The 144,179-nt window shown below is 48.2% G+C and overlaps 1 protein-coding gene and 3 long non-coding RNA genes across 10 annotated transcripts; 1 reads left to right on the forward strand and 3 right to left on the reverse strand.

Annotated features, from left to right (window-relative positions):
• Window positions 1–33,900: 33,900 nt before the first annotated feature.
• On the reverse strand, window positions 33,901–102,409 carry LOC117083379. 5 transcript variants are annotated; one of them, XM_033210975.1, is made up of 6 exons: window positions 62,758–62,762; window positions 48,008–48,012; window positions 44,907–45,315; window positions 44,554–44,679; window positions 40,542–40,669; window positions 39,706–40,015 (listed from the first exon to the last, which is right to left on the reverse strand). In XM_033210975.1, the coding sequence occupies exons 2-6, from the start codon at window positions 48,010–48,012 to the stop codon at window positions 40,006–40,008; spliced, it is 678 nt and encodes a 225-aa protein (XP_033066866.1). In that variant the 5' UTR covers window positions 62,758–62,762; the 3' UTR covers window positions 39,706–40,005. The 5 variants fall into 5 exon arrangements, with proteins under 5 accessions (XP_033066859.1, XP_033066866.1, XP_033066884.1 ...); XM_033210993.1 differs by lacking the exons at window positions 48,008–48,012; window positions 62,758–62,762 and adding an exon at window positions 102,318–102,409 and having other exon boundaries at window positions 44,907–45,085; XM_033210968.1 differs by lacking the exons at window positions 39,706–40,015; window positions 48,008–48,012; window positions 62,758–62,762 and adding an exon at window positions 33,901–35,644 and having other exon boundaries at window positions 44,907–47,604.
• On the forward strand, window positions 35,080–38,360 carry LOC117083398. 2 transcript variants are annotated; one of them, XR_004437068.1, is made up of 5 exons: window positions 35,080–35,220; window positions 35,316–35,929; window positions 36,345–36,394; window positions 36,882–37,704; window positions 37,983–38,359. It is a non-coding gene; the product is annotated as an uncharacterized LOC117083398 (long non-coding RNA). The 2 variants fall into 2 exon arrangements; XR_004437071.1 differs by lacking the exon at window positions 35,080–35,220 and having other exon boundaries at window positions 35,342–35,479; window positions 35,601–35,929; window positions 37,983–38,360.
• LOC117083412 lies at window positions 70,494–91,883 on the reverse strand. The gene is made up of 3 exons (XR_004437075.1): window positions 91,750–91,883; window positions 83,984–83,988; window positions 70,494–70,504 (listed from the first exon to the last, which is right to left on the reverse strand). It is a non-coding gene; the product is annotated as an uncharacterized LOC117083412 (long non-coding RNA).
• LOC117083406 lies at window positions 102,405–105,520 on the reverse strand. 2 transcript variants are annotated; one of them, XR_004437073.1, is made up of 3 exons: window positions 104,726–105,519; window positions 103,814–104,170; window positions 102,405–102,436 (listed from the first exon to the last, which is right to left on the reverse strand). It is a non-coding gene; the product is annotated as an uncharacterized LOC117083406 (long non-coding RNA). The 2 variants fall into 2 exon arrangements; XR_004437074.1 differs by lacking the exon at window positions 102,405–102,436 and adding an exon at window positions 103,259–103,304 and having other exon boundaries at window positions 104,726–105,520.
• Window positions 105,521–144,179: the final 38,659 nt, after the last annotated feature.

The raw sequence follows: 144,179 nt of genomic DNA on the forward strand, positions 1-144,179 counted from the left end.
AAATTCTGCGATTATAGGCATGTATGTGTTCATCCTTTTAAATATCTGTGGGTAGCACTTAACTTTAAATGGGTACTAATTAAACTATTGAATGACTTTAGTATGGATTGAATGACTTTGCTCGGGCCTCGTTTTTAATTTCCTTCATTAGAGGGGGAAAAAAAATGCAGGCTGACTATCCCTCATCCAAACTGCTTGGAACCAGAAGTGTCTCAGATTTTTAAAAATATTTTTGGATTTTTGAATATTTGTATTATACTTGCTGGTTGAGCATCCTGAATTCAAAAATCCGGAATCTGAGGTGCTCCAATGAACATTTCATTGAGCGTCACGTCAGCACTCAAAAAGTTGTGGAATTTGGAGTTTCTGGTTAGGGAGACTCATCCTATATAGGTGCTGGATTGTTGCAGGAGTTCTGGACCAGAGGTTAGGTGACTAGGCTTTGGTTTTCGCTTTGTTACTAAACAGGCTGTTTTCTTCCATAAGCTCAGCTTTAGATCCCCCGGTTGTGAAAGAAGGGGATGGACCATCTGATGTTAGTTCTGACTTGGAGATACCTGGCTTCAGTTCATCTTCCTTAGGAGTGAATAAAGAATATGGGAATTTTGAAATTGTTAGTCAACAGTTACAGGGTTGTTGCAGCCTGGTTTTGGGTAAAGGTCATCTTTAGTGAGCCCGGGGAGAAGCACTGGTTTAGCTGTCAGCTGAGTGGGGTAAGCGGTCCTCTTAATTTTCCTCTCTTTTTGTGAAAGCATTGTTAAGGGTCACAGCGTTAGCGGAGCTGGCTGGAAAGAGGAGGGGAACTCACTGTTACAGGTTATATTGAATGTCTTTTCAGTCACTAAATGCTTTTTATGATATGTTTTTCAGGATTTCAGTGTTGTATGATTTCTCTGTGTTAAGCACAGGAAATTTAACATCAACAAAAAAGAATGCTCTTTCTTTTTTTTTTCTTTGAGGTGGAGTTTCGCTTTTGTTGCCCAGGCTGGAGTGCAGTGCCATGATCTCAGCTCACTGCAACCTCGGCCTCCTGAGTTCAAGTGATTTTCCTGCCTCAGCCTCCTGAGTAGCTGGGATTACAGGTGCCCGCCAGCATGCCCGGCTAATTTTTGTATTTTTAGTACAGACGGGGCTTCGCCATATTGGCCAGGTTGTTCTTGAACTTCTGACCTCAGGTGATCCACCTGCCTCGGCGTCCCAAAGTGCTGGGATTACAGGCGTGAGCCGCCACGCCCGGCCTTGAATGTTCTTTCTATGGGAATCTACAAAAGCCAGCTTTGGAGTCTAGTGGCAGAAAACCTCTTCTTCATTGTTTAGCTATGCTGTGAGCTTGGAGGGCTTCAAGCCCAGCTGAAAAAGCTGTAGTATTTTCTGTCAGTTGGCTGTCTTGGAGAACTTAATGAGCACTGGGCTGGAGTGATACTGTCAGAGTTCACGAGCTGTTTGAGGCTCTCGAAGCCTAGATACTGGGGTTGCCCAAATACATCTGCTGGACTCACTATTTCTCTCGGGAGTAAGGGTGTGCAAAATGCTGTGGTCTTAACTCTGCTCTTAATTTTACAGTGCTGTTATTAATGGTAAGAATGATTTCATACGTTTGTATTTTGCTTCGTAATTCACAGAGAATTTTAAAATCCATTATCTGATTTTATTCCCTCAGCAGTTCTGTGAAAAAGGCAGAGCAGTTTTCCTATCTTCTGTTTTCCCGTGATTCTCTTGTGGCTCACAGAAGCTAAGAGCCTTCACCAAGGTCATAGGGTGAATGAGTCGCAGAGCTGGGAGTAGAGGCTCAGGCTTCTAGGGACCCTGTTTCTTCCTGGAATAGCTCGCTCTGGTGGCGCTATGCTCAGGTAACTGCGCATTCTCGGTTTGGTCTTTTGTAAATCCCTGCCCCATTTTGGGGGAGGTTCTTGGGAGGCTTCTATTCATTTTGGAGCATTTAAGTATCTTGTCCTCTCTCCCTCCTCCCAGATGCATGGGCATTTCTGCAGGCCCCCAGGCTGGCCCTTGTGCGTGGGGGCGTCTCCTGCCTCCACGTTGTTTGCATGCCCCTTCTGAAGGTGCTCTTCCCCACATGGAGCCCCCTCGTGCCTGCCTCCACACTGCAGGCTGTTCCATAAATGTTACTGACTCAGCATCGTTGTTTTCTAGAAGTGGGATGGGCTATGGATGCCAAGTTCTTCTCTGTGTGAAGGCTGCGATTGTATCATCTCGCCTTCCCCGTGTGTGCTCCTTGAGGGTGTTGCTGTGCTGTGGTCATCTGTGTTCCCTAGGGTGCCTCCCTTGGAGTCCCGGCCGTAGCAGACGTGCAGTCAGTGCTCATGGCCTAAATGAGAGGAAGGCCAGCAGATCCATTAAATCTGGAAAATGACAAGTGAGGGAAAGGAATTTTTATTTAAGGCATGTGAAAAAGAAATCTTTTTAGAAAAGTTGACCTGTTTCTCAACTGGAGTTGAATTTCAGCTCAGAAAAGCAGCTGTGTGCCCAGAGGGCTTTGGGATTTCAGTTTGTGACAGATGAATTGAATTTGTTATTGTATGAATGTATTATCCTTTTGTGGTTTTATTAGGCCTTTCTCCCAAATGGAATCGATGTTTCTATAAAAGTCACACTTCCTTTTTGAGAAGTGTAACACTAATTTATGGGATGGTCTCCCAAAAGATTACCCGCCAGGAACCAAACACACTGCCTCAGACTCACGGCCCCTGGTTTCTGCCTGTGCAGCTGCAGGGCAGAGAGGCACGCTCGAGCTGAAATCAATACGCATGTCTGCATCTTCTCTTTCTTGATTGCTGTTCTGTCTCTGAGCCGGCCTGCCTTCAACGTCTAGGAGCTTGGTGTGTGTAGATACATTATGGTATGGAGGAGGGATATGGTGTTGCAACAGCCAGGAGACTCGCTGAAGTCTTTGTTCTCTTTCTGCTCACTGCTCTGACTTTGTATAAGTCACATTTGTAGGGCTGTGCACAGTGGCTTACACCTGTAATCCCAGGACTTTGAGAGGCTGACCTGGGAGGATCTCTTGAGCCCAGAGTTTGGAACCAGTCTGGGCAACATGGTGAAACCCCATCCCTAGAAAAAATAAAAATTAAAAAATTAGCCAGGTGTGGTGGTTCACGCCTGTAATCCCAGCTACTGGAGAGGCTGAGGTGCGAGAATCACTTGAGCCCAGGAAGTCGAGGCTGCAGTGAACCATCATCACACCACTGCACTCCAGCCTGGTCAGAGCAAGACCTTGTTCAAAAAACACAAAACCAAACAAACAAAAACCCATTTGTAATAGTGGCAGTAGTTAACTTTTGAAAGTTTGGAGAAAAGTTCCTAAATAACCTGTGACCATGGACAACTTACTTAGCCTTTCTCTGCCTTAGTTTCCTCATCTATGAAAAATGAGAGAATATGGTACTGCTCTTACAGGATTTCAATGAGAACCAAACGAGATCAAACTCAGAGCCTGGCATATCGTGAGTGCTCACTCAATGTTATTATTTCAACATTTTAGAGGAAAAAGAATGCTAATGGGTCATTATGGCTAAACATAGTCTATCACTGGCGTTACTCATGGTATTGGGAGGAACTTGAATTCCATATAGATAGTGTGATGGAGAAAGTATTTTGGACATTGACAGTATTTATTCAAAGAACAAAGGACGTGTCTGTCCCGTGTGGAGAGCCGTTTCTGCTTGTTTCTTTAAATGCTATGGGAAAAGCAGTCGACCCTGTGCTCTCTGCCGGACAGCTTCAGTCTCCGTGTGTTGATTTGGCCAATTGTCGCTCACTGTCATCATGGCAGCAGCAATTGAAGGGACAGCTTGTCTTGATTTGCATTTTCGGGTGTTTGTGCTCTTTATAGACAATTAAGACATGGAAGCCTGTTTATGGCAAGCTGGCAAATTCAGCAAAACATGGAAAAACCTGTTAGCACAGTTTGCACGTGTGCGGGCACAGAGCAGCCAAATGAATACACACATTTTCATATATTTGAAAAACTGTCGGCCGGGCACGGTGGCTCAAGCCTGTAATCCCAGCACTTTGGGAGGCCGAGACGGGCGGATCACGAGGTCAGGAGATCGAGACCATCCTGGCTAACAGGGTGAAACCCCGTCTCTACTAAAAAATACAAAAAACTAGCCGGGCGAGGTGGCGGGCGCCTGTAGTCCCAGCTACTCCAGAGGCTGAGGCAGGAGAATGGCGAAACCCGGGAGGCGGAGCTTGCAGTGAGCTGAGATCCGGCCACTGCACACCAGCCCGGGCTAGAGCGAGACTCCGTCTCAAAAAAAAAAAAAAAAAAGACATTAAACCATTGCCCAGATGGCTTGTAGAGCTAGAGCTTTTTCCTTGAAGTACATGAGTATGGCTGTCAGACATCTGAAACCCTAAGCCATCTTAAAACATCATTTTGATGCTACCCCCTACCCGCCCTTTTTTTCCATTTGTAAGGGACAAGGATCCAGGAAGGAAAGTATCAGCTTACAAAGGCTTTTGTTACAATTGTTCATGTTCTTTCTTTTGGTATCTTATTCTCTGTTTACATTTTATTTTTATTTTTTATTTTTTGGAGACAGAGTCTTGCTCTGTCACCCAGGCTGGAGTGTAATGGTGTGATCCCGGCTCACTCCAACCTCTGCCTCCCAGGTTCAAGGGATTCTTGTGCCTCAACTTCCTGAGTAACTGGGATTACAGGCGTGTGCCACCACGTCCAGCTAATTTTTATGTTTTTAATAGAGACAGGGTTTCACCGTGTTGGTCAGGGTGATCTTGAACTCCTGAACTCAGGTGATCTGCCTGCCTCAGTCTCCCAAAGAGCTGAGATTACAGGTGTGAGCCACAGCACCCGGCCGCTGTTTCCATTTTGTAACGCTAGCGTCACCCCAGTGTAGGGTGGCTAGGGGTATTCGTCTTTCCTGTTTCCTGGTGTATTTTCCTCTACAGCATTGATCACTCTTTAACATACTTTTTGGTTGTCTGTCTCTACCTACAAAAATATATGTTCCCTGTTACATCACCGGTGCCTGGCACGCAGATAGTCAACATTTGTTGAATGAATGAATGAATGAATGGGCTGAAAGAACCTTATTCTTCTTTCTTCTGTCACTTCACACCAAATGCTTTTGGAAAATGCTATGTGAACAGGGATCGTAAGCAGGAGAGGTTACACACATTGCTGTGGGATAGCCCATCATCCTCAGATACTTGTCTGGAAGGAGGTGGAGTACTTGAGTAGAAATGATACAAGATAACTTCTTCAGGAAATCAGCCAAGAGTCACCGCTTTTCACATAGGCGTGTGATGTTTGCGTATGTGTGTATGAAGAGCTGTCGTGGCCTAGAATCACGGGCCTTTAGATCCCTTGTACAGATAGAAAAGTAAAGGCCGAGGCCCAGGAGTGCTCTAGGCCACCAAGGGAGAGTTCCTGTCTGCCCTTCTCAGTGTCCGGTCACTTCTCACTGCACTCCCCTCTTTACTGCTAAAGCCACCTTACCTGACTCTGAATGTGTAACCACGAGGGAGAAAATGTACTCCAGGCTCACAGTTTGTGGAGAAAAAACCCAGCAGCTGAAAATAATGTTCACAAAGTTTGTACCTAGAAAAACTGACCATTTCTATCATGTCTTTAAATGTCCCCGTTTCTCATACATTTTATAAACAAGACAGTAGGAGATTCAGGAACAGCAACGTTAGAACAAGGGGGAAAAAAATCAAACCTAGAGCACTCCAGTTTCTGTTTTCTTCTCAGTTTAGGGCTGAGGCACTTCAGCTTCCTGTCTAAGGGACCACTCAAATCTGATTAGAAGCCATTGTGGGCTGGTAATTATCCATAATTTTAGGAAGACAGATGCTGCACCAACTCTGTTCTCTAAAAGCAGGTTTATTAATTTTAAATTTGCATGGGAGGAGAAGCAGATGGCGAGGTGGGATAAGCGTTCAGATGCTTGGTCATTGATAGCTTTTTACTTCCACTTATCACATGGGGATTTGGGACCCGGGAAGCCTGCTGAGAACTGATAATTATCTGTCCCCTAAACAGCTGGGATCTTTTTCATCCTGAGCTCAGAAAGATTGCTCCTACTGCAGCCAGGGAAGACAGGTTGTTGGCTGGTTAGAAATCATGGTAGGTTATTTTCTCCACCCGCAGTTCGCAGTTGGAAAGCAGAGCTATGAAAAAGTTGTCTTCTCTATTGTATTTCAAATCTGGGTGTTTAAAAAATTATGAGAGCAAATTAGGCATTTCTTTAATGGTAGTTGTGTGTGTTCTTGATGCGAATGAGAGGTGCATTCCCTTGTAAAATCCCTGGGACTTTATAGGAAGGATGTGAGCCTTAGAACTGAAGTTGGTTTTCTAGATGATCATGTAGACATGATGCTGAGCACTAGACAAAGACGTTGATTGAAACTATTTAAAAAAATGTTGTCTGAGTTCAGATTTTACACCAATATTTAGAAAATTTCAGCAAAAGAACTTGGAGGAATGCAGTTCAGCCCCCTGCCCACATTGTCATAAAATCCGAGTGTGAGTACAGGGAGGTGCATTCCTTTCTGTTCTCATCACAGGTCCTTTCCTGGCTCTGCACCTGCCTGTCATGCACGTCCCTGTGAAGAGACCACCAAACAGACTTTGTGTGAGCAATAAAGCTTTTTAATCACCTGGGTGCAGGTGGGCTGAGTCTGAAAAGAGAGTCAGCAAAGGGAGATAAGGGTGGGGCCATTTTATAGGATTTGGGTAGGTAAAGGAAAATTACAGTCAAAGGGGGTTTGTTCTCTGGTGGGCAGGAGTGGGGGGTCAGAAGAAGCTCAGTGGGGGAGCTTTTTGAGCCAGGATGAGCCAGGAAAAGGAATTTCACAAGATAATATAATTGCTTAAGGCAAGGACTGGCCATTTTCACTTCTTTTGTGGTAGAATGTCATCAGTTAAGGTGGGACAGCACATTTGCACTTCTTTTGTGATTCTTCAGCTACTTCTGGCCGTCTGGGCATATACGTGCAAGTGACAGGGGATGGGATGGCTTGGATTGGGCTCAGAGGCCTGACATTGCCCTCTTCCCTACCTTCCCTACCTTTTCCCTCCTGTGCGGCTCTCTCACAAAGTGAATGGCCTCAGCCACAGCTTCTCTGCAGCTGCATCAGACTGTGGCGACAGGAGTGGTGGCTGCTGCAGGGCGTGCTGTCCCCACGGAGCCCAGTCTTGCTTGACGCTGCAGCCTGGTGATCATTTTGCATGAAAAGTATGTAATTCTACAGAATGAGAGCCAACATGCTGGGGATGGGGCATCTTTATCATGGTGCTCTGCATATTTTAATCTTGGGTAGAAAGTATGGAAAAGTATGTGATACCTGTGCTTTGATGTCAGAAGGACGTTGTGAACTTGATGTGGACTGAGGATGTTAAGGTGCAACAGGCACCCCGGCTTCATTAAATGAGACTTCCCCATCTCCCTGCCAGGCACACACAGGTGTATGGCCACATTTTATGTGTTATCCTTATCTAGAGTGCACCTTGTTGTCATGCTTAAAGCTACATGATGATATTCTGCCTCATAGAGTAGGTCCCAAACCGCATTCAACACAGAAATGTACTCTTGCTATTATACATAGAAAGTGCTTTCATATACCAAGTGGGAGAGCAGTCCTAAAATCTGGGCTGGAATCACAGAAGGAAGGCATTGGAAAGCAACAGATTCCCTAGTCCCAAGCTGGTTTTTGATGAACCTAGAAACAGGACCAAGAGAAGTGAATTTGCCTAAGGCCCTGACAGTATCTCACGGTAGCATTTGAACCTAACAGTTTCTTGACCTATTTCTTTAAATGATTAGTCATGCTTCCTCTGATTCCTGTATAAACATATTCCTCATTCATTCTTTTGTTTCCATGAATTATTGCGGTGCTACCATGTAACAGTATTTGAGTCAAAATGTGGCAGTGTTTATCCCTTTCCAAGGTTTTCAGTTGCACAGTTTGTCAAAGTTGTGCTAACAGTTTCTTGTTGGTTGCAAGGTGTCCTTTCAGAAGCCAATTGTGTGGTGTATTTATGTTGATTGTTGGAGGTAGTTTGGTTAGAACCTACTTCGAGTGGCTGGTGTGGGCCTGGGGGACAGTGACAGCTGCGTGCTTCATGGGCAGAGATGAAGTAATTGCTTCCTGGGAAGTACCATCCTCCTGGCCACACTCTCCAGCCCATTTCGTTTGTGTTGGTTTCCTTGGCATCTGCACATTTCTGGCTTCATGTGAGTCCCATTTATTTGAGCATATGACTTCAGGCTGTGGGGAAGAATGGCCATTTTAGCACAGAGATGCACACAAAGGAACAACTGGCTAAATGTGAGTGAAGACATTTTTAGGGGAGTTTCATTTCTTTTATTCTGTAACAGGCAGTCTGGGAAGCATTCTGGACACGTGGCCTGCGCTGTCACAGTTCCTCCTTGCAGGATCGCAGATGTTTGGAGATTGTAGTGATAACCGTTATCATTGAGAATGTCATTCTCGCAGGCTCTAATAAGTCAGGATTTAGTCAGTGTTAATTTGTTAAAGACAACTGTATTTCTAGCCGAATCCATGTTAGACGTTTCTCCTGGCAGTGTTGCTGGGGCTATTCCCGTGGCTTAGTCTTAGGGAAGCACACGCCTTTGAATACTGCTGAAGCTGTGACTACCCAAAGCGCACCGGAGTACTTTTGCCATATGGGGTGTTAGTCACTGATACACGTCTCAGTCAGACCTGATGGATTCTTGACCCCTTCCCTTTTTAATTTTTTAATTTTAATTTTAATTTTTGTTTTTGAAGAGCACAACCCCTCAGGTGGCCACCATGAATCTCTGGTGTTTTCAGTTGGCTGCAGCCTATTTGCCATCTCTGGTTCAAACATATTGGAAGGCTGATGATGCTTCCCTCGGTTGTTCTTCTGCTGTGTGACCTCCGCGCCCGCAGGGTTCAAGACTGTCAGAGCTGGGAGCCACCTTCACAACTACCAGGGTTTCCGGAACTTCCTTTTTCTAGCCCTGGGGATGGAAGAGATGTCATCAGAGGTGAAGGCTTATTAGGTTTACATGCCATTGATAATGAATGAGGAGGTTTTATTATATAAGGGGAGCTTCTTATAATGTGCTTTAGTAGGTAAAGAAGCTTTTGAGGTTTGCTTTCTCTGGAAGGATAATTCACAAATTATCCTGCCCTTGTTTTCAACAAAAACATAATTTGCATACCAGTGCATGTTGTGTTACTGAGCACTGGCTGACAGATGGTTCTTAACTCGTCATTCACTCAGTCACACTTTCTTGAATGGCATATGTGTGCCAGCTGTAGTAGGAACTTGCTAGGCTCTAGGACTAACCCTTATGAAACGGGGGTCCTGGGGGAAGAAAATGCATATAACTATAAACGTTTGAGGGGATATCAGAGGGGGTGACTATAGGTGCAAAACTTCATTCATTCATTGCCCCATCTAGGAGGCTTTGTGTCTTAGCAGCGTGTTCCATAGCAACACATCCCTCTATCAAAATATTCATAATATTATTTTGAAATTCTCTGCTTAGGTATGTGTTTTTCCGACTAAGTTTAGAAATGGTTAAGGACAGGCTATGGGGTATGTATTATATATATCTACACACACACATATTTATATATATATACATTACCATTGTAAATATACAATATATATTTATATATATACACACATATGTATGAAATACACACACACACACACACTTCTACTACCAAGCACAGAAAGTCAAAACTAGGCAAGAGTTCTTTTAGTGTTTATGAAAAAATAGATGTTCTTAGTTGAGAGTGTCCTTAAGTTGCCAGGGGAAAGTCAGGATGGATTCACAAAGGAAGATAGTGTTTTGTTTTTTCCTTTGTTTAACTCTTGAATTTGAAATAATCCAGACTTATTGAAAAGTTGCAAAAATAGTACAGAGAATTCCCGTATGGTCTTCCCTCAGGTTCCCCAAACATTTCACCCCATTTGTACTTTCTCTTTCTCTCTCTGTGGATATTTATTTTTTTTCTGAAATGTTTGAGAGTGGAAGGTAGAATGCAGGGCAGGGTGAAAGGCAGGAGAGAGGTGGTTTGGGAGGCTTTTTTTTTTTTTTTTTAACCTTCTGAGATGGAGTTTCCCTCTTGTCACCCAGGCTGGAGTGCAATGGTACAATCTCGGCTCACTGTAACCTCTGCCTTCTGAGTTCAAGTGATTCTCCTGCTTCAGCCTCCCGAATAGCTGGGATTACAGGTGCCCACCACCATGCTGGGCTAATTTTTTATATTTTTAGTAGAGGAGTTTCACCATGTTGGCCAGGCTGGCCTTGAACTCCTGACCTCTGATGATCCACCTGCCTTGGCCTACCAAAGTGCTGGGATTACAGGCGTGAGCCACTGTGCTTGGCGATTGGGAGGCTTTTGCAGTAACCCAGAGCGCTATGATGAGGGCTGGACCTGGTTGGAAATGATGAGGAAGGTGAGAAGTGGTTAGGTCTGGCATATATTTTGAAAGGAGAGTTTAAATGGGTTGGATGACAAGAGAGAGAAAAAGAAGTTTTAAGGATGATGTCAAGGATTTTGGCCTGAGTAACTGGAAGATGAGAGATGCTGTTATTGGGATCGGGAAGACTATGGGAGGAGTGGGTTATAGCAGGGATTATCAAAAGTGTGTTTTGGTCATGCTAAATTTGAGGTCTAAAAAGAGATGTCAAGAAGTGTTGGCTGGGCGTGGTGGCTCACGCCTGTAATTCCAGCACTTTGGGAGGCTGAGGCGGGCAGATCACCTGAGGTCAAGAGTTCGAGACCAGCCTGATAATTAAAATCGATCATTGATGTTTACTAATTAATCATATTATTACTCCTAATACCACAGAGGGTGTACACCTACCTGTGATGTCGTTCCTAATATCCAGGGACAGAGAGCATGATTTTAGTTTTAATATTGCAGTAGGTGTACACTCACCCTGTGACACTGATCCTAATATCCAGGGGGGTAGAGGATGACATGACTCCCAACATAGCAATGAACGGACAGCCACCCGGTGATATTGCTCCTAATATTCACAGAAGAAGCCTATGCTATTACTCCCAATATTGCAGGGTGGATACAGCTCTTCTGTGATGTGGTTCCTAGTATCCGGAGGGGGAGAGGATGGTAATAATTCCAGTATCGCAGGCTGTGTTCCCCTGCCCTGTGATATTGTTATTAATATCCTGGAAGGGAGAGGATGATATATATGACTCCCCGTAGAGCAGGAGGCGTACACCTAGCCTGGGATATTGTTCCTAATATCCATGGAGAGGAGAGGCTGATATTACTCCCAATATGGCAGGGGGTGAACATCCACCCTGCGATATTCTTCTTAATATCTCAAGGCCGAGAAGTTGATATTACTCCCAGTATCGCAGACACTGTACACCCCCGTGTGATACTCTTCCTGATATCCGGAAGGGGAGAAGATGGTATTCCCGTATCACAGGAGGTGAACACCCACTCTGTGATATCTTTCCTAGTATGCAGGGGGAGAGGGGATATTATTATTCCAATATTGCAGAAGATGTACACGCTCCCCTCGTGATATTGTCCTTAATATTCCAAGGCACAGAAGACGATGTTACTCCCAATATCGCAGAAAGTGTACACCCCCCAGTGATGTTGTTCCCATGATCCAGGAGGGAAGAGGACGATATTACTTTCAACCCCTGCACCCTGCAATGCTCTCACCCTGCAACACCGACACCCAGCTCAACCTGACATAGGACCAGAGGTGCTGGCTGGGGGTGTTCATTGCTTCTCTTTTCTCTCTTGCCAGACTCAGAGGAAGCTGAGACCGCTTCTGGCTTTGGGAGAGGCCAGTGAGCCTGTGGGTTTGGAGCCTGGTTGCATGAGAGAAGCATGTGTGGGAACGCCAGGGCCTGGCTTTGAACCCCATTCCCCCAACATGATGCCATGTGTGGCAGACATGACACTTGGCTTTGCTCTCTCAGGGTTCCATCTGCGACAGGGGCTACTTGTGCCCCTGGCCTCATCAACTCAGGCTGAAGGTGGCCCTGGTCCTGGGCAGAGGGGCTTTGTGAAGCAGAAATAGATGGCCTGGTACAGGGGCCGAGCCTGGCTAGGACCTTGGCCCTGGGAGTTGTAAAGAAGGCCGGCCTCTACTATGAGCATCTGCACCAAGCTGTGCCCATGTCACGGTGTGCTCGGTGTCTGCCCTGGCACAGGTGCATGGCCTGTCTGCGCTCAGGCTCCCCGCCTATTGGGCCCAATAGGCGTGAAAGAGACAAGCACAGAGCAGGGGCCTCCGAGCCCAGCCAGCCTCGCTTCGATGCTGGGAGGCTGACATCTTCCATTTTGTCTTCTGCCCAGGCCAGCTGCGGGCCGTCCAGCAGCTGTGCTACTTCTACAGCGTTGTCATGCCCAGCGAGGCCCAGTGTGTCCTCTACCACGAGCTCCAGCTCTCCCTGGCCCACAAGGTGACCGACAAAGTGCTGGGGGCGGGGGGCAGTTCCTGGAGACCATCAGTCAGCTCTACCTGTCCCTGGGCACCGAGCAGTGAGGGCTGGCTTTGCAGTGGTGGGAGTGGGGAGTGGGGAAAGGGGGCTGGGGGGTGCAGGGCAGGGAGGAGGACACAGGGAAGCTGGCCCAGGGCCCCATCAGTCCCTTCCCTTTTGATCATTTGGTTCCTTGGCATTAGATGCTTTGAGCTGGTGGGCCTGGGGTCGTCCCAGGGCTGCTGCTGGCTCATGAGTCCCAGCTTGAGCCTCCCTTGTTGAGTCAAAGGTCATCTCAACCCCAGCAGAGGTAGTATGTGCACTCTGGGCTGTTCTTCCTACTATGGTGGCTTTTGTCATCTGACCTCTGCCTGCCCCGAGTCTTCACTCCTGGCCTTCATCTGTCCCCTTAAATGTGACCACAGCAGCCACCTGTGGCTTCTCTCCCACAGAAGACAGAGCCAGCTGTGTCATCTGCTTCCCTGGGGCACAGGGTTTCAAGGTCTTACGTCCCATAGGTGGCCCACTCGGCTTCCCCCGAGCATTCTGACCTGGTGGGGTAACCATGGCCCTGGCCACCCCACGCACAGCTCCCGGTGACATTGCTGCAGTCATACCCCCTCGAGTGTCAGACTTACCAAGAGAGTAGGGAAGGAGCCAGATTCCATGGGGACCCGGGAGACTGGCCTCAGTCTTGGCCTCAGGTTCACAGAAGGAAAATGGGCCAGTGTGCTAGAGCCATGTTTCTCCAAGTGTAGTCCCTGGACCAGCAGAGCCACATCTATATCACCTAGGAGCTTGTGGCAAGTGGGAGTTCTGGGTCCTGCCCCAGGTCTGTGGAGCCGGAAGCTCTGACGTCAGGGCCAGCAAGCTATACAGACAGGCCTCCGAGTGACTGTGATGCCTGCACACCTTGAGAACCATCGAGCTAGATAGCCTCTGAACACTAACGGCTCCTGGTGCGTCTGGAGAAGACACAGGCCATGTCTGGGAGGCAGGGGAGATGGACTAGCACACTCCTCCTGCCACAGGGCAGCATGATATTCGATTCCCTCAGAAGGACGTCCTTCATCTTTTCCATGCCGTGTGTGTTCACCCTGGCCCTCCCAGCAGCCTGGGAAGGGCACACTGCACACACAAGAGGGCTGTTCCCAGTCCCCACATTCCAGATTCATCTGTCACCAGACCCACGGGAGGAGGCAGACTGGTTCCAGGAGGATGAGAGCCCTTGTTCTGACACCTGTGTCTGATTCCAGGACCTACAGATCCACTCTGGACTACACCAAACAAAGTCTGGGGATTCTCATTCACCTCCAGAAGAAAGAGGAGGCGCATGCCTGGCTGCAAGCAGGGAAGATCTACTACATTCTGCGGCAGAGCAAGCTGGTGGACCTGTACATCCAGGTGAGTGGCAAGGGACGCAGGAGGGGCTCTGTGCTGTTCACTCTCTGTGCATCCATCCATCCACTCATCCTTCCAACATCTATTTACCTGTTCATCCATCCATCATCCATTCATCCATCCATTCTTTTATCCATCTATTCACCCGTCCATCCACCCATCCATTCATCCTTCCATCATCTGTTTACCTGTTCATCCTTCCATCCATCCATTATCCATCCATCCATCCATCCATTCTTCCATCATCTTCCCATACACCTGTGGGTCCTTCCATCCATCCATCATCATCCATCCATTCACCTGTTCATCCATCCATTCACCAGTTCGTCCATCCATCCATCCTTCCATCTATCTTTCCATCATCTATCCAACTGTTTATCCTTCTATCCATCCATCTCCATCCATCCTTCATCTGTTCATCTCTTCATCCATCCATTCACCTGTTTGTCCATCCATCCATCCTTCCATCTTTCCATTATCCATCCATTCAGCTGTTCATCCTTCTATCCATGCAACCATCTTCCATCCATCCATGATCCATCCATTCACCTGCCCATCCATCCATTCATCATCCATCCATTCACCTGTCCATCTGTTCACCTGTTCATCCATCCTTCCATCCTCCATCCGTTCAACTGTTCATTCTTCCATCCATCCATCCTTCTATCATCCATCCATTCACCTGTTCATCCTTCCATCCATCATCCATCTACCCATCTATTCATCCAACATCCATCCATCCTTCCATCATCCATCCTTTCACCCATCCATCCACTCACCTATTTGTCCATCCATGCATCATTCATCCATCCACCCACCAATCTATTAATCCATCCCTCCATTCATCTGTCTGTCCATTTGTTTATCCACACACTCATCTATCCACCATCTATCCATCCATATGTACATACATCATCTACCCTCCACCCATCCATACATTATCTACTCCCCATACATACATACAGACATACACACATCATTCCAACCACCCACCCACCCATCCATCTGTCCATCCATCCATGTGCTCATCCATTCATCCATCCATCTACTCATTCCTAAGCCACTGCTGAGCACCTGTTGTGTGCCTTTTCCCTCCCTCCAACTGGTTCCCTCACATCCTCCCCCAGTGGCCAGCATCTTCTCCCTGAGGGCAGAGGTGTGGCCCCTCACAGTGCCTAGCACCTGCTGGTATACAGCTCATGCTCAAAGAATGAGACTACTCAGTTAACACACAGAAGAACGTGCTCCAAGCGACACGTGGCACATCTCCTTACAAAATGAATCTATCATAGCGGCTGTTTTCAGAGGCTTTCCCAAACACAGTGTGATCTGGAACAAAGTGTGAAGCCCACGACCCTGGTGAAGCTTTCATTATTGAGCACCTGCTGTATACCTCCTTGAGCTGAGGAGAAGGATCAAGAGCTCATGGCCAAGAGGGGACCAGGCCCACCCACAAACACTGTTGATGTGCGGCCCTGAGCTGCGGCAGGGATGTGGCAACGCAGAAAGGAACCAGGTGATGGGCTCCCAGCAATCTGGGGGCCACGGAGACTGTTTGAGTGTGGGGGGTGGGCAGGCTAGGGCTATCCCTGGTGGTAGGATTCACAGGTGTCGGGCTCCTGGGCCGCAGCTGCTCAGTCACCTCCTGGCACTCGGGTGCATCAGTTCATTGTCCTCATGCCAGTGGTGGGGCAGCCCTAATGCACAGGTCTGAAAAATGCTCAGGTGTACCCGCAGTGTGTGAGAGGAAGGAGGCTGGCGAAGGTGGGTGTGGCCACCTCGCCAGGTGTGGGTCTTGAGGGAACTTCTGCCTCCTTTCAGGTGGCACAGAATGTGGTCCTGTACACAGGCGACTCCAACCTGGGGTGGAGCTGTTTGAGACAGCTGGAGACATCTTTTTCAATGGGGCCTGGGAGCGGGAGTAGGCCGTGTCCTTCTACCAGGTGAGCTGGCCTATGGGCTGAAGTATGTGGGCCTCAGGGGGGGCACCTGGAGGGCTGAGGCACAGGTGTGGCAGGGCAGAGGCCTCCCACCTGGAGGCAGGGCCACCCATGCACATGCTTAGTTTCCCAGTGGTCTTACTGGGAATGATATTGACAGTGCCCCTGCCCGGGACAAACGCTTGGGGCCTGGACATGACTATGGCCCTACCCTTGCCTAGTGATCTCACCGGGAATGATATTGACCGTGCCCCTGCCCGGGACAAACGCTCGGGTCTGGACATGACAGTGGCTCTACCCTTTGCACCTGATGATCTCAAGCAACCATGAGTGGGAAGTCCTGTCCTCATCTTCCAGATGAGGACACTGAGGCTCAGAGAGGCACAGGGACATGTCAGAGGACACACAGCATGTCAGTAGGAGGGCCAGGGCCCAGGTCTGCATGCACCCCAAAACGGGGACGGCTTCTCCCTTCCTCTGAGCTCACGGTGTGGCTCAGCTCTGGGCACAAATAAATGTGTTTTTAGAGCAGAGAGGAGTGCTGGCTCCCCTGAGTCAGACCCCCAGTGCCCTGGTGGGAGAGGCTGGTCTGAGGCTGCAAGGTGTAGCTGGATGGGCCTCAGATGACTCTTCAGCCCCCAAGTTGGGTGTCTGAACCGTGCGTTATGGAGGTGCACGGGTAACTGGGGCGTGGGAAGCTCCAAGCACATGTTTGAGCTCTGAGGACGGCGCTGGGCAAGGTGGGTGCTGCGGGAAGCCTGACCCCACCTGCCTGTGTGGTAGAATTGGGTCCTGCCCCTGGCAGTGACTACAGGCAACCGCAAGGTGAGCCGCAGCTGTGCAACAAGCCAGTGGCAATGCTGGCCATGCTGGAGGAGCCCCAGGAGGGCTTGGAATTTGCCCACATGGCCCTAGCTGTCAGCATCACTCTGGGTAAGTCCCCTGAGCGCCCACCCTGCCAGGACCCACACTTTGCCAGAGCCGAGCCTCCATGTCTGCAGGGCAGGAGCTGAAACAGCTGCTGGAATTTCCCGGTCTCCTCTCCAGGCAGGCAGATCTGCCCAGCTGGCTTCCCTGTCTGGCTGTGGGGCACAGCCCAAGGTCTCTCACATAGCGCAGAGCTCCCTGCCTGGCTGAGCTCTGCTTCCTCTGTCTCTTCCCGCTGCTGATCACAAGGGCGGCCCACTGTGCCCTCTGCCTTCCAGACATGCCAGGCATCTCGGTCCCTGCATGTGCCAGGCTGAGTGGCACATTCCCTTTGTCTTGTGCCCTTTCCACCCTCATCAACCACACAACTCTCTGGCTGATGAAATCCCAGTTCCCCTTCCAGCAGCCTGCCCCTTATGGCTGGGCATCCCCTGGTGCTGTGCCAGGTCGTCTGTCCTCCTCCAGAGACAGGGAACCCTGGGCAGGCCACATGCCCCAGTGCCTTGTGCCCTGGGGCCCAGTACAGAGTAGGTGTGCAGCTGTGTGGGAATGCATTGAATACAGGCTCCACGGCACTCGCCCTGCAAAGGGGGGGACGTCAGAGACAGCCTAGCTGGGTTTGCGCAACTGTGGGGGGACCTGGAGCTCAGGCACGCAGTGACTCCCCAAGGTAAGGGGCTCTGATCGTGACACACCCAAGAGGAGTCGGATGTCACGTCTGTGGGTTGCATAGAGCCGGGGTGCCCAGGAGCACCTGGACTGCATGGCTTTTGGGCTCCCCTGTTTAAAACCAGTGAGCAAAGGCAGCTGGCTATTTGTAGGCACAGAGCTGGGCCGTCCAAGCCCGACTTTGCCAAAGCCTCACATTAGACAGGGGCAGGCCTTATTAGTTCTGCTTTACGGATGGGAAAGTGAGTCTGGGAACCTGGAAGGGACTGGCCAGAGCTGCCCAGGTGACCGCAGGTGCCTGGAGGCAAGCCAGGTGCTGCCCGGGCTCTGCATACCTGCTCCTGAGGGGCCTGTGCCTGACTGCCCCAGGGAGCCACGTCCTCACACTTGCCCCTTTGGCCTCCACCCCAGGGGACCGGCTGAACGAACGCGTGGCCTACTACCGGCTGGCCGCCCTGCACCACCGGCTGGGCCATGGCAAGCTGGCAGAGCACTTCTACCTCAAGGCCCTGTAGCTCTGCAACTCGCTGCTGGAGTTCGACGAGGAGACCCTCTACTACGTGGAGGTGTACCTGGTGCTTGGTGACATCATCGTCTATGACCTGAAGGTTGGCTGAAGGTGGGTGGGGAGGGACAGGGCTGAAGGTGGGTGGGGAGGGGCAGGGCTCTGGGTGTTCCCGGCCCCCTTGGAGTGGGATCTCCACAGACCCCAGGGGTCTGGGTTCCAGCCTTCCTTAGGAATGGCCCAGTGGCTTCCCTGGAGCTCTGCACCAGCTAGAGGAGCCGGCAAGGTTGCAGATACAACCCAGCTCCAAGCTGGCCAGGCCCCACCCTCAAGAACTCAGTCTCAACCAGGGAGGCTGACATATGAGCGGGCAATGGTGGCTTCTGGGTAAAGAAGGGGGATTGTAGTCGGGGGACCCTCCTGGAGGAGGTGACACCAAACTGAGTCTTGACAGTCAAGTGTCAAGTTGCATTTAAGAAAGAAAACAGGGTCGGGAGGAGGACATTTTGGAGGACGGCATCATCCTCACATTGAATCCACATTGCAAGATCCAACCCAAATCCCAGTGCCTCCTCTAGGAAGCCTGCCCAGGGTGCCAGCCTGCACTGAGCAACTCCTTCCTGGAGTCCCAAGACACCTTGAATCTTCACATCACCCAGGAAGGGTGGGGTGGGACCGGTGTCTTACCATGGGGTTCACAAACAAGGGAACCCCAGCTCAGGGCAGGTGCAGTGGGGCGGGGCCCCAGCCAGCCAGGCTGAGACCTTGCTGGGTCAGGTCTGTCTCGAGGGGAGGTGCTGTGCTCCCTCTGCCCCCAGCTCTGTAGGGGTGGAGAGCTGGGACTAGCAGATTCAGACCTGGGGTGTCTCCACCCTCTGCCCAGCAGGCACCCGCTCCTCCTCCGCATCACACTGGCACCGTGTCAGTGCTCCTTATGGGCTGAGGAGCCAGGGCGCTCCAGTCCAGGGACCGAGATCTTGGGGGCCTTAGAACAACATGAGGAGCTGGGGCAGCCCTAAGACCCCGCCCCGTATCCCTCACCACAGGCCTGGGGCTGCCCGGGAGGCCCCCGCCCAGTGCTGGCGACACCTGGTGGTCAGAAGCGGTCCCTGTGGCCTCCCAAGTCCCAGCCAGACAGGGAGGTGCCAGGTGTCAGGCCCAGAGGGACGCTGCCCACCACTCGGGGGCTCGCCTAGGACCCAGGGAATGGGCCTCCCAGAAGTGGCCCTTTATCTCTCTTGGTCAAGCCTGCCGCCCACTCCGCCTGCCCAGGAGGAAGGAAAGGGCCAAATAGTACCTGAGAGGCCAAAGTCCATGGTTGGGGTCGAGGGGCAGAGGCCTCCTTCACCTCCTTCTTGTGCACAGCCCTCTGGGCCTCATCGTGACTGTGCTGTCAGCCCAGGCCAGCTTCCCACAGGGAGGCCCCCTCGGAATTCCCCAAGGGCGGCTGTCTTTCCAAGGCCACACCCTCATATTTGTATAGGAGGCTCTGGACCCGGGGCCCAGAAGAGTGGGAGAGAAAGCTGGGCTGGATGGGGCCTGGAAGGCTGGCGGAGAGGCAGGGGTAAATGGGCATCCTTGCCGATTGCCTCTAAAATGGGGTCCCCTTTAGTCTACACGTGAGAGTGAGCCCTGGAATAGGGTGGATTCGGTGTGTCCTGGCTCAGCCTGCCACTCACTAGCTGCTGCACACACTACAGGCACATGGAAATGCACACGCAAATGCACACAGACACGGGCATACGCACCTACAGACGCGCACACAAACACAGGCACACGCAGAGTCAGGCACGCAAACACAGGCGCGCACACGCACAGGCACACGCAGAGACATGCTTTGGCTGGCTCCTTCCTGTTTAGTTAGGATGCCCCCACCCCTTCAGGAAGCCCTTGCCTCCCACCCCCGGCTGAGTCAGGGGTCACCTGGGCCCCCCACAGGCTCCTGGGCTTCCCTCTGCCACACCCCGGGCCACCTTTGTGGTCAGTGTTCAGTCCCAGGTCCCTCAGACTAGGAGCAAGGATGTTAGGCTCAGCCATGCACCCAGCACAGAGTCTAGTGTTCGGCTGGGCCTGGGGGCATTGGATGTGCAGTGGCGGTGACTCGGGGCCTTCTAACGCCCCTGCTCCGTGTGTGGGGCGGGGCAGTGAGGGAATGGACTGCTGCATCTTGGACTTTGTCCTTGGCCCTGGGAGCCATCTTGAGACGGTAAAGAGGGACAGGCCAGGCCTGGGTCTTAGCGAGGTCCCTTGGGTGTCCCCCATGTGGAGGAGGCGCCTGGGGAGAAGCCGGCGGGGAGGAGGGAGGGTCAAGGTGGAGGTCTGGGAGGCAGGATCCCAACCAAGGGATGGTGAGTTTGAGCCAAAGATGCATTGAAAATGGGAGTGGATGTCTGGGGAGTCACTCTCCATCAGTATTTCAGGAAACATTGCCAGGGGGGACACCTGTGAGATGGTTTTGTACCTGGCCTGGCCCGTGGAGGGCCTGGAAATGGTCAGCATGGACAGGGGCCAGAGGAGAGCCTGGGTCACTCAGCGCTGTGCCCCTGCTGTGTCTTGGAGCCACGGGTCCTGCATGGAACTCTCAGAGCAGGCAGGATCTGCCCTGACCTTAGCCCATGGAGAAAGCAGCCACTGCCTGCTGAGAGGGTGGGACTGGGGCAAGAGGCTTGGGGTGAGTGGGGCGTAGGGACAGTCAGGAAGGCTTCCAGGGGTTTCAGGGTTGTCCCCACCTCCTGCAGCTGAGACCACAGCCTTGTCACAGGCTTCGGGGCTCATGGGGTGAGCCAGCATTGGCTGGACATGTGGAATGACCTGGAGATGGGAGCAGCCTCTGGGAAGACAGGCTCCGAGTCCCCCTTTTGCTGAGCATGGCCTGTCCCCTTCAGGAACGGTTTGATGCAGCCGGGTACTACCAGCTGGTACTGGCAGCCGCCGTGGACCTGGGCAACAAGAAGGGCACAGCTGAAGACCTACACGCGGCCGGCCACCATCACCCACAACTTCCTCCTGGACCACGAGAAGTCGCTCCTCTTCTACCAGAAGGCCAGGACCTTCGCCACAGAGCTCAATGTCTGCAGGGTCAACCTGCCTCCTCTGCCACTCTGCGGGTGGGCCCCCTGGTTGGCCACAGCCACCCTCGCTGAGGACAGCATCCGAGGGAGTGGGTTTTGTGCAAGGAGGATTGTCTCCTACCTCTCCTGGTGTCTCCCGTGGCTCATTTTCTGGGAAATGGAGGCATGAAAGCAGGGTTCAAATAGCAATAAATGTTTTTTTGCAATAACATACTGAAGTCCCCAGGGCATCCTTCCCTGTGTGCTTCCTGGGTGGTGTCTAGGGGCCAGCTCCTTCCCTGGTGGCAGCCCTCTGATCTTGGGAATGAGAAAGACCCTGAGTCCAACAGACCTGGGCCAGGTCACCATGAGCCTCGGTTTCCTTGGTGGCCAGAGGGGAGATGGTGGTAGAACTCCCTGGGCAGCTCCCTGCTCTCCCTGCTCAGAGCTTTTGCTGTAGGTCTCGTGCCACCCTTGCCTTTATCCTTCAGGCCACTGTGCCCGCATGTGGGGGCTGCTAGTGCCCCTGTTCACCATTGAAGAAACAGAGGCACAGAGAGGTTAGGTGTCTCGCCCACCGTCACACAGCAGGTAGGGGCGGAGACACAGAGCCCAGTACACTGACCACCACACCACCCTGCCAGCTTGCTGCCAGGAAGGTGTCCCCCATTAGGATCCAAGGTCAGCTCCTGGACCTCTCCTGTGGTGTCAGGAGAGCCACAGGCCAGTGAGGGTGACACCCGGGGATCCCTCACTCAGTGTCCTCTGCTCCCAGACTTGGCTGGGCCGAGCCTGGCCAGTCCCACCTCTGGCCAGCGGTCAGCCCTGAGGGAAGTGAGATGCAGGGATCTCCGCCTGTGTACACGCTGCTACCCAGTATTGAAAGCCTTATCTAGGCTGCCCCCTATGCCGTCCCCACAGGCGCCCTCCCCTTCCGGCCCCCGGCCCTCATCCCAGTCCCTGGAATCCCAGGTTTTCCTTCTTGGAATCTCTTGGCCCCAGGGAACACAGCTCACACGGTCTCTTTGCCAGTTTACGGCAAGGAAACTGAGGTTCAGAGACTGGGTGTCCCACGTGATTCTCACATACACTGCACTCTCCCAGGCCCCTCTTTTCAACGCTTTAAATGAGGTGACATTCACATCGCATGCAATTAACTATTTCAACGTGAATAATGTGGTGGCATTTGTGCATTCACAGTACTGTGCAACCACTCACGCCATGTAGTTTCAAAACGTGTTCATCTCCCCAGAAGAAACCTGCCATCCTCACTAAGCTGTTACCCCTCCTTGGTATCCCCCAAGCCCCTCATTTAATGGAAGGGGAAACTGAGACCCAGAGAGAGACTTGCCAGTGGGTGGAGCTCTGATAATAAGGAATCAGGCACCCATCTGCTGCTTCAGTCCTGGGTTGGTTTTCCACCCAGCAGAGGTGACAGAGCCAGGAGGTTCTGGGACCCCATGCTTGCAGCCAGAGCTCTGCCCCGACCTTCCCCACCAGGGGGCAGCAGAGAGCTTTCCAGAACCGGCCGCGGGGCTGGCGGGAAGCAGCGGGTCAGAGCTGCTGACAAACCTCACGTGGACCCCAGATCGCTGTCTCCGTGGGTTGGGCTTGGGAATTGGAGAGGAGGCCGTATGATTGGAAACGTGAAGACAGCACGGCCTGGCTGGAGGAGCGGGAAGCGCCGTCACGTTTACTGAGGACACAGATCTCCTGCCCGCTGGGCCGGGCATGCAGCCACTCTTCTCGGGGTGGGGTCTGCAGGTCCAGGTTGCTCTCGGCCCCCGACCTGCCTCAGAGTCCGGGGGGCTTTGGAACTGTGCCTCCCCATCTCCACCCACCCTGGCTGGTGCCACGAGGGGACTGGATCCTGGGATCCTGTTCCTCTTGGGCAGCAGAGACTGGGGGACCAGAGGAGATGATGGGTCTTCAAGCCCCACATTCAAACCCCAGCCCACCACTGACAGTCTGGGGGTTCGGGGTGAGGGAGTTGATGTCTCTGAGCCCCAGTTTTATCACCACTAAAATGAGGCCGACATACTGGGGCAGAGTGCCAGCCCCAGGGCTAACAGAGGCCTGTTTCCTACTGACAATACCTCTTACTCCTAGGAACAGCTCCAACAACCACACACTAGGGAACACTCAATCTAGGCCAACTTGTCAGAGGCACGTGAGCCAGAGTGACTCCATCTTGAATGGGGCCTGGTTGAAGGGAGGCTGAGACCTGCTGGGCCGCATTCCTAGGCGGCTAGGCATTCTTAGTCACAGGATGAGATAGGAGGTCGGCACAAGATACAGCTCATAAAGACCTTGCTGATAAAGCAGGTTGCAGTAAAGTCGGCCAAAGCCCACCAAACCCAAGATAGCCATGAGAGTGACCTGTGATTGTCTTCACGGCTCATTATGTGCTAATTATAATGCATTAGCTGCTACAAGACACTCCCACCAGCGCCACGACAGTTTACAGATACCATGGCAACATCTGGAGGTTGTGCTACATGGTCTCAGAAGGGAGGGCAGAAACTCAGTTTTGGGAATTGCCCACTCCTTTCCTGGAACACTCATGAATAGTCCAACCCTTGTTTAGCGTATGATCAAGAAATAACCACGAAAATGGGCAACCAGCAGCCTTTGGGGCCACTCTGCCTATGGAGCAGCCATTCTGTTTTTTTTTTTTTTTTTTTTTGAGATGGAGTCTCGCTCTGTTGGCCAAACTGGAATGCAGTGGCCTGATCTTGGCTCACTACAACCTCTGCCTCCTGGGTTCAAGCGATTCTCCTGCCTCAACCTTCCTAGTAGCTGGGATTACAGGCACGTGCCACCACTCCCAGTTAATTTTTTGTATTTCAGTGAAGACAGGGTTTTGCCATGTTGGACCAGGCTGGTCTCGAACTTCTCACCTCAGGTGATCCACCTGCCTCGGCATCCAAAAGTTATAGGATTACAGGACTGAGCCACTGAGCCCGGCCAGAGTAGCCATTCTTTTATTCCTTTTCTTTCCTAATAAAACGTTTTCAGTTTCTGGACTCGCCCGAATCTTTCTTCTGTGAGATCAAGAAACCTCTCTTGGGGTCTGGATCGGGACCCCTTTCCAGTAACAAACTTGCTTAACCTTTCAGACCCTTCGTCTTCATCTGTAACCAAAGACAAAGCCTCCCCTGAGATACCAAAAGTGAGGAGAGAACGCATGGGAAACGAGGTGCATAGAGTTGGTGTGCAGAACCAATATCACAGACTGGGTGTCAAGCCACTGTCATGTTGGAAGTAATATCATGCTCTCCCCCACAAGTTATGAGGAACAATATCACAGGGGGGTGTGTACTCTTTTTTTTTTTTTTTTTTTTTTTTCTTTTTTTCTTTTTTATTATACTTTAAGTCTAGGGTACATGTGCATAACGTTATATCATGTATAACTCCCCAATGCAATCCCTCCTCCTCCCCCCTCCCCATGATAGGCCCCAGTGTGTGATGTTCCCCTTCCCGAGTCCAAGTGATCTCATTGTTCAGTTCCCACCTATGAGTGAGAACATGCGGGTTTGGTTTTCTCTTCTTGTGATAGTTTGCTAAGAATGATGGTTTCCAGCTGCATCCATGTCCCTACAAAGGACGCAAACTCATCCTTTTGATGGCTGCATAGTATTCCATGGTGTATATGTGCCACATTTTCTTAATCCAGTCTGTCACAGATGGACATTTGGGTTGATTCCAAGTCTTTGCTATGTGAATAGTGCCGCAATAAACATACGTGTGCATGTGTCTTTGTAGTAGAGTAATTTATAATCCTTTGGGTATATACCCAGTAGTGGGATGGCTGGGTCATATGGTACATCTAGTTCTAGATCCTTGAGGAATCGCCATACTGTTTTCCATAATGGTTGAACTAGTTTACAATCCCACCAACAGTGTAAAAGTGTTCCTATTTCTCCACATCCTCTCCAACACTGTTGTTTCCTGACTTCTTAATGATTGCCATTCTAACTGGTGTGAGATGGTATCTCATTGTGGTTTTGATTTGCATTTCTCTGATGGCGAGTGATGATGAGCATTTTTTCATGTGTCTGTTGGCTGTATGGATGTCTTCTTTTGAGAAATGTCTGTTCATATCCTTTGCCCACTTTTTGATGGGGTTGTTTGTTTTTTTCTTGTATATTTGTTTGAGTTCTTTGTAGATTCTGGATATTAGCCCTTTGTCAGATGAGTAGGTTGCAAAAATTTTCTCCCATTCTGTAGGTTGCCTGTTCACTCTGATGGTAGTTTCTTTTGCTGTGCAAAAGCTCTTTAGTTTAATTAGATCCCATTTGTCAATTTGGCTTTTGCTGCCGTTGCTTTTGGTGTTTTAGACATGAAGTCCTTGCCCATGCCTATGTCTGAATGGTACTACCTAGATTCTTCTAGGGTTTTTATGGTATTAGGTCTAACATTTAAGTCTCTAATCCATCTTGAATTAATTTTCGTATAAGGGGTAAGGAAAGGATCCAGTTTCAGCTTTCTACTTATGGCTAGCCAATTTTCCCAGCACCATTTATTAAATAGGGAATCCTTTCCCCATTTCTTGTTTTTGTCAGGTTTGTCAAAGATCAGATGGCTGTAGATGTGTGGTATTATTTCTGAGGACTCTGTTCTGTTCCATTGGTCTATTCTCTGTTGTGGTACCAGTACCATGCTGTTTTGGTTACTGTAGCCTTGTAGTATAGTTTGAAGTCAGGTAGCGTGACGCCTCCAGCTTTGTCCTTTTGACTTAGGATTGTCTTGGCAATGCGGCTCTTTTTTGGTTCCATATGAACTTTAAAGCAGTTTTTTCCAATTCTGTGAAGAAAGTCATTGGTAGCTTGATGGGGATGGCATTGAATCTATAAATACCTTGGGCAGTATGGCCATTTTCACGATATTGATTCTTCCTATCCATGAGCATGGTATGTTCTTCCATTTGTTTGTGTCCTCTTTGATTTCACTGAGCAGTGGTTTGTAGTTCTCTTGAAGAGGTCCTTACATCCCTTGTAAGTGGATTCCTAGGTATTTTATTCTCTTTGAAGCAATTGTGAATGGAAGTTCATTCCTGATTTGGCTCTCTGCTTGTCTGTTACTGGTATAAGAATGCTTGTGATTTTTGCACATAATTTTGTATCCTGAGACTTTGCTGAAGTTGCTTATCAGCTTAAGGAGATTTTGGGCTGAGACGATGGGGTTTTCTAAATATACAATCATGTCATCTGCAAACAGGGACAATTTGACTTCTTCTTTTCCTAACTGGATACCCTTGATTTCTTTCTCTTGCCTGATTGCCCTAGCCAGAACTTCCAACACTATGTTGAATAGGAGTGGTGAGAGAGGGCATCCCTGTCTTGTGCCAGTTTTCAAAGGGAATTTTTCCAGTTTTTGCCCATTCAGTATGATATTAGCTGTGGGTTTGTCATAAATAGCTCTTATTATTTTGAGGTACGTTCCATCAATACCGAATTTATTGAGCGTTTTTAGCATAAAGGGCTGTTGAATTTTGTCAAAAGCCTTTTCTGCATCTATTGAGATAATCATGTGGTTCTTGTCTTTGGTTCTGTTTATATGCTGGATTACGTTTATTGATTTGCGAATGTTGAACCAGCCTTGCATCCCAGGGATGAAGCCCACTTGATCATGGTGGATAAGCTTTTTGATGTGCTGCTGAATCCGGTTTGCCAGTATTTTATTGAGGATTTTTGCATCGATGTTCATCAGGGATATTGGTCTAAAATTCTCTTTTTTTGTTGTGTCTCTGCCAGGCTTTGGTATCAGGATGATGTTGGCCTCATAAAATGAGTTAGGGAGGATTCCCTCTTTTTCTATTGATTGGAATAGTTTCAGAAGGAATGGTACCAGCTCCTCCTTGTACCTCTGGTAGAATTCAGCTGTGAATCCATCTGGTCCTGGACTTTTTTTGGGGGTAGGCTATTAATTGTTGCCTCAATTTCAGAGCCTGCTATTGGTCTATTCAGGGATTCAACTTCTTCCTGGTTTAGTCTTGGGAGAGTGTAAGTGTCCAGGAAATTATCCATTTCTTCTAGATTTTCTAGTTGATTTGCGTAGAGGCATTATAGTATTCTCTGATGGTTGTTTGTATTTCTGTGGGGTCGGTGGTGATATCCCCTTTATCATTTTTTATTGCGTCTATTTGATTCCTCTCTCTTTTCTTCTTTATTAGTCTTGCTAGCGGTCTGTCAATTTTGTTGATCTTTTCAAAAAACCAACTCCTGGATTCATTGATTTTTTGGAGGGTTTTTGTGTCTCTATCTCCTTCAGTTCTGCTCTGATCTTAGTTATTTCTTGCCTTCTGCTAGCTTTTGAATGTGTTTGCTCTTGCCTCTCTAGTTCTTTTAATTGTGATGTTAGAGTGTCAATTTTAGATCTTCCTGCTTTCTCTTGTGGGCATTTAGTGCTATAAATTTCCCTCTACACACTGCTTTAAATGTGTCCCAGAGATTCTGGTATGTTGTATCTTGTTCTCATTGGTTTCAAAGAACATCTTTATTTCTGCTTCATTTCGTTATGTACCCAGTAGTCATTCAGGAGCAGGTTGTTCAGTTTCCATGTAGTTGAGCGGTTTTGATTGAGTTTCTTAGTCCTGAGTTCTAGTTTGATTGCACTGTGGTCTGAGAGACAGTTTGTTATAATTTCTGTTCTTGTACATTTGCTGAGGAGTGCTTTACTTCCAATTATGTGGTCAATTTTGGAATAAGTGCGATGTGGTGCTGAGAAGAATGTATATTCTGTTGATTTGGGGTGGAGAGTTCTATAGATGTCTATTAGGTCCGCTTGGTGCAGAGATGAGTTCAATTCCTGGATATCCTTGTTAACTTTCTGTCTCGTTGATCTGTCTAATGTTGACAGTGGAGTGTTGAAATCTCCCATTATTATTGTATGGGAGTCTAAGTCTCTTTGTAGGTCTCTAAGGACTTGCTTTATGAATCTGGGTGCTCCTGTATTGGGTGCATATATATTTAGGAGAGTTAGCTCTTCCTGTTGAATTGATCCCTTTACCATTATGTAATGGCCTTCTTTGTCTCTTTTGATCTTTGATGGTTTAAAGTCTGTTTATCAGAGACTAGGATTGCAACCCCTGCTTTTTTTTGTTCTCCATTTGCTTGGTAGATCTTCCTCCATCCCTTTATTTTGAGCCTATGTATGTCTCTGCATGTGAGATGGGTCTCCTGAATACAGCAGACTGATGGGTCTTGACTCTTTATCCAGTTTGCCAGTCTGTGTCTTTTAATTGGAGCATTTAGTCCATTGACATTTAAGGTTAATATTGTTATGTGTGAACTTGATCCTGTCATTATGATATTAACTGGTTATTTTGCTCGTTAGTTGATGCAGTTTCTTCCTAGCCTCGATGGTCTTTACATTTTGGCATGTTTTTGCAATGGCTGGTACCGGTTGTTCCTTTCCATGTTTAGGGCTTCCTTCAGGGTCTCTTGTAAGGCAGGCCTGGTGGTGACAAAATCTCTAAGCATTTGCTTATCTGTAAAGGATTTTATTTCTCCTTCACTGATGAAGCTTAGTTTGGCTGGATATGAAATTCTGGGTTGAAAATTCTTTTCTTTAAGAACGTTGAATATTGGCCCCCACTCTCTTCTGGCTTGTAGAGTTTCTGCCGAGAGATCTGCTGTTAGTCTGATGGGCTTCCCTTTGTGGGTAACCGACCTTTCTCTCTGGCTGCCCTTAAGATTTTTTCCTTCATTTCAACTTTGGTGAATCTGGCAATTATGTGTCTTGGAGTTGCTCTTCTGGAGGAGTATCTTTGTGGCGTTCTCTGTATTTCCTGAATTTGAATGTTGGCCTGCCCTACTAGGTTGGGGAAGTTCTCCTGGATGATATCCTGAAGAGTGTTTTCAACTTGGTTCCATTTTCCCCCTCACTTTCAGGCACCCCAATCAGACGTAGATTTGGTCTTTTTACATAATCCCATACTTCTTGCAGGCTTTGTTCATTTCTTTTTCTTCTTTTTTCTTTTGTTTCTCTTCTCGCTTCATTTCATTCATTTGATCCTCAATCGCTGATACTCTTTCTTCCAGTTGATCGAGTCGGTTACTGAAGCTTGTGCATTTGTCACGTATTTCTCGTGTCATGGTTTTCATCTCTGTCATTTCGTTTATGATCTTCTCTGCATTAATTAGTCTAGCTGTCAATTCTTCCACTTTTTTTCAAGATTTTTAGTTTCTTTGCGCTGGGTACGTAATTCCTCCTTTAGCTCTGAGAAGTTTGATGGACTGAAGCCTTCTTCTCTCATCTCGTCAAAGTCATTCTCTGACCAGCTTTGATCCGTTGCTGGCGATGGGCTGCGCTCCTTTGCAGGGGGAGATGCGCTCTTATTTTTTGAATTTCCAGCTTTTCTGCCCTGCTTTTTCCCCATCTTTGTGGTTTTATCTGTCTCTGGTCTTTGATGATGGTGACGTACTGATGGGGTTTTGGTATAGGTGTCCTTCCTGTTTGATAGTTTTCCGTCTGACAGTCAGAAGGACTGTCTGTTGGTCTGTTGGAGATTGCTTGAGGTCCACTCCAGACCCTGTTTGCCTGGGTATCAGCAGCAGAGGTTGCCAAGATAGAATATTGCTGAACAGCGAGGTACTGTGATTCTTCCTTTGAAGTTTCCTCTCAGGGATGACTCCACCCTGTGAGGTGTGGGGTGTCAGACTGCCCCTAGTGGGGGATGTCTCCCAGCTAGGCTACTCAGGGGTCAGGGACCCACCTGAGCAGGCAGTCTGTCCGTTCTCGGATCTCAACCTCCGTGTTGGGAGATCCACGGCTCTCCCCAAAGCTGTCAGACAGAGTCGTTCGCTCTGCACCGCCCCCGCTGCTTTCCCTATTGGACTCAGCTGTGGGCTGTCCCCAGAGGTGGAGTCTACAGAGACAGGCAGGTTTCCTTGAGCTGCTGTGAGCTCCACCCAGTTCGAGCTTCCCAGCGGCTTTGTTTACCTACTTAAGCCTCAGCAATGGCGGGCGCCCCTCCCCCAGCCTCGCTGCTGCCTTGCGGATAGATCGCGCAGACGGCTGTGTTAGCAGTGAGGGAGGCTCCGTGGGCGTGGGACCCTCCGGCCAGGTGTGGGATATATTCTCCTGGTGTGCCTGTTTCCTTAAAGCGCAGTATTGGGGTGGGAGTTACGCGATTTTCCAGGTGTTGTGTGTCTCAGTTCCCCTGGCTAGGAAAACGGATTTCCTTCCCCCTTGCGCTTCCAGGTGAGGCGATGCCTCGCCTGCTTCAGCTCACGCTGGTCAGGCTGCAGCAGCTGACCAGCACCGATTGTCGGCACTCCCTAGAGAGATGACCCCAGTACCTCAGTTGAAAATGCAGAAATCACCGGTCTTCTGTGTACTCGCGCTGGGAGTTGGAGACTGGAGCTGTTCCTATTCGGCCATCTTGCTCCGCCCCCCCATTCTATCCTCTTCTATTTTTATGATTCATATCACAGGCGGGTGTACACCCCTTGTTATATTGGATGAATTCTTATCCTCTTTCAATGTGTCTTTAGAACAATATCCCAGGGGGGTCCATCCCTTCAATATTGGTACTAGACCATCTTTCCTTTCTGGATAAAAGGAAACAATATCACAGGAGGGGTGTACAACCCTTGCAATATTGGTAGTAATATATCCTCCATGTGGTCATTAGGACAAAAATCCCAGGGTGGCTGTACTGGAGTAATATCATCCATTCACCCTGGATAGAGGAAATATCACTGAAGAGGTGTTCCACCCCCTTCGATATTGTCAGCCATGTCATCTTCTTCCTTTCTGGATATTAGGAACGATACCCCGGGGTTCAGGGCGGTGTACACCCACTGCGATCTCGAAAGTAAAATCAGCCGCTTTCCCGCTGGATATCAGGAACTATATCACAGGTGTGTGTGCACCTTCTGGGATATTGGGAGTACTATCAGCCTCCACCCTGCTGCATATTAGGAACAATATAAAGGGGGCAGGGTGGTTACAACCCCTGCGATATTGAAAGCAATATTCTTCTCTTTCCCCTGTACATTAGGAACTATATCACAGGGGTCTGTACACCTTCAGCGATATTGGGATTCATGTTATCGTCTCCCCCACTGAATGTCAAAAACAATATCACAGAAGGGTGTACACCCCCTGTGATATGGCCAGTAATATCATTGTCTCTAACTTTGGATACTAGGAACAACTTCACAGAGGATGTGAACACTGCCCCGCAGTATTGGGCATAATGTTATCCTTTCTTCCCCTGGATATTAGGAGCGATATCCCTGGTGGTGCGAAGTGGAGTACATTAAGAACAATATCACTGGGTGGGTGTACATCCCCTGTGATATTGGGTGTAGTATCATCCTCTCTTTTCTAGGATATTAAGAATAGTATCACAGGAGGGGTGTACAGCCACAGTCACTGCATTATCGGGAGCAATAGCATCTTCTCCCCCTCTCAAGGAACAATATCCCAGTGTGTCTGTACATCCCCCACGATATTGGGCATAATATCGTCGTCTCCCAACGTGGATATTGGGCATAGAGTCACAGGGGGATGTATGCCTTCTTCCATATTGGGAGCAATATCATCCTCTCCAATCAGGATTGTAGGCAAAATATCGAAGGGGTTTTACAACTCGTGCGATATGGGCAGTAATATCATCCTCTCCCCACCTAGATGTTAGGAACTATATCACAGATGGCTGTACACTTCTTGCGATATTGGGAGTCATATCGTCTCCCATCGTGGATATTAAGAACAATATTACAAAGTAGGGGTACACCCCCTATGATATTGAGAGAAATATTATGCTCTCTCCTTCGGGATCATAGGAACAATATCGCAGGAGGTGTGTACAACCCGTGATATTGGGAGCCATATCATCCTTTCCCCGTGAATATAAGAAACAATATCACAGGAGGATGTACACCCCCTGTGATATTGGGAGTCATATCATTTTCTCTCCCTCTGGATATTCAAAACAATATCACAGTGGGTGTGTACACCCCCTGCGATATTCCCACTGGTATCATCGCCTCCCTCCCAGGACATAGGGAACAATATCACAAGGAGGTATACACCCCCTGCAATATGGGGAGTAATATCTTCCTCTCCCCCGCTGGCTATTAGGAACAATGGCACAGAAGGGGTGTACACCCCCTGCTCTATTGGGGGTGATATCCTCTCCGTTCCTGGATATTAGGAACAATATCACTAGGGAGTGTACACCTCCTGCAATATTGAGACTGATATCATCCTCTTACCCTCTGGATAGTAGCAATCATATCACAGAGGGGATGTACACCCACTGCGAAATCGGAAGAAATATCATCCACTCCACCTTTGGATGTTAGGGACAGTATCACGGGAGAAGTCTACACCCCCTGCGACATCGGGAGTCATATTATCCTCTCCCACCCAGGATATAAGAAACAAGACGACCGAGGGGATGTACACTCACTGCGACAGGTTCAATAATGTTATCCTCTACCCCCTGGCTATTAGGAATAACATCATTGAGGGGTGTACACTTTCTTCGATGTTGGGAGTAATATCATCCTCTCCCCGCCGGATATCAGGAACAAATCTATTATTAATATTAATAAATATAAAAACTAATAATCATCGATATTAATAATCACAATAAAGATAGTAAAAATACTGGTTAAAAATGTTAACGAATAGTATTAATAATAGTAAAATCCCTATTAATAAAATAATATCAGCAATTAATGTTGCTTAAATCAAAACTAAGAGATGTTGGTAATAAAATAATGATTAATATTAAGAACTGATAATATTGTTAAATGACATTAATATTAATAATGAATTTTAAGCGTGCAAAATCATATATGTAAAATAGTTATCCATAATTAATAATGATATCCTGTTAATAGTGTCATTGATAATTATTAAAATCGATCATTGATGTTTAATAATTAATCACATTATTACTCCTAATATCGCAGGGGGTATACACCTACCTGTGATGTCGTTCCTAATATCCAGTGACGGAGAGCATGATATTAGTTTTAAAATCGTAGTAGGTGTACACTCACGCTGTGACACTGACCCTAATATCTAGTGGGATGGAGTATGACATGACTCCCAACATAGCAAATAGTCTATAAACGTCAGTTATATACAGTTGACTGAGGATGCCGATTTCAATTGTGTCCTTACTGATTTTCTGGCTACAGAATTGGTCCATTTCTGATAAAGGGGTGTTAACGTCTCCAACTATACTAGTGGGTTAATTACTTCTCCTTGAAGTGTATCAGTTTTTCCTTTGGCATTCTGATGCTTTGTTAGCAAAAATATATTTCAGGATTGTTACATCTTCTTGGAGAATTGATCCCTTTATTATGTAATAATCATCTCTGGTAACTTTCTTTGATGTAAAGTCGACTCTGTCTGAAAGTAATATCACCACTTCCATTTTTCAAAATTAGTGTTGGCCGGGTACGGTGGCTCACGCCTGTAATCCCAGCACTTTAGGTGGCCAAGGCGGGATGATCACCTGAGGTCAGGAGTTCAAGATCGGCCTGGCCAACACGGTGAAATCCCATCTGTACAAGAATAGAAAAAAAAAAAATAAATTACCCGGGCACGACGACAAATGCCTGTAATCCCAGCTACTCGGGAGGCTGAGGGAGAATCACTTGAACCTGGGAAGCAGAGGTTGCAGTGAGATGAGATCAGGCCATTGCACACCAAAAAATTAGTGTTAACATTTATATCTTTTTCCATCCCTTTACTGTTGATCTATATGTATGTCTTTATGTCTAAAGTGGATTTCTTCTAGACAATACATAGTTCGGTGCATTTGGACTGACACTGAAAGTAATGATATACAGTTGAATTAACATCTACCATATTTGTTACTATTTTCTATTTGTTGCCCTTGTTCTTTGTTTTTGTCTTTCACTTTTTTTTCCTTGTGGTCTTAATTGAGCATTTTCTATGATTTATTTTCTTTCCTTTCTTAGCATGTCAGTTACTCTTTTTTTTTTTTTTTTTAAGTGTCTGCCTTGGAATTTGCAATATAAATTTACAAGTAACCCAAGTCCACTTTCAAACGACACTACACTGGTTTCTTGATAATGCAAGCACACTATAATAACAAAATAATCCTAATTCCTAATTGCTCCCTCCCATCCCTTGGGTATCACTGCTCTCATTCATTTCACTTATATTTAAGTGTGTGTGAATGACATATACATAAGCATATAATACAGTATATTTACTGTCGCTATTACGAATGAATTGTTTTATCTATTAAGAAAAATGAAAGATTTTCTTCTACCTTCACTATTTCTTCTTTAATGCTTTTTGTTTTTCTATTTATTTTTTTAAACAGACAAGGTCTTTCTCTGTTGCCCAGGCTGGAGTGGAGTAGCATCATTATAGCTCACCGCAGCCTTGAACGGGATCCTGGGCTCAAGAAGTGACCCGTCTCAGCCTCTCAAAGTAGCTGGCACTATAGGTGTCGGCCACCACGTTTGGCTTCTTTTTAATGAGACAGTCTCACTACGTTGCCCAGGCTGGTCTCAACTAAGCAGCTTCCAGCTGTTTTCCGATCTTTGCCTCCCAGAGTGTTAGGATGACAGGTGTGAGCCCTGTAAACAGACTGTGCTCTTCCTTTCTTTGAGCACAGCTGAGTTACTGACCTCTACTATTTTCTCTAAAGAACTTTGAACATTTTTTGCAAGGCAGGTCTACCGGCAACAAATTTTGCAATTTTTGTCAAAGAAGGTCTTTGCTTTTTCTTCACTTTTGAAAGATAATTTCACAGAGTATAGACTTCTAGGTTAATAGAATTTTTTTCCTCTCAATAGTTCAAATACTTCACTCCACTTCTTGCTTTCATGGTTTTTGAGGGGAAGTTGAATATAATTCTTATCTTTGATCCTCCATAGGGAAGGAGATTACTCTGGTTTCTTTGGTTTTTAATCTTTGATTCACCATAGTTTGAATATTTTATGCCCAAGTAGAGTTTATTTTTGTTTTGCTTTTGTCGGCGTCATTTTTACATTTATCCTTCTTGGTGTTTTTTGAGCTTCCTGAATCTATGGTTTGGTGTCTGGCTTTAATTTGAGGAAATTCAGCTATTACTGTTACAAATATTTCTTCTGTTCCTCTTTCTTCCCCCTTGCATTACCGTTATGCATATTTTATGCCTCTGTGGACGTCCCATAGTGCTTGGATACTCTGTTCTTTTTTGCTTTTCAGTTCTGGAGGTTGGAGTTGGGTATTTCCGTTTCCCCCGGGTCAGAAGGCTCTGATAAAATCCCACCAGGTTAGTCTCTATTTAGATAGCTTCTCTGGAAGGTAGACCTAGTGAAGAGTGCACCTACATATTGAAAAATGATTCCTATTCTCTTTCCCCTGTAGTAAATATGAGGGGATTTTTCTCTGATGTTTACTTCGAGAACCTGGTTGAGCTTCTGATGATACAACTCACAAAAGCATGAGACCCATATGCACAGGCCTCCTGGAGGTTTCAACTCTCAGACGTGGCCACACCTCACTGCAGCAATTTGTCAATTCCAGTTCAGGTATTCCAATCCCAGCGTGGGTTCCTTGGAGCATTGTGCTCCAGTGTACGGTGATTCTCCGCTTTACCTGTCCAGCCAATCTGGGGACAGTGGCTTGCCTGTGACCTCACGTCTCTTGCAGGTTTAAGAAGAACTGCTGATTTTTCAGTTTGCTCAGCTTTTTACCTGTGAGGAGGGACTGACAATTCTCAAGATTATCATGTACGGAACCTGAAATTCCCCAACTCCATTATAGTAAAAAGTGTCTTCCCTTCCTCTGGCTCAAGAATTAAAATATTTTCGTTCTTTGACACATTGTAATTTGATTCCCTAAATATTTATAATTGTAGATTTAAAAACTCGGTCTTCTGCTGTATCAGACATCTAGACGGGCATTTTCCAACAGGATTATGAGAGTCCTCTTATAGAACTTGAAACCTTCCTTGTAGCCTCATATAAATATATAAACAGGTACAATTCATTTTACTAGTATATTTTTAACTCAAAATGCTCATACTATACTTTCAATAAGAAATACAAATAGGCCGGGTGAGGTGGCTCACATCTGCAATCCCAGCACTTTGGGAGGCTGAGGCGGGTGGATCACGAGATCAGGAGATCGAGACCATCCTGGCTAACACGGCGAAACCCCCTCTCTCCTAAAAATACAAAAAATTAGCCAGGCGTGGCAGCGGACAGCTACTTGGAAGGCTGAGGCAGGAGAATGGCATGAACCCAGGAGGCGGAGATTGCAGTGAGCCCAGATCACACCACTGCACTCTAGCCTGGGCAACAGAGCAAGACTCCGTCTCAAAAAAATAAAATAAAATAAATACAAATACAGTATTTTCTATTTTTCATATTAACTGGCATGTCTTTCACGCAGCAAATCCAGTTCAGACCGGGCGCAATTCATGTGCTCAGCCGCCGCATGTGGTGAGTGACAGAGACCATCCTGCATGTGTGTGCACTTTTTACTGCCTTTTTTTTTTTTTTTTTGAGGCGGAGTCTCGCTCTGTCGCCCGGACTGGAGTACAGTGGCCAGATCTCAGCTCACTGCAAGCTCCACCTCCCGGGTTCCAGCCATTCTCCTGCCTCAGCCTCCCGAGCAGCTGGGACTACAGGCGCCCGCCACCTCACCCGGCTAGTTTTTGTATTTTTAGTAGAGACGGGGTTTCACCGTGTTAGCCAGGATGGTCTCGATCCCCTGACCTCGTGATCCACCCGTCTTGGCCTCCCAAAGTGCTGGGATTACAGGCTTGAGCCACCGCGCCCGGCCACTGCCTTTTTCTTGACCACAGATTCTACCTCCTGTTTCTGTGTGTGCAGTGGTTATTTGCTGAATATTACACATTGTAGGTAACATGTTGAGCACAGTCAGGATCCCTAACCTTCCTCTGAAGCTTTCCAGCTCTTGTTTTAGCACGTAGCACAGGCACTGCTGGGTCATCGTGACATGGGCAGGCTTGGATTGATTCGCTGCTGGTGTGGATCTGTGGAGAGCTCCCATCCTGCACCCACTCCGATCTCCCCCTCCTGGACGTGGTAGGATGGCCATGCTCCGCCCACACCTGAGGTCTCTCTGATCTCCCCCTCCCAGACGTGGTAGGGTGATATGCTCTGCCCACACATGAGCTCTCTGCAATCTCCGCCTCCTGGACGTGGTAGGGTGGCCATGCTCAGCTCACACCTGAGCTCTCTCCGAGCTCCGCCTTCTGGACTGGGTAGAGTGGCCATGCTCCACCCACACCTGCGCTGTCTCCGAGCTCCGCCTTCTAGACGTGGTAGGATGGCCATGCTCCGCCCACACCTGAGCTCTCGGTGCAATGATCTGCAGGTGTACTCCAGAGGACAAGTGTACTGTGGGTGCATCTCATTCATTCTCCTGGTCTTGCCCTCAGTTCTGGTTGGCACAGCTGTGGTCACAGACTAAAAACAGCCACCTCATTCGTTTTGTGCAGCTTTACAGTTGTTTACGGCAGATGTGTGATTTGGGTCCCTGTTCCCTCATCATGGCTAGAACAAGTTTTGGCAAATTATTCTTATATCTTTACATTTGAAAACTAAAGGAAAGTTTCACCCATTGAATATTAGTGTTGCCACAATCCTAATGAGTGTTTCTCCAGAAACTATGATCCAGGTCAGCAGCCAGTCATTTCATAGAAGATAAACTTCAAGAACATTGTCTGAAGGGCAGTGAAACTGAGTAAGATCTAACCACTGTTACCAGCAACCAAGAAAAATAGGTAAGAAAATGCAACTAAGATTTGGATCAAGTAACTGCGGTAATAAACATGCAAACTATCGCTAAGCACAAAATAGGCTGAGAGTAAAAACATAAACATAAAAAATATTTATGATATTGACATTTGTGATTTTACAAAACTGCCCCATGTGATATCAAGAGGACTCCTGATGAAAATTTACAAAGGATGTTTTATGGTTTATATAAAAATGTTAGTCAAATAAATCCAAATATTTCACAAAAATAACATTTCAAATAATATTCTTTTATATTTTGCAGACAATGAAGTTATTCATCATGCATGACCCAGTAACATTTCTCAGCGGTTGGATTCAATATGAGAAATAAGCAAATAATTGCACTGCTTCTTCCATTTCAAAGTCATGCCTCTTATAAAAAGTGGTCAAGAAAAATGCCTGTTGCCTTACATACTGGTTAGTGCCAAAAATTTGGTTTACAATATTTCAAGTGGGTTATCCTCTTACATCCATGTTGTTAGTTTCACAAAGAACACATACAAATGCAATTTTTTTTACCGTAAGTTTTTGCAAATTATAATCATAAACTAAAGAAATAGGATTAAGCGTATTATTTTTTGAGATAGGGTCTAGTTCTGTTACGCAGGCTGGAGTGCAGTGGCACGATCATGGCTCACTGCAGCCTCAACCTCCCCTGGCCCAGGTGATTCTCCCACCCCAGCCTCCTGAGCAGCTGGGACCACAGGCACACACCACCATGCCCAGCTGATTTCTGTATTTTTTGTAGGGATGGGCTTTGGAATGTTGCCCAGCCTAGTCTCAAATGCTGGGACTCAAGCAATCTGCCTGCCTTGGCTTCCCAAAGTGCGGAGGTTACAGGCATGAGCAACCACGCCTGGCCTAATCATTTTTAAAGAGTCTCTATGTATTATTGTTATTTTTTTCCTAATTGAGATGGGGGTCCTGCTCTGTTGCCCTGGCTGGAGTGCAGTGGGGCCATCTCAGCTGACAGCAACCTCTGCCTCCCGGGCTCAAGTGATTCTCCCACCCCAGCCTCCCAAGTAGCTGGGACTACAGGTGTACACCACCAGGCTCAGCTAATTTTTTGTACTTTTGGTGGAGACAAGATGTACAAAAGACATTTCTGTACATTTTGCCATGTTGTCCAGGCTGGCCTTGAACCCTTGGGCTCAAGCCATACACCTGCCCTGGACTCCCAAAGTGCTGGAGTTATAGGCATGAGCTACCGTGCCCAGCCCTTAATTATGTGCTGTGACTTAATATTAAAATAAAGAAAGGGAGGAGCCCAAGGGAGCACGTTGGCAGAAAGGGCTCCCTTGCCAACAACCTTGCTAGCACGGTATTCACTCCCTTGCCTGCTGGCACTGCATTCTTTAGAAGAACATGTTATGTGTCAATGAAAAAAAAGAACAACATAGGAACACCCTGTATCTACAAAAACTTAAAACTTAGCTGGGTGTGGTGGCAAGCACCTGTGCTCCCAGCTGCTTGAGGCTGAAGTGGGAGGACCGCTTGAGCCCAGGTGGTCACAACTGCAGTGAGCCAAGAGCTGCCAGCATGATGCTGAATTCCAACCTTGGTGACAGAACAAGACCTTGTCTCAAAACAAAAAGCAACGAAAACCCAAAATGATGCACTCTAAGTTCTGTCCTATAAATTCCACTACCTTCATTTGTAAAGGTACGTCAAGGTGAAACTCAGGAGCTGCTTGCAGTCATGTGGACATACGCTTGACCTCAGCTCTGATCTGAAGCACGTCCTTCTGTCTCACTGCTTGCCAAGACTAAGCTAAACTTCAGAAGTAAAAATACTCCCCAAAATGTTGTACATTTTCAACTATTCACATTGCACCTTAAGTTTCTCTTGTATTGGAGGAAAAACGCGGTGTCATTTAAAGTGATATGTATCTTCAACGTGGGATGTAAGGTGATTCAGGTCCTTTGAGAAGACAAGCTTGCAACAATGACATGAATAATGTTGGAATCAAAATCACAGAACCTAAACACCAAATAGCGTAGGTTCAATCCGTGTCTCTAACAAGTATCTGGATAACTCAACTTTCTGCTTTACTTGGGTGTGAAGATCATGAAATGTAGTTTATAATTATTTGGGCAGAGAAAATAGAGAATTGGGGTAGTTATGTAAAATTCAAGATTAAAGAAAAGCAGTAGTATATAGCAGAAATATAAATTGGCTATTACCTTCAGTCATTTAGATCAGGGGTTGGCAGGTCTGTGCACAAAATCTGGCCCGTTGTTCTTGTAAATCAAGTTTTCTGGGTCCACAGCCATATGCACTTGCTATCACCCATGGCTGAGGGCAGAGTGGAGTGGTTGTGAGAGACCTTATGGCCTGCAGGAACTAAAATACTAGCTGGCACCTTGCACGCAAAGTTGATGACCTGATTCGGGTAACTGCCTACACTGCCCAATTCGCTTGTTCTAAAACAATCCAACAATATGACACACTTGTCTGAAGGTTTGAGAACACGCATGCGCCAGCCTAATCAGAAGAAAAGTCCAATTCCACCCAGAGGGTTACAAGCTCCTCCCTTTTCCCTACAAAGAATTAAATGAATAAAGCTGTGTGAGACTTTACTGGGATGTATCATATGTATGAGTCTTGACGAAAAGTTAAAAATGTGTATTTATACAGATACATCATGTTACTTTCCCTTCCACGTTTAACTCATACACTCTTTTTGGACTTCTGGTTCACAAAATCTGCATTTCTGCACCATGATTTTGAAGGCAAAATCCCAGCTGCTGGGCTAGTTGTCAATTCTGAGGCGCCCAACATGTTCAGGAGGCAGTGTCAGGGAGCGTGTGCCTTGCCTTACCTGGAGGGGTGTAGGTGTCCATGGAGGTCTGCAGGTCCAGGGACCTGCGTTTGGAAGGCATAGGCACCGGCCATCTTATGCTCTTTTGGGTTTGGCCAGAGCCACCTGGACAGCTTCCGTGTGGACGTCTGAAACAGAGAGCTCAGTCACTCAGGGCTCAGCTGAGGTCCCAGAGGCCAAGCTGCACCCTCCTCTCTGTCCCTGCAACACGGTTCATCCACCTTCTGATGCTCACCAACAGATGGGTGGGTGAGAAAAGAAAATCAGTGTTTACAATTCCAGTGAAGACATTAAAATTTATTCACAGACTTTTAATTATTCATTTTATTACCGCAGAATCCATATCCACAAGAAAACACTGGCTGTAAACTGCACTGAGATTTTTCTTTCTAGGGTGAATGGACCTTGATCTTTGGAGATTCTTTGTAGGTCACACGTTTGAGCCTCCAAATCCTTTCACTGTACCGCTGAGAGGCGTGTGCACGCCTCGCACCCCAACTCACACAGCCATGGTCGCAGCTCAGCTCAACACCAGCCATGGGCCAGGACTGTGTTGGCTATGGATATGGTTTGGCTGTGTCCTCACCCAAGTCTCAACTGGAATTGTACGCCCAGAATTCCCATGTGTTGTGGGAGGGACCTAGGGAGAGGTCATTGAATCACAGGGCACATCTTTCCTGTGCTATTCTTGTGATAGTGAATAAGTCTCATGAGATCTGATGGTTTATCAGGGGTTTCCGCTTTTGCTTCTACCTCGTTTTCTCTTGCTGCTGACATGTAAGAAGTGCCTTTCGCCTCCCACCATGATTCTGAGGCCTCCCCAGCCATGCGGAACTGCAACGCCAACTAAATCTTTTTCTTCCCAGTTTCGGGTAAGTCTTTATCAGCAGCATGGAAATGGACTAAAACAACCATTAACACATTTTGTGCCTATTAACCCATGACATTAATTCCACACATTCACTGAATGCCTCCTCTGTAAGTCCCTATGGGCTGGGGATGCAGTGGTGATAAGGCAGACAGTCTCATGGCATCTCACGCAGGCCACTTCTTAAGGGATGAGACAGGTGATAGATGGGGTAGGGAATTAAAGCAGAGACAGATGCAGCAGGAACTTCAAACTGTGAAGCCAGGGAAGAACCCTCTTAACACAAAATCAGAACAACAGGAATGAACCATACTGGCTGTCAAGACGAGAATCTTCGAGACTCAGGCAAAAACCCGCTCAAAGGCCCTAAAATGTCAGTGAGAACGGTGTTAGCAGAATAAAACCACCACCACCACCACCACCAAAAATGGCCAGCGTAAGTGAAGACGGGTTGGAGCAGTTTTCTCTGAAGCTGCGAGAATGATCCCACTGAAAGGGAATCGGACATGGCTTTCCGGCTTAAACCCCCCACGATGCCACCTGAGACAGGACCCAGACCCGCAGCATCACACCCACAAGCAGCTCATCGCACTGCTTGGTCTTGGTCAGCCTTTGTGCACACTTCTCTCTCTACCTAGATAAAGAGCCTGGTCATCTGGCCACTATTTCTAATTCCCAGGTCAAAAACCACAATGTGACTGACTTGGCTCATGGCCGAAAACTGAAGGGATCAATGAGGTGACAGTCCACTCACTTCCACAAATCGCTTTTGTTTGCATATTCTCCGTTTTAAACTTTTTGATGTAATTTCAAATACACAGAAAATCTGCAAGACCAGCGTAGTGAATTCCCACATAACTTACCAGGCTCAACTTGGCCCAACTGCTCCTATCTTACATCACTGCTTTCCCCCCTTCCCCATGAATTTTCTAAGTCAAATGAAAATAAATTTCAGATACTATGTCCTTCCGTACCTAAATGTTTCCATGTATTTCCTAAACACAAGGATATGCTCTCACATTCATTTTCCTCAAGATCAGGAAATTAAACTGTCATATACAAAACTCACTTTTAAATGGTGTCAGCTGCCTCCATAATTTTCTTACGTTGTCTTCCTATTTGAAGATCCAATCCAGGATCATGAACTGATTTGTCATGTGATTTTTACCCGTCCAGAATCCAAGTTTCTCAGCTTTTGTGTTTCTTGAAATTGGAAATGTTAAAGAATACAGGTCAGTTATTTTACAGCTTGTCCTTTATTTTGGTATCTTCCAGACTAGACTCAAGAGTATGCATTTTAGCAGGGACACCACAGAAGTCTGTCCTGTGTGACAACGTTAACATCGGCAACACAGTGAAGGTGGTGCTTAAGTTCCTCCAAAGCAAAGACGCTACTTCTCGTGTTGAAATTAAGATTTGGGAGGAGACACCATGACACTATGTGCATATTCTGTTTTCCATGAATTCTTCACTACTAGTTTTAGCATCCACTGATTTCCTGTCATTCCTTCTAAATCATTAGATCTTCCATATTCGCTGAAAAATAATTATTTCATCTTTCAGCATTCATTTACATATGTTGATATGTACTCATGGAGTCTGGCTTGGTGGGTTATGATTCACAGTTACAGTGGTTTGTTGTGTTACTCAACTGGTTCCAGATCTGATACCTGATTCCCCAGCCCTTGGACCAAGGCTCCTTCTAGTGAAGAACGGTGTTTGGAAGCTAAGACTGGGCACCGGGTGCTGCTGGGCATTGCTGGCAAGCAGAACACACATGCTTGTACACACATGTATACTCACACCCATGCACAGGCACTTGTGTCCCTGTCTACATCCGTCAGGAGCCACCAGCTTATACTGGTACCTCCCGCTGCAACCAAATCCCACATGATCCATTCCAGGCTTTGGCCTTTTCTTATTTCTACCTCTCTTGCCAAGAAAGAAACCTGGCTCCTGTCACACTCAATATATTCACTAATTTATTAAGCGTATTTGCTTAAGCCTGGAGATACAGCAATGCTTTCAGAATTGCTATCTAATACCACTGTGAAAAATCTATCGAGTACAGTGTTCATTTGTAATTATTTTTTCATTGTTTTTTGGAAGGGAGGGAGCACAAAGTACACACAGTAAGATGTTCAGATCTTAAGTACACTTGGCGCGTTTTGATAAATGGAAATCTATTACCCTAATCAAATCTTTTGCCTCAAAGTTCCCACAAGTCCCCTCCCAGTCTGCACAGGCACCACGCGGCTCTGGTGCCCGTGCAGCCGGGGCCTGGGGGCGGATCCGCGGGCTCAGAGTGCCCAGTCCCTCAGGCCCTCTGTGTGTCCCCTTACTCCCTGCTCCCTGGCGTTAATGCCCTCCATCCTCGATTTCCTGATAGGCAAAAGGGGGTTAATTCTAAGAGTGCTAACCGAACTGGATCACTTAACACAGCCTCCGGCCCAGAATACCCCTTGATCAATGACAGGTATTGCTGCGCTGTTACCATTGCGTTGGGTCCAGGTTTCCTGTGAGCCCTTTAGGCTCTTTGCCGTAAAGACCACTCAATGGTCCGGTCCAGGCCTGTCTGTGGCAGACGGACAGGTGAGTGGCCAATGCACACGTGTGATGCTGAATGGGATCGTGCAAAGCTGGCCCTGCATATTTTGGTCAACGTAAGGAAAAAGCCGCCCATGCTTGCTTGCTGCCGCCCTGCGGTGTCCAGAAGGAGCCGCTTAAAGGCAAGTGCGCGGCACCTACCTTCTTGGAAGGAGACGGCAAGACCAGATTGGCTGGAGCTGGGAAGTTGTGCGCTACAGATCAGGGCTGTGTAACCCAGGGAAGGCATCACTCGAAACACATGCTGGAGGGCAGCTAATCCGACCTGACCGTCCACCTCCAGGGTCAGCCACCGGGTTCCTCTTGATGTGTCAGCCTGATCACCCCTCACAGAATAAATGAGCCTTTGACTTCAGCCTGTCCTAGGTACAACACCGACTCCCACCTCCCACGTCTTGAACCAGCCTGTTCCGGGGATTGCTGTGGAGGTAGAGGAGCAGGCCCAAGACATCTAGTGGCATTTCCTGGCAAGGACACTCACCATGCTTGACCATAAAACTAGGAGTCAATTGGTTTTTCGGAGGGACTGTAATTTACTTGTGGCACGCATGGATACTGATTGACCCAGGGAGGGGCACGGAGGAGGCTGAAGGAAAACCCATCGTGACTGCGCCAGGCATTCCCGCACACACCGACATCTTCAGACTCGGGCGGCGTCCTAGTCTTACAATCAAACGGAAGCCCAGAGAAACTAGGGAGCTTGTCCAAGACCAGCAACAAGTATGTGGGCAGCTGGCATTCAACTAAGTCCTTCCCTGGATCCATCCGCGCTTCTCCCCGCCCCCACTCCCACCAGCCCGCCATGGCCCCCGATAGACACAGCAGGTCTGAACATCTGGCACCCCAAAAGCAGAGTAGGGAGCAGAGCCGGCTTCCCCAGTGGAACTCACATGCAGCCCACTCCCCTTCTTGCCGAATGCCTTGGGACTCTGTGCGGTAAGGTCTGCAGATGTGGCCTCACTCTGCGCCAGGAGATCCGGGTGGCAGGCAGCGTTTTGGAGAGTGCTCCTCCAGACAGGAGACAGGCATCTGACAGGACTCGCCGGCTGATCCATGAGACACAGGACACCTGAGAGAAGGGCCGACAAACCCCACAAAGTCGCTCCTAGCCTGGAGGAGCTCCCTGGCGGGCTCCTCCCAGCCCACGCTTCCGACAAGTCTTGCTGCAGCCTGTGGCGCTCGTCAGGCGCGAGGAAGTTTCCCAGGGCAGGAGCTCTCGTTGCACAGCAAAAGCGGCACAGGCGATGCAGCAGGGCGTACTTCAGCCCAGGGCTCAGGAACCACGGGGTGCAGCGCGGCCTGCAGCAAACCAGACACATCAGAAGCCAAGCTCCCACCTTTTACATTCAGTGACATTAAACGGAGGGAGTTATCTGTAGCAATGGTCCTCCTGGGGGACCCGTACAGCACGCATGACCGACACTGACCACGAGTCCTTCCTAGGTCCTGGGGGCTACCCCACTTCACACGCACGGTTTCCTGCACAAATCTATGCGGGGCAGTTGTTAGCCCCAGCTTAGAGATGAGGAAAACGCTGCTGGAAAAGCTAAGTGAGAAAATCAGACTTCAGCACACCTACCGTCTCCAAGACCCCTACTACTCTATGTGCTAGGGTCTCAAGGGTTGGGTGTGTGGCATTTTAAGTGACTCATCATAGGCGGTTTTCTTCTCTCCTACACTTGTTTAGCCTGAAACGTGCACATACATGCTCTGCTGCAGGTGCACTGCCGTATGTGGACCAGCAACGCTCTTTCCTGCCTCGGGTTCTCGTCTCTACCTTCCGGAAAGCTCTCGCCTGCTTTACAGCCATGCCAGGTAGGCCTGCTCAGCCGGACAGTCAAATTCCTACAGTGTCAGAGCTAAGTGCTGGCTGAGACTTTAACAGCGAAGACAGCGGAGTAATGGGGATAAACTGAACAAAGCTGTATTGAACGCAGATGAAAGTCTAGAAGCAAAAGAAGCTGACACCCCTAAGAGAGCAGGCAATTGCCTCTCACTATGATGTTAATAGCAGCTTGCTGTTTCCAGTGCCTCCGTGTGCCAGGGTTTCCAGTCAGCGTTTGTGTTTATCTGCTCCTGGGCTACCTGATCAAAGCTCTGCAGAGATCAGGGATATCTAAACTGACCCAGTATCTGCAGGCTGGCTGCTCAGATGCCATGGTGTGGAACGGCCACGACATTGCTTAGTCATACGGGGCACAAGCACGTCACTTGCCACTCCTGTCTTTCTATTTCATCAAACCTTCTTTTCTCCTGTATATTGACCATAGCAAAGTCTTTAGCCTTCGAGATGCATTTGAAACACCAACTTGCTTTGTTCAAGAGGTTTAAGACACACTTACGTCTTTCTTGCCATGCTCAACACACTGGTGTTTCTGGAACAAAAGCCTTGGCCTGCCCCAGTGAACATTCACACTGAGCATACTGTCGCGAGGCTGCTTGGCCAGCCAGCAGGGGGCAGGAGAGAGCCGCAGGGGCCGCGTGGGGTCCCTGCAAACCCGCCTCACTCCCTCAATCAAGGGCGGTGCCTCCTGCCAATCCAGCGGCTTCCTCCAAGGGGAAGAGGCCTCTTCAGCTGTCACCGCACTGATTTCAGGCGGCTCAGCCAATAGGGCAACAGATTCAACAGAGTCCCATGTTGTTAAACGAAAACTTCTGTTACCAGGCAACCTTAAGGTCAGATTCAACGTAAAATAACCAACAACATTGTTTCCAAACCAACATGCTACTAGTGTCTTATCCTTCAATGCTGCTTAAACACGGAAAAGTATGAGGAAAAAAGAGCATGGCATTTACTTCTTAAAAAATAACCCCTCTTCCAGGTTCATTTTACCCATATCATGAAGACTTAGAACTGTAGACTCCCTACAGGAACGTGGAATGGGGGTGGATACCCACGCTGACCCAGCCTCCCCCCAGGTCAGTCACCCCCCCACCACGGGGTTTACACCTCTCCAAGCCCTGTCACCTCATTAAGGAAAGGTGGTGTCTCTGAGCTCTCTTCGCAGGAAGCACCCAAACGGGAGCTAGAGACACAGACACACCCACAACTGCTTTGAAATCCTGAATATATTTAAGGATTTCATTATTAGTTTTATAAAACGGTAAGAACAAAGTGAGCCTGGTTTTAACCTCTCTGCCACAATAACACCGTGTACATCTGTCTTTTACTGTTTGTTCCTTCTCCAGCAGCTGCTGCCTGGCTGGCTGACTGCAGAAGAGCCTCTGGTACTCCCGGGAGGCCCTCGGTAAAAGCGTGAACAGCACGATCACGTCTCAGGATGCGGCACATGTTAGGGTCGCCCACAGACCGCCATTCCCAATGCCTAGAAGGCACTGAACGGGCCTCATGCTCTTTGTAAATGTCAACCTTCCTAAGCTATGTTGTGTTGAAAATGTTTAACTGCAGTCCACACATACTTCTTTGTTTGTGTCTTGCTTTTATCCTAGACGAATATTTTTACGGAAAATTAAGCTTGCAAGGTTGAAGGATTTTCTGAAAGTCGACTCCTAATCCTGGAAGGGAAAAAAAATGGGCCAGATGTGGTGCTCATGCCTGTAATCCCAGCAGTTTAGGAGGTTGAGGCCAGCAGATTGCTTGAGCCCAGGAGCTTGAGACTAGCCTGGAAAACATGGCAAGACCCTGCCTCTACTAAAAATACCAAAAAAAAAAAAAAAAAAGAAAGAAAAGATGGACTTGGTGACATGTGTCTAGTCCCAGCTACTCAGAAGCTGAGGTGGGAGGATCACTAAGCCCAGGAGGTGAAGGCTGCAGTCAGCCAAGATTTGCATCACTGCACTGAAGCTTGGGCGACAGAGGTAAACACCGTCTCAAAAAAACTAAAAGTAAAAACAACTGTATAAATAATCATAGAAGGGAGCTGGTCGGGCGCGGTGGCTCACACCTGTAATCCCAGCACTTTGAGAGGTCGGGGTGGGCAGATCACCTGAGGTCAGGAGCTTGAGGCCAGCCTGGCCAATATGGCAAAACCTCATCTCTAATAAAAATACAAAAATTAGTGGGGCATGGTGGTGGGTGCTTGTAATCCCAGCTACTGGGGAGGCTGAGGCAGGAGAATCACTTCAACCCGGGAGGCGGAAGTTGCAGTGGGCTGAGATTGCACCAGTGCACTCCAGCCTGGGCAACAAGAGCGACAGTCCACTTCAAAAATAAAAATAGGCTGGGCGCGGTGGCTCAAGCCTGTAATCCCAGCACTTTGGGAGGCCGAGAAGGGCGGATCACGAGGTCAGGAGATCGAGACCATCCTGGCTAACACGGTGAAACCCCGTCTCTACCAAAAAATACAAAAAACTAGCTGGGCGATGTGGTGGGAGCCTCTAGTCCCAGCTACCGGTAGGTTGAGGCAGGAGAATGGCACAAACCCGGGAGGCGGAGCTTGCAGTAAGCTAAGATCCGGCCACTGCACTCCAGCCTGGGCAACAGAGCCAGACTCTGTCTCAAAAATAAATAAATAAATAAATAAATAAAAAATAAAAATAAAAATAAAAATGGAAGGAGCTAATGTTTTTCATTTATGGGAAGGGAGAAGAACATTCAGTATCTGTACCTCTCACGCACACATCTGCAGTGGTGCCCTAAAGTATTCAAGACACACGTTCCTACAAAGATAGCTCAAAACTGCTCACCAAGTTACATGCTAAAAGCACATGCATTGTAAGAATGCTACATGATGTTTTTTAAGCATCTGTATCCAATACTTTAGCATACTGGCAGTTTTCCCTTCAGGTGCTGTATGCCTAAATTATTACATGTTTAGTCATTCATTTTAGAATTTATGACTTGCTTTAGACAAAAAATATATTTAAACATAAGCTACTAAATTAATGACAGGGGAAAAGTTACTAAGTTAACTTGGAAGTTAAACTTTGCAAACTGAATTTGTTGGACCTCATGCAAGCTAGATGATCAGTTTTTTAAATTATTTGTTGTGTGTTTCCCTCGAGGATGGAAATCTCTTTACTCTCATCCACTGTATACACTGCAACCAGCGCCTCTCGTCCACCGCGCCACACTGCAGCCTGCAATTCACGCTGTACCACGCTTTCCACACCTTACCTGGAATTCTCTAAGTAAAACCAAGAAGGAAATGAAAAGCAGATAAATGACCTCCACCCCCACATCCAGCATGCAAATGTTAAACATTCATCATAGTAAAACCAAAAACCCATGTTAGCTCACGATTGTAACTGGTGGAGTTATGTGCATGGCAATTTTAAAAGTCTAGTTAAGTAAAAGCCTAATTGAGACTCTCAAGAAATACAAAGTTTATACAAAAAGACATCTGCGAACATCGACAGTGAGGAGAGGACTTCACTCTGCATCCAGCCTGTCCTGGAAGCCACGGCCAAATGCCAGGTTGTATGGATCCGAAAAGCCGGAAAAAACAAGTGTTGAAATGTGTACAGTCTCAACAGTGTACAAATTTGATGTAGGATGCTCAGAAACCTTCAATTTCCCATCAGAAAACAGCAACATGAGCAAGTTTCCCAGCAGTGTCCACTTTCTGCCTGCGGCACGTGTAACAAGAACGCTGGCCACCTCCGGGGGAACAGAGGCTTCCTGGTCACATCCGCTCTGGCAGCCGCACAGCTGGCCCCACCACAAACACCTGTCTAATACTGAGGAACCACTGCTCCCTGGGCTTTCCTCACTCTAGCCGGGAGAGCGTATTTACAGAGTACTTTATCGACTGAGTCCTCGTTCAATGCGTCAAGCTTGTTGAAGGCAGGGCAACCCCATTCCTGGCCCAATTAAGTGAACTGAGCAGAGCAAACGCCCCGACTTGGACGGCAATCAGTCACGACAGCAGTGGCCACTGTTCACAGGGCGCTGGCTTCGTGCCGGGAACAGTTCCAAGCATCTTCTCTCTGTCTGAGGAATGTGCACTGCAACCCTGTGGGGCTGTTTGCAGCGTCCACCAGAGTTCTGAGGCAGCCAAGTCCAGGCTGTCTGTAGGCCTCGCCACGTGGCCGTCCACGTCCCCTGTAGACCAGACCTCACTGCAGGGACCGGGGGTTCCAGGGTTGCCTTGAGGCACATGCTCCCTTCGCCACCTCCTTCTGGCCCCTGACATCAACGCTCACCACTGCTGCCAACACTTGATTTTCTCATGGCTCCTGAGGGGCCTGTTCTGCCCTTCCCTGCTCCCTGCGTCTGGCTTGGAGGGTGCCCACATAAACGCCAATGCTCACGTCATCACCAACCCTTCCACAGCGCTCGATGCCTAGGAGTCTCCATGGCAGAAAGTCAGATTCCTGTGCTTGTTGGAGCACAGCTAAGCAACTTTAGTAGTAGCACAAACCAAAGAAAAGCTTTTCTTTTTAACTTCTTTTATACAAGCTAAATACAACTGAATTTTTACATCGACGTTCTCATCAGCTCCCACCTGGTGAGCAGGCAAATAGTAATTTTCAAAGAAACAAATTGTTCCATAATTGTAACATTTAGCGTTATCACTATTAAGCAAGAATTATCCCAAAAATATACGATGATCTTGTTCTCACATTCAAAAATTGTCATAGAGTGAAATAGCACTTAATGCAAAGGAAAATTTCTTTTCAGGTTACTGTTCTGGGAAAAAAAAAGATTTCTGACAAAGAGATAAACATTTATTATGTAACAATCCAAAATGCCTCTGGGAAAAATAATGTCATGCAATTAGTTCATTAAAGTGTTACAACTGCAGCTGAGTTTTAATAGCAATTTGTCCATAATTATGAAAAGAATCTTTAAAAATCTTAATACTGAAAGAATAGCCATAAACGGATATAAAACGCAAAGCAGAAGAGTTAACATTTGCGGTAGATTTTGGCCCATATTTTTAACATATGTATAGTTATTTACCTAGCTGAAGCTTATCCCTCTCCTCCTAGGCTCTTCAAGACTGATTTTCAAACATAGACTGGCTTTTGGTACATGAAGGCAGCTTTAAAAGATGTCAGGATTGGGCCGAGAGCAGTGGCTCAAGCCTGTAATCCCAGCATTTTAGGAGGCCAAGGTGGGCCGATCACTTGAAGCAAGGAGTTCGAGACCAGCCTGGCCAATATGGCAAAGCCCAGCCTGTATTAAACATTTTTGTAATTAGCCAAGCGTGGGGGCTCACACCTATAATCCCAGCTACTTGGGAGGCTGAGACAGGGAGAACTGCTTGAACCCAGGAGGCGGAGGTTACAGTGAGCCAAGATCGCACCACAGCACTCCAGCTTGGGCAACAAAGTGAGACGGTCTCAAACAAGAACTTAACCCTCAGGAAAAGCGTTGAGCACCCCCCACCCGAACCAACCCAAGGAATCACATGGCAATGGTTATCATCTGATTTCGACACAATAAAGTTCTATTCTCCTCTCTAAACACAATGGTAAACACCTGCCATCATCCCACAGAAACTCCCAGGACCCAGTAATACCAGACTAGCAAGATCAATGGGCCACGTATGCAGGATTCAGCTGCAGGAAGTGATGGCACCAAGAATGGTGTGTGCTCAAACCCGATTCCTTGCTTTCGGGGTGGAGGGGCTTCCCGGTAAGATCTAGTCCAGTGGGATGGTTTCCACTTCCACCATGAGGAGGAAACGGGGGGTTTCCTGAGGGCACTGACAGGACTTGGGTCTCTTCCCTTTTGTCCTCTGTCCTGTTATGGGATGAGGGTGGGCTGAAGGCAGGTTTTCCCTACATCTTCCGGGCAGGAGAGATGGAGCTGACAAGTGGAAGACGGCTTTTCCAAAACATTCCCATGTTTATAACCTGTTATCAACCTGTTTTCCCTGGAGATCAGTGAGGCAGCATCATTGATTCTCTTCCATTACGGACAACCTGGTGTTACGGGAGACAGCATGCGAGCCGGGTCAGTCTCTGCGCGGGTCTGAGTCAGTCACTTGTGTCTGGTCCTCAGCGTGCTTGTCTATCCAATGGGCAGCCCCACAGACCAGTGACTTTCAACCAGAGTTCCACGGACGTTGCCCAAGGACAGGGAGGGGGAAGAAGAGGAAGGGGAGGAAGGAAGAAGAGGAAGGGGAGGAAGGAAGAAGGGAAGGGGAGGAAGGAAGAAGGAAGGGGAGGAAGGAAGAAGGGAAGGGGAGGAAGGAAGAAGGGAAGGGGAGGAAGGAAGAAGGGGAGGGGACGGAAGAGGAGTGTGGAGGGAGGAGTATGGAGGGAGGAATGCGGAGGGAGGAGTATGGAGGGAGGAGTGGGGAGGAGTGTGGAGGAAGCAGTGTGGAGGGAGAAGCAGAATGGGGGTTGTCTGAGGAGGAGGACCAAGTTTCTGAGGTGTCTTGGAGTCAGAGTTGGCAGTGGCTTGCGCTCTAGGCCCGCTGTTGCATAGTTTCAGGCTTTTATTTGTATTTGTGGACTCTTTAAAAGATTTAATTTGAAGAAAACCGGAGTTGGGGATACCTTGCTTCTAAAAACACAATTTCTCAAGCCTGAGACTAAGTACTAGGCATTGCTCATTCTGTTACCGTCATTTCCTCCTATTTAAAATCAGCCGCACACCCCCAATCTCCCTTCAGTGTAAACACCACCTTTTCCGAGGATCTCAAACAGCAGAGCGAGTGGCCCGTGACCCCGGCCGTGGGCACGAAGAATGAAGAGCAGACGTGCGATGAGGGCTGCAGACGACACGAGAAGCAGAGGCCCGGCACCTCCCTGCAGGGGCTGTGCTCCTCCAGGCCTAAAGGACATCCTCGCCTCTGGGGTGAACAAGCAGCACAAGCTATCAACACTTATTCCAAAAGAACAGGAAGAAAATTCAAACGAAGTTAACACAGTTATCCCAACACAACACTGCAGCAGCCCAGAAACAGGAGGGCCAGTGAGCCTGAGGCAGGCGGTTCCAATAGCTGGACAGCCATGCTGGCATTAGGGCTTTTTGGCAAAAAAAAGACACAAAAGGTAACGTGGGCCACCCATTATTTCCTGCCAGTGGAAAGACACCACAGGCCCCCACGTGAACGGCCCCCTGGAAACAAGCCCACGCAGCACCTCAGGTCTTTGCACGAGCAGGCACGTGGTGTCCTCAGCACCCCCGTCCATGACACACACACCACACTTGACTCCCACACCTGAGGATGGCGGGAAGTCCTCCGAGGACAGGGCATCCTGTGAGGGCGCTGCACGAATACGCACCTCAGAGGGGCCCCCGGGCCAGTGCTCTCTCCGCAAAGGATGAGCGGGGTCCTGACCACACCCAGATCGCGCTGGCCTCCAAGCCGAGTGCCAACATCTCACGTTCAAAGGGATCTGCAGGTGCCTGCTGTGCGTGGAACCCTATCCCCTCTCAGAGCTCAGGACGAACCCAGTGTCCCGGCTGGGGACCGTCACCAGCCAGGAGGGGATTCCGGGGCACTTCCCAGCGATGGCCATGGGAAGTAACAACTCAGGCCCATCAGGGGCTTCCTCATTATGCGGGTGTTAGAAGGAGAGACAGAGGTTCAGGTCTAGTGGCACAAACAGCGACGGACCCCATGGAAATGCGGACGCAGCCCCTCCATCCCAACAGCCTGCGTGGCTGCTCCATTCTGCTCCCATCACACACGTCCCCACCCAGCCAAGCTCCTTCTTTTCCCCACTGAATTCATCAAATCAAACCTCACTGTCCTTGACAAATGTACCATTAATTTACTTACTGCGCAGTAAAAAAGCACTCTTCCAGTTAACATGACACCCCCGCTACGATAGAACAACCTTAATTCAGACATGACACAGAGGAACAGAGCGAGGGGGGTCGAGGGCCGTCCTGGAATCAGCAGCTATTTTCTGGGGAAAGCCTCCATCCCACCCAAGCCCGACACTCGTGCCACACTGTCCCCATGGTGTCTGAAAACTCCATGAAGACAGGGTCACTCTGATCCCTTCACACTCACAACGCCAAAGAGGAGCAGGTGTTCAGGAAAAGTCTCCTGCTAGTGCTGAAGACAGGAATAATTCCTCGTGGTGCCCAGAACGTCAGGAGAAAACAAGGCACCATGTGGACACCTTCCAGGTGAATTCTGAAATGACTCTACCGAATGCCAGTCATCCTTTTTCAGAACAAAAGAAAATACCAGAAAACATTTGTCGCCAGCAGAGAGATCGTCCCTTTGATGGCTTACAAACACACCTACGTTACACTGAATTTGTGTCAAGCCACCCTCTCTGTGCTAATGTAAAAAGTTTCCTTTAGGCCGGACACGGTGGCTCAAGCCTGTAATCCTAGCACTTTGGGAGGCCGAGACGGGCGGATCACGAGGTCAGGAGATCGAGACCATCCTGGCTAACACGGTGAAACCCCGTCTCTACTAAAAAATACAAAAATCTAGCCGGGCGAGGTGGCGGGTGCCTGTAGTCCCAGCTACTCGGGAGGCTAAGGCAGGAGAATGGCATAAACCTGGGAGGCGGAGCTTGCAGTGAGCTGAGATCCGGCCACTGCACTCCAGCCTGGGCGACAGAGCAAGACTCTGTCTCAAAAAAAAAAAAAAAGTTTCCTTTAGTAACTGGTAGCCTTTTTCATCTGGTGCTTTTTAACAAGCACGACGGTCCTGTAACACTCAGGCATTGTTGAAAACGTCAAATGGAAGCCTAGAATCCTCTTCCGTGCAGCTTCACTGCAAAGTATTTTGACGTGAGCCAAATCGTGCTTTCTGCTAGGCACAGAAATTGGTGGTGGGGGGGCATGGGGTTGAGGGAACATTATATAGAAAGCACACCCCGATAATCACCTGCATGAGAGCCACACTGGCCGGCAAGCCCTGGTCGGTTCGGTCTCTGCACAATCACAGGTGTGAGGCCTGGAGGGCAGACACCTGGCACTGCTGACCACCCCAAGGTCGTGGCCTCTGCCCCTTCTCTGCTGCCCATCAGTTCCAAGTTTCTGGCAACACCGTCTGCTGCCCCCACTGCCTGATCGACTCTTCGTGAAAAGCAAATGTTGCCAGGACAGCTTAGGAGTACATTTGCCAGGAAAGCAGCTCCAATTGACGCTGAAACCCCGTTCTCACACCCCTGGCAGCTCCCTTGCCCCCGATGTGTACATGCTTGCAGCTCTGACCTTGCTCAGTGTCCACACAGGCTCTGTCTCCTGGAGAGCCGAATGCAGACTCAATGTTGAGTCAGAAATACACAAAGAGGGACGGTGACGAACTGCCTGCCCCCCAAACACAGGTTGAAATCCTCACCCTCCATGTGATGCTGTCAGGTGGTCTTTGGGAGGTGATGAGTTCCCGAGGCTGGAGACCCTTGAATGGGATTTGTGCCTCAGAAATGGGCCCAGCAAGTCCCTCACCCTCCCATTGTGTCAGGGCCAGAGAGAAGGTGTGTGCCAACCAGGAAGGAGCCCACACCAGAACCCACCCGTGCAGCACCCTGATGCTGCCTTCCAGCCTCTAGAACTGTGAGAAACACATTCCTGTTGTTCAGAAGCCACTCAGTCCATGGTGATTCGTTACCGCAGCCTGAGCTGCCTGAGAGGACGATGCTCACCGCCCTACAGAAACGGCTACTCCCCTCTCCCAGAAAGAGGGGTGTCATTAAAATCTCTGTCTCTCCTCGCGGCCACCACAGATCTCACTCCCCCACCCTGTAAGCCAGCAGTTGCTAGGATTAAAGGAAACGGAGGCTCATTTTAGACCAGCCCCTCCATGTCGGTCTGAAGCCTGTCACTTTGCCCACTTCCACGGTGGCCGCGTCACCGCATTGCCCATGTCAGCTCTGTGTCTGCACTGGGTCCCAGGCTCTGCACAGACTCCTCTAGCTGCCCATCCAGCACAGCCATTTCCCCTTCTGCTTTGCAGGTTGTCCTTCGATATCGAACCCCCACCCTTCTGCAACCCAAGGCCTTCCAATCCAGGCATTCGGGGTGAGCTCAGCCATGCACTGGAGTCCTTGAATCAGGTAACCCAGGCCCAAGGTGTTGGCACCAACGATCTACTGGCTGTGGGGTCTGCACAGCCACTAGCTGCCCCAGCCACACCAGGGCCCGGGAGGGGAGGCAGAAGAACCTGTGAAGCTGCTAACAGCCATACAGGGACAGGGGCCCCTGGGATGAGGAGGATGCCATGGCAGGAAATTCAGAGAAAGAAAGAGCCCAGGGCTGCACAGGTCATGCCCAAAGCCTACACTGCTGAATTTTCCAGGTTTCTGAACTCAATCACTGACCCACACAGCACGTGTTTCGTGAGTGCTGACCCCGTGTGGCATTGGATACGGCAATAAAGCAGGACCCCCACCTCCCCCTTCCTCGCCCCCTTCCCCAACACATACACAGGGCCTCCGTCCTGGCGGGAAATCAGGCCTGAGCGCCCAGCTCGCACCGCGAGCCTGGGAAGGGGGCCGTTTCAGACAGACAGTGGGTGCAGCCTTACCAAAGCCCAGCAGTCACCTGCACTGCCACAACCAGGCTGAGTCCGGATCAGCTGCACAGAAACCTGACCCTCTCAAGGGCACGCCTGAGCTCATTAGGGACAGACACCGTCTCCTGTTTATCTCGAAGACTTTCTCTGCATATCTAGTTACAAACGGACGACGCGGTCTCGGAAGCACAGCTGTGACTCTGGAGACAGATCCCAGGCCTCCCCCGGCTCCTCTCCGTGATGCCATTGATGGGGAGGGGCCGGTATGGCCGCGAGGCCGCACACCCACAGCCCCTCTGCCACGGAGAGGCGGGCCTTTGACGGTTACTTCTGCCAAAGAACCCTGCTGTGTCTTGGAGCACAACATAGTGGGCGGGAAGCTCCACCCGGAGCAACAGTGATGCTTCTCCCCAGAGTCAATGGAGGGCACCCCCCACCCTGCATTCAGCAGATGACTTACATTCTGGAGAACATCTGAATTAACGGGGAACAGTAAAATGAAAAGGTCACGCTAGAAAGGTTAGAATGTTGTGTGAAGTCTCAAGAGGTCCAAAGATTTCTGAACCAAGACTGCTGCGGTCAACGAGCTTACAGGGAAAGTTTCCACACGGGCCTTCCACAAGCAACGCTCAGCAGGGAGGAGCCACGTTCTGCGCAGAACCTCAGAACCAGAACATCGGACACCACAAAGTCACATCAGAGCCAACAGCAACTGAAATCCAGCGCTCTCCTAAGATGCGTGCGTTACCTGCAGAAAGTCACTACACATTAAGATGGGGGAAGAAAAGGATAAGGTTAGAAACAAATTTGAAGTAATTTCTGCACACAAAAAATTTCTGCATCCACTGGCTTTCTTTCTGGGAGTAACAACTTTTACATGAGATGCACATCCCAGTTGGAAGGAGTTTGGGTTTTCCATGGGCAGAGACAAGGGCTCTCCAAGAAAAGTGAACCTTTTCTCACTCACTGAGCCTTCACACTCTGCTCCGGCCTCCATCAGCTCCTTCCTACCTGCAAACTGCCTGCTCTGACGTTGCCATCATTGGAGATATGTTAGGGACTTAGTATGGGCTGATGCCCATAGGACCAGCAGATCGTGGAAAGGTGGGAACCAGGGCTGGGAGGGTGGTGACCACCGCCAAATTGAGAACCGTGGTGGGCTGGGAGGTCCATCTTCTGTCTAAAGTGTTTTTTAAAATAAAAAACATAGTGTCTCAGGAGCATGAGAGGGGAGGCCACAGATGGGAAGAACATCCCTCGGGGACCAGCAGGCCTCTCAGATGTCCCCCTGGGTCACCTCCCAAATGATGTATCTGCCTTCTCTGTGGGCAGGAAGCAGGACCTGGCCCAGATCTCAACATATTTGACCTGGCACGGCATTTACAGGTGAGCCTCATTAACCGGAAACTCTATTCTCTGGGGAGAATGCATTTTCATTATCAAGGCTTTTAGACTTTTAATTAAGTAACCAAAGAGCAGTGCCTGGAGTGAGGATGCAGGGACTCTGGGTGACCCACACGCTCGTTTCCACCTGCCGCAAAGGACCCTGGAATGAGGGTGCAGTGCCTGCTCTGAGTCACCAGCACACTCATCATTTCTACATAAAGAACCCTGTGAGTCTGTCCCAGGACTTTTTAGCCTAGACCTAAAAATTCGCAGCTCAGGAAACCCTAACCATTTTAGGAACCTGAGGGGTGGACAAGGGATCTCACAGAGTTTGGTGCTGGCTGTGGGGTCAGCAAAGGGCGGCTGGGGCTTCCCGCAAGCACTTCCAGGAGGCCGTGCACTGGCCCGAGGCTGGTTCTGCCTGCTATCCTCGGTTCTCGTGCCCAGCCGTGAGGGGAGCCCCTGCTTCAGGAGCAGTCCCTGGCTCCAGGCCCTAACGTCCATGTCCAGGCCCCTGGTAGGGCAGCTTCTACCCCGGGGAGGCTGGGACTGGAGACAGACTGCAGCTCTAGGCAATCCTGGCAACCACGTGCTTCCCAAAGTGGCTGCAGACAAACTCCTGCTTCCAAAACCTGGCACAGGCTGTCTGAGACCTGGAACGCGGGAGGCGCATTTCACAGGGTCCCTGCTCAGATGCAAAAGCAAGGCTAAGAGCAGGTACATTATTTAATTACCCTCTCATGGTTATCAAGTAAAGTCATAGTCCCTTAAACCTATGTGTGACTAGAAGTATACACATTATAGAAGTGCATATAAATGTGAATATAGATACGCTTATTTTCCTTTTATATACCTTACATATATGTGTATACGTGCATATGTATAAAACATGGATGAAAAAACTATAGTTAAGATTTCAAATCTCAGTCACAAAGATCTCAGAAGCAAATTATTATCCTTAAATTCTAAACAAAGACGTAACATTTTACATTCTTACAAACAAAACGTTTTCTATTAGCATTTTATTTTAAAAACTAAGAATGCATTGCACTCTCTCAATTTCCATTTTTAACTCAGCTCACAAAGGCCCCTGTACAAAGGCCTCCGTACTGGGGCATGGACGGCGGTGGTCACACCTGTGGCCATTTATCCTCTCTGCATCTAGCTTCTCGCACTGAGGCAACAGCACCTCTGAAGTCACAGTCTGGCCTCCCAACTCTCCCCTCTCCCAGGCTTCTTGGCATGTTGCTCTGCTGCACACACCTCAGCAAATACTGCTGATTAGCCAGAATCACCCAGAAATCTCTTAACCTTGATTCTGGCTGCCTTTGTAATTTGTAATATTTGTACTTCTGGTGTGATTTGAGGAACAACAAATTTTAAAATTAGAAAAGATGTGGTTTTTATTCTCTCCTTTCTACTTGCAATCTTGAGAATTCAAGTAGCAGCAAAGGTTTGTTGAAAGTAACTGCCACCAAATAGAACCTATTACAAATGGACTACAGAGTGTCAAATAACCACATAGATGTAAAATAGAGATGCAGACACAGATATAAAATCCAATGGTTAAACCAAATTGAGAAATGCTTGTCCGTTTAATAGGACTTCTAAAACTTGACATAAATGTTGGCTGAGGGATACAAGATGTTATGAGATGAGTGAGATGCTTGGCCTAGAACCGCAGGCTCTCTCCTCTTTACAGCAGAAAATCCATGAGGAAGTCAAATCTAAGAGGACCAGGTACCGTTGAACGGCATACTCAGCTCTGCTTCCCCATCCCTGGGCCAGCTGTGGTGACTGGTGGCCCAGTCATTCACCAACATCCATCATCCATCCTCCAGGCCATGGCTACACTTTACTCCCTGGCATTATGTAGATTAGGTCAATCATGGCCACTCTCCTTAAGCCTCCCCCCATCCTCAGCGTGGTAATCACCCAGTCCCAACCACAAGGACAGCCGTGTCCTTGGGAATACAGAACAGGGGCCTGGAAGGAACCTGGATCCCTGAATACCTCATGAAGTAGTCACCAGCCTGGAACATCCTCCCTGATGTGTTTGCAAGAGAGAAAACTTCCTTGATTTCTCAAGCTACAATACTGCAGAGTCTCTGTTCACAGCATCCTTACCTACCCTCATCAGGAGCTGTTCATGCTCACCAAGACATGAGAACAAAACTGCAGTGGCACAGTCACACACACCCAGAATTCAGACCACCTGCTGCTCACATTCATCGTATTAACACCAAAAATCCACCATGGTGGATATCCTGGATGTGGACACTCGGCGGCTTTTTGCTGGAGATGCGCTTTGTGCATTTATCGCATGACCATCTTGGCGTCAGGAGGGGCTGCGGAGTCTCACTCGCTGAACTCTCAGCCAGCACCCACCATCAGTGCCCGCAAGGTCCTTTCCTCTGGGAGCACATGCTTGGACGCCACAGTGACCTGTGGATCCACACAACAGCACTGTGTGCCCCAGGAGCCTAGAAAGTACCACTGCATCAATGCCTCCACAGGTGAGGCCGGGGGCAGAAGCCAACCTCAAGCAATTATGGTCCTCCGTGGGGCTGGCGTCCAGGCAGGAAGGTGGCTCAGCAGCTCTCCTCTCACTGTGGAACTTCCTAGGTCCCCACATGAACAGAACCTAAGTAACACGCAAGAAACAACAGAACGAGAACACGACCAGCAGCTTCTGAGATGAGCAAGCTGGGCTGATCATGAGACACCTGACGGGGATGGTGCCAGAGCCCCTCCCAGTGACCTGTGAGGACAGCGCTGCCAGCATCTCCCTAAAACCAGCCCAAGTCGAGTTAGACTCGAGGCTTCCCAGGAGTGGGCAGATCCATTCAATCACACAGTCTGAACCTTTTAGGCCATGTCTCATGACCCTCATCTCACAGATTGGAACCCGGACGCTGCTCCATAGACCCGGCCCCAAGCCCCCCTTCCTTGTTCTACACCACAAACCAGTACAGTGAGCACTTAGGGACTGCGCATTCACATAAAATACTGCTTAACTAAAATTTCTGATTTAGAGCGTGTTTAATTTCTACTCACAGAGCTCAAAGTGTTCTGTCCTAGCAGGCGGCAGCTGTAGCTAAGCATGAGAGAAGAAGGAGGGATCAGAGTGGCACCAAGTATTAAATATTCCTCTAAATCTATTCACCACGTCACCATGCTATTGTCACCTGCTTCATTTTCTGTCCTTAAAAGACATAATAGTTACTTTTCAAAATACACAACCTGTTTTACTGATGCTTAGCTATAAAGTAGCGAGCTACATATCCAAAAGGGAGATATGGGAAAACAGAAAATGTCCACAAGCGAACGGATGGGGACGGCAGCTGCAGCAGCACCTGGCTCTGTTGCATTGTGAGCCAGCCACGTGGGCTGGACAGCTCACTTAGCCACTGAAATTATATCATCTAAGATTTTGTTGCAGCTACTTTGATAAATTCTGCCCCCTGCTATGAGGAGTAAGGTTTTTTTCTTTTGTTTTTTGAGTCGGAATCTCGCTGTGTCACCCAGGCCAGAGTGCAGTATTACAATCATGGCTCATCGTGGCCTTGACCTTCTGGCTCAAGCAATCCTCCCGCCTCAGCCTTCCAAGCAGCTGGGACCCAAAGGCGAGTTTGATTTCTTTGCTAACGAATTCTTAATTCACCTCGCAGTGGGCCTGTCAAGGCCATATGCCCAGACGTCCGCCTTGCCGACCGTCTGTGTGGTCTCTAAGGTGGATGCATTCTGGCTGCCTGGGCTCTGCACACGATGCTGAGTCTCCAAGTCTGCCACTGTATAACGGACTGACGGCCCGGAGCGTCTCGACGTGCCACGTGAGCCGGGCTTTATTCCACAGGGCGACTCTGCTTCCCGTGACGAGATGCAGCACGTGAGCACAGATCAAAGGGTATCAGCAACTAACCCATTCCCCAGGTACTAAGCAAATAACCAGGAGTTTAGTTCCGTACTTATTTGCTACGGGCTTGATTCAAAACAGCTTTCTGGGATCTTGGGGAAAAACATCTCAAACTGGTGAAAATTCTGGCTTTAGTAACGGAAGAATCACCTAATGCCCATTTTGGAACTGCTGTTCTCATCAGAACTTGAGGCCAAAGGGAAAAATAAAAGCGGGAGCCAAGCTCGTTACACCCCAGTTTGCACAAAGCCAACCAGCCTGCTTGAGGGGGTGAAAGGAGTAGGATTTTTAAACTGCTGAGTTTTAAAAACATGGCTGCAGGCTGGGCGCACTGCCTCACGTCTATAAGCCCAGCATTTTGGGAGGCCAAGGTGGGAGGATTGCTTGAGGCCAGGAGTTCAAGACTAGCTTGAGTAACACAGCAATACCCTATCTCTTTAAAAAGAAAAAAAAGATTATTATAATAGTAATAAAAAGGTTAATACAATAAATTACTATGTCAACATGGCACCCCCCGCTGTCAGATGAGGTGCACTCTCTGTGGCTACTTTGAGGTTCGGAGAGAAATGTAATCGGTATCATAGGGAAGAAAGTCGACCCCAAAGCCCCACAGCACTACTCCTGTACAGTTTGTTAACCAGCATGAAGTCTCCTCCACAATCAGATGCCTGATTTAGAGGAACGCTGCCCACGGGACCTGGGTGGACTCCAGACGCCGGCCGACCAGACAGCCCCACCCTGGGACCCTGCCGGCAGCCCCGACTGGACAGAATGGCCTCGTGAGTGTCCTTTCCCGCCACAGGCTGCAGACCCAGAGCCAGTCCTGGCTGTGACTGAGGCTGCGCATAAACGTCTGCGCCCAACAGCTCACCTTTGTACATGACACGCCCAGTTCACCTCATTTCAAATGTTATGCTCGCCCCCAAGGCGAACATGGATGTTACAGGTTAACTCACTGCACGTGTGCTAGACTTTCCCTGTAAGTGTTCCGACATTGCACGAACCGGATGAACAAACCCCACTTTCCCTATAAACGTTCAGACATTCCATGAGCCCGATGAACACACACAGCCAACAAACCCCGGAACGTGTAACGCCGCAGCCTCCTCCCCTCCTGAGGGGCGCGTGCTTACAGCTCCCCCGAGACCACATTTTCCAAAGCACAGAGTGTTACTCTGAAAAGAAAACCTCCTTTTTCCTTCCTTTGTACATCTCGTGGTCATGTTAACAACTATTGCTACAAATGCAGAGAAACGGGGTATCATCCGTGCTGGTTACCGAATTCCTAGCACCAAAGCTTCAGGGCCCCCCAGTCTGAAGGAAGTTTCTATCGCCCTAAAGCCAACTCTGGAGATGAAGGCCGAGCTGGGAAAAGGCTGTGACACCCGCAAATCCACACCACGGGGCCCTCTGCAGTTGTGTGTAAGGACCTCTTGGCCTGTCCTGGGGTTTGGGGAAATCAGGATGCAAGCAGATACCGTACGCTCTGCCACGGGACCGTGAAGTCTGCGGAACCTCAGAGGAACACAGAGACAAACGGCTGCATGAGTCCCACAGGCCGAGTCTCAATGGGCGCCCGTGTCAAGAACACAGACACGCCGGGAGGGGCAGCCGATGCAGTCAACGCCTGCAACCCCAGCACGCAGCAGCGTCCGATTGTGGGGGTCTCTGGCCAGGCTCCACCACAACTGCCATATTCTGTGGCAAAATTTTTAAAATAGGCTTTAACTAGTTATAACTCTAACTTGTTTTACACATAAACAGAACACAAGGTACCAACAGGCTCCAAAATACTTCGCCTAGAGCCAAGTCTAGAAAGCAGATGGCTGCTGCTCTGACTGTGAGGAGTCCCCTGTAGTTCCATAAATCCTAGATCTAGGTGACTAAGTGCTCTTCCTAAACCAGATGGCACCATGAGGCTCTGAGGGCATCCTCTGTCCCCAGGCCAGTCCATCAGCCCTGGCAGAAGCTTCTAGAGTAAGAACCTGTAGATTTCTATTGGATGGATATAAACCAGACAAAGTCACAGGGGCTCATCCTAGAAGCCCATCCGTTTACCCACTCGTGCTGTGGACAGCCCTGTCCCCAGCTCCACACCCGCAGTCACCCTGAACAACAGGAACTGGCTTCTAGGCCCTCAAGCCACTCCCTCTCACCCCTGGACAGACCCTTCTCAAACCTTGACGCCCAGAGTAGCCTTAACAGGTGGTCCCAGCAGAACTGGCCACTGCATGAATTGATATTTTGTGTGTGTGTGGGGTGGTTCTTGTTCTGTCACTCAGGCACAGTGCACCGTAAGTACAGTGGTGCTATCATGTTCACTGCAGCCTCAACCTGTCAGGCTTGGGTGATCCTCCAGCCTCAGCTTTCCAAGTAGCTGGACCACAGGTGCTCATCACCACTCCTATTTAATTTTTTGTAGAGTGAGGGTCTTGATATGTTGCCCAGGCTGGGCTCAAAAGTGAACTGCCCACCTCAGCCTCCCAAGGTGCTGGGATGACAGGTGTGAGCCACTATGCCCAGCCTAGAATTGGTTTTTCTTAAATCTCAGTTTGACACACGAACCCCACTTACATACATATCAGCCACTCTCACAGCTCGAGGGTTTTTCTGAATCTCGATTTTGTCGGTTCAAGGTCAATATCTAAGAAAGGGTCAGAACTGACCCTCCCTCAGTGAAGCCTAAGGGCAAATGCAGCAGCATCTCAGTGTATGAGGAGACAAAGTAAGAAGGGTGGAAAAGACACACTGAAATTCTAGTGCTAGAATCATAATCACCAACACTTTAAGAGGCAATCTGCTTTCCAAAACATGTAGCTGCTGGATTAACTTCAAAGTCACCAGATTCCACAGGCAGGAGCTCAGAGGGGCACAGCTTTCTAAGGCCGCACAGTCCGGGGCAGCGTAACAGCCTCGGGGCAAAGCAAACTAAACAAAGGCTTAGTTCTCTCAAGGATGAAGGTGCTCAAGTCCTTCTAAATAGATTCTTCTTCTAAGTAAGTTAGATGCCTCCTACAACACTGTTTAGAGTGCCAGTGTGTTCAGAAACGTGAAGTTGAAAATACATCTCAGGACCCCAAAATCACTAAACTAAAGGGACGTCAAGGTGAGGAACTTCTTAGAGCAAACCTGCCTCCCATGCTCTTACTAACAGAGACAGCTACTGGGGGGGAAAAAAGTCACGTACCTCCCTCACAACCGATCCACAAGGAAATTCCTCATGGACAGAGGACAGAAGTCAAAGTCACCATCTGCACACCGAGATAAATGCGGCTCTGGCTGCTTCCTCTGGAAAGGTGCACCAGAAACGCATTTGTCTGATCTTCCTGTGACCTGGAAACCCCTCCCCGCTTCGAGCCGTCCCTCCCTTCCTGGACCGAACCAACGTACGTCTCACATGTATTGATGTCTCACATCTCCCTAAAATGTGTAAGACCAAGTTGTGCCCCAAACACCTTGGGCACAGGTCCAGGACCTCCTGAGGCTGTCGCAGTGTGTCCTCAACCCCTCCTGAGGCTGTGTCTTTAACCTTGGGAAAATGAACTCTCTATGGGCTGAGAACCGTCTCAGAGACCCTTCTGGTTTATAGGAAGCATTCTCTCCTGTGAGTATAATGATGAAGTCATGTGGAATTACAAAATGTCACTTTAGTAAAGGCCAAAGGAATTAGGGTTCGATGTGCTAAAAAACAACAAAAAAGTAACGTTCTATTTGTCAATGGACCATAAAGCCCACACCACCTTCTGCAGTGAAGATGTCAACTGGGATGAGAGGCCCCTCGGTAGATGAGTTTCAAATGTGGGGAGACCAGGAAGTTCTGGAGATGGATCACGGTGATCGCGGCACGACAGTGTGGACACACTTAATGCCACCAAACCATACACTTAAAAATAGAGTGCTATGTAATTTTACCACAATCAAAAGACTGAGAAAGCTCATCTATAATTACGGTCATTTCCAGTATCTTGCATCCTGTAAGTTGCATTTGCTTTTGGAAATCCTCAGAGCAATCATGAAAGACTAATACCCTATCATCTCTGAAACGCAGGCAAAGTCGTTCAAGGGTTTTGATTATAGGAAAGTAGCTGGAAAGCAAAGTGCCCGTTAGACATGGCAGCCGTGGTAGGACAAACACATGGTAGGAAGGTGGTGGTCATGCTCCACACAGATGGGAAGCGTGTGGGGAGCCACAGCACCCGATGCTCAGGAGGCACCTGGGCAGGAGCTGAGAATGTACCAAACACGTTCGATCACGTAACATTCACGGACCCTGAGTCCAGCCACCGCCGCTGACATCCACTGTGGCCGGAGTGTCCTCTGCCACAGAGATAAACACCCTGCCGAGGATAGTGTACAGATTAAATGTCAAAGCACAGACATGCTCAGGTCCAGCTGTTCACATAGAAGCAAACACAACACATTTCCCAGACCCCAGCAGCATGACTCCACCTGACTGCACCCCCGTCCCTTTTATTCTCGAACCCGTCTCTCCCGGACCCCACAGCATGACTCTTCACCTGACTGCACCCCGTCCCGTGCATCCCTGCACCTATGTCTCGGCCCTCACTCCCTCACTTCCTCGTTGGGTCAGGAAGCAAGGGTCCACTGTGTGCCTGGTGCACTAAGCCTTGTCAGGGGCCTCTGGGCCGCATGCTGGGACAAGCAACTGGGAACGCCCAGTGCACACGTTGGTCTCCTGCACGACACTTGGCTCTTATCTGTGGGAGCCGGCACCCGCCCCTACAACTGACTCTACTCTTAGAAAAGTCACAGAAGGCTCCTCACCAACCCAGCAGCACCCTGAGGCCACATCGCACTTGCCTGCTGGCTCCTGAGTCTCCGACCCTGTGATGGCTCGCTCCTTCGGTTCCCTACCTTGAATCCACTGGTTCCTCTCTCATGGGCCTCTTTCCTGTCGTCTTCCTGTCATTTTCCTGTCAGCAGGCACATGCGTCCAGCCTGACCTTGCTGATGTGCTCCAGCTGGCCCTGGACTCGAACTGGGCTGCTGCAGCTTTCCATCAGTGTGGCATCTGCGAGTTACCTCCTGGGAAATGTCAGGTGATGGTAACATCAGCCAGGAGGCACCGTTGAGAAGTAGAACGCATGGTGCGGTGCCCAGAACGTCACATCCTTGAACAGATGCTCTGTGTCTTCTCCTCTCCTGGCAGAGGTTCGCTGTAGGAAGGCGGCCATTACTCCAGTGCTGCTACTTCCAACACCTGGGAAAGCAAGCTTCAGAAATGAACGGTATCAAAGAGACAGGACCCACCAACAGGGCTGCTGGCGGCCGGACGATCATAGCCCCAGCCTTCCCCAGCCACCATGGCTGACAGCCCAGGCTCCAGAAATGCACAGCTTCAACCTTAGGAGTAAAAACCCTCCCAAGCCAACTATTATTTTCAACAATGGGATTGGGGAGTGGGGTGTTCTAACCCTGCCTCTCTCGACAGCACAGATCATCAGATTCCAGTTCTTATAGGATTGGGGAGTGTGTGTGTGTGGGGGTTCTAACTCTGCCCCCCATTCATAAAAAAGAACTGGGATCTGATGATCTGTGCTAGGTCAGCACTTTGCTTCCACCACATGCAGTCATCCTCAGCACCAGGAAAAGTCAGAAGCGTTGAGTGATGACACCCATACTAACACATGCGGTTCTGGCGGCTCCGGTAACTGGCTGCACAGACACAACACGACAGCGGTGAGATCCATGGACATCACCAGTCTTCCCAAGGATTGTGTTCCTGAATCTTCTGCGTTCAGAATAATGGTCTTCTTTGCCAGGGCTGAGCCATGCTTCCCTCTCATCTGTCCTCTGCCTTCGCCAGCTTCGTGCGCATTTCCGGGCAAGTGTTTGTGCAGGTGCTATCACTTATTTCCACAGCGAGAATATACACAGGCACCACATAGAAATGGGCAACCCCATTAGGAGCTGTGCAGGGAGATCTACCTCAACAGATGTGCCAAATTCCTGTTGCCATGGAAATTAAACTAACTAACGTTGCTATGACCTCATCTCTTACTGCACCATTAAAGATCATCGGGGTAAGAGAAGTGTGCCTCTGCATAGCATTGAGCTCACATTTACATGTCGGTTTTCCCTGAATATGGCTATGTGAGATAGAAATCAGTAAGATGGGGTGTAACATCGAGTATAGGATCCTTGTGTCTCCTAGACTCAAACACTTCCTTTAAGATCCTCAGAAAATGAAGTTTAACTCTGGGGACGTGAGTTACATAATAACTTGTTTTGGATACTCTCTCTTTCACCATCTAAATATCAACACCAAAGTAGTTCTTGAGTTTCTTTTTAAATTGAAAGGAATTTACAAACCATAAAAGCTCCAATATTAAAGGATACAATTCAGTCTTTTTAGCATTTTCTAAAAGTTGCACATCAACCACTAGTATGTAATTCCGGGCCTTTTTCACCACGGGCCAAAGAAACCTTGAACCCATTAAGAGTCAGCACCTGCTCCTTCCTTCCACCAGCCCCTGGCAATCGCCAGCCGACTTCCCTTTCTCTGGATTTGCCCATTCTGGACACCTGTTGTGAGGAGAATCGTACAGTGCATGACCTTTGGTGTGACCTTCGGTGCTGACATCTTTCACATCCAAGGTGAGTGGAATCTCAGTGAGTGACCTGTTGACAGACACCTGCACTGGTTCTACTACTACGAATAATGCTGCTATGAAGATTCTTGCGTAAGATTTTTTTTTTTGTAAAAATGTTTTCAATTTTCTTGGACATATGCCTAGGAATGAAATTGCTGGGTCGTACGGTGATTTCATGCTTAACTTTTCTGAGGAACTGCCAGACTTTTCCAAATCAGCTGTACCAATTTACTTCCCTTCCCACTAGCAATGTATCAAGATTTCAGTTTTCCTCAATTCACCACCATGTCACTGTCCGATACTGGGGTTTTACCCATCACGGTGGTTGTGAAGTGGTATCTCACGGTGGTTTTGATTTCCATTTCTAAGATGACGAATTCTGCTAAACATCTCATGGGCTTTTTAAGGCATTTATATGTCTTTCTTTGGAGAATGTCTATTCAAATCCTTTGTCAAGTTTTAAATTGGATTTTTATTAAGAGTTTTTAAAATATTCTTGGTATGAGTTCCGTATCGAGATAATGTATCCTGTTCTGTGGGTTGTCTTTTTACTTTAATAGTATCCTCTGAAATGAACATTTTTAATTTTCATATCGTCTTTTTCCCTTCAGTTGCTTGTTATAGGTCTAGACGTCTCAGCTAAGGAAACTTTGCCTAATTCAACGTAACAGTTTCTCCAGGATTCTCCCCTAAAGGTGTCATAGGCTGAACTGTCCCCCCCCACACACAAGATTCCCATGTTAAAGTCACAGCCCCATTCATAGTATCCTCTGAAATGAACATTTTTAGTTTTGATACCATCTTTTTCCCTTCAGTTGCTTGTTATAGCTTTAGACATCTCAGATAAGGAACACTGCCTAATCCAATGTAACAGTTTCTCCAGGATTCTCCCCTAAAAGTGTCATGGGCTGAACTGTTCCCCCCCACACAAGATTCCCATGTTAAAGTCACAACCCCGGAAACTTAAAATGTCACCGTATTTAGATACAGGGCCTTAGTCCCATAAGATCTTAAGAGTAGGCCCTGATCCAGTATGACTGGTGTTCTTTTAAGAGAATTTAGACACAGTCCTCAGTGCTGCACACACATAAGAGAAACCTGTGAGGACACAGAGAAGATGCCGCCTACACAGCAGGGGGTGAGGCCCCAGAGAATCCAATCCTGCCCGCACCTTGATCCCCGGCTTCCAGTCTCCAGGGAAAAGGAAACAAGATGCTGTTGTTTAAGCCGCACGGTCTGTGGTGTCCGTTATGGTACCCAGCAGACTGACAGAATGGGTCTCACAGTCGGCTCCTTACGCTGGATCCATGTTGAGCTTTGCGTGTAGGGTGAGGAAGGGTCCAGTCCATCCTTTTCCATGTGGATACCCCAGTTGTCCCAGCACCATTGAGTTGTGAAAGGAAAAAAGTAAAGCAACCCTTACCGTCCTTTCTCCATCAACAGATTAGAAGATACACTGAAGAATCATGGACAATTTTGTCGGTTTAAGGCAGTGGTTTTCAAACTTTTGGGTCTCAGGAACCCTTTGCACTTTATTCAAGATCACAAAAAAGCTTCCTCATCAGGCCGGGAGCGGTGGCTGCTCATACCTGTAATCCTAGCACTTTCGGAGGCAGAGGCAGGTGGATCACTTGAGGTCAGGATTTCGAGACCGGCCTGGCCAACATGGTGAAACCCCGTCTCTACTAAAATGCAAAAATTAGCCTGGCATGGTGCCGAACACCTGTAGTACCAGCTACTAGGGAGGCTGAGGCAGGAGAATCGCTTGAACTCAGGAGGCAGAGGTTGAAGTGAGCTGAAGGCTCACCACTGCACTCCAGCCTGGGTGGCAGAGCAAGACTCCGTCTCAAAAAACAAAACAAAACAAAAAACAAAACAAAACAAAAAACAGGTAACAATTTAGTTTATTTTACAATGATAAAGTCATTATGTCTTAGTACTGTCTTAAAGAAGAAACCATTTTCCAAAATAAGCAGCAGCGTGGCAATAGTTTGTGCTGCTGTGAAAACAAGTAACATCTCTGCACCTCAGACAGCAGGGTTCTCATGCCTACATCTGCGTTCAGTGCGCTGCAGAGCCGTGGCTGAAGTTTATGAAGAAAGTCTGATTCTATGCTGATATACAATTAGGAAGCAGTATTTTCATTGTGTTTTCAGATCATTTTAGGTATTCTCTGCTGCCATATGTAACAAGTGGCACTTCCGTACAGGCTGTCTGCAACACAGAGTCTACGCTCTGGTCCACGGACCTTTCTGCCCCAATTCCTTCTAAGTCGACTGGTGCGTCCTGCACTTGAATGGCTTTTACCAGCACACGATTTGGTAATCACACATTGGTTAGAAAACACTGGTTCAGAGTTATGAGCAGCTTCCACATTTCGTTTTATGTCCAAAAAAAAAAAAAACCCCACATCAATATCACCATTGATCACATGACAAAGTGGTGGACACAAGATTTTTATACTTTAATATTCACTGGAAAGCTCAAATGTCTATCATTGGGAATAATGTAAGGTACTTTCCTTGAGATGAAAGTCATTTTGTTCATTTTTCACGCCACACCTGCAACAACCTCTATCTGAAGTGGCATCGTTTGTAAGTCATTTTTTACATAAAGGCGGCCGTTAGTGGAAGAAGTGGTTCTGCAGGTTCATAGCTCAGAGGCACCAGTGCTCTCCCAAGATAACCATAAAATCCGCAGAAGACGCACCTGTGTACACTTCCTGTTTCTCACTCAGAGCATTCCAGAAGGAACCCTGAATCCCGATGCCGCAGCGGGACTGAAGTTTGCTCTCACCCACACAATAAACCCAGGGAGCTCCCCCAGCCCCCACCCAGAGGCCACAGCCTTGGTCCTCTATCTGGTCTAGGGGGGCTTCTGCAGCTCCAGCCTAACAGGGAAAAGCAGGCACCCACATGTCAGAAAGCCCTTGCAAGGCCCGGTGAGCACTTCTGCTTATGTGCCAGCCAAGTGCGTTTGACAAGGCTACAGCCAGCTGTACGGCAGGTAGCGAGGTACCCAGCAAATACTCAGGGCTCACGTTACTGAGGAAGGAAGGTGGACAACGAGGTACCCAGCAAGTACTCAGGGCTCACGTTATGGAGGAGGAAACCAGGCAGATAGTGAGGTACCCAGCAGGGTTCACGTTACCCAGGAGGAAAGGAAGGTGGAGACAAGGGGGCTGGAACAGTCTGTCATAAGCTTTAGCATTTACAAGGCTCGCTGAAGATTATCCGATTTGATCTTCACAACAGCTCACAAGATAGGCAGAGGCATGACTGTTTTCACTGCATAAAATGAGATCCCGAGAACTGATGACGACCACGTGCTCTTCCCACAGGCTCCCAGAAATCATCCTCAAATCATCTCTCAGTTGTAGACATGCGATAATATCTCAGTCACGTCCCCTCTCTGCAGGGGAATTTTAATGCCGCCCTGCTGTTCCTTCGCACCCCTGCCCTCTCCTGCATTTCAGCCATGCCCACCATCCATGGGGAGTCTGCACCACCACCACCACCACCACCCCCCCCCCCCGCTGCTTCTGATGGCTTGGGTCACCCTTATCTTTCATTTCCACCTTCAGGGACCTGTTCTTCCTTCAAATGCAGCTCAAACTCACTCACTGTGTGAAGCCTTTTCCAGCCATCACAACTGTCATGTGTAAAATCAGTGTGTGGAATGCTTCATTTAGGAGGTGCTTATGTTGCCTTATTGGCTGTGAGCAGGGCCAAATTCTGAGCAAACGCAGTGGTCCCCTCTCCCCATCTCTGCTCCAGTGCACTTAAAACAAGGATTCCTGGAAGCACCTTTTTAGTCCAATGCACGCATGAGTCTGCCCCACACCCTGCAGAAAAGCCCTGGTGGTCGGTGATCACGGCTCGGGCCCCCCAGGTGGGTAAGGAGAGCTTAGTGCCCTCTCTGGACTTGTCAGAGACCCGCGGCTGGAAGGGAAGAAACTTGCATCTTGTGAAACATCCAGGCTCCGAGACCCACTCAGGAGCAGAAAACGGGGAATGAGGCTTGAACAGACCCACGGGAGAGCAGACAGCAGGAGCCATGGAGGACACCAGGAGGGAGGGAGGCAGGCAGTGAGGCCAGAAGTGATTTGGCCGGGAGGGAGGTGATGTGACCAGAGGTGACATGGTGGGGGGATGACATGGCGTGGTGGGGGAGATGTGGCCAGGGGCAACGTGGCCAGGGAGGGAGACACGGCTGGAAGGAAGTGACAAGAGTTTTCCAGGCCTCAGACTTGCCTGAATTATGGATGACATTTTAATTAAGATGGTATATCTAACTTTAACGAAAAGTAACAATTTAGAACCATTGTGTACATTTAAAGCACGGTACAAATAGAGCTCATTTCCCAAACCAAAGAACAGTGCATTGAAGGAAAAAGTAGCAGCTCACCCCCCCCCAAAAAAAGTGAGTCAAGAAAAATTCATTTAAGATCAGAAATAAGGAAATCCTACAGCTCTTCTAGTCCAATCCCCACCCTAACGGAATGGGTGGAAAAGGAAGTAGATTCTAGTCAGTCAGAATTAAAGGCAAAACCGATCCACTTTACTTTCTACTGGACAGAAAACAAGAAGCTCATCAAGGAATCCCTACAAACAGTAGCTTTAGTGGTTCCCAAAATGCAAAATTCACCTACAAATTAAATCAACTGCTAAGTGTGTATAGAGTAATTTTTTTCGTTATTGCCTTCCTCATCCCCGGGGACTTTTTTAGACCTTGTTTCCCCCTAATTGCCTCCAACACGCAGGAAATTTAAACCCCACAAGTAAACTGTCTCGATTCATGCACAGCGTCCTGTGGAGCAGACAGTCCGTTGCTGTAAGATGTTCTTGTCACCTCAGCACCGAGTACAGCCTGAGAACCCACAACACGCACTCACACGAACTCGGACAGACAACAGGTGAGACACGGCACATGAGGAGGAAGACAAGATAAATGAGCTTCACCGACACCCCAGATCCGACAAGAAGTGACACACGCAGCCTGCTCGGGTGCAGTGACTCCTGGAAAACAGCCAAGGGCAGCATTTGGAGAAGCAGCACCGCAGGCCAGGAGGGTCTGGGGGCTTTAGAAGGGAGGGGCGCCCCGACCAGGTGCTGGGGGATTCAGAAGGGAGGGGCACCCCGACCAGGTGATGGGGGCTTTAGAAGGGAGGGGTGCCCCGACCAGGTGCTGGGGCTTCAAAGGGCAGTGGTGCCCCAATCACTTGCTGGGGGCTTCAGAGGGGAGGGGTACCCTGACCACGTGCTGCGACTTCAGATGAGAAGGTGCCCCGACCGGGTCCTGGGGGCGGCAGGACAAGCGCAGGGTTCCACAAGCGCAGGGTTCCCTCCTCACTTTTCACTCCCTACTCCCGAATCTCACCCTGAAGTTGCAGCCAGTCCAGGTATTCATTTACCCATAAAATTAAGTATCTGTGAGTAACACAAGTCACTAATGCACACAGATCTGACTCCACAGATACCTCCCAGAGACGCCACCATCCCTTCTGGTAGAAGAGCAGCCCAGGGGCCCACGCTGCTAGGAAGGGAGACTGTCTCCAGCCTGACGCTGCAGAGTCCTCAACACAAAGTCTACCTTCTGGAACCATGCCATCTCCTACAGAAGCAACTAGGGGCATGTAGGGTTTTTTAAAATCTTTTTTTTTCTTAAGACAGAGTCTCCCTCTGTCACCCAGGCTGGAGTGCAGTGGCTCGATCTTGGCTTGCTGCAACCTCTGCCTCTGGAGTTCAAGTGATTCTTCTGCCTCGGCCTCCCGAGTAGCTGGGATTACAGGCGCCTGTCACCACGCCTGACTAGTTTTTTATATTTTTAAGTACAGATAGGATTTCACCTTGTTGGCCAGGCTGGTCTTGAACACCTGACCTCACGTGATCCGCCCGCCTCGACCTCCCAAACTGCTGGGAATACACGCATGAGCCACGGTGCCCGGCCTATATAGCTATTTCAATTTGACTAAAATTACATAAAATTAGAAGTTCAGTTTCTCATTTACACTTCAAGCGTTCAGTTACCCACAGGCGGCCACTGACCAGAGGCTGGTAGAGATGTCACACTCCACACTGCAGAAGGATCTAGGGACGAAATGGCTCTAAGATCATCTCAGCATCTTTATGTTGAAGCTACAGAGGTTTTACTCTGATTATTATAGACATCAGCATTCTCCCACTTAAAAATGTCAGTGCTATTGCAATGATCAGATCTGTGACTTCCCAGCAGATTTTCTTTTCCTGGACAGATAACTGTAGAGCATCTGCACTCTGCCTACACACTAAGGGGTAGTAGAAGCTTCCGTGTAAAATCAGGGGGAGAAAAAAAAAAAACCCTAGTCCGCCTCTCCCCCTACGATTTTGTGAAACTCCTCTTAATATACAGAATAACTGCAGGTGTTGCAATAAAGAAGCGTCCCTTGACCAGGAAGCAACAGGGAAAAAAGAGGAGGGAGATGCGAGGACCCTCCGTTCCCTCTGGCACCCCAGGCCCAGCCAGGACTGAGAAGGGCAGCACAGCCCGGCAGACCTGCACACCTGATGCGAACCATACACACGGCTTCCCTGGGTCTCGGTCCCCTGCTCTGCCCTCACTGGCCACTGTGGCTCTGGGTAGAGGCAGCTCCCTGAGCCCCAACACCCACAGCCAGTCCCCTCCCTACAGGTCTCAGTTCTGCTCTCACTGCCTCCCTGATGCTTATCATCATCCGCGTACCGTGTCCCCTCTCCCCCACAGCCCTTGCTACCGCCCACCCCACCACGGAGCCTAGCACACAGCAGGTGCCCAAGACGCCCCAATGGTCGGGCATGCCAGGGTAGGGCTTGGAGTTCCAAGGGTCACGTCCCGCATACCACCACAAGTGCCCAGGAGGCTGTGGAAGGGGTCCAGGATTCAGGCCTGCACTCAGCTTCTCCCGGCCCCCGAGGCCAAGAACTCAGCAAGGGAGCGCAGCTGGAAGCAGGATCCCAAATCACCTTCCTGCTCCTGAAGAGGAAGGGGGCCTCGGAGCAACCCTACGAGCGCCTTCCTCCTGCCAGGCTGCCTGTCACAGCACCGAAACCTTCACCGCAGGGAAACCCACCTCTGTGAGGAGAAAACCACTAAGTACAACAGGAGCCACGTCTCCCGCAGCGTCTGCTGAGACCAATAGCAACAGCAGTAGCCGGGCCCCCACTCAGCACGCACCGACTCCGAACCCGCCATGCACACCACAACGCCGACCATCTTGAAGCTCAGCTTCCACTCCTCAGGACCCTCTTCCAGGAGAGCTCGGCATGTCTATCTTCCCTGGGCTCACAGAAAGGAGCGGGACTCGGCCCCGAGTGTGCACAGAGTTAAGCTCCCACTAGCTGTGCAGACAACCTCCCTAGCCCTGGCCTGGGAAGGGGCCAAGCGCAAACAGCCATCTTTTGCCCGCACAGGTACAGAATTCAGCCAGCTCTCTCAATGGAATCGTGACAGGCTCCTCAGTGCTCTGGGGTTCACCATGGGCCACTGCACATTTGAAACGTGGCTGTGGACTCCTCTAGGCTGCTCAGTGTCACGGCCCATTTCATTCAGACACTGCAGGCCCCTGCTGTGGTGTGACTATCCACGACACCCCTGCCGGCATCCTCCGAGATGCTGCTGCAGCTGCTGTGATCTGATAACAGCCATGCACAGGCATCAAAGGGAGGGCTTCTCAAGTCTCCTCCAAAAGCAGTGGCTACAGCTTTGGAAGATGTTGCACTGAATCCTGGGTGACCCTGGCTCGGTCCGCAATCTAAGCCGGGTTGCTGGGGAGACACACTCTGTTGTCATTGACAGAGGCTGTTGGTGGCAGCTCTACCAAGACCGAGAATGGCAACCAGTCTGAGATTTACTATCCATCCTTTCTATTCGATGTTTAGAAGGAAAGCATCGTGAGGTTCCAGTAGCAAGGACTTTTCTATCATCTGTCACATCAAGATACAGCAGAAATGGAGCTCAAATGTTCATAGGTCTATGCAGAGGAAGAGACGGGTCTATTTCAGGAAAAGTGCTTGCTGGCTTTTCAGAAACAGTGAAATCCCTGCCAAGTAAAAGGTTGTTTATACTTTTGCTTTGGAAACAGAGGGAAAGTTCTCTCTTATTATTTGAATACATTAACTATATTTAAGTGTTCTGGTAGACTGAGTATTAAATATTCAAAAGGAAGTAATTCTGTTCGGTCTATTTCATTCTTGGAATGTAGCTTTCAAAAACTGACAAATACCTGGCCCTGTGCGGTGGCTCACGCCTGTAATCCCAGCACTTTGGGAGGCCAAGGCGGGTGGATTACGAGGTCAGGAGATGGAGACCATCCTGGGTAACACGGTGAAGCCCCGTCTCTACTAAAAACGCAAAAAAAACTAGCCTGATGTGGTGGCAGACACCTGTGGTGCCAGCTACTCAAGAGGCTGAGGCAGGAGAATGGCGTGACCTGGGAGGTAGAGCTTGCACTGAGCCGAGATCACACCACTGCACTCCAGCCTGGGCGACAGAGCAAGACTCCATCTCAGAAAAGAAAAAAAAGAAAAAAGTGGCAAACACCCCATGTCTGCCCTGGCTCCGGCCATCTCCACAGAGTGGACAGAGCTTGGGAAAAGCTCACTGTGGAGGCCCAGAAGGCTGGGCCTGGCCTTTGCTCAGCAGATGAGCAAGGGGGTCAGCCACCCTAGGGAAGAAGCCCCATGTTTGCTCTGTTACTGATGATATCCACATACATTTCTATTTTGTCTCCCACACAGAACTGGGATCTATGTTTGAGCAAGCAGCTCATCCCAACAGTCCCTCCATGCCATCATTTCCCTGACCTCCCCCAGAAGAGCCAGGCCAGGCAGTGTCCCCACACAGGCACTGGGGCCCCTCTTCTCTCTCATCCCTGCAGCACCCTGGCTTGCTGTGGAAGCCCAGCAGTGCTGGCTAAACCCACGTTCACCTGGGGCATTCAGGAGAAGCCTCTGTGCAGAAATCAACTGGGAAGCAGGACTGTGTGTGTGCTGGCAGGTCACGCGAATGGATTTGCAGAACTCAGTTTTCAACACAAGTGCCGCCACCAAGTCCCTCAAGCCCTTTGTGAGCCTAGAGCCACAGGGCCATTTGCGGCACTCTCACAATCTCTAACCACCCTGCACAGAGGCCCTGTTTATCCAAAGGACCATAAAATTTTCTGTGTAAACAAAGTTTACCATAATGAATTAAAAGTGAAGTCGGCCGGGCGCGGTGGCTCAAGCCTGTAATCCCAGCACTTTGGGAGGCCGAGACGGGCGGATCACGAGGTCAGGAGATCGAGACCATCCTGACTAACATGGTGAACCCCGTCTCTACTAAAAAAAAATAAAAAAACTAGCCGGTAGGTGTAGGCGCCTGTAGTCCAGCTACTCGGGAGGCTGAGGCAGGAGAATGGCGTAAACCCGGGAGGTGGAGCTTGCAGTGAGCTGAGATCCGGCCACTGCACTCCAGCCTGGGCGACAGAGCGAGACTCCGTCTCAAAAAAAAAAAAAAAAAAAAAGTGAAGTCATCACTTCTATTTCCATTAATCCATTCATTCAAACTATCTCTTGAGTATGTGCATCAAATACTGTGGAATTAGGATTCAGTCCATGCCTTCAAGAAATATACATCACAGAAGAAAAGGTATAGCTTGTAACTAACAGTGGTGAACAGGCAAGAAATACACAGCGCAGAGGAAACGGTATAGCTTGTAACTGTAACAGTGGTGAACAGGCAAGAAATAAACATCATAGAAGGAAAGGTACAGCTTGTAACTAACATCATAGAAGGAAAGGTGTAGCTTATAACTAACAGTGGCGAACAGGACAGAATCTCACAGGCTCATCAGGAGCCACTGAGGAAGAAGCCATGATTCACATCCACCTGCAGTAGATAAATGTTTCCTGGATAAAGTAACTTTTCTACAGCGTTATCTGCTCCTTATTGTTTAATCTTGCTCGATAGGGTATTAAATTACCACTTTATGTGCTGCTTAAATACATCATTGTCAGGGGAGGTTATAAAATAATACTTCACACAAGCTTGGGCTGTGAATGGTGCGAGGCAATGGGACGATGTGTTCCCGTGTTCTCAAGACGCAGAAGGGGCAAGACCCTGCTTCCCTTCTCCTCCCCACCGCCCTGTTCCCAAATGAGGGGCGGAGGCAAGGCTGCCGGGCAGTCCTAGAGCTCCAGGGCCAGGACACCACGCCCAGACTCTGCACCCCATGCGACAAATACAGACTGTAGGGCAATCGCCAATTTACCTGGCAGTGGGAAGAGTCCTTCAATCAAAAGCCTGTGCTTCCAGGAGCCAGGACAAAGCAGGAGCACCCAGGCAAACTGTTCCGGGTGCTCCTGAAACCTGGGCAGAGTCAGTCTGGCAGGAAGCACCAGTGATGCAGGTGTGCCCAAGACTGGGAGGATGGCCAGATGCCTGGAGACCAGACCGGCCTGCAGGAGATGACCACTTCTCTCTGGTTCATTAGAGATAGAGAATCTGGGCTTCACTTTTGTATGTGGAGTCTCACAGTACAGAAATATCACAAAGAGATTAGACTTCATATACCCCAATTTTTTAAATTAAAAAAACACATTTATTGCAACTAATTCTAAATCTAAAAAAGAAAAATAAGTATAAAAATGCATGCCTCCAAAATGTAAACCACAATCTCTTTACCCACAGGAGACCCAAAATTTAGTTTACCTTTTCTTCAATATTATCTCATTTTTTTAAGCCATTACTGAGGTATCTCCTCACTGCCCCGTGAGGAGGTTCATGGGCTCTTCAGGGCTCTTTGCTGTTTCATCGTTTTTCAAGTTTAAGGGCAGGATCATTTTCCCACACTTGCTTGTTTCCCTGATCACCAATTTTTCACAAGGACATCATTGTGCCTCAGAAAACCTAGTAACTGAACTTCATTAAAAGTGAAAACAATAAGGACACGTTGGCTGCTATGACAGCATCCTCAGTCACCGAATCTCCCTGGAGGACCAGACACCCCCCCAAGCTCCTTGTAACCCCAGCATGCAGGTATCGCTGCAGCTGACAGGACCGACCCACCCTGCGGGAGGCATGAAAGCAAAGAGAAGAGAAAGCAGGTGACTTGTTTAGGAAACTCAGGTGATCCTCTTGAGTCATGTTTCTCAGGGTGTCAGGGGAGAGCCACATGCAGGGAACCTCCTTGGCCTGGCAGGTGGCAGACTCCTGGGACCCTCCTCAGACACGTTAATCAGAGAATCTAAAGGCGGGCAGACTCTGAAAAGTATCTGTAAAGAAAGGACTTAGCTCTGCTGTGAGCCCACTACACGTGGGGTCACGCAGGACGCCGCTCCCAGCGTCCAGTCTCCGTTTCACCCTCCTGGGAGGAACACCCGTCAAGTCACAGAGCACGGTCTTCAGCGAACACCTTCCTGCGGGACCTCCACTGTCGCCCAGTCCTGCAGGAGTAGCTGCCGAGTAGGCGAAACAAGTCTTTGCTCCTGACTCGGCCATCTTGACCCTGGGCATAAGTCCAGCACTCCTACGTCTCTGGGGAAAGGAGCGGCCCTGGGCAGGAATGCACTTGGCAGCCCCAGGGAGGGGCCAGGTGTGGAGGACCAGGCCTCTGCCCTCAGACACGTCAGCACAGCATCCTGGAGCAGAACTTCCAGCCCAGCTGAGCCTACAGATGGCTGCAGCCCTGGACAGTATCTTCACAGTGACCCGGGGGACTGGGCCAGAGCCGCTCAGCAGGGCTGCCCTGAATTTGCAACCTGAAGAAGCTGTACAGTCGTACGTGTACGTTGCCTTAAGCCCCTAGGTTTTGGGGTCACTAGTCCGACAGGCAGTGGATGTGCACGGACTCCCAGGCCACGGTGGCCTCTGCCGGCCTCACCCGGGTTGTCTCATCTGTTCCCGTGACATCACGTTTCTCAGAGCCAAAGGCTGCCAGGAACCCCTCTTTTCTTCACAAAGTCGTTACAAGCTTACGATACAAACTGAAAATACCCAATCTGTAAAATACAACGTATGACGCAATACAGGGTGAATGCGCAGGCACATACACAGGCGAAACAGGCGCACGCATGAAACAGGTGTATGAACACACGAACACGTGTACACACATGAAACAGGTGCACCTGTAAAGGTGTACACGCATCAAACACGTGTGCATACACACATGAAAGCACCAGACATGAAGGGCTGTCTTTGGGAGCCTGGTTTTTAGGCATCTCCCTCACCCTTTTACATCTGCACGATCACAAACACAGCACACCACAGTACTGAGGGGAAGCCCCAGCTTCTCCTGGGGGCACACGAGGCTTTTTATTTATGCCACAGGTTGCATCACTACATTCTAGAACTGCAAGGTCCCCCACTGCCAGGACTGGGTCAGGTCCACCCTGTGCTCCAAGGACCAGGCCGCCTGCCAGCCCACACGGACCTGCCCCTCGGATGGTGCAGCTGCTTCTAAAACAGACTCAGCCCCACCCAGAGACCTGCAGTACCTGTTATTAAATCAACACTTGGCTGTGGGTAAACGTGAAGATTTTTATTAAACATGACTCTGGAACATTCAAAGGACCATAACTGAATGCTCCTTTCACAGCCACAGCGTGTCCAGACGCTCCTGGAGAAGGCCAGGACGTGGGAACCCACAGAACCCTGACAAGGCAGACTCGGAGCTGTGTGGTGTAGTTAGCACCAATTTTGTGTTGACACTTGCCTTTTGTATTCAGATTAAAATAAAAATCAAGATGCAAAAGTAGCTCACATTCTATTTCAATTCTCTATTTTTGTAGTAACTGGGACCCTTTCCCTCTGGTTTCCCAGACAAGCATTAAATAGGCCCAGCTGGGAGTTGTCAAAGTCTGGACCTCTGTTGTAGAGTAAATGAGCAGGGTAGGGAGGGGAGCAGGAGTGGTGAGGAGGATTGGGGGATAGGGAGGGACAGAGGGAAGGAGGGAAGGAGGGAGGGGGAGAGAGAGAGAGAGAGAGAGAGTGTGTGTGAGAGAGAGAGTGTGAGAGAGAGAGTGTGAGAGAGAGAGTGAGAGAAAGAGAAAGAGAGAGAGAGAGGAGAGAGAGAGACAGAGACAGAAACCCCCGAGGACTGGAGGCAGGAGGGATGCTCCCTGGCAGCCTCAGGTTCCCCGTTCCAAGGTAACTGAGCTGGCATCACGCATGCGGTGCTGTCATATGACTTGGCTGACACACGCCAGAATTAGAGCAAAATGCTTAAGGAGAAGAGTAAGCACCAGCATCTTCAGATTAGGGTAGGGTCCCGGTTTCACGCTTGCCTTGTATGACATTCTATAAATTGTAAAGATAACACATTTTCTTACCAGCCACGCTGTTCCCCAAATACTAACTATAATAAACACCAGACAGCATCTGAGTACTGAGCGTGTGTCAAGCCCCGTGAGGTAGGCATCATTTACTTTGCTAGTGAAAGAAACAGGCTCTGAGAGAAACTTCCTGAGGCCAGGCAGCTGTCTCCAAACCCACCTGGTGCCTCCTTACCCTGAAAGTGGAGGACCTAAGTCATTCATGTGAATAATTTACCCACATGCATGTCAGAAGGAGATTCACCCCCAGGTCTAATCAACTCTATGCAGGAATGTGTCAAGGAAGGTATACAATTCTATGACCTCGAACTGGGGGAACAAAGGCAGGCACCCTCGACACAGATGTGGGGCGGAGGTGGGCGCCCAGCGCAGGGGCAGGCAGGAGCACGTCCAGCCCTGCCCAGTTACACAGCCACCCTGCCATGCCAGTGCAGGGGCCGCCACCGCGTCTAGGGGAAAAGCAGCTTCTCCTGCACAGGAATCTACCCCTGAAAGTGTGTTCCTGAGAAGGTGTGGACCAACATCTCAGAAATCAGACACTGTGTACCACGCTTATCTATACAGGCTGCCTATGTCAGGGAATCACCAATAATTCCCATCACGCCATCAATTATTTCTGGCAAATATTGGTTATTCTAAGTTAACTCAGGCAACACAAGAACAAAATAAAGGAAACGTCAGAGTCAATCAGCTCCACCTGCTGAAGAGCTGGGACTAATGATGAAACCTAAGGAATCCTGGAGAACGCAGCAGGACCCCAGACCCCGCAGACAACCCCAGCCTCCTTCCATAGGAGAGTTAGTCGTGGAGCCAAGGAACGGCTTCCAAGGAATCTCAGAGGTTCTCAAGGTCTTGAAAGTTTAACGGGGATTGAATATTTGCATCTGAGTCACACGAGCACATTAAAAGTAAAATTTCCTCATTCCACTGGAATTATGTGTTTGGGGCAGCGGCACTGGCTGTATCTCATGCTCGTGAGATGTTTGGGGGCAGCCGTGCGTCTCGGGTGAATCATTTATAATAATGAAAGAAGTGCTTGGGCCCTTGATCCAGGACCACAGACCCCACCAACGAGGGTCTAAATAGGACAAGCCTTGGCCTGGAAAGGCTGGTGTCCATGGGGGCTGGGAGGAGCACCATGGAAACTCAAGGGCAAACCCCACGCAATCTCGGCATGTCCTACCCCACGCAGTCGGCATCAGCCACAGGGATCTTTTGTTGTTTTTTGTTCAGGAAGGAACATATTAAAAAGCCCGGGGCCCAGGGTCTGGATTCCTCAAAGCTCACCACAGAGCCGGGTTAAGTGGCACCTTCCCTCATGTTAAAATCAACTATATATGGCTGCTGAGGGCCTCTCAGAGCAGGTGCAACACTGAGCTTTCTTACTTTCTGGGGAAAGCAGGAATTCCAGGCCTCTGCCTTCCTACCTCCCCAGAGGCTCTGGCCCAGGTGAGCTCAGCTTCTCCCAGGTAAGGAGCACAGACCAGCTTCCCACATGCCCCTCAGGTCACACAGGAGCAGTGCAGACTCTTGCACCTTGGCAGGAGCCCTCGCAACCCACCCCAGAGGCAGAAGCCCAGTCCTGTGGCCCCAGCCTGGCAGGAGGCAGCTGCTGGGGCCCCTGCTCAGGGTTCAGCACAGCGACGTCCAGCCACAGCATGTGAGACATCCACCACCCGGCCATTCGTCTTTAACCTAAAACAGACACAGGAATTCGGCAAGGGGTTCCTTCCCCTGACAAACCCATCCTTCCTGTTCTCATCTCTCCCTTCTGTGTCCCAGTACTGCACCCAAGGCCACCCAGCACTGTGCCTAAGGCCTGACTCCCAGTTTCACAGGGAATCCAAGACAATTATGATTTTGAGAAACTGGGAGCTACATAGAAAATGAGTCGGTAAAGCCAGTGTCCACTGATCCTCCACTCCACACAGCGGAGAACAGTCCTCGGGATAAAACCCACGGGGCAGGGAAAACGCGATCCAGGCGGGCAGGACAGAGGAGCCGCAAAGCGGGTGGTTCAGGGAACAACGCCACGTGAAGACAAACCTAAAGTGCTCCGCGGCTGGAAGACAAAACACAGGAGACAGAAACGCTGACTGTTTAAAAAGAAAAGAAAAAAAAAAGCCTCACTCTTAAGAGTCCATCAAGATTTAAGTTCTCAAGTCACAATGTATCAGCACAGACTTCTCATAATGCCTGAAACTTGGCGCAGTAAACACGTGAATCAGTTCTCCCAAGTCCATCGTTTTATTTGATGAGCCTCTTGAGTCTCAGGCTGGTTTCAAAGTAAGCCCTTCTCTGTTTGTTGATAACTTAATAATTAACATACTTGAAAACACATTGACTTCCAAATTAATCTGCTAATAAAATATTAATTACCACACTGGCTGTCATCCACAGAAAAAAACACAATCACTTGCTGGTTGTAAAAACATTAGAATACGAAGCCCCTTTTGCCATCTGAACAGCCCCTGCTTTTGACAAGGGCATTCCAAAGCTAATATGAAAAACTAGTCCAGGCCATGATCGGTGGGGGGTCGGACTTGCCTCATCACCCCACCTCCCTTCTGGAATTAGACAGAACTTAGACTCTTAGTCTGATGGGAAACATTTACAATCTATTCTCTCCGAAGCTACCTGGAGGATTCTCTCCACATGACAAAGCCTTGGTCTCCACAACCCCTTATCTGACAACTCTCTCGACCAACTGTCAATCAGGAAATTTTTGAATCTACCTATGACCTGGACACCCCTGCTTCCAGTTCTCCACCTTTCCAGACCAAACCAATGTACATCTTACATTTATTTGATCGATTGTCTCATGTCTCCCTAAAAGCTATAAAACCAGGCTGGGCTCTGACCACCTCGGGAATACATTCTTAGGATCTCCTGAGGGCAGTATCAAGGGCCATGGTAACTCATTTTGCTCAGAATATATCTCCAAATGCTTCACAGAGTTTGACTCTTTGCTGACACGGTACCTTTCATGGGTATTCATCTGGGGGACTCACAATCAACCGGAGGCAGCAGTTGCCCACTGTGCAAAAGTCTCTGCAGGACTGAGCCTCTGGCACGGGGACTCCAACCCCTGAAGCAGCAGCTCTCCCACGTCCCACGGCCTGATAGACCTGCACCTCCCGGGCTTCTCATTTCAGAGTCTCAGCAACAAATCTACCAAATGTCATCAACATCACACAAGATTCCTCGAGGCTTTTGGCTGTTGCTTCTCTCCAAGTTTACTCTAGAACCAGAATGGCAACACTCGGAACAGGATGGTTCTCAGTCACTGACCCTCCTGGTAAATACACTGTCTCCAAGGCGCTTTCCTGCCAGTCACAGCTTCCTTCGAGTCAGGCTCGAAGGCCACCTCCCCAAGAAGGAAACCTCTTCAATCCAGCAATCACAGCTCCTGTTCCCATCTAGAGCTTGTCTGCCAGGAAGGGAAGACTCCTCATTCCAGAGACAGCAGGTGCCACAAACTCAGGGTTTTAGCCATTGCAAAGGCAAACACTCATGAAATTAATACACTTTTTCCTCCTTGGATACTGACGTTTTCTCTTCTGGAGGTCAGCCAAGGCCATCTGCACGAGTCACGAGCATGATGGCTCCAGGCCCTCCTTCGGTGTCAGCAGTGTGGCTCCGCTCTGAGACCCTCCTGCACCAGCCGGGCCATGCAGCTGTTCCCACAACTGCTGTCAGCCGACTACAGTGATTCTAAAATAATCAGCAAACTGAGGTTCCGAAGGATGCATTTTAAAGAAAAATGTGTAAGTTTTACTGCATGAAATCAGCTACATCTTTTGCTACTCCAGAGGCTTTTTGTTTTGCTTTCCTCAAAGTTCTCTACAATGATCCCGACAGTCAAGATTCCCAGTTACAGGCAGAGGGTTGGGCAGGCCGCGTCTGATGTTTCACACACACAGAGGATCCACGTCAAAGGATTTTCCCTGTTCACAAACATCATCAGGACAAACTTTAAGCAGTAATAATCTCCCTGTCTGGAAAACTGAGCTTACTTGAGAACTAATGCAACAAATGTGTTTGACAAAGTTGCAGGTGGACATTTTAGTGAATGAATCACTATTTCAAGGAGGATAAAGGCTCACTATTCAAAGGCATGTTTTTGTCAAGTTTTGTCATTTCAGCTTCATGCATTTAAATCATAAAGTGAGGCTTGTATCTGATACATTACAGAATCTCTACAAAATAGACGAAATTCCAATTCTGTACATTCACTCTCATTCTTTTCCATATGCATATGGATGATCGTAATTTAAACTGGCATTCCAACAGAATTTCTAAATTAAACTGTCTTCTACTTTAAACACCACGTGTTAAACATTACACATTCCATTGTTAAACATTTAGAGCAGGGTCTGTATGGCCCGTTTTAAAGATTTCTTCCTCACTAAAAACAAGCGTTTAAACAATAAATGGTCTACTCTAAAATATTCTAGAGACAGAGATACATTTGGAGAGTGGACACACTTAACACAGAAATCCGGAACATCAAACAGGCACAACCAGCAGTGAGGGTGGTAGGGGCGCCATGTGAGTGCCCCTCAAAACACACACAAGCCTGGCTGCTTAAAAGGAATGAATATAGCTCAACACTCCTATGTGAACACTGATGTGTCTACTGCCTTACAAAATCCTCCTAGCTGAGCTGCAGGAACCTTCCTTGGAGCCTTTTCTCACCTGCACTGCCTACAGGTGCCCACTGGGCTCCCTGGACAGTCTCGTGTCTTTGTTTAGAATATCACAGTACTTGGAGGCCTGTTTAATCCCAAGTCAGAGCCTTATCATAACTCAGACACGACCCCTCAGGGCTTGCGGGCCAACTTCGGCTAATGCAGGCTGCTCCACAGTGCCCTGCAGATGGGCTTGGTGCATCCACACGATTTTAAGATTTGGGGCTGCCATTTTCTGCAGTCACAGATGCGGACTTACATATTCATCATGACTGAAGGCAGCACGTATTTTTATGTTCCTTCTGTAATGGTAATCATGGCAACATTTCCCCGATCCTTAAAAAAGCCTCCTAACAGCAGTTGCATTCCACCCCCTTCCTTCAAATTAATAGAATTTACCAAACTAGGTGAGATCAGTCTTCATGAGAAAGTGACAAATCAGTGTTCACACAATGGCATAGTAGCTTGGGCATAGAGTGTACGTCAACATCCCAAACTAAGCACCCATCACAGTTATTCCCAACTCGCAGGAAAGCTAGAAAAATTAGGAGGCTTAAAACATAATTATAAATGAAAATAACAAGAAACCAAAGTTTCTGAGGAGCATTTTGTTAGCCAAGCAAGGAAAGCCATTAACCAGTGCTGATTACATTGCATCTGATTGCAGCAGCCAAAGACGTGTCCAGAGGAAGAGACTTTTAAAGATTAGTCTTTCAGTAAGAATGGTTGCTTAACAAGTTCAGACTACTGAGCTACACCAATCGTCAATTAAAAAGCAAGGGAAACGAGTGTGAGTCATTTTCCTTAATTCTTAATGTGTCAAAAATGACCACATTGGCCAAGCTGGTCTCCAACTCCTGACCTCAGGTGATCTGCCCGCCCCGGCCTCCCAAAGCGCTGGGATTACAGGCATGAGCCACCACGCCTGGCTGAGAAGTGTTTGACAGAGGCTGAGGGGAGGCTCCTGTCCCTTCCTGGGACATCCACCTCCCACCCAGCTTCCCACAGCGACTATGACACTCGAAGCATCACAGCAAGGGCAGCTGCATCCCCACAGTTCTCTGCACTAACGCCACAGCTGCGTGAGCAGCCACAGACCTGGAGCTGCCACTCAGCCTTATCGAGCTGGCACAAGCACAGCAGAAACTACCACGCCCCCAAGAGGAAGGAGTGGGGATCCAGGGGAGTGAACCAGGAGGAAGGAATGCGGCCCAGGGGAATAGGGAGGAGTGGGGGCCCTGCGGAGTGAACTATGAGGGAGGCGTGGGGGCCCAGGGGAGTGAACAAGGAGGGAGGCGTGGGGGCCCAGAGCAGTGAACAAGGAGGGAGGCATGGGGGCCCAGAGCAGTGAACCAGGAGGGAGGCGTGGGGGCCCAGAGCAGTGAACCAGGAGGGAGGTGTGGGGACACAGGGAGTAAACCAGGAGGGAGGAGGGTGGAGTTTGGCCCAGGGAGTGAACCAGGAGGGAGGTGTGGTACACGGAATGAACCAGGAGGGAGGAGTGTGGTCCAGGGAGTGAACTAGGAGGGAGAAGTGTGGTCCAGGGAGTTAACCAGGAGAGAGATGTGTAGTCCAGGGGAGTAGGGAGGAGTACGGTCCAGGGGAGTGATAAGGAGTCTCTGGGGGTAGCAAGTTCACACACCACAAATACCTCCCAATCCATCCGCGTGCAGGGAGGGGATGGAAACCACGCAGGACCTGCAGCGCTTTCTCCTCACAGATGAGGAATGAGGATACCGACTCATGCATGAAATCAGAGCTGAAGTTCTACCACGGTGGGGAGACGCTTCACAGATCCAAATAGGTGCAAAAAGAAACCAATCATACAAGATCAGTGGATGGAACAGGATCAGAAATTTAAGCCTGTAACAGGCTTTCAGAAAAAACTTCACTTGATCTACAAGATGACTGCAGCTCTGCTTGATCATTGCTGCAAATGTCTAACTCGCGATGAGCCATCTCAGAGCCGTTCAAGAGGAGTAACAAAATCAAAACGCCAAGGCATGCTCCGTATTTTAGATGACCTGCAACAGTGTGGAAATGAGCAGCGGTGCCAGAGCCTTCAAGTTTGTTTGAAGTCAATTCCAGTATGAGGGCAGCATCTTCCAGGCTGAAGCAATGAGGTGGGCTCCTGTTCACCGCATGGGAGACCAGCTTTCAGCGAAGGTGCTGAAATCTAAGCAACGTTATAAGAAAAATCACTGAATTCTGCCCAAGGCTCTAGGGGTGTTTTCCTCTCTGAAAGGAGCCCCCCTTCCGGGACTTGGGATTGAGTGACAGCCTTCTATCATGGTTATCCTGGTGTTAACAGGGAACTCCTCAGCCTGCCAGGAGCTGGGGCCCTCGACAGCCTCATGGCTCCACACGCCAGTGTTCTAAGGATCACACGTGTGCAGATAGAAAAGCTTGCTGCACAGACGACAGGTGCTAACAAGCCCCAAACGTCTCACTCATACTTGCTAACCACATCTCTTCTCTCAGCCTCCACAGCGTTCCACACTCTGCCTTTGTATAGAGAAGAACCGTGCATCCTGAGTGCCACAAAGATTCAACTCCTTCCAGGCAGAGGGGTCCATCTTTCCGTCACGGGGTCCTCACTCCAGCCGGCACAGGATTTGCAGAGTGGGCGAGTCTAATGTTGATGACACTTTCTCAATATTCCCTTCACACCCCTCCAAAAACAAGAGTAGTGCCAGCTTCTTACCGAGGTTGTCATGAGGAAAATATTTTTCTCTTATTTGTCACTTTTTAACGTAATACTTGTGAAGAATGTGACTCTGCATATACACTGTAGGCACCCACACCGTGAACATTCTGCTCTCCCGTGACTGTATTCACAGGTCCCAAGGACAAAACTTCTCCATAGTAGCCAAATATATATGTATATATTATATATATATATATATTTTTTCACATGACTTCCACTCATCTGAAAGTCACAGATGTGGCTTTTCCTTCATAAAAAGATCCAAATGATCCACAAGCCAGGTTTAATAAGCACGTTGGTCCAAGTGCGAAAATGACCCCTCAGTCTCCCCCCCTCAAAGACCAGGGCAGCCAGGAAACTGCTCTCTCCAGTAAATGACAGCCGGCAGGATTCCCTAAATAAGCAGCCGGAAGATTCCCATCTCGCAGAGCGCGCCTTTCAAGACTCAAGATGTCCCCGGCTCCCTGAATGTCCTACAAAGAACAGACTACCCAACTGAGGACTGAGGCAGTAAAGAAACATGTTTTTGGCCGGGTACAGCGGCTCAGGCTTGTAATCCCAGCACTTTGGGAGGACAAGGCAGGCGGATCACAAGGTCAGGCGATCGAGACCATCCTGAATAACACGGTGAAACCCCCGTCTCTACCAAAAATAAAAAAATTAGCCAGGCGTGGTAGCGGGCACCTGTAGTCCCAGCTACTCGGGAGGCTGAGGCAGGAGAATGGCGTGAAGCTGGTAGGTGGAGTTCGCAGTAAGCCGAAATCCTGCCACTGCACTCCAGCCTGGGCGACAGAGCAAGAGTCTGTCTCAAAAAATTAAAATAAATAAAATTTAAAATGTTTTCAGCAAATAGCATCAGCGACCCACAAATGAGAGGTACCGTTTTGATTCTAGGAGGGAAACACTACAAAGCACGTACATTTTAGCCCCGTAAGTGAATTCTTTGGGCGTTCCTGTGTCCACTATCAAATGCAGCACATCACCTCAAAAGGCGAAGTTCTATAAGTCACATCCAAGGAGGGGAAAAATCATTCTAAGTTTTAGCAATCCAGTAAGAACCCGATCCAGAGAAGCCTACTTGTTCCAGACTCTAAGCAGCAATATATTGCTACAATGTAATGAAAACAAAGGGATGATTAAGAAAATGTCAATGCTAATAAAAGACAAAAACGTAATTGGATTTATTCTACTCTAGACAGAGCAGCTGAGCAGTTCACCCATACGTTATGATCATTGCTGTTTTTCAGGCAGGGTCCAAACTCTGTCAACAAGGCTTGACAGCAGGGGCGTGATCTCCATTCACTGCAAGCTCCGCCTCCCAGGCTCAAGCGATCCTCTTCAGCCTCTGGAGTAGCCGGGACTACAGGTGTGCAGTCATCATGCCCAGCTAATTTGTGTGTTTTCAGTAGAGATGGGATTTCACCAGGTTGCCCAGGCTGGCTCTCTGGGTTTCAATCTCCCAGGCTCAAGCAATCCGCCCGCCTCGGCCTCCCAAAGGGCTGGGATTACTAAGCGTGAGCCATCACGCCAGGCCCTTTTTTTTCTTTTCTTTTTAAGTGATTCATGTGCTTCAGAGTCTTGTAGGCATTTAAAAAAAGAAAAAGAACAAGCAAATTCTGTCAGGGAAAGAAAGCATTAACACGTTTTACACTTCTCAAAACTCAAAACTGAAATGCTAAGAATAAATGTATTTTCTAAAGTTCTGTAAAAGTGATACCATGGACAGCGCCACATCGCAGACGAGCGTGGCAGGACTGCTCAGATTCAGAACACATTCTGAACAGTCCTCCTGCCACTTTCCTCAATGGGAACACTTTATTCTGTCTTGTATTCAAATTGAGTACCTCGAAAGGGAGTTGAAGAAAACTGCATAGCATATTTTAAAACTTCAATGCTTTTCTCAATTTTCGCCACATTCTGATGCATTTGACTGACTACACGGCCAATAAGTCTAAAGCTTTTTGCATCGATCAAGACAATGCTCCTTGTAGCAACAGGCTTTTTCTTTTCTATACAAAGATCTATAACTTAAGCTAGTAAAATGGACATTTCACAAAGATTTTGCACAATTCCTAGCACAGATTTTAGCAAAATAAAACCGTTATCTTTCCGCAATTGTATAACCAAGCATAGGAAACTGCACAGTTAAAATAATCATTCCATTATTTTATATCAACAAATGAGAAAGTAGAATATGCTTTGGAAAACAGTATCTCCATATGCCAACGATGAAGCAGAAGACAGTGCCTCAGCCTCATATGACATTTGACTACCGAAGTACTCTGGCCCAAGCCCAGCCCGGTTCAACGGAAATGAAGTCAACGTGTGAGCGACCATGGTGGGGCACTCTGATAGCCACAGTCCAGGAAAGAACAGCTAACATCTTTCTTCTCCATGGGAAAACCAAAACATACTCGAGAGACCTTGATTCTTTAAAACACAGTCTGCCCCAGTACTAAACTTAAGCTCCCATCGATCAAGATTGCTATAACCACAGAGGTGTTTTTCCAGGCCCTCGAAAATCACGGACATGGTACATACACAACGTTTTCAAACACTCAATGCTGCCAATTTATTAAATGTTCTGTGATACTGGAGGTCTTGTGCAGGACCAGAAGCATCGCAGCCTGGTTACCTGTCCTGGTGTTCAATGCTTTGTATGTGCAAAACCTGCTGTTATAATTTACTGGGCTTAATGTGATTCAGTTCGTCACAGAAGAGAGCTATGACATTTACTTAATTCCACGCACAGATTCTCAGGTTCACCTTCCACGAGTGACTGCTCTGTCCATGAGACAGCGGAGGGAAGACCCAGGAAAGGCCTGGGAGATGCCAGGTGCTCACAAACTGGTATCAGTCTGCTGGTTTCGCCTTAAAGGAAGACAGACATAGAAGAAACTAAAAGGGCTCACTACACCTAATATCACAATGTTCTCAACTTTACCTTAGCCAAAAATAAAAGCGGAAAAGCAAAACTACTGCAGGGCATGATTCCAGTGCTCATCTGAAACATGGAATATTTAGAAGACAAAGCTTATTGTGAGTGCAAGTAATATACACATAAAACACTGGTGTCACAAAACCCAGTCTTTGCGATTGCTTTTATAAAAAGTAAAATTCTCATGAGGATCGCATACATTAACTGATTTTCAAATGAAGGGACTGGTCAACTTCAGGGCATATGATTCTGCCACACACGAGGGGAGCAGTGAGAGAGAAGAGCTAGGATCAAGTGTCCGAAGCTGTCCTAGGACTGAAATTCAGTTTCTGCCAAAACAAAAACACAGGAGTCTGTCAACTTCGATAGCAAGCTCTGCTTGAGAACGTCAAGATGTTAAAGTTGCAAAGGGGCTTCTCCCTGCTATGAGCACGTGTCATCCTTGCAAAAACACAGCTCAGCGTCATCAAAAACCAGGAAAGAACACAACCCTTCCAGACATGTAATCCAAGAGCAGAAGGCAGCAGAGGCCAAGCTTGCTCGGCAGAACTGTTCCCGGAGGAGAACAGCACAGAGGACGTCACAGGGAGGGCAGGGCAAGCAACAGCAGCTTCCGCCTCGCCGCAAGCAGGGCCTGAGCCAGGGGCGCAGTCTCCTCCAACCTGACAAGGAGGCGCAAGGAGCCACAGACAAGTCAATTCAGGGTCCTTTTCAGAAAGGGGCAACAATGAGAAAATCTGGTCTCACCCACCCCACACCCCCCACGGTAACAGCTGAACTCGCACGTGCGTCTGTCACATTCCCCAACCCCTCTTGCAGATGCTCTTCCTGCACCCGGGTGCCCGTCTCCGTGCTGCTCCTGAGGCCACACCTGCTGCCGTCCAGTAGTGACCAGGAATTCATCTTTGTCTGGGAGAAGCAAACGCAGAGTTCACACACTCCTGTACAGGTTTGCTGGCCGAGAATCTAACTGCACTGTCCGATTCCAGATGTGCTGGTACCAAGGAGAACGTTCCATGTCCGGCATTTATAAACGGTATCAGTGGGTTCTCCTGGGACTCCCAGGCAGCTGCACGAGGGAGGGAGCTGTTGCCCTGTTACCCCGAGCCAAAGCAAGCCTGTGAGGCAAACACCACAGGCCACATCACACTCGAGCACCGACTCTTGACAGTTGCTCGTTCGTGTGTTAAGAAGAGTTCGGGGTACAGGCATCAGACAGGCCTGATCTCAGCCATGGGACAGCAGTGACTGCCCACAAGTCCCGTATCTAAGCCCCGACTTGCCCATCCGGCCTTCCTTCAGGAACAATGCCCACCTCACAGTGCAGCCATGAAAGCTAAGTCAGCACGTACATACACAACCAAATTCATTTCAATTGTGCTTTCTACCCCAATTTAATACAACCAGGCACTATCATTGAGACTGAATAACCAATATTAGAACAGAAGATCAGGCCAGCGATGGTGGCTCAGACCTGTAATCCTAGCACTTTGGGAAGCTGAGGTGGGTGGATCACTTGAGGTCAGCAATTGGAGACCAGCTTGGCCAACATGGCAAAACCCCATCTCTACTAAAAATGAATTATCCGGACATGGTGGCACACACCCTGTAACCCCAGCTACTAGGGAGGCTGAGGCATAAGAATCGCTTGAACCTGGGAGGTAGAGGTTGCAGTGAATGGACATCGTACTACCGTGCTCCACCCTTCCAGCCTGGGTGACAGACCAAGATTCTAGTAAAAATATAAAAGGTCAAGATGAAAACTGATTGCCAAGGTCCATGTTCCATATACTTCAAACATAAAGTTCATTAGCTGGTACTTGATCAAGTTGTTGATTTCTTCATTACAATCTTGTATATCCTTCTAACACGACTCAAAATGTTTACATTTGAGCACACCTCGAGTATAACAAAAAATAAAGTGCCTATATTTCATAAATGAGCAAGTTCCAGTAAGGCTGCATCCTGCTCTAGTTAATCCTTTGACAACGTAAAACTGAACCATCCTGACATAGCACTGACACATGGTACAAGAATAATGACCTCCAATTAAATCGCTAGATTTAGAGAACACATAAATATAGTTTATAACTAATTCACCAGCGATTAGCAAGAGTTTAAAGGAAGAAAAAGTATCGGGACTATAACTAGGAATCAAGGAAAAACTAACACGAGAAATTAGTCACGTTTAAATCAATACCCTTTCTGTGGGGCCGTAAGAAAGTATACACAACAGGTGTGCAAACTGTCATGCTAAGCTGTCACCAAGCTCTCTATGAAGGTGGTAAGAGCATCCCAAGTAGCAGAGTCTTGTATTCCTATTTAAACCTTAAACAGCCAACACCACACTCAGCACAGTGAGAACTCTGAAAGCTCAGAGGAACGCATGATGGGATGAAGGGCCCCAGCCCTGCCATCACCCTGCTGCTTATTAAAAATATAAAACAAAGCCCTGCCTTCAAGGTGCTCAGATCTAACTAGTACAAGGTTTTGCTTTTAACAAGTTAACTACGAATGATGAAGACTCTCAACAGCTGTGCGAAATGTAAGGCAACCTCATAAGAGGAACTTGGCTGAGACTAAACCCAGAGATGGTTTTTTAACCACAGAAGAGGAAAGAACTGAAGAACCTTACAGAACGTTGGCAGCAATTTCTATTTCTCTACGGGAGAACCTGGAATTTACCTTTGAGACAGACTGTCCTTCTGTTCTGAAAAATCAGATTATTCTTGCAATCCTCCATCAGGATTGAAATTCCCAAAGGCATGGAAAACCAAGTACTAATTTTAAAACCCCCACAAAAAAACTACCTATGATCTTAGATGTGAGATTTAGTATTCTCAAATTCCAAATTTGGAAATTTTTTGCACAAAGACCTTATTTTCCCTGTTTACTTGAAAGCTCTCTATTCTTTTGTCCTAAACATCATCTTTCTCATCCTTCCAAACAGTATCTGAAGATGAACTTACATATCGTTTTCAATGTTAACAAAGAAGATACTACAATTGTCATCAACTGTTTCTATTCACAACTCTAGGAGGGATTTTGCTACATCGTGAGGAATAAAACGAGGCAATAAATACACCACGAATAAAGAATAGTAGAAAGTGGACACATTTCCTGATGAGTGGCGATTTCTCATTGAGCTGCTGACAAAGTTATAATACGGAAAGCTAGACAGCTGCTCTGTTAGCTCTACCTCACTTAAGTGACCGAGTCATTGTTGTTTCGGTTCCCTCTCTCTTCTGGGGATGAGACACACCTCACAGAGCTGTTTATGATTTCAGGAACACACACATCAATGAAGTGACTGTTCCTAAATCGTTGCAAAGGGTATAGTAACCTGCCAAATTTCAACTAGGTTGCAACAAACAACTGTTTTCATCCTCCACTCTCCTATGCAAGCGAGATGGTGCGTTCTCGGATCCCTGCGGGAGCCCTATTCCTGGTGCCATAGAGCACACACACATTTACATCCACATAGTGTACATATATGGTACACTGTAACACATGTACATGCATAGAGTACACACACCCGAACATGTATAGTGTACATAAGTTCACTACGTGCGTACAGAGTGCACACACATCCAGATCCATGTGGTGTACATGTATAGAATGTACACACATCCAAATAGTGTACAAACAAGTTCACTACGTGTGTACAAGCATAGATCATACACATATCCATATAGCAAATGTACATAGGTACGGTAACATGTATGCACATGCATAGCATGTACACCCATCTATATGCATACAGTGTACACAGGTATATTATAACCTGTATGTACATGCATATGGCATACACATGCACATCCGTATGTACACAGGTATGCTATTTGCTATATGTATACACATGCATATAGCATACATTCTTATCCAATGTACGTAGGTGCACTACAGCATGCATACACATGCACAGTGTACACGTAGGCACATGTATACAATGTACATCAGTACACTAATGTATAAAGCATATACACATATGCAATAGTGTACATATATATGCAGCATGTATATGTATTAGTGTGTACATACCCAGAAGTTTATTCAGTGTGCACAGTGTACACGCATGCTTGTGTGCACATATGTATATATACATCTGCAGAAATAATGTGCACATACCCACATGGTGTACGTACACAAGTATGTATGTGGCATTAAATACATACATGTATGTACACATGCAGAACAGATAGGTGTCCAAGTAGTGTGCATATAACCATAGTGCCCATACATACATATGCACGTGTGTAGGACACATATGAAGTGTACATACCTATACATTGTAAATACATGCACAGTGGAAATACACGTAGTATGGGTACACCACATACACACATGTACATTTATACAGTACACATATACCGAGACCCAGACGGGTCAGGAGTATTAAAACTGCAGAAAGGCTTCCAGTTCTACCTAAGTGAATTTTTTTTCAAACAAAAACAGTGAGAAGGGCACAACCACTTTCCCTCAGAGCTCTGGGCCTGACCGTGGAGGTTCAGAGGTTTCCTAATGCAGTGCACATCAGGACTGACTCACGACGAAGCGCTCCTTAAAAATTAAAAATGTGTCCTCATGTTTTGGCCTTTGAGACAAAGCCTCTTATTTAATCGAGTTCTGACTGAATTTGACTCACAGTGCTCTGGCAGATTCTTCATTTTCTGGTGAGACAGACGAATGTCCCAGGGTGAGGGCAATGCCAGCCCTTTTAGGGTCAGCTTTTCGAGGAGCGATGTCTGGCAGAACACAACCCAACACCATAGTGGGATCCCCCAGCCAGCCACTTAGACACTTTCGGGTACTTACTCTGTCTGCTTGTTTCCATTTTTTGAATTCAGCTGGGGGGTGGGGGGAACAAAAAATCAAAACCAAAAACAAACAGCCCAAGTGTTTGTGTGTCTGAAAAGTTAATACATCCACATCCAACTTTCTAAATGAGACACGGCAGGTATGATGGTCACAGAACAGTGGCCACTGTTGACAAAATACAAAGTCTTCTGCAAAGAAGAACGAGTTTCTAGGAATACAAGTCAAGGGAATTTACTTCACATATTAAAGCTGTCAAGGGTGCTCATCAAAAGTGTACTTAGAGGTTTTCCTTTCAAGTTATTTTTGAAGATTTTTAAGTTGCAATACTGAAAAGCCTCTGGGAAAAGAAAGGATACAGGTATCTGGCAGATTTCTACTAAATGATTTTCATGTCTCTTTGATAAAGTTAAATAAGGTCAGCCTTGAAGTAATGGGTTCCACGACTCTGAGGCTGTGGATGGAATCCAGACAATTGAATAAACAGCAAGACTACACACACAGGACACAGGCAGTGAGCCAGCCTGACTACTTGGCAGCTTCTGGGTCAGTTCTACCCAGTTCTGCCCAGGCCCCACTGGAGATGAAAACCTGTCCTTTAGAAGCCTTCAAACCTCACTTTTCAAAATCTAATCCTCTTCAACTGAGGCCCGAGTCCAAAAATCTACTGACATCTTAGCCTGCGTTAGGCCAGCTGTCCCCCAGCCTTTTTGGCACCAGGGATGGGTTTCATGGAAGACAATTTTTCTGGCGGGTGGTTTTGAATTGCAACTGTTCCAACTCAGGTCAGGCATCGGATCCTCATAAGGAGCACCTCTGAGATCCCTCACATGCAGTTTACGATAGGGTCCCAGCGCCTAGGAGAACACACGGCTTATGATAGTGTCCCAGCGCCTAGGAGAACACGTGGCTTATGATAGGGCCCCAGAACCTAGGAGAACATGCGGCTTACGAGAGGGTCCCCGCGCCTAGGAGAACAGGTATTAAATGAGTTGGCAAAGCCAAAATCCACCCGATCTACCACTCCAAAACAAACATACACCACTGCCCAATACTGATGTGAGCCAAAAGCATGGAAGTCCTGAGGGCCCACACTGACCACAGCCAGACACCACTTCTGCAAGAAGCAAGCACGTGCCTAAAGATCACCTGTGATGACCCAGGAGAGCAGCTTTGAGCAGAGACAAACGTGAAGGAGAGGCACAGGGCCAGGGTGCTGGGTGTGCCGGTCTTTGTGACCTCACTGAGATGGCTGACCTCTGGCCCTTGGTGTCCGTCCTATGGAGGAGGTAGCCCCCAAATCCCTGCCTCCCTTCAGCACTGACTGAGGCGGTCCTGAAGTCTCCCCAGGGCGGAGACTGCTTCTAAATCCTGTTAGCTGCACACCCACAGAAAAAACAAAAAACAAAATATCAAGTATGCAGACAGGAAAAGAAAAATATGTGAATCCTCCTTTATTCAACAGGTATTTAAAAAGTAACAGGAAAATTGTGATAGTCTTTAAACAACCACCAGCTATCACGTCCTGTTGAAATGTTTTAGCTAATCAGGAACTTCTTTACCAAGCACCTGTGTGTTCAGGAAATCAGTTGACAGGTCCCAAATAACCTCGGAGCTTACGACCTGACCCACACTCAGGCGCATCACCTCTCCGGAGGAACGTGTCCTGGACACCTTTCAAATGGTGAGGAACAGGAACAAGGGTAGCTTTCCCTCAACCCCACAAAACAAGCTCGACCCCGAGGAGCCCGGAGAACAGCGACGTTTGTTTAGACGCTTTCCCACTGACCTTGTCAGAGCAAACGTTCCCATCCCACACCGCCCAGTGTTTAACTCTCTCTGGGATACCAGCAGCCGTCAACCCTCAACAAGCTGGAAACAGAGGCCAAGCTGACAGGAGGCCTCTCTCCATTCCCTACTGAATTCACTCAGGACACGAATGTTCCCAAACACATACGGCCCCAAGTATTCCACACCTGGAGAACATTCTACCACCAGACGCTGCAAAGACGTTCCCCTCAAGAGAAACTCAGTTTCTAACTTCCCTTAGGGAAAAAGAGGAGGCCCAGAACTTTCCAGAAAATCAAGTCTGGGAGGAAGCCACTCCCCTCTGGCACTTCCTGAACCTGCCTTCCCGCAGGTGCTCAGGGATGTCCCCGCGCCAGCCCCGTCCACCCAGGACGGCAGCAGGGCTCAGGCAGCCAGCACCTGGGCAGCTGGCGAAGCAACCCCAGGGTGAAAACGTCATCCCAGGCTCCACTTCTCGGAGCCCCTCAGCAAGAAAAACAGAGGCGGGACAGAACCGAGGGCTGATTCGAGCCTGGGGAGCCACAGACCCGCACAGCTCAATCATCAGACACGCTCTTTTGTGGACAGAGCCCAGCCCAGGGAGAGGCCAGCACAGAGACCCTCGTGCAGGCTCCATGAGCCAGCGTCCTCCAGGGCTGCAAGTTTGTGGTCACACCTTCAAAATTTGGTTCCAGAATCTTCCGGAATCAAAGACACACCACACTATAAAGCTGCCAGGACAGCAGGGCCCAGGAGCACGCTCAGGGGAGGACCAGGTAGAAACCCCACACACAGCACACACATGTGCATGCTTGCTCCACACATGCCACCCCTTCACCCAATACTATTCACGCAAAGGCATCTATGCCCTCCATACACCCTCAAATACACTCACCAAATATGATGCGTGTACACACTCCACACACACCCTCAAATACATACAACACACATGAACATGCTCACTGCACCCACACCTGCTAAATACACTCACCACACACGCACAAACGTGACACACCTGTACTCATTCCAGACATCACACCCCTCACCAAGTACACAGGTGCACACACCCCCAAGTGCAGAACCTGCAGACTCCACAAGCTTTGGTTTCCCCCACTGTTTCTCTCATCACATGAGATCCACACACAGGTGTCATTTACTGACATCTAACACCCGGGGAGGCCCTTAGACAGAACTGCAGTCACAAGTCGGCTTCATTCAGGCATTCATCACCAGCCTCCTGAAGCCACCTCCTGTCCCCACGGGGAGCGGGGGCCGAGGCCGGAGACGTCACTGGGCTTAAGGATCCCCAGGCTGGCAACCCAGCGAAATCAGGAGGGCTCGGCCACGGCCCTGGAGGGAGACGGGTACTGGGCTCAGGTACGCGGAACATGAGTCCTCATTTCCATACAGTGTCATTTACGACAGCGTCAGGTGAAAGCCAGTGGTTTGGCGTTCCTGGGATAGACAGTCCTGGAATTACAAGCAAAACTTTTTACTCCTCCCCTCTGAACGCATGAGGTCCATGGTCCCCTCACATCTAACACTGGGAATCCGAATCGGTGACTCCTTGTCCACCTGAGGACCACCCAAGAGGATCCACACACCTGCTACGACAGCAGCACCGCACCTGATCCGCAGGGGAGCAAAGCAAATCCCACCTTTATGAATAAAACTGGATTACCCCGACACTGGCAGCCTGCAGTGTGTATATCGTCAAGCCCCCACATCTGCGCCACCTGCAAGAGGAACACAAGCCCTTAGTCCCGGGCTCTCAGGACAGCCTGTGAGGTGGATGCTGGCACCCTCCTCATCTCCCAGTGGAGAGAAGGCCAGGGTCAGGGCTGGTGTATCAGGAGGGTCGGGGTTCAAACCCCATCTGCCTCACAAAGCAGCCCTTACCGTTCAAGTGACTTCTATCATCAGCCTTAAAATGTATCACAGTTACCAGCTATTCTGACTGCTGTTTCTTGGGACGTCATAAGCAAACATTTTGTTAGAAAGATTTTGCCAAATCTGCTTTCAAAATCCTATGTTATGAAATGACTAATGAAAATTTGAGCTCTGAAATAAAGCACATAGTTAAATGAATCCCAAAATGACTATCGCGAAGGAAGTTTTAACTTGAAGTGAAAAATATCCTCTAAATGACATCAGCCAGAATTATCTTCAATCATTACTGATCTCAAATGCTTCATGAATTATACAGCATCATCTCAGATATGAACTTAAAACCACTAGCTTAATGCACATTTCAGCACAACCAAAGTTCTGCTATAATAAGCAGCACAGGCGTCTCTGGAGAGGATTTTAATTGGGACTACAAACGATGCGCACGATCGTGGTAAGAGGTTTCATGCTGGCTGTTCTCCAATGTGCGACACAGAGAAACACCACTAACCTCAAAAACACCTGCTGCTTTGTAATAAGATGAGAGATGAGAGACGATGTGGACGGACTACTGTAAATATTTGAAAAGGAGAAACAATGCAAGGAAAGAATCGTATCAGTTTCCCTTTAAATTCTTAGAAAAAATTGATTTTTCTTCTGGGATGATTTAAAAAGAAAATGACATTCCTGGATTTTTTTTTTTTTTAACTTTTCTTTCTGAGACAGGGTCTTGGCTCTGTCGCCAAGACTGGAGGACAGTGGAGCAATCGCAGCTCACTGCAGCCTTAAGTGATCTTCCCACCTCAGCCTCCAGAGTAGCAGGGACCACAAGCATGCACCACCACACTCAGCTAACTTTTCTGTTATACAGATGGGGTCTTGCGATGTTGTCCAGGCTGGTCTTGAACCCCTTGGCCTCAAGTGATCCTCCTGCCTTGACCTCCCAAAGATTTAGCCTAAGCAACCATCTCTTATCGGAAAATAGAGTTTCGAGCAAATGCATTTCTGTAAGATTTTCTACCTTTTTTCACTGGGGAAAAAGGTAACCTTCCTCCAAGGGTCGGAGACAAAGCCGTTACTGTAGACAAGAGCGCTGTACATCCCGGGAACCACTACACCACGAGGCACGGCCATGCACCCTGGACGCAGGAGTAACACACGAGGCTAGCACAGGCCGATGCTGGCCCTCTCCAGAAGCAGGCCTATCCTTCCTCCTCTCCTCAGCCCCCTTCTCCCTTCAGGCCTCAGTGGCTGCTGACAGGGGAGGGGCCACAACTAGAGGAGGCTCTCAACTCCACCAGGGACAGGAGCCCCAGACGCTGGGGACTCAACTGCTGCCCTCCGCGCCCACCTCCTTCTGGCCCAGCCTTCTCAGGAGGCAGGCGTGGCCACTTTGACCCGCTTTCCCTTCTGTGACTCCTACAAAAACCAGTCCAGCGAGCTCAGGCTGCCTCACCCTCCAGGGTCACCCGGCACAGGCCCCCTCCATCACCTTATCCAAGCTCCTGGGGCCAAAAGGGTCTTGCAATATTTCACGTTCCAGTTGAGCATCCCCAGCCTGAAATCCAAAGTGCTCTGAAGAGCATTTCCTTCGAGTGTCATGAGGAAGCTCAGAATGTTTCAGGTTTCAGAGCATTTTGGAGTAGGGACTCTCAACCTTAATTTGAACCTCTTCAAAGACGCCACACACTGAAGCCCCAGATGTCCACCCTACACAATCCCAGCACACCCTCTGAAGTCCTCAGCAACAGATTTTCTTTCTTCAAAAATAACCATAAGTCACAAATTCACACGCAATCACAGAAGGGGGCTGTGGCCACCCGCACAGACGATGAAATTTAACTGTCACATTTTTACCTGGGTAATTTAAAGTCATTCCTCAAAACACACCTGTTTTACTGAGATGCATTTTAAGGTGAACACACACAAATCATTTCAGGGAAACAAACGTCACTTTGGGCTGTGTGTGGTTTCTTGACTCCTGGATAAGAGAGAAGATGCAAAGAAATCTGTTAAAACAAAGACATGAAAACACGTTTAAGAAGGGTTTGAAAGGTTCCTCCTGTCCCCCTGGAGGGGAGAGGACGACGCCTGGAAATCTCACGGGGGACAGGAGCACAGCCTCCTCGGTGTGCCATGGACACCGCCTCACCAAGGGGAGAGGATGATGCCTGGAAGGCTCACAGAGGTGGGAGCACAGCCTCCTCAGTGCTTTCTACACTCAGCAGCTTCAGAAATTCCCGTAGAAGCAGAACACATGAGAACTGAGACTGGAACACCCCCAAAGAAAGGGGACGAGGGGTCAAAAAAAGCATTCGGTCATTACCAAGGAGCGCGGGCACGAAGCCGCTTCAAAGACCATGTGAGAAGTCACTCATAGGCATTTCAGAAAATAAGGGTAGCCCGAGATTGCTCGATCAGCTCAAACAGGCTGCCGTCCCTCAGGCCATGAAGTCCCTGAGATGAGCCTCTCACTGAGCAGAAGTCACTCGCATCTCTGCCAGAGAAAGTACTAGAAGCCGACACACAACCTCATGAAACCTGGGCTTCAGCCCGTCGACAAGAGTGAGTCTGACATGGTACGTCCCTCCAGATGGTTGAAGACCCCAGGGGTTTATCAGACAACCTCGAAGGGCTGTGTCTGTCCAGCCCCTTTCCAAGTTCTGGATGATTTTTCCTGATATACTATAAGCAGCATGTTCCAGTAGAGACGTCATTAACTGGCTGAGGATCCTCTTAATTTTGAAATTAGAAACACACTTGGCCAGGCACGGTGGCTCATGCCTGTGATCTCAGTACTTTGGGAGGCTGAGGCAGCTGGACTGCTTCAGTCCAGGAGTTCGAGTCCAGCCTGGGAAACATTGCAAAATTCCATCTCTACAAAAAATACAAAAGTAAGTCAGGCATGGGGACATGTGGGACATGTGCCTGTGGGTCCTGGCTACTCAGGAGACTGAGGCAGGAGGATCGCTTGAGCCTGGGAGGTGGAGGCTGTAGTAAGCTGTGCTCACACCACTGCCTGGGCAACAAAAAGGTTTTTTTTTGCCTGTCTCAAAAAAACCAAAGAGAAAAAGAATTATATACCCGACTCGGCCAAAATAAGAGGCCTTGTGGAACGACCTGAAACACAGTTGCAAATTCTGGCAGGGCCTCCCCTGGCTTGATTTGTGGTGAGTGTAGGACCGCTCTGAAGGATAGGTCTAGTCTCGGAAGGTGCCTGGCGTCCTATCCTTCAGAGCGGTCCTACAACTTCCTTTCGCGGGACGGAACACTGGCCTTGGAGCCTGGGACACCCTGGGGCAGTGCCACCATCCCGAGGCCGCCATGGTACAAGGAGGCCCTACCATCATGAAGCCTGGGACGTCCGTCAGAGCAGTGCCACCCACCTGAGGTCGCCATGCCAGGGGAGCCTGGACATCATGAAGCCTGGGACATCCTGGGGCAGTGCCACCAACCCGAGGCCGCTGTGACACACCAGGGCCCTGGTGCCACTGAGAGGCTGCACAGCAGGTCCAAGCCCAGGCCAGGAGTGAAGAGGGTCCACATCCTTTCCATCCCTCCAGCTGAGTCCACAGACGTCTTGGAGCAGAAATGCATCAGCCTCAATGTCCACGGGTAAGTTTTTGGACACAGAATCTGGAAGCATAAAAGATGGTCCTGGGCTGGTTGGTTGCCGGCTCGGACCTGTTCTCTTTCCACACAAAACCTGGCTCACACCAAGCAGCGTCTAAATCCTGGAAGACCTGCTGAACACAAGTGCAGTTACAAAGCGGAGAAACTGGAGGGGGCTGTGCTGTGCTCCAGTGGCACCAGCATTTCTCAGGAAGACCCCGGACATTACAGGGTCCAGGACAAGGGCTTCTTGGGATTCAGGGCATGGAACAAGAACCCATTTCCCAGTCCTGTTGAATATGAATCAGCTAAGGGCCGATTCCCTCGGAGGACTAAGCACCACCCCACAACACCTTGGTATGAGTATGTTATTACATACGTTGGTATGGGTATGTTATTACCCATACCAAGGTAATAACAAGCCCGTTACCAGCAGGAGCCTGGTGATGAAGACATGAGGACCAGATGAGTACAAGGGATCCTGACAGATCATCGCTGGCCCCGAGCAAGGGGGGGACAGTACCCCCTGTTCCTGACGCATCAGCCCTGGCACTGAGCGAGGGATGGCAGCACGGCCTGTGCCCCTGCAGATGCAGAGGGATGTGAGGGGGGCACAGGCTGGGCTTGGAGGCTAACTCAACCACCTGCGCTTGCAATTCCGTTCCACAGGCAGCATTAGGGCTCACCTTGCCCCCGGGCTGCACTTTTTTCTGCTTATGAGTCGTGCTCGCTTTACATGGACAGGCATAGCTATAATAACGGTTCCCTGATTATTTCGCTGCCTGCATAAAGGGCTTTCAGAATTCACTTCCATCCTTAGGAAACGGGGCCAACACCAGGCTGTCTCCCTTAAGATGCCATGTCTCATATGGGGAAAAAAAATCAAGAGAAATCAAATTAAGGCCATAAAATACATCAGTTTCAACACTAAAATTTAATAGTACGCTTTAAATTGAAGACGAGTTAAGTCACACATCCAAACCTCTGAAAGCACGGTTACTGGGAGGAAATGGTTTGCAACACACAAAGGCAGCTCTGTAGAAGGGCCTAGGCTGGATGAAGGCTCAAACGTCAGTGCAAAGAGAAAGTCTGAACAAACTCTCTCCTGCCCTGCTGCTGTCCTCTTCCAAAACACACTGGTTATCTGTCAGTTTAGAACAAGGCCTAGGGAGGTGGGAGGCAGGCCTGGGAGGGTCACCTAACATCCAAGCTCCTCACCCACACAACCGCACCAGGCTGAGCTGAGCAGCACACACAAACACGACTAATTCTCCCCAGAAGGAAGATGGAAGGCAGCACACTGCCACGCCAGGCGCCCTGCAGACGAGAAGATTGAGGGGAGCCAGAGGTACCTTTAATCTTGCTTGCATGGTGGAAGGAGGGGAATAATGCCACTCACTTGAGTGTTGCACAATTCTTTCTAGCACTGAGTGGCAGAAAACAAAAATTATAGATGCTTCCTCGGAGAAATGTTTCTGAAGAACTGAACACAAATTATGTTCAGGAAATAGCATTCTGAATGCCTCAAGTGCTTCTGTTTTCAATAATCCCAGAGTAATTCTATAAACCCGGGAATCAGTCTCACCCAACTCTAGGATCACGGCCCAGGTGACGTGGGCACACACATCCTGAAGTTCCAATGCTCAACTAAAGTGGGGCGAGTGAAAATGATCCTGGGTATAATTGACACGGACACAGGAAGGTGGCTGAGCACCAAACCAGGAAGACCAGTGTCCTTCCGGGGCCTCACCTCTGTCCTTTCCCAGCCTCTGGGAACCACCACTCTGCTCCCTACTGACACAAACGCCCCTCCCAGGTACAACCAGGAAGATCATCATTCAAAACTGAGGAACGTGGCAGAACAAAGCTGTCAGGAGATTTTCATCACCAACACCACTAGTTACATGACCCAAAGATGATTAAAATCCCAGGCCCTTAAGGACTGAATGTGATCTATACTTACATGCATTCAATCACCATATTGGGGGTTATCCCTTTGTTTTGCTGCAAATATATCCAGCTGCTGCAAAAGGAAAAGGCAATTTGTTAACCAAGCTTCTTGGAATGTCTCAACAGGCCTCGAGGTAGGATAAAAGGCAGGACTTCCTGGCAGAAACGCTCAGCTCTGAGGTCAGGTGGAGTTCTTGAGCACCAACCAAGGCAAAATAAGGTCGAAGACTACACCACACTTTCCTCAATCACATCTTCATTCCACGTTTCCTTCTATTTCTCACGACTTCACTGGGAGAAATTGCACTGAAAGAAAATGGAAACACACACATATATAGGAGACCCTGCAGATGCTGAGAATGGGTGCAGCTGTCACAGTCCGAATGTCCTTTCAGGGCCATCTGACCTGGCTGGGATCCAAGTATCCAAGTGCAGGAATGTACGTCAGACCCGTGAAGCCAGGATTACAGCCACTGAAGGGTAGTTTTCCATCCCATGGCAACCGGCCTTGCTAGGGGCTTCCTCAGGGACCACCGACTTCACGCCACCACCCCTCAACTACTTCAACTAACCTACATCATGACAGAGGCCTTTCCAGGCAGACCAGCCCTGCCCTAGTCCTGCTTCATGGCACATCCTCCAGGCAAACGTCCTTGGCCTCCTCCAGGAGGCTGTGCTCGGAAGGTGCCCTCATTTACTTCTGTGGCTCTGAGACATTTAACTAGAGCCCAACACACCTCTTCCTGTTCACATAGTATTGAGTTAACAGATTTTTATGAGTCAATTTTCACTGGGAAAAACACCATTTCAGGAGCCCCAATGACCACAATGAAAATGTTTTTACCTCCCCTTACGTGACATCGGCAACGCCAGGTCCAGGAAACGTTCTGGATCTCAGATAATGGCTTATCCACTCATAGTAAGTCTTGGTCTTGTTTCACAAGCTATCAAATGCTGCCCAGAAGCAGGAAAAACCGCACAACGTGGCAGGGAGGGGCGACCAGCGTGAGTTCTAAGGCCAGGCCACCCGGGTCTGCTGACAGCGTGGCAAGGGGCAAACAGTGCAGGGTCTAAGGCCAGACCGCCTGGGTCCCGCTGGCAGTGTGGCTTCAGGAGATTCCTAAACCCTCTGCTCTCCAAGGTTCATGTCAGAAAAATGCGGTGATAACCGTATCCACCTCGTGGGATGACAGGAACACACATAGTAACAGTGTAAGCAGGTGGCTTGCTGGGCACCTGGTGAGGCCACATTGCTGTAGGTTGCCCCAGGTGAAATCCAATTCATTTAAATATATCTATATATATCCCAAACCTACAGCCCTATAAAGGTCATTAATCCTAGTTACCTTCAAGGCATTGAGCGATCAATAATGAGCCATTCCCCTGCTGCTGACCTGCCTCAGCCCCACCCTCCGGAAACCCCGCATCCACACCAGCCACACAGGATGAGTCCAGGAAGGAACAGGACTGTGTCTTGGGAACTTAAACTCTGGAAGCTGAGTTAAATCAGTGCCGCTCAAATCTTGTCACCAACTCGCTTGTTAAATTGGGAGATTCCATCTCTGGGGATCTTGAAGGAACTTGAGGCTCTACATTCAGTGAGGTGAGCACTCGTGCTGGAATGAGACGGCAGGGAAAGCAACCGAATCTGGGGTCGCAGCTGCCTGAGGCTTGGGTCCCACCGGGAAAGTGGCACCAGGGCCCTCAGGACAGTGGTGGAGGTCCCAGGAGGCAAGTCCCGGCGCAGAGACTCATGGACCAAAAGCTTGCTCCAGGCCCAGGAGGGGCTGCTGCACTGACAGCCACAAGGCAGGCAGCCTTCGAGCTCCTGCAGCTGCCATCCTGCAGGCAGGGAGGACAGTGCCCAGACCACCCTGGGGCTCCCCCAGCCTGCCGGGCTGGTACTCTTACTCCAGCCACTGACAAGAGTCCCCATGTTCCAAGCTAGGTTGAAACAGTACCCCAGGCCTTGGGGCACATGCACCCCGCTGCAGAGCAACTCCTACCCAACACCTGGGGATGGCTATTCCCACACATCCCCAACTCACAGCAAAACTTAAAAATGAAAGTCGGAAGATACAGCCAGGAAACCAATGCTCAAGAAGCAACTCCAGGGTGACTCTTCCTAGAGCTATTGCTACAAAACATCTTTAAAAACATTTCCAGGATGACTTCCTAGAGCTATTGCTGTTGAAAATCTTTAAAATTCTTCATTTCAAAATTAGCTTTTATTACACTGTCTTCCCTATTCTACCAAGGCTCTAGAAAACAAAACCATTACAAATTCCAATTCTATCTTATAGCAAGTTAGAAATACACATATTCTACATGTTTGCTTGGCGATATCCTTTCCATGCCCCATACTACTGCCCGCAACAGGGAAGGCTTTTCCAGCCCAGCCCAACCCAACCCAACCCAACCCAACCCAACCCAACCCAACCCAACGGCCCTGAGACAGGCCCCTAATGAATCGTCTACAAACTCCTGAGACAGGCTTGCCCTAACGAATCGTCTGCAAACTCCATCTTCCATTAAAAACAGTACCGAAAATGGGCATATTACCACTTTTAAAAAATTACTGTAAAGTGGACAGTGTTCACTTCTGTGAACTTTGGCACAAATATTCCCATAATCATCATCACACAAGGAGAACAGTCCAACAGCCCCAAACCCAGTCACGGGGCCTCATAAGCATACCCTCCCATTCCCAGCAACCACCCTGTGTTCTCCCATCCCCCGGGTCTGTCTTTTGCGAGTGTTGTCGCAAAACACTCACAAAATCACGATTTCCTGGGCATCGTGCTTGGAGGTGCACCCAGGGTGTCCTGTGATCAACAGCCAGGCCTCGGGGCTGCTGGGTGTTTATTATTCCACGTATGGCTGTGGCACATTGTAACCTCTTTTGGGCAACCATAGACAGGGCTGTTAACATCTGGGTACAGTTTTTCTTTAACATCAGATTCTGTTTCTCTAGGGTAAATACCCAGGATTGGGGTCACTGGGCCCAACGTTTGTGTGAGTTGTTTTGTAAAAACCGCCAAGCTCGGCCGGGCGCGGTGGCTCAAGCCTGTAATCCCAGCACTTTGGGAGGCCGAGACGGGCGGATCACGAGGTCAGGAGATCGAGACCATCCTGGCTAACACTGTGAAACCCCGTCTCTACTAAAAATACAAAAAACTAGCCGGGCGAGGTGGCGGCGCCTGTAATCCCAGCTACTCGGGAGGCTGAGGCAGGAGAATGGCGTAAACCCGGGAGGCGGAGCTTACAGTGAGCTGAGATCTGGCCACTGCACTCCAGCCTGGGTGACAGAGCGAGACTCCGTCTCAAAAAAAAAAAAAAAAAAAACCGCCAAGCTCTCTGCACCGTGCTGAACCCCAGCATCGCACAGGAGTCCCGACTGCCTGTCCTCACCAGCACCTGGGGCTGTCGGAAGACCTTAGTCAGGCGTTCCAGCAGGGGTGTGAACAAATTCATGACAGCTTCGGTGCACATCTCGCTGCAACCAGCTATGCTGAAGGTCATTTCAGATGCTTTCGGGCCATCCTCCCGTCCTTCTCAGCGAAGCATCTGTTCAGGTCTCTTCTGCTTTTAAGTCAGGTGGTTTGTTCTCTGTCATGAGCCGTGGGAGTCCTGTGCATTCTGGATATGAGTCCTTTGCCGGCTGCATGGTTCATAGACATCTTCTCCCCATCTATCGAATATGCGTCTCTTCAATTCCCTAGGGGTGTCTTTAATATCAGAAGTTTAATTTTGATGAGTCTTACCTACTTGTTTTCTTCCTTGACTATGGATCATGGTATGGCTAAGAGCTCTCACCCTAGGTCTCGACAGTTTCCGTTTCTTCTACAGTTTTTGTACTTTGCTCTTTTACATTCACGGCTATGGTCCACCTTAATTTTCATACAGGAATTTCTCCCTGTTTTCACTCTTTTGCATACGGCTGTCCCATAATTCCAGCACCATTTGTTGAAAAGACTCAAATTCCACTGAACTGCTTTTGCAGTTGGATCTGTTCTGGACTCCACTCTGCCAGCTGACCCGTGTGTCCATCCTGAGCATCATTTATGACTTTAGTGGCTGTCTCTGTGAAAAAAGGAATTCTGTCTGGAAGCAAAAAGCACATTAGAAATGCTCTAAGTAAGATTCTTCCTGTTGTCAGGAGAGCAAAGCCACTGCCCTAAGCAGAGGTAAGGCCTCAACAGCTCCCAGGCACAACCTTAATACACAATGGGGAAGGCAATTCATTTCAAGGGCCTCAAGGTGAGACCAGCATAGCCATGAAAACTGCAATCATTTCACAACAGAATGAAATTCATAAAGAACTGCTGAGAAGTGTGTGATAAGTTACATAAATCACTGTTCCTTAAATTCTGACGGTTGACTAGAACAGAAATAGCTTCACGGTACAGTTCAAACAGGAGAAAGGTAGGTAGGGGTGCTTTCCACACCACACAGGGCCTGCAGGAAAGGGACACTCTTCCCCTAAACGGGAGAGCCAGGGAGGGATGTGATAAACCATGGTGAGAGGCACGGAACTGTGCAAGCCAGAGTCGCGGCCTTTGCCCCACCACGGAGCCTGTGTCCATGAAAGACAAGGCTCGAATGTCAGGCCGGGGCAACCGAGGCAGTTATCAGGGGACAAGAAAACGAGCACACGGTGGAGGCAAAGGTCTGAAATTGCGCAGCAACTTCGAGTCAAGTGGGACAAACGGACTCTAAATACAGGTTCCAAAAACCACCAGAGAGCTGTTCCTCGGCTCTGGAAAAGCTAAGTGACTAATGCCCACACTGAGCATCTGCTCCCAGAGATGACCCTGGTGACCTAAGGCCCAGCTCCTCCGAACCCGCGCCGAACCTCAGTGAGGAACTTTGTTGGTATCTTACAGCACATTGACATGTTCCCTTAAAACCTGGTATTTCATCAACAATGCAGGCAACAGCTTTGACTCATACACATTTTGATTAAACAAGATAATTTACACCCTGACCATGCCAGGTAAGAGGTTTACTACAATCTTTAAACAGAACCAGAGGCTACACTCTGCTCCTACACAACACCTTGTCTCTACAAGTTCGATGGGTTTTTACTTTCCATGTCTTCACTTGCCTAGTGCTAGAAAGCAGATTAAAACCAGAAGGAAGCCAGAAACACTATTGAATGAGACTCAAATATCTTGCAGTCATCATCGTGATGAGATGTTTATTAAACAGAAATGTTCTCCCCTGTAGAAAGCAGCACACATCAACACGCACCGATAACTGTCGCCAGCATTCCAGATCATCTTCCCTTCCATGGCCACAGTGCAGGGCAATGGGCCACGCACACCTGCAGACCCACGGAAAGCAGGGTGACACGGCCGATTCTTGTAGCGATCAGGCCAGGGTGCACTCAAAGTGCATCTCTTTCCAGAGGGCCGCCATGGAAAGTTACACATTTATTCCACGAGTGAATGGTACTGCACCAAACATTTCTGTAAGATTCTCTAAGTAAGCTTTTCCTTCTGCCTAAAATGGCCCGACACAAATTGAAAAAGCTCTTGGAGCTGCCAAAGACTTCAGTATCCCCTTAATTACTGTCATGCACATCCGTGTGAAGAGACCACCAAACAGGATTTGTGAGCGCAACATGGCTGTTTATTTCACCTGGGTGCAGGCGGGCTGAGTCCAAAAAGAGTCAGCGAAGGGAGGTAAGTGTGGCGCCGTTTTATAGGATTTGGATAGGTAAAGGAATATTACAGTCAAAGGGGGGTTGTTCTCTGGCCGGCAGGAGTGGGAGTCACAAGGTGCTCAGTGGGGGAGCTTTTTGAGCCAGGACGAGCCTGGAAAAGGAATTTCACACACAAAAAAATCATCGCTTAAGGCAAGGACTGGCCATTTTCACTTATTTCTAGTAGTACGTTATCAGTTAAGTCGAGGCAGGGGATTTCCACTTTTGTGATTCTTCAGTTACTTCAGGCCATCTGGGCGTATATACATGCAAGTCACAGGGGACGCGATGGCTTGGCTTGGGCTCAGAGGCCTGACAACTATAGTCTTTACTTTTAAGGTGTGGGGTAAGATCATATAATCCCCAGCTAAGCTCCTGATGCTGTGTGTGGCATCCAGCAACAGCACATTCCATTCCTGGATTACATTTGACTTAAGACTCCACAGTGAGAACGATTTCTGGTGAATGAAACACCAGGCAGGAGGGTGATTCCGCTGGGCAGCTCTTCACACACAGCCCAGGAGCTGAGGGGAGAGGAAGAGACCCACGCGCGTCCACCGTGCTCACGGCCCCTTCGAATGCCCCCCACTCCTAGAGGCCCGGACCCAAGGGAAATCTGACCTGAAAATGGGCAAACCCTCACTTTGGCAGAGGGACAGGGACTCGGGGCCACAACTTGACCTCAGAGCAACACAAGTGCAGACACAGCACCCCAGGACACCCTCCCCACCCAAATTCAAGGAGGAAAACCAATGCCCCACCCCCTTGCGGAAACCCCCGGCTGCTGGAGCAGACACCTGCTGGCGTGAGCAGCCTCTCCCGTCCCATGTTCCGGGCTCAGCACCTGTGCCTCAGCCCTGGCACTGCTCGCCACACCCACAGGTGTGCCAGGAGGGACAGGTCCTAAGGTCTCCACTGCACCAAAGCCTGCAAGGCAAAGGGGTCGCTCCCTCCAGCAGGGGTCCAGAAGCACAGACTGCACCAGCGTCAAGGCGTGAGAATTCTCCCCTCGGTCTCCGAGTCTCCAGTCTGTTGCCCGCCAGGATGTTCTGCCAATGGCGAGGCCCAAGCTGGGCGGCACATTTGGTTCTCACCATTTCCCTTGTCAAGATCAATACTGCAAACATATCCAATTCATCCTGTCACTAAAAATGAAATAATCCGCCATCTCCATCACAGATGATGCAATCAGGTTTCCATTACCGGGTTTTGGTTTTTTTTTTTTCTATTTTGAGATGGAGTTTCTGCTCTGTCGCCCAGGGTGGAGTGCAGTGGTGAGATCTTGGCTCACTGCAACCTCTGCCTCCCGGGTACAAGTGATTCTCCTGCCTCAGCCTCCCAAGTAGCTGGGATTACAGGTGCCTGCCACCATGCCTGGCTAATTTTCATATTTTCAGTACAGACGGGGTTTCACCATGTTGACCAGGCTGGTCTCGAACTCCTAACCTCAGGGGATCCACCTGCCTCCTCCTCTCAAAGTGCTGGAATTACAGGTGTAAGCCACCACTCCCGACCATTACTGGTGTCATTTCTAAGCAACTCTCTCACACCCACTCCCATTTTTTTTTTTTTTTAAAGAACTAGCTTTATGCCTATATTTTTTTCCAAGAGAACCAGTTACCCATTTGAAGTACAAATAAGACACCATGCTTAAAAACCCAAAATGCCCATTTGCACAGAAGTCTCCAAATACCCAGTCGATTTAAACCTTGAGAATAAGATCAAGCTGTTGGCTGAATACAACTTCCCTTTCCATCTGTCTGCCTGTGAGTTAGACACAAGGACGAAGCCACGAGCTGGGGACATAAAGGCAGGAACCACCAAGGCAGCCGAGACTCCCAATAAAAGCTGGAAGGACCAACACAAAGGCACCACACCCTGCACGCCCTCCTCTCCTTCCTTTCCAGAATTTCCAGAGGATGAAACAGGGACCTCCTCAGACATCCCACGGTGTAGGCGGCCAGAGGGGAAGGCGGTGGCAGCCTGAATGAGGCGACCGGGAAATCACATTCCACAAACAGAAATTCTCCATGTGCTTTACATCCTCTGTCTCTGAAGAACTATGCCAGTCTAACAGTCGCTAGAAAACCGCATTCAAGTGTCATTTCCCATTTCAAGCAAAGAAAACAGTGGTGGGGCGTGAGGGAAAAAAAGCATGTGTTCTGGGCTATTAAATAAGCTTTTTTTTCTGTTATAAATGTATAATTTTACATTCTCAGATTTCTGTATAATTGATATGCTTCCTAATTAGCAGACATAGTAATAAAAAGTGAATTCCAAGTGTAAGATCGGAGGACCCGTTCACATGGCTTCAGGTTCTGCTACTGTGTTTCAACTTAAGAAAATGGTTCTGTGCGTTGGTAACAAGGCCTGAGAGTCTACGTGAGAGTCTGCGTGGCTGTACTCAGGGTTCGTCTTGGCTCCGTAGCAGAGGATGTTACACTGTTACATTATCTTCTACAAGAAATCCTGAAAAAATGAAGGCTGAATAGACATCCACACCCTCCCAAAATATCCAAATGTCCACCGATGTGAAAAACAGGTGAACTACGGTTTCCGTCATGGAATATTCCTCAGCAGTGAAAACAAACTATAGCCACAGGTGCCAACTAGGATAAAGAAAACCTTGTAAACACACTTAAAGTGAACTGACTAGGCGGAAATCCTCGATTACAGGCATCTGCTCCAAAAGGGTACTGTTCTGAATCCTGTGATGTAGAATTGTAGTTAGCAACCCTGTTTCGGGGGCACATCTAGAAAAAAGCAAAATAATGACTACACAATTTTACATTCTTTGTAAATTATAACTATTACTATGAAAATTCTAAAAATGTGAAAATCTTCCCAACTATTATTGGACAAGCTTCAAAATAAATACCCTGGCATTGCTTGCCACACCCACAGATGTGCCAAAATAAATGAAAATATAGCCCAAGTTAGTAGAATCGAAACCTGAAGATGTACGAGCCGTTCCTGCCTCGCTATCTATACATCGTGTAGAAATTTAAGAGCAGGTAGTGACACTGCAATGCAAGGCTCAAACCAACTGGGTATTTGGAAACTTCTATGCAAATTGGCATTTTCTGTTTTTAAACATGGTGTTATTTGTACTTCAAACAGGTAACTGTTTGGTTCCCTTGGAAAAAATACAGCCATAAACCTGGTTTAAAAAAAAAATACGGGAGTGGGTATGAGAGAGAGAGTAGATTAGAAATTTTAAAAGTATTGGCAGGGAGCAGTGGCTCATGCCTGTAATCCCAGCACTTTGAGAGGCAGGCCCCACAGGGCTTTTGAAGACACCGGTCTCCTCTGCTGCCTTCCTGCTGGACTGACCCCAGGACATTCACTGGGTTTCCATCCCTGTCTCATTCAACATCCCAAGGGTGGTCTTCATCCTCGTCTGGGGCTCAGCTCTGCCCCAATTTCCTAAATCTCTGCCTTCAGAGCCTGAAAACACCCACGCCCAGTGTCACTCTCAGTCCACGTTTACCCCAGAGAGTCCCAATTTTATGTTTTCCCAGCATCGCCTTAGTGATAATTTATCCTGTAAATTCCAACTGCCTTCACACCTCACCCTTGCTGTCTCTCAGCAGACCCCACACCCAGGTCTGTGCCCGCTGCCCTGCTCTGCCCATGTGGGGACCACCTCTCTTTCTTGAGGAATCAGCTGGTGATCATCTCCTTGTGGAGGGCTGCCCTGACTTCCAACTCTCTCCAGCAAAGGCAGAAGCCATCCTCGGTACTTCCCCAAAACTCAGGCCAAGTATGAAGGTGGCGCAGATGCTAGCTGTGCCTGGGATGCCATGGGCAGGGTCCCCAGATGCTCTGCACATGGCCCACGGCACCGCCTGAACACAGCAAGTGCTGAAGAAACAAAACTGACGTGCGCTGACCTCTGATAGGGCCTCCTTCACCATCCACATCTGTCTCCCCTCTGGACAGTAAAATCCATAAGACAGGGAGGGCTTGTCTCACTCATCTTCAAACTCCCAGGGTCACCCTGGCAGGTAAAGGGAACTCATATGTCTTCTGAAGGAAGCAGCTGGTTAGCTGACAAGTTAAACGGCCTCTGAAATTCAGAGCTCCGCATAGGAGTCCATCACACTTTTTTATGAATGACTCCAACCACGGCAGAAGTGGCTGTGGAACCAGTGCTAACCAATTCAGGGTTTGTTCACTGTTTCTCAGTTCATTATCACAACTCATTCTAACAGAGCAGCTGCTCACAGATCCTCAGGCGTCTACACAGGGTGGGACAATGGCGCCGAGTCACATCAACGTCCTGTTGCAGACTGGGAGACACCGGTCAAACACGGACCCAGGCAGAGCACAGACCTCACGTTAAATCAGCTCCGTGTAAACAGTACTCCCTGTCACGCCCTTTCCTATCTGCACAGCTTCTACAAATTCAACTCTCGCACCTGACACCTAAGAATCCTGCACACCCCCATGTGAACCCCCCACTGACTTCCCAAAATGACCTGGCATGGCCGAGTACAAAAAATTTCAACATAAGGGAACTGGAGGGCATGTGGGGGCTTTCTTGAGTCCCTGCTGCCTGATGGGAAGGCCCAATGCTTCACACCCGAACTGAAGTGTGGGTGTCTTCGGCCCCGGCTTTGACGTGGAGCTAATCAGCATTAATTAATTTCACTTTCCAGGACCAACTTCAAAGGCCTGTAAAGCCAAAGAAGGGAGAGGAGATGAACACGCCCTCACCTCAGATCTGCTGCAAGCACGCACTTCTCAGATGTGTCCCAAGGTGCACAGCGTGTCCGATGCCTGTTTCACATCTGCCGACCTGCAGGTCTTCTATGTGGCATCAGCCTCCTGGGCAGTGGGAACAAGAGGTATAATGGCAAGTCCCCTCTGCAGCAAAGGTGAGGCAAAGGGACCCAAAGCAATGGAACTGACCTTTTTCTGACAGTCTCAAAACAGAAGGAAAATGCTGTACAGCCAACTTCCCCTCACGCAGGTTTATTTACCTGTGACTCAGAGGCCATGACAGACAACTTCAGGTTCTTACCGATTCCTATTTTCCCCATCCAGGAAGCCTTTGTTTTTAATATTGTATGAACTTGCCATTTTCTAGGCCCAAAACAGCAAATATTGGCAGTTTCTTACGGTTCAACTGAATAAAATATGATCGTGGCCTTTTGTGAAACCATGAGGAAAAGGTGGATCTCTCAATATGTGTTTCCAGACTGACTTTGTTCCTGAAGCACTAACTCTGTTCACTCAGGATTTTAGACACTGAAGAATAAACATCAATATCCCACCAAGAAAACCAAAAGAATGAAATAATTTTGCATCCACCTTGGAGGCTTTTTAGGACAAGGCAGGACACAAACTTTTAAAAAGCTGCAGTTGTCCCTCTGTGTACACAGGGACATGGATTCCAGAACACGCCCCGAGTTGACCCAAATTACCTATCCACAGGACCCCGCGGCCACCCTATGGAACAGCATGTAGGAAACGTCGGCCCTCCACAAAGCCAGGTTTTTTCAGTAAGGGTTTGGTTGGAAAAAAAATTAACATAAGTGATCCTTCGAAGCTCAAAACCCATGTTGTTCAAGGTCAGCTGCATTTACTACTTGTCTCATATCTGAGGCCTGAAAGCCATCATTCTCGATACCTTAACGTGACGGTTAACAAACTAAGTGTTCTGATTAGAAAGAGGAAAAAGTTTATTTTTGAGCTGACAATGAGAGCGGAAGCGGCTATGGTGAACGGAGAACAGACCTAAGCAAGCACCAAGGCTGGGGTGATTGCCTGTGCTCAGACCCACCAGGGCCTGTTCCTCCATCTCCCTCTGCAGAAAAGGATAACCGCTTCTCCCCCACCACTAAAGGGCCTTTTTAAAATGTTCACACGAGAAGTGCTATGAAAAGCTGGAAGGTCCCAGATAACATTTAAAAAAATAAACATTAAGGTAAGCATTTAACAAGCTCACTATGATTTAAAAATTTTAAAAAAGGTATTAAGTTCCTGGGTGCAGTGGCTCATGGCTGTTTGGGTGGCCGAGATGGGTGCCTCACCTGAGGTCAAGAGTTTAAGACCAGCCTGGCCAACATGGTGAAGCCTCGTCTCTATCGAAAATATGAAAATTAGCCAGGCATGGTGGCAGATGCCTGTAACCCCAGTTACTTGGGAGGCTGAGGGAGGAGAATCACTTGAACCCAGGAGGGAGAGTTTGCAATGAACCGAGATCGTGCCATTGCACTTCAGCCTGGGCGTTGAGTGTGAAACTCCATCCCAAAAAGAAAAAAAAGTATAAAATTTTCCTTCCAAGGAACCTATCATTCAGCCACCGAGGTATCCTATAGCTACTTATTCAGCCATGAGATATACCACAGGAGACATAGGCGAACAGGACAGTTCTTCCCTGAAAGAAGGCTGCACCCTCAACAGAAGGGAGGAACACACTCCGGATGGAATCGGCATAGGGAACAGATGTTGCTGCAGGTGGAACTGGCTACACAGAGCACCCGCTCAAGTGTCTGAGAAATAAGGAGCCATTGGTGGCATCACCTTCCATACCCGAGCTGGGGCGGTGGGGAGCCTGTCATCACCACCACCACCAGGGACAAAGAGCCCCAGAAGCACACAACGAACTTACAAACTCACCGAGGTGATGACCGAGCAGTGTCCATGGAGTGATGCGAACACGCAGACGTCAGGGCCACGTGCGGCGTTGGTTTTGCGCATCGACTTGAGCGTGCCCGGGGTGCCCAGATGGCTGGTTCTGCATTATTTCTGTGTGAGATGCACGTTTGCCTCTGGACTGAGTGGAGACCCATTCTCGCCAGTGTGGGGGGCACCACCCTATCCACCCAGGGCCCAAGTAAAACAGCAAGGTGGGGAAAACTGGGTTCACTCCACCTGTCTGGCTGATCTGCCAGTAACATCCGTCTTCTGCCGCCCGTGCTCCTGGGTCTCAGCTCCTCGGACCTGGGTGGGATCTGCACCCTCCGCTTCTCAAGTCTTCAAGCCACACCCTCCCAGGACTCTAGCTTGCAGGCTGTGGGTCCTGGGGCTTCTTGGACTCCGTAGCCCCTGCAGCAAGCCTCCCCCTGGAGACACACGCACACCCGGCTGCCTGTCTCTTTGGAGAGCCCTGACTAAAAGCCGCCCCTAAAAGTGGTCTTCAGAGTTTCTTTCTAGCCCTAAGATCCCAGCGCCCCTCCTACAATTCTAGGCGGAAAGGTGAACGGAGACCAACGGACAGAGGCGTGTGCGAGGACACGCCAGGCAGTGGCACTGGGCAGGAGGGCACTAACGCTCACTAAACAAAGAATCAATGTCGCTTGCCACAAAAATGAGAACAGTAAAGATTTCTTCAAACAGAAATGAGTTTTTTTCATGATTTGCTCTTAATATGAAATCATAAAAGTAGGCCTATTAACAATTACATAAGTCTTTAGAGGACCTTGAACTACTTCTGTCCCTTGTGTTTTTATACAAAATAAGCCTGAGGTTAAAGAGAATAACGTCACTGGCCACAGCTGGGGCCACGCGAGGACACAGCTTATACCCATGAGGTCCCCGGGTGCCCCAAGTCCTTCCCTTGCTATTTATGGAAATACGGGAGAAACCAGGAGGTCTGAGCATTTACCTGGCTGTGCTCCCATGGGCCGAAGAAAGCACCCATCTGTCCAGTCTTCCCTCCACCACACGGTTCCCTCCTACCCGGACTCTTGGGCTGACGCGGCTCATGCATTCAGCAGTGCCATCATTAAACGTTTAGCTTTGCATCACGAGGGCCTCCTCTGGCCTCCTCTGACCACCACTGAACCTGCAGTCAGCACTAGTCTGCAGGACACTCATGGACAAGGCTGCTGGATCACGGCCTCCAACGAGGACGGTGCCAGGCAAGGAGTCGGAGAGCCGAGGATGGAGCAGCACTCACCCAGGGAGGCGAAGGCTAGCAGCGGCCACCACCGAGGACCTCCCTTCCCACCCGGAGGGCAGCCCACCCAGGGAGGTTAAGGCCAGCACCGGCCCCCACTGAGGGCCTCGAGGGCTCTCCCCATCCCGAAGGCGGCTGCGATTACATTTCCCATCGCACCAAGAGACCCCTGTATCGAGCACAAACCTTTTCAACCTTGGAATCAATAAGGAATCACACAACACGGACATTCCCTCAATCCAACTGGCCCGCCCACAAAACAGACACGCAATCATACACATTTCCTGTGGGAAAGTCAGTCAGTCCCAGGGGCTTCACGCCAGGGGTGGGGAGCATCACGGGGAGACGCCCCAGCCTGGCTCCACCCCCTACAGCTCCTTTTCCCTCTGACCCCCTCCCCTCCCCACCCCCTCCTAGGCTCAGAGGCTCCTTCCTCAAATTCTTTCCGCTTGATGAAGTCATTCATCCCCAAAATACAAAGCAAAGTCGTGGGGGCTCAAGAGAAAATCCACACCGTGGCTCGCGTTTAAGATTCTCATATGTTTGAGAATAACCAAGCAAGAATCTTTGGCATCTGAATGTGGTCTGAAGGCATCTGAGTACAATGCCCGGCACTGGCCCCGAGTGGATCATGGGTGTCTCGGACATCTTTGTAACTCTACACCAATTATTTTGAAACACACTAGCAGAATAGAACCATGTGAATAGCTACTGCTCTGTTAAAAGTAGGAAAAGACTCCAAAAGCTGCCCTCAAGGAACATCCTTCCCACGAGGAGTTTCTGCATCGGGCCTTTCAAGCACAGGCAAGGCCCCCGGGCCCAACTCCCTCATCCCTGAGTCATAAAGCAGCAAACACGGTGGGAAATAAAGCAAGTGAAAGAGCCAGTCCCGCATAAAACAGGCTCCAGAAGCCACAGCCACTCTCCCAGTGTGGGAGCCAAGTCCAGAGACCTGGAAACACCAGGGTTCCCAGGGAGGAGGGCAGAACAATGCCATTTCCCCCGAGTTTAGGGAGACAGCACCCCATGTCCTCTGGCCTTAATAGAAGAGAGACTTCACATAAAGGATTTCAATGAATCCACCACACACAGAAAGTGGGCTAAGGGCTAACACACCCATTTAAATGCCCGGCAAAAACACATTAAAAGAACACACAGATAAGCGAGGTTCTCCTGTTATCCATGAAATATTCAGAAACAAATCCAGCAAGCAATCTCTTTGCAATCAAAAGACCAATTCGGAGGTGCAGATTAAAAATCAAGATACAACTGAACCCTTAATACACCAAGAACCAAGTTCCACGGAAGTGTAATCACATCACCACCTCCCAGCTGAAGGAAGCAGCACTGGCCACTGACCAGCTGTTCACTCGTGGGTCAGTGAACGAAAGGCGATGCTGTCCAGGACAACGATGAGATGTTAACCTGAAAAGGGCAAAATCGCAGAGGCTGGAGGGACCTTCCAGGTAACCCGACCCCCTCAGTGGACAGAGGACCCCCGTGGGGCCACAGAGCCCAGAGCTCCAGTGTGTTCGGGGCAAGCACTCAACTGCAACCCTGATGATGTCCGAACGCCTTCTGCCCTTCTGTGTCTCTGCCTCACTAACAGGGAATCCGTGAATGCTAAGGAAATGTAACGTATTTCACAACACGTTTAGATTTTTAGCAAATTAAAGATAAACAGTGAGAAACTTTGGGAATTAACCAAAATACAGTTCACTGAATGCCAAAACGCAAAGCTAGTCTCCAAGAGGTGATAAACTGTGTGTGGTGGTTAATGCCTGTAAATCCCAGCAGTTGGGGAGGCTGAGGCAGGAAAATCATTTGAGCCTGGAAGGTTGGTGTTGCAGTGAGCTGTCACTGCACTACTGCACCCAGCCTGAGAAACAGAGTGAGACTAACAAAAACAAACAAACAAACAAACAAAAATTAAACGAGTTCAAATGAATTCGCCCATACCCTTTAAATTTTCATTTGGGTACATGGGGTGATCTAGTTCCTTTTTCCCTTGCAATACATGAATAATCTAATAATTAAATATAATCTAACCTTTAAATGGGAAAATTTAATTATTTTCCCATTTCATTATTCCCTATCTCAGGGAAAAAGTTAAAATTATTCCGTATTTCAGGGAAAAAGCTAAAAATCATTTTAAACCTTCCTTCCACAAAACAGTATACTCAGTCATCTCCATCTGCTTTATAATGTGGAATTCAGCTTCACGTGTCTACAGTACAGTTTATGTTAAACAGCGTTTATGTAGATAGGCAAGAGAAAGAAACACTTGGTCTATGTAGAAGCAGCAGAAGACACGTTTTAACAGAAAAGGGAGAAGATACCACCGTGTGAATCATCCAGAAATTCTGTCCTCATCTTGTCCACACACACAGAAAACACCAAGCACGTGCCTAGTGTCCAACAGGAGCACAGAAAAGACAGGGATCCCTCCAATTGTTTAATGACCAGCCCCACTGGTCACCGCCACATAACAAAATCCGCACGGCAACTTCAGCACGTTTCATTCACGATTCCATGGAAATCAGGCTGAAGAACTTAGAGATGTTTTGCCCACACTTAAACATCCAAGTGTGGGACTCCTAGAAATAAAACACATTATGGGTTCACTTAACTTTTCCAAATTTTTATTTGGACAAACGTATAAAGTTCTTGTCAGTTACATCCTTAAGTTTTTCAATAATTTTTAAATGCAAAGGTTGGGCAAGACTTGTAAGGAGGTACACACATACGGCCCGGGGCATTGGCTCATGCCTATAATCCCAGCACTTTGGGAGGCCGAGGCGGGCGGATCAAGAGGTCAGGAGATCGAGACCATCCTAGCTAACATGGTGAAACCCCGTCTCTACCAAAAATACGAACAATTAGCCAAGCGTGGTGGTGAGCACCTGTAGTCTCAGCTACTCGGGAGGCTGAGGCAGGAGAATGGCATCAACCCAGGAGGCGGAGCTTGCAGTGAGCTGAGATTGCACCACCACACTCCAGCCTAGGTGACAGAGTGAAACTGTCTGGAAAAAAAAAAAAAAAAAAAGGAGGTACACACGTACATGCCACGTTCTTCTCCCAAAGAGACGGGCCCTTTTTTAAGATTCCAGATGTAAATGTGGTTGTCACCCTGCTTTTGAGAGGATGGGCTGTGTTTTAAGCATGAACACACTTTCCTCCAAGCACCAAGGATGCACCATGGAGGACCGTGCTGCCGCCACCTCCCCAGTCTCTGCTCAGGGTGGGGCAAGGGCAGCTCATGTCTCCCCTGTACACCGTCAAAAGGCCAGGTGCTTAGAAGGGGGCTTCCAGGACTTGCTGTAGGCATTTGTTAGCAGGGCAGGCAGTACCTCGTGCTGGTGGGCATCCAGCAGTAAGGGGGTCTTGCACTTCACTCCCTGGACCCAGCCCCATATAGAGGGGAAAGAGATACCTGTATCGTAACTCATGTGTATTTATAGACACACAGAGACACCGCAGTGCAAGGTGCAGAACTAGAAGGAATCATGGAAATAAGAGGGAAGACATTTGGTTACGACTGGCAGAGCCACCTCAAGCCTCAGCACTTCCTGCCGGAGCCCTCACTGACCAGACTCCTTAGGGGTCACTGCCATTGCCTTGCGCAGCTCATGACAGGGCAGACAGTGACAGAGCCTCAGAACAACCTCCCACTCCTTCCTCACCAGCCCAGGGGACGAGCTGCTCATGAGTGTCCCAAAGCCTGAATGCGGGAACACAGAGGTGACTGAGCAGAAAGGGGGACAACCACAATCGCCACGGGTGTGCAGATATTGCGGGGCACACCAGCAGCCCTTTCCACCTTAAAGAGGACGGCCACGGGTGTGTGGATGCTCCTGCATGATCCAGCAGTCCTTTCCACCTTAAAGGGGAATGGTCACGGGTGTGCGGACATTCCCAGGTGCCCCAGAGCCCTTTTCACCTTAAGGAGATTTTCACAGTCTCATATCAGTCTCCAAACTATTCAGTGAGGTTACAGGAGTATCACTGTGGACCAACACAGATTGGCACCAAGTAAGGGTAGTTTTATAACCACGTCTCAACCCTGAGACAATCAGGTCTTGGCCATCTGGTCAAAGCTTTTTCTGGAACAAAGTTGGATAATGAAGCTGAACTTCGGTTTTCCAAAGCTTGTTACAGAAACCACATCTTCCTAGGTGGTGCTTCGTGGTGTCAGGTGCACACATCAGTAGCCAGCCTTGCCAAGATTCATGGCACATTACACGTTCGCGTGAGAAGGCTGCTCAATCACTGAGGGCTCTGACGAGCTCTGAAATGAATTTGCCACTTCGGCCTACACTCTACTCCCTTGTTTGCTTAAAGAAACCCAAAAGGCAGAATTTGTTTTGGCTAATCGCCTGCTGACCCAACTGCAGAGGTTTTAACTACAGTGCTTTCATTGCATCATAGAAAGCAAAGTCATATAGATCAACTCATTATTACCACTCCAAAGGTTTAGTAAATCTCCAGATAATCAGGCAAACATTTTAAGAAGGTACATTAAAGCTTACAATACTCAAAATTTAAAACTACATTCACGCTTCAAAAACGACCATTCCCATTTTAGATGGCCAAATGCATATGAGAAAGAAAGCAACGTGCTGAGCGCATTTTTTTGTAATCTGATGGAGAATCTGCCACTTTACAAATGGCTCTAGTTCCTGGCTCCACACACAGATCGGTGTGGTGGGTTGTCTCACTCCATTTCAACTCCACCTGAAGCTGGGACACTAGAAATCCATTCCCAGACTCCAGGGCACCAGAATTCCCACTTCTGGAAACAGCCTGGAATGCAGACCTGTAGCAGAGAATTCTTTCCTGCCCCCACCCAAACCGTCCTCTGTGGAAGGCGACGGTGAAAGACAAGCCCACCCCCCTAGGCACAACTGCACCACGAAGAACCATTTCAAGGTGGGAGGTGATCGATCAGTGGGAACAGGCAGTTTAGCTAATCACTTATAAGGCAGAGATGGGGGGTTGAAGGCCTGCGTCTGGCCTTGTCCTCGGTAAATAGTCATCCGCCAGTCAGCCTAAGCCACATGGGAAGGGGCTTCTTGCAGTAAAAGTGGGGGCGCAGTTGTGGGGAAGGGGAACGTCTTAACCATCACTGTTTTACAGGATCACAGGGCTCAGGCAATGTTCAGTATTGTCACACACCAAGGTTTTTACAGTCTGAAGAAAACTACAGTCCTAAGGTGTCAGTTCTCAAAGCCCTTAAGTTCCTCCTGGGAATGGGCATATTAAAGAAAAAAGATAAATGTTTGACTTCGGGGGGTTTGCCTACGACTGCGATAAGCATGATTTTCTTCTGGCCAAGCAGGGAGCAGCTGGACCAGACTGGAGGGAAGGAAGAACAAATTTCCACTCTGACCTCAGTTGGGCACCAGAGTCTTCCCTGTCAGAATGTGGGTGTGGTGCTTCCCACACACCAGCCTCTGACGAAACTCAGCCCAAGGGTGTGGGAAAAGGCTATCTACTTCTGAAAAATCTATAAAGTGCAGACACATCAAAAGCTTCAGAAGACTGTAAAGGGCTAAGGAGACCACTACACCCTTGACATTGACAGAAAATGGTCAGCATCACACGTGCCTGAGGTCCAGGGTCAGCCCCCAGCTGCCACGACGCCATGAGCACAGCCCTGGCTTCCCCTCTGATGCAGAGAGCTGGTCACTCTGCCGGCAGTACTCAGAGCTCAGAACATTCTAGATGAAAGCAATGGGTTCCTTTTAAAATGGGGAACCGGGGCAGCACAACTGAAGCTCCACGACTGTCTCAACTACTGGGTTTCGGGGTAGCATTAGGAAATCGTGAGAATCCAAATCTCAATTTCGTACAGATTCCAGATTCACTACAGGTTCCAGAATTTCCTGAAACAATCTTCCAATTTATCACTCAGGATTCCCTTGCCGAAGCTAATAAAGTCTACATTCCTTACGGAAAAGCCACCATAAGCACCACCACAAATAAGATCAACTGACGCCCACCCTTTGCACCAAACATATAAACTGTTACTCACACAAGACTGTGCTGGAGGCAGCTCTCAGCTGAAGCCGAATCCGTGGGACTTCATTATCCCCATTTTGGATCGAGTGTGAGGAGTGTCAGCAAACCAGGACCCCAGTGTAAAGCAGAGAACAGATCCTCTGACGCCTGCCTGAACATTTCCTTCCCACCTCTGTCTTGGATATTGAACACCCTCAGAGCTACGGAGTCACCCACATTTGCAGGTCATTTATCCAGCCACCAGGATAACACAATTATGCGATAAAAATGCCTTCTCAGGGCTTTGTCATACTCAACAAGGAAGCTCAGAAGGCCAGGTAAGCGCAAGAAAGGGGGAAGCGTCCTCCAAACAGACAAAAACCAAGGAAAACCGTGCAGAGGCTGGAGAGAGAGCAGAAACACAGCCCGCTGTAGCCTTTCAGGTCCTGCTGGCCGCAGCCCTGCGTTAGGTGGCACCATTTCCACGGATGCATCCTGCTGGGCCCATTTGAAAGGTCCCGCTGGCGAGAAACTCACCCCCACTTCCAGCTCCTGCAAGACCCGCTGCAGCCCCACTCCACCCCGGGGGCTGACTGTGCAAGTCTTCCTGGAGCGACCCCTCAGAGCCTGCTCAGTGTCTGAGACTGGGAAGCACCAACGATCCAAAAAGGCACAATCCCGTTCTCCTCGTGCTGCTTTCTGGGTTCCAAGTTGTCTTAATAACGAGTCCTGCATAAACCCCGGGCTGGGGAGCCAGCCAGGACCCAGCAGCACCCGGCTCATGCGCTCCACTCACCCCACAGAGGACTGCGGAGGCCCCAGCACACTCTGTCCGAGGGGCAAGACAACAGAAACAGCCACAGTTCAGGATTCTGCCACCCGCCCCGCTGTGGTAACTACCTGCTGTGATCTGAACTCTCATTGGTTGGAAAGGTGATCCCGCAGCTCCGCTGCCTTCATTACCTGCTGGGATCTGAAATTGCATTGGTTGGAAAGGGGATCTCACTGCTCAAGCACTTCCTGCTGCCTCCTTGCAAACAACATAAAAAATCCAAAACCCCTCTTAAAGAACGTTTACTATAACTTCAAAACAAGACCCATCCCGAGACCAGGGAAGATACAGACGCACATCTGACACCTGGTGGACGTCAGTGACCAATGCCACGGCTTCCGTGTGGCGTGTGAAGCCGGAGGCCTGTCATGGTGACTCAGGCTGGGGTCTGAATAGGGGTCTTCCAAGCAACTAGGCAACCAGGAAGCACACCCCAAAACCCAAGTCCCCGCACTCATGTACCTGGAAGAAATGCTGCGTGGCCATCGACACCAGTTGTGAACCAAGACCAATCTGTGTCCTGTGGCTCTCACAACGTCCGTACACGTCTGGGCCCAGCAAAGGCCCACACGGCACCCTGCTCGCCTCCAGTGGGGCTCTCTCCTGCCAAGGGGGATGGCCCTGAAGTCCGTTGAGATTTCCAAAGCTCTACAAAGTCGTCCTCCCTCCTGCTTGTTCAGAAGGCCTAAAGCCCTAAAGACACCAGTGAGAATTGACCTAGCCTCTTAAGGCAGCTCAAACACCTAAACACAGGAACGCTGGACCTCTCTGCCCTCGAGAGCAGCCGATAACACACTGGGCTAAGCAGAAGGCACAGATGTCACATCCAGAAGCCAGTGGCGCTCACGTTTGCATTCCAGGAGCCGCCCATGTGAGTCCCTCCAAGGCTTCCAAGTCCCACTTGATTGTATTCACCGTATCTCTATAACATCAGAGACATTATATCTCACGGTATCTATGAGATCATCTCTACTTTTATGAGCACATATGCTCCCTGACTTACCATTGGATGAAACTGTTCCAATAAACCCAGCGTAAGCTGAAAATATCCTAAATAGAAAGTGCATTTGACATAATAGTTTCAACTTACAACGGGTTCATCCGGAGGCAGCCCATCTCGGGCCGAACAATGCACTGAGTGTGACTAGTTCACACCATCACAAGGTTGAAAAAAAATCACAAATGTAACCATTGTGAGCCAGGGACCAACTGTATTGGGGCTCCTGTCTTCGAGACAACAGAAACCTCTTCTTAGACAAGAATCACAATTTATAATCCTCAAAATGTTAAACTTAGTTTAACAATCTAGAGGTTCAAACAAAGCCAAAGTAGGCCCACAAGGCCGTTTGTGCCATTCACTAAGACACCCGACTCTGTAATAACCCTCACCACAGCCCCTCAGGGTGTGTCCCAGAGGCAGCTGAGGCTTGTGGCTATGGACACTAAGGAAACCAAAATCAGACTACGCAGGTGCCGTCAAGACATATGACTTCTCCACTAGCATATGCACAAATGTTCATCGGCAAATCTGATCTTTGCTTTACCTCCCTCCCATGACCTAAAAAGGAGTCCACCACACACACACACACACACACACACACACACACAGCACTTCAAAAACATAATTAGTACTTGCATTCAATTCTGGGCATTCGGAATAGACTTAATGGGGGATTAAATCTCTCCTCCAACCCATTGCTTAGTCTTCTTAGAGGATGAAGGATTTTGCATCACACAAGTCAACATATAAAAGATCTTGTATAGAAACAGACTTTCAAGTGGTCCTCATTATAGCGATTCAACTCATATACAAAGGACCCAACACACAGCACAGTGTATATTAGAAGAATGATTAACTTGTTCCCCTCAAAATCCTAATATCTACACAGAAAAAATACCCTATACACATTTTATCATTCTTTACCAGTATAGTCATACAAAGGAGTATCACAAAAGCAAAAGAACACATTTGGTTTGACTCACAGTTCTAAATTTAATATAAAATTGCTAAAACCACCAAGACAAACATGACTATGAAATATTTAACGATCTTCACCTAAATTCAAGTCACCATTCAACCACCAATACCTCTGCTCTCCTTACGGGAACTTTCCAAAAGTAAATTCTGGAATTAACAGGACACATTTTTCTGGTGATAGAAATTAGGAAGAAATTGGTTGAAGGCAGTTCCTTGGCTGTCAAACTTTTTCTCAATAATATTTTGTAAAATAAAAGCATCAAACATATCTTTACATTAACTTACAATCTATCAAGCAATACTGGAGCAAGCTTTAAATATTAGCCACATTCTGTCAGGGCTGACTAACATTAAATCAGCATCAGTCTCATGTCTTGCAGCATCCACAGCTCATCTTCTCAAAAGCACTTAAGATTTCATAATTAACTCAATTAAAGAAGTCATCTCCTTGATCTTTGACATGAAAGGGTAATTTTCCCCCAAAATAGTACCTCTTTCCTTGACATGATTTAATCTGTGGTTAGAGTATTTAACAGGATTTCTTTCCTTCTTAGAAAATAAAATATACACCTTTCCAGTATGAAAAACTCTAACTGGTAATGCTATAGCTTAATCAGGTCAAAAGCATTTTTTTTTTTTTTTAAGTTTAAAAAAGAACCTAACTGCATCTTTGGACCTTATGTGAGGTAGTGTCCAGGGTCACTGGGACCCCTGCTTGGCCAGTGTAGCTGGGTACCAATTAAAGACAGAAACCCAAGCGTTCACTCAAAGCCCCTTCCCAGCTGTTCATCCTAGTGGAAGAAGCCATGGGTACAAACGAATGTGGCATTCTACGGAGGGCTTTGGGGATAGGCTGCTTGAGAACACCAAAGTGGCTCACTTCCCCCGAGTATAAAGCCAGTGCCTGCTCTCAACTTCCATCCACAGCAGCCAAGGTCTGGAATCACCTGAGTGCCTGTCAACAGGGGATGAAGGGAACGTGGCCCGAACATACACAGGGGCAATACTCCACCACACAGCAGAGAGCCCTGTCATCCGCGGCAGCATGGATGGAGCTGGAGGACATTACGTGAAGCAAACGAGCCAAGCAAGGAAATGGCGCATGTTCTTACTCATAAGCAGGAGCTGAGAGTAGATCTCATGGAGGCCAAGAGTAGGCGGTCAACAGGGCCCAGCAGAGCCCACTCAGAAGCAGGATGGGCAGAGGCTGGTGACGGGCACAAACACACAGCCTAATGGGAACACGAGACCTACTATTGTTAAATCAGCAGGGGGATGGTAGTGGGTCATCTACTGTGTATTTCAAAACAGCTAGGAGAGAATAACTTGAACATAACCAGCACAAGGGAAATAAATTATGTAAAGTGAAAGACATCCCAAGTACACAGGATTTCATCAATATAGGGGTGAATCAAGGTATCACATGCACTCTGAAAATATGTACATATATTATGTATCAACAAAAACAAAAAACAATGACAGAACCATTTGCGAAGCACGTGCAGAAGAATGGGAAGGCTGACATGGTGTGGCTGTGTGTCCCCACCCAAATCTCATGCTGAACTCTAACCCTGTGTTGCAGGTGAGCCCTGGTGGGAGGTGATTGACTCATGGGGGTGGTTTCTAATGGTTCAGCACAATCCCCCAAGTGCTGTCCTCATGATAGTTCTCCTGAGAGCTGGTTGTTTGGAGGTGCATGGCACCTTCCCCTTCACTCTCTCTCCCCTTTCAGCCATGTGAAGACATGCCGGCCTCCCCTTCACCTTCCACTCTGATTGTAAGTTTCCCAAGATGTAGAAGCTTCTACAACCCACAGAACTGTATGCCAATTAAACCTTTTTTCCCTTATTACCCAGCCTCAGATAGTTCTTTATAGCAGTGGAAGAACAGTACAGTCCTCAGGACCAGCAATGTTTTCCTTCTACCCAGCGGCCAACAAGGTCCCACACCCTAGCTGGTTTCCAAAGCTTTGCCAGAATGCTGAGGCTGTTTTGGGGATACTAACTTTCTTTGTCAGAGAAACCCCACCTCTGAAGCAGCCTCTGCCAGGGGCCTCCTTCAGCAGCAGCAAAGCTGAGTGTTCCTTGCACTTCCCTTCTTCTAAACAAGTCAACATCTTAAGCTTGTTTTTCCATCTTCCCAGCTCATTGAAAAAAATATCTTATGCTTTCTATTTTCCTAACACATACACACACACACACAGAAGAGAAGTGCCGTGAGGGCAGGGGCTCTTGTTTTCCCAGATCTGAGCCTGGCCCTCAAACACTAGCCAAATACTAACATGATATCCAGAGGCAGAAATGCAAATATCCACATGACTTCAAATACCTTAAGGATCTAACAGGCCAAGTGGCCCATGTAACTATGGTGTGCTGGGCCATTCATCTGGTGTCCAAATCCCAGTCCAAGTGAGCTCTTTAATTTCGAGACTTTTCAGACAGCTGTTTTGTTGTTGTTGTTCTGTTTTGTTTTTATTAAAGGGATATGTTACAGTTATAATCAAGAATATCCCAGGCCGAGTGTCGTGGTTCGTGCCTGTAATCCCAGCACTTTGGGAGGCCAAGGTGAGCGAATCACCTGAGGTCAGGAGTTCAAGACCAGCCTGGCCAATATGTTGAAACCCGGTCTCTACTAATACAAAAATGAACCAGCCATGGTGGCAGGCACTTATAATCCCAGCTACTCAGGAGGCTGAGGCAGGAGAATGGTGTGAACCAAGAGGTGAGGCTGCAGTGAGCCAAGATCGTGCCACTGCATTCCAGCCTGGGCAACACAGCAAGACTGTCTCAAAAAAATAAAAATAAACCAATACTCCCAGTTAGTTCTTCACCAATGTCAGATACATCAGTTTAAAGAAAAATATGAAAGCATGTTTTTAAATTTCAGTGTTCAATTTAACCATATCTTTTAAGAAGATATGAAGATAGAAGTTCCCCAAGGATCGGGGGAGAAAAAAGCAGTTAAGAAAATCTTAAAACCTCAGGAGAAAAACAAGTATGGGTTAAGACCTCAAGGCAAAATTTTTCTTTGCACTTTGATTTCAAAAGAACAGAGATGCCCAAAATATGAACTCTCCCATCTGCATTTTATATTCCTCTGTGTCCTTTGAAAGGCTGGAGATGGGATCCCAGGTCCCAAAGTGCCTGGTCATGAGCCGTTTACTCCCCTGGCTGTGCCAAGAAAGCTCTGTGGCCCAATTTACCAAAAAAAAGGTCCTAATTTACTCACGTTCATCACTTTGAGCAGAGTCTCAAGAAATGAGACAGATATTGACACTCCACAGAAGCAAGTACTCTCTTCCGAAAAGTCAAGTGTCAGGTTCCCATGAGCCAGGCAGCTTGCTTACAGAAAGCACTGGCTGACTTGCAGGTTTAATGTTAAATGCATTTAAAATGTTAAGTGATCAAACCCCCCTCCCAGTGGGTGTGAGCGTTGAGCTGGCTGCAGTAGTGATGCAGACCACTTCTTGCCTTTGGTTTTGCTTCAAGCAGAGCACCCCACACCCAGGAAGAGGCCAAAGGATGGCATCGAGGTCTAGGGCAGATCTAAGGAGAGCTGCAGGCTGACTGCCTCATCTGCAAATAGTCTGTCATTTCAGAGAAAATCACTGAACAGAGTTCATAACATGTGAATTTTTAAAATTCATGTTTCTAATTTCATCCCATTAGAACTTTTGAACCTCCGCCTCCCACCTAGAGAACGTCAGCTCAAGCCGATCACAGCGCAGGGCGATTTTCTATAAATCATGTGCACGCCTGCATCTGAGCTGTGAATGTCTGAAATGTGCCTGCCAGGCCCAGGAGAAACTGCAGCAAGTGTGGGGACACAAGCCGCTAAGGAATCTGATTTGGAGGGAACTGGAGGCAACTAATACTAGTTCCACTGGTGTTTCTTAGTAAGGTTTGACCAGGCAAACTGTTATCACTGTTGCTAATTCATGGTACACGGGATGGGGACTTAACAGTAAGTAATTAGAGCAATTACAGAATTTGCTACTCAATTACAATGGCACAGATTCCTGAGAATGGAAGAACTGTTGCCCAGGAATAGAGTTCAAGAGGTCCTCCCCACGCTCCGGGAAACATGGCATTTCCACGCACCCGTGCTTTGGTCCCTGGCCACCACCATCCTGATCTCGGCCATCTGATGACATCAGTCCCCAAAGCTGGAAACACCTGACCTCTTGTCACCCTCCCATCTCCCCTGCCTTCCTCCAGTCCGGGATATTCAGCGATGCCCACATCCAGGACCAAGAAACCAGGGTTATCCCAAACCAGTGCCTGCATTCAAAGTCCTCCACGGCAGCACAATCACCAATGGCCAATACTCCCAGAGCCTTCCACCTCAAAACAGGAGCACATCTGGATTCAAGCTGACAATGCTGCATTCTCTTTGCCATGTAGGAGGCATGTCAGGTTCCACCTAAAGGTATCAGGTTCTGAAAGAACATATTCCTCAACACATCACAGCCTTGAGCACATCACATCCCCCCATATGCCTTCACTTCCTGGGCCCGACACAAACACATCACAGCCTTGAGCACATCACATCCCCCCATATGCCTCCACTTCCTGGGCCCGACACAAACACATCACAGCCTTGAGCACATCACATCCCCCCATATGCCTGCCCGACACAAACACATTAAGAAAAGCAACACCTGGAGAAGCTCCAATAAGGTTACAACCGTTTGTAAAAGCGCAGGAACCAATAAGAAGGCTGCTAAAAGCATAACTTAACATTAACATGTAAACCAATTGTAATGCTGTAGCCTAGAGAAATGCCTTGTTCCTCTGTAACCTGACAAGTCCTGTTTACCTCGAGCTATAAAAAGCAAGCGCACGCATTGTTTGGGGCCCTCTTGTATGTTGTAGAACGGAGGGACCAAGTTCGAACTTGCATTAAAGATCCTTGCCGCTTGGCTTTGACTCTGGACTCTGGTGGTCTTCTTCGGGGAATAAACGGTCTGGGCATAACATTTGGGGGCTCTCCCGGGATTCCCCAAGCCCACCAGACCCCTGGTCAACGAATCTACCAGGATCGATCTGCTGATAGGTGAGCTGGCTCATCTCTGTCTGTCTGTGTCTATTCTGAATCTGCGGCTCTCTTAGTCCGTTCTGAATCTGAGCCTCGTCTCTGTTTGTCTGTCTGAATCCGTTCTGAATCTGAGGCTCGCGAGGTCTGAAACTGAAGCTGAAAGCTGGCATAAGTCCTGGCGGACGCGCTATAGGACAGCCAGTGGAGACCGGTGAGAGACGTCCCCTGGCTCTCATCCGATTCTTGTCTGAATTTATTCTGACCCAGATTTCTGGAGCACGCCTGCGACTGACATAACTTGTTGTTGATATTCCATAACTCGCTTTCCCTTGCAGGACCTGTTTACCTGATAGCGGGGACCCACTGTCCACAGAACCCCCTCCGTACCTCTCCGGGCCGCAGGCCTCAGCCCCCCGGGCTGAGCCGCGGGAGGGAGCAGGCGGACGGGAGGCGGCCAGCGCACCCGGACCCACTAAAAGGGAAAGTAACTCTGAAGGGCCGGCGTGGGTCCTCTGTAAGCTGAGCGCTGGTCCCATGGGCCCCGCTTTTCTTTCTCTATACTCTGTCTCTGGGTCTTACTTCTTTTCTAAAGTCTCTCGTTCCACCTAACCAGAAACACCCACAGGTATGGAAGGGCAGGCCACCCCTTCATCTGGTGCCCAATGTAGGAGCTTTTCTCTAAGGTGAAGGTATGCCGGAGCGTGGTCATTGAGGACAAGTCGACAAGAGACTCCCGAGTGCATCTACAGCCAGCCTTGCGGTAAGCCTGTGCGCTCGGAAGAACCTAAGGTAACGATGGGGCAGACTAAAGTAAATATGCCTCTTATCGCAGCTTTATAAAAATTCTCTTAAAAAGAGGGGAAATTAAAGTGTCTACCAAAAATCTAATTACGCTCTTTCAAACAACAGAACAGTTTTGTCCATAGTTTCCAGAACAGGGAACTTTAGATCTAAAAGATTGGGAAAAAATTGGCAAAGTATTAAAACAAGCAAGTAGGGAAGGTAAAATCCCATTTACAGTATGGAATGATTGGGTCATTATTAAAGTAGCTTTAGAACCGTTGCAAACAGAAAAAGATAGTGTTCCAGTTTCCGATGTCCCTAAAGCTGTGCAGTAGATTGTGAAAAAGAGGCAGGGATAGAATCCCAGAAAGGAAAAGAAAGTTCACACTGTAAATGTGTAGCAGAGCCGGTAATGGCTTGGTCAACGCAAAATGTTGACGATAATCAATTACAGGAGGTAATACATCCTGAAACGTTAAAATTAGAGGAAAAAGATCCAGAATTAGGAGAGCCATCAGAGTCTAAACCATGATGGCCAACTCCTCTTATAGCAGCTCAGATACCTGTAACCTTACAACCTCAAATACAGGTTAAACAAGTACAAACTCCAAAAGAAGATCAATAGAAAGAGATAAAGTCTCTGCCATGGCAATGCCAATCCAAATACAGTGTCCACAATATCAGCAGGTAGAATGTAAGATCCAGCCACCAGTAGCCTATCAATACTGGCCGCCAGCTGAACTGCAGTATCTGCAGCCCCCAGAAAATCTGTATGGACAGCCAGGAACATTTCCAGTGCCACAGGGCAGGGCGCCATATCCTCAGCTGCCCACCATGAGACTTAATCCTACAGCACCGCCTAGTACACAGGGTAGTGCAATACATAAAATTATTGCTGAGACAAGAAAACAGGGAGATATTGAGGCGTGGCAATTCCTAGTAATATTAGAAGCAAGACCACCTGGAGAAGGGGCCCAAGAGGGAGAGCCTCCCGTAGCTGAAAAGCCAGATATCAGTCCTTTTCTATAAAAATGCTAAAAGAGATGAAAGAAGGAGTAAAACAGTATGGACCCAACTCTCCTTACATGAGAACATTATTAGATTCCATTGCTCATGGACAGACTCATTCCTTATGATTGGGAGATTCTGGCAAAATCCTCACTTTCACCCTCTCAATTTTTACAATTTAAGACTTGGTGGATTGATGGGGCACAAGTGCAGGTCCGAAGAAATAGGACTGCCAATCCTCCAATTAACATAGATGCAGATCAACTATTAGGAATAGGTCAAAATTGGAGCACTGTTGACCAACAAGCAATAATGCCAAATGAGGCCATTGAGCAAATCAGGACTATCTGCCTTAGGGCCTGGGAGAAAAATCCAAGACCCAGGAACCGCCTGCCCCTCCTTTCACTGTCAGGAAAGGAGAGGAGGGGCCAGCCTCAGGCCCCGCAACAAACTGGGGCATTCAAAATTCAACCCTTTGTTCCTCAGGGTTTTCAGGAACAACAACCCCCACTGTCACAAGTGTCTCAGGGAATAAGCCAGTTATCACAATACAGCAATTATCCCCCGCCACAAGTGGCAGTGCAGCAGTAGATCTATGTACTTTACAAGCAGTCTCTCTGCTTCCAGGGGAGCCTCCACAAAAAATCCCCACAGGGGTATACAGCCCATTGCCTGAGGGGACTGTAGGACTAAGGAAGATCAAGTTTAAATCTAAAAGGAGTTCAAATTCATACTGGTGTGGTTGATTCAGACTATAAAGGCGAAATTCAATTGGTTATTAGTTCCTCAATTCCTTGGAGTGCCCGTCCAGGAGACAGGATTGCTCAATTATTACTCCTACCTTATATTAAAGTTGGAAACAGTGAAATAAAAAGAACAGGAGGGTTTGGAAGCACTGATCTGGCAGGAAAGGCTGCATATTGGGCAAGTCTGGTCTCTGAGAGCAGACCTGTGTGTAAGGCCATTATTCAAGGAAAACACTTTGAAGGGTTGGTAGAGACAGGAGCAGGTATCTCTGCCATTGCTTTAAATCAGTGGCCAAAAAAATTGGCCTAAACAAAAGGCTGTTACAAGACTTATCGGCGTAGGCACAGCTTCAGAAGTGTATGAAAGTACAATGATTTTACATTGTTTAGGGCCAGATAATCAAGAAAGTACTGTTCAGCCAATGATTACTTCAATTCCTGTTAATCTATGGGGTCAAAATTTGTTACAACAATGGGGTGCAGAAATCATTATGCCTGCTCCATTATACAGCCCCGTGAGTCAAAAAAATCATGACTAAGATGGGATATATACCAGGAAAGGGATTAGGAAAAAATGAAAATGGCATTAAAGTCCCAATTGAGACTAAGAAAAATAAAAAAAGAAAAGGAATGGGGTATCCTTTTTAGGGGCGGCCACTGTAGAGCCTCCTAAACCCATTCCATTAACTTGGAAAACAGAAAAACCGGTATGGGTAAATCAGTGGCCGCTACCAAAGCAAAAACTGGAGGCTTTACACTTATTAGCAAAGGAACAATTAGAAAAGGGACACACTGAGCCTTCGTTCTCACCCTGGAATTCTCCTGTATTTGTAATTCAGAAAAAAAATCAGGCAAATGGCGTATGTTTATGGACTTAAGAGCCGTAAACGCTGTAATTCAACCTGTGGGGCCTCTCCAACCTGGATTGCCCTCTCCCGCCATGATCCCAAAAGCCTGGCTTTTAATTATAATTGATCTAAAGGATTGCTTTTTTACCATTCCTCTGGCAGAGCAAGATTGTGAAAAATTTGCCTTTACTATACCAGCTATAAATAATAAAGAACCAGCCACCAGGTTTCAGTGAAAAGTTTTACCTCAGGGAATGCTTAATAGTCCAACTATTTTTCAAGCTTTCGTAGGTCAAGTCCTTCAACCAGTTAGAAACAAATTTTCAGATTGTTATATCATTCACTATATTGATGATTTATTTATTTATTTTTTTTTTGAGACGGAGTCTTGCTCTGTCGCCCAGGCTGGAGTGCAGTGGCCGGATCTCAGCTCACTGCAAGCTCCGCCTCCCGGGTTCACGCCATTCTCCTGCCTCAGCCTCCCGAGTAGCTGGGACTACAGGCGCCCGCCACCACGCCCGGCTAGTTTTTTGTACTTTTTAGTAGAGACGGGGTTTCACCGTGTTAGCCAGGATGGTCTCGATCTCCTGACCTCATGATCCGCCCGTCTCGGCCTCCCAAAGTGCTGGGATTACAGGCTTGAGCCACCACGCCCGGCCTTATATTGATGATATTTTATGTGCTGTAGAAACAAGAGACAAACTAATTGACTGTTACACATTTCTGCAAGCAGAGGTTGCTAACGCAGGACTAACAATAGCATTTAATAAGATCCAAACCTCTGCTCCTTTCTCATTATTTAAGGATGCAAATAGATAATAGAAAAATATTAGCCCCAGAGGCAACAAAAGAAATTAAAATTGTGGAAGAGAGAAAAAAATTCGGTCAGTGCAAATAAGTAAAATAGATTCTTTAGCCCCACTCCAACTTTTGATTTTCACCACTGCTTGTTCTCCAAAAGGCATCATTTTCAAAATACTGATCTTGTAGAGTGGTCATTCCTTCCTCACAGTACAATTAAAACTTTTACATTGTAGTTGGATCAAATGGCTACATTAATTAGTCAGACAAAATTACAAATAATAAAATTGTGTGGTAATGACCCAGACAAAACAGTTGTTCCTTTAACCAAGGAACAAGTTAAACGAGCCTTTATCAATTCTGGTGCATGGCAAGTTGGCCTTGCAGATTTTATATTTTGATATAATCATTGATAATCATTACCCAAAAACAAAAATCTTCCAGTTTTTAAAATTGACTACTTGGATTTTACCTAAAATTACCAGACATAAACATTTAGAAAATGCTCTGACAGTATTCACTGATGGTTCCAGCAATGAAAAAGTGACTTACAGAGGGCCAAAAGAGCGAGTAATCAAAACTCAATATCAATCAGCTCAAAGAGCAGAGTTGGTTGCAGTCATTACAGTGTTAAAAGATTTTAATCAACCTGTTAATATTATATCAGATTCTGCATATGTAGTACAGGCTACAAAGGATGTTAAGACAGCTCTAATTAAATATAGCATAGATAATCAGTTACACCAGCTGTTCACTTTGTTACAACAAAGATAGGACATGAGAAATAGAGGAAGGTGATAACCTGGGAAGAAGTTTTGCTTGTGCTTCACTAGGAGAAAATCAGCTTCCTATTTGGATACCCACTAAACATTTGAAGTTCTACAATGAACCCATCGGAGATGCAAAGAAAAGCGCCTCCACGGAGACAGAAACACCGCAATCGAGCACCAGTGACTCGCAGGATAAATCGAGTGGTGATATTAGAAAAACAGATAAAGTCACCACGCACCAGGAAGGCAGAGCTGCCGACCTGGGCACAGTTAAAGAAGCTGACACTGTTAGCTAGAAAAAGCCTAGCCAGCACAAAGGTGACACAAACCTCAGAAAAAAAAAAGCTGCTTGCAGCTTTAATGGTTTTATCAACGGTGGTAAGTCTCCCCATGCCTGCAGGAGCAGCTGCAGCTAATTATACCTACTGGGCTTATGTGCCTTTCCCGCCCTTAATTCAGGCAGTCACAAGGATGAATAATCCTATTAAAATATATGTTAATAATAGTGTGTAGGTAGCTTGTCCCACAGATGATTGTTGCCCTGCCTAACCGGAGGAAAAAGAATTGATGATAAATATTTCCATTAGGTATCGTTTCCAGTTACAGTGTGACTGGAATACTTCAGATTTTTGTATTACACCCCAAGTTTATAATGAGTCTAAACATCACTGGGACATGGTAAAACGCCATCTACAGGGAAGAGAAGATAATCTCACTTTAGACATTTCTAAATTAAAACAACAAATTTTGAAGCCTCTCAAAGTCATTTAAATATTGTGCCTGGAACTGAGGCATTAGATCAAGTGAAAAAAAAAATCTTTATGGATTAAACCACACGACTTGGATTAAGTCTATTGAGAACTCTACTGCAGTAAATTTTGGAATTATGTGTCTCTGTTTAATCGGTTTTTTTTTTTTTTTTTTTTTTTGAGACGGAGTCTCGCTCTGTTGCTCAGGCTGGAGTGCAGTGGCCGGATCTCAGCTCACTGCAAGCTCCGCGTCCCGGGTTCACGCCATTCTCCTGCCTCAGTCTCCCGAGTAGCTCGGATTACAGGCGCCCGCCACCTCGCCCGGCTAGTTTTTTGTACTTTTTAGTAGAGACGGGGTTTCACCGTGTTAGCCAGGATGGTCTCGATCTCCTGACCTCATGATCCGCCCGTCTCGGCCTCCCAAAGTGCTGGGATTACAGGCTTGAGCCACCACGCCCGGCCTTATATTGATGATATTTTATGTGCTGTAGAAACAAGAGACAAACTAATTGACTGTTACACATTTCTGCAAGCAGAGGTTGCTAACGCAGGACTAACAATAGCATTTAATAAGATCCAAACCTCTGCTCCTTTCTCATTATTTAAGGATGCAAATAGATAATAGAAAAATATTAGCCCCAGAGGCAACAAAAGAAATTAAAATTGTGGAAGAGAGAAAAAAATTCGGTCAGTGCAAATAAGTAAAATAGATTCTTTAGCCCCACTCCAACTTTTGATTTTCACCACTGCTTGTTCTCCAAAAGGCATCATTTTCAAAATACTGATCTTGTAGAGTGGTCATTCCTTCCTCACAGTACAATTAAAACTTTTACATTGTAGTTGGATCAAATGGCTACATTAATTAGTCAGACAAAATTACAAATAATAAAATTGTGTGGTAATGACCCAGACAAAACAGTTGTTCCTTTAACCAAGGAACAAGTTAAACGAGCCTTTATCAATTCTGGTGCATGGCAAGTTGGCCTTGCAGATTTTATATTTTGATATAATCATTGATAATCATTACCCAAAAACAAAAATCTTCCAGTTTTTAAAATTGACTACTTGGATTTTACCTAAAATTACCAGACATAAACATTTAGAAAATGCTCTGACAGTATTCACTGATGGTTCCAGCAATGAAAAAGTGACTTACAGAGGCCAAAAGAGCGAGTAATCAAAACTCAATATCAATCAGCTCAAGAGCAGAGTTGGTTGCAGTCATTACAGTGTTAAAAGATTTTAATCAACCTGTTAATATTATATCAGATTCTGCATATGTAGTACAGGCTACAAAGGATGTTAAGACAGCTCTAATTAAATATAGCATAGATAATCAGTTACACCAGCTGTTCACTTTGTTACAACAAAGCTAGGACATGAGAAATAGAGGAAGGTGATAACCTGGGAAGAAGTTTTGCTTGTGCTTCACTAGGAGAAAATCAGCTTCCTATTTGGATACCCACTAAACATTTGAAGTTCTACAATGAACCCATCGGAGATGCAAAGAAAAGCGCCTCCACGGAGACAGAAACACCGCAATCGAGCACCATTGACTCGCAGGATAAATCGAGTGGTGATATTAGAAAAACAGATAAAGTCACCACGCACCAGGAAGGCAGAGCTGCCGACCTGGGCACAGTTAAAGAAGCTGACACTGTTAGCTAGAAAAAGCCTAGCCAGCACAAAGGTGACACAAACCTCAGAAAAAAAAAAGCTGCTTGCAGCTTTAATGGTTTTATCAACGGTGGTAAGTCTCCCCATGCCTGCAGGAGCAGCTGCAGCTAATTATACCTACTGGGCTTATGTGCCTTTCCCGCCCTTAATTCAGGCAGTCACAAGGATGAATAATCCTATTAAAATATATGTTAATAATAGTGTGTAGGTAGCTTGTCCCACAGATGATTGTTGCCCTGCCTAACCGGAGGAAAAAGAATTGATGATAAATATTTCCATTAGGTATCGTTTCCAGTTACAGTGTGACTGGAATACTTCAGATTTTTGTATTACACCCCAAGTTTATAATGAGTCTAAACATCACTGGGACATGGTAAAACGCCATCTACAGGGAAGAGAAGATAATCTCACTTTAGACATTTCTAAATTAAAACAACAAATTTTGAAGCCTCTCAAAGTCATTTAAATATTGTGCCTGGAACTGAGGCATTAGATCAAGTGAAAAAAAAAATCTTTATGGATTAAACCACACGACTTGGATTAAGTCTATTGAGAACTCTACTGCAGTAAATTTTGGAATTATGTGTCTCTGTTTAATCGTTTTTTTTTTTTTTTTTTTTTTGAGACGGAGTCTCGCTCTGTTGCTCAGGCTGGAGTGCAGTGGCCGGATCTCAGCTCACTGCAAGCTCCGCGTCCCGGGTTCACGCCATTCTCCTGCCTCAGTCTCCCGAGTAGCTCGGATTACAGGCGCCCGCCACCTCGCCCGGCTAGTTTTTTGTATGTTTTAGTAGAGACGGGGTTTCACCGTGTTAGCCAGGATGGTCTCGATCTGCTGACCTCGTGATTCGCCCGTCTCGGCCTCCCAAAGTGCTGGGATTACAGGCTTGAGCCACCGCGCCCGGCCTAATCGGTTTGTTTTTAGTGTGCTGGACCAAAGAATCCTATGCCACAATCGAGAGAACAAACGAGCCTTCATCGCCATGGCGCATTTATATAGAGAAAAAGGGAGAGAGAATGTTGCGGGAAGTCAGAGACCTTGAACGGAGGGACTGGCTGAAGCCACGGCAGAAAAACATAAAATATGAAGATTTCATGGACATTTTATTAGTTCTCCGAAATTAATACTTTTGTCATTTCTTATGTCTGTCTTTACTTTAATACTTTTGTAATTTCCTATGTCTTTACTTTAATCTCTTAGTCCCATCATCTTCTTTGTAAGCTGAGGAGGATATATGTCACCTCAGGACCCTGTGATGACTGAGTTAACTGCACAAATGGTTTGTAGAGCATGTGTGTTTGAACAATATGAAATCGAAATATCGCTGAATTCTTTTTCTCAGCAAGGAATATCCCTGAGAAAGAGAATGCGCTCTGAGGGAAGGCCTATAAACGACCCCCTTGGAGGCCTGCCGCCTTGCCTTTTACAGTTGAAGCCGAAGGGATGAAATAAGCCCCGGCCTCCTGTAGTGCTCTCAGGCTTATTAGGATGAGGAAATTCCCACCTAATAAATTTTGGTCAGTCAGGTTGTCTGCTCTCAAACCCTATTTCCTGATAAAATGTTATCAATGACTATGCGTGCCCAAAATTTCATTAGCAATTTTAACGTTAACACCATCCTGTGCTCTCATCCTGCCCCCACTTACTTTGTAATATTCTATTACTTTGTAAAGTATGTAATCTCAGTGTCATGATGACAATGGTAAAATTCCTCTATGTTTCCCCTGTTAGCCCTCTTCCTTGGACCCCTGCTAAGTCTACTATTTCTGCTTACCGTAGGACCTTATGTTATAAACAGAATTTTGCGGTTTGTCAAGGAAAGGTTTGACACCATACAGCTCATGGTCTTTAGAGCTCAATACCAAACTGTGGAATTGAAATGGAGTTAGACCTATAGGACCCAAGATTGGCTCCAGAGGTACCTGAGAGAGGGGGAAATGAAAGAACACATTCCTCAACACATCACAGCCTTGAGCACATCACATCCCCCCATATGCCTCCACTTCCTGGGCCCGACACAAACACATCACAGCCTTGAGCACATCACATCCCCCCATATGCCTGCCCGACACAAACACATTAAGAAAAGCAACACCTGGAGAAGCTCCAATAAGGTTACAACCGTTTGTAAAAGCGCAGGAACCAATAAGAAGGCTGCTAAAAGCATAACTTAACATTAACATGTAAACCAATTGTAATGCTGTAGCCTAGAGAAATGCCTTGTTCCTCTGTAACCTGACAAGTCCTGTTTACCTCGAGCTATAAAAAGCAAGCGCACGCATTGTTTGGGGCCCTCTTGTATGTTGTAGAACGGAGGGACCAAGTTCGAACTTGCATTAAAGATCCTTGCCGCTTGGCTTTGACTCTGGACTCTGGTGGTCTTCTTCGGGGAATAAACGGTCTGGGCATAACAGTTCCACGCTGGTCAGGAGCCCAAACCTAGTCACTCTGCAGTGATCTCAATTCACCATCCACAGAGAAGCCTGCAGTTTTCCTCTGGTACACGGTGTGGATGGTGGATGCATTTCCCCTGAAGACTCGGAGACAAGAGCCTGGCCAAGGAGGCCAGTCACCCCAGTCCCTGCAAGGCCTGGACGTGCCCCTCTGCTGTCTGCACACAGTACCCAAGTCTAGCAGCGGTGGCTCTGTGGTGGGCCTGCAGAGGACCCAGGGCACAGGAACCCTGCAGCCTGGCTGCAGCAAGAGGCCTAAGGGATCCCCACGAGGCTCTCCAGCCTAGGTGCCCTCACCACAGGCAGAGTCATGCAAGAGAATTGCCTGCTGAACTGGAAACGCTTCTATCTGCTCAGCCAACACAGACAATAGCCACCTACAGCTGCTGAGCCCCGAAACGTGGCCACTGGGCCTGAAGGGCTGAACCTGGAATTCAATCTGTGAAGTTCTTTTCAAATGTGTTTAACTATGTAATCAAATCTTTATTCTAATTAAATTTAAAGGAGCCTCTGGCTATGGGCTCCCTTGTCTGGCACCACAGCTCCAGGGAGTAAGAATGGGAGGGAGAGGCCCAGAGCCTCTCTGCATTCTCCACGCTAATTCAACAAGTCATCATAAGGAAAGGCACTCCAGCAGGAGAGGTGTACACAGGAAGAATTGTGTTGGCCCTGACAAGCATGACCCCCATGGCATCACAGCTGCCTCAGCCAACAGGCAAAAGACAATGATGCCCACCTGGACAGGCCACCAGATGTGATGATGCACCCCCAAGCCCTAGTCCCACAGCAGCCAGAGACCACCCGCTGCTCGTCCCCGGTAAAACAGGCAGAGCTACCTGAGCCCTCAAAAGCAGGAAGAATTAAGGAGGTGATTCCCACGACACACGTGACACT

The sequence above is a fragment of the Trachypithecus francoisi genome, unplaced genomic scaffold, assembly GCF_009764315.1.
Source record: "Trachypithecus francoisi isolate TF-2019V2 unplaced genomic scaffold, Tfra_2.0 Contig00339, whole genome shotgun sequence".
Lineage (NCBI taxonomy): Eukaryota > Metazoa > Chordata > Mammalia > Primates > Cercopithecidae > Trachypithecus > Trachypithecus francoisi.

Excerpts from the sequence above, each read along its gene's own strand:
- LOC117083379 (XM_033210960.1), bottom strand. The coding sequence starts at position 45,335 with ATGTGTCTGGTTTGCTGCAGGCCGCGCTGCACCCCGTGGTTCCTGAGC. Across the intron at positions 44,680-44,906 it reads AGAAGGGGAGTGGGCTGCAT|ACTAGGACGCCGCCCGAGTC; the intron begins GTGAGTTCCACT and ends TTTGATTGTAAG. Across the intron at positions 40,670-44,553 it reads AGTATCCATGCGTGCCACAA|ACGTCCACACGGAAGCTGTC; the intron begins GTAAATTACAGT and ends TCTCTGTTTCAG.